General features: G+C 40.6%; 4 protein-coding genes and 1 pseudogene across 9 annotated transcripts; 2 read left to right on the plus strand and 3 right to left on the minus strand.

Moving 5' to 3' along the window:
- Positions 1-1,006: 1,006 nt before the first annotated feature.
- LOC116855570 (proline-rich protein 2-like) lies at positions 1,007-1,828 on the minus strand. The gene has a single exon (XM_032838409.1). The coding sequence runs from the start codon at positions 1,826-1,828 to the stop codon at positions 1,007-1,009; it is 822 nt and encodes a 273-aa protein (XP_032694300.1).
- On the plus strand, positions 1,364-65,494 carry ELMOD1 (ELMO domain containing 1). 5 transcript variants are annotated; one of them, XM_032838370.1, is made up of 13 exons: positions 15,648-15,730; positions 23,789-23,890; positions 30,703-30,836; positions 35,412-35,557; positions 35,701-35,729; positions 36,567-36,664; positions 40,235-40,364; positions 46,096-46,229; positions 49,136-49,204; positions 49,705-49,728; positions 52,573-52,623; positions 53,878-54,011; positions 64,086-65,494. In XM_032838370.1, exons 4-13 carry the CDS (start codon positions 35,413-35,415, stop codon positions 64,256-64,258), a joined length of 987 nt encoding a protein of 328 aa, XP_032694261.1. In that variant the 5' UTR covers positions 15,648-15,730; positions 23,789-23,890; positions 30,703-30,836; position 35,412; the 3' UTR covers positions 64,259-65,494. The 5 variants fall into 5 exon arrangements, with proteins under 5 accessions (XP_032694258.1, XP_032694262.1, XP_032694261.1 ...); XM_032838367.1 differs by lacking the exons at positions 15,648-15,730; positions 30,703-30,836 and adding an exon at positions 1,364-1,480 and having other exon boundaries at positions 23,788-23,890; XM_032838369.1 differs by lacking the exon at positions 30,703-30,836 and having other exon boundaries at positions 35,374-35,557.
- Positions 9,571-10,466, minus strand: LOC116855572 (annotated as a pseudogene).
- Positions 65,495-95,233: 29,739 nt separating the features above from the next.
- Positions 95,234-95,656, plus strand: LOC116855614 (60S ribosomal protein L32-like). Its single transcript, XM_032838473.1, has one exon. The coding sequence runs from the start codon at positions 95,234-95,236 to the stop codon at positions 95,654-95,656; it is 423 nt and encodes a 140-aa protein (XP_032694364.1).
- Positions 95,657-105,229: 9,573 nt separating this feature from the next.
- Positions 105,230-109,594, minus strand: SLN (sarcolipin). 2 transcript variants are annotated; one of them, XM_032838402.1, is made up of 2 exons: positions 109,475-109,594; positions 105,230-105,849 (listed from the first exon to the last, which is right to left on the minus strand). In XM_032838402.1, the coding sequence occupies exon 2, from the start codon at positions 105,774-105,776 to the stop codon at positions 105,681-105,683; it is 96 nt and encodes a 31-aa protein (XP_032694293.1). In that variant the 5' UTR covers positions 105,777-105,849; positions 109,475-109,594; the 3' UTR covers positions 105,230-105,680. The 2 variants fall into 2 exon arrangements, with proteins under 2 accessions (XP_032694293.1, XP_032694294.1); XM_032838403.1 differs by having other exon boundaries at positions 109,453-109,549.
- Between the last annotated feature and the right edge of the window lie 3,323 nt (positions 109,595-112,917).

Below are 112,917 nucleotides of genomic sequence, written 5' to 3' on the forward strand. Positions count from 1 at the left end.
ATCCCTCCCATGGTGATAATCCTGCCCACAGCAAATTGCCTGGATATATAGCCATGATCTAGCTCCTTCCTAGAGGTTTATTCAAAGAAGTAGGAAGAAACTAGAGTGCTGAAAGAAAAGGTAACAGTGGCTAATGTTTTCTAACCAAAAAGTTAGAAAAATCCAAGTTCAAGGTTATTTAATGTGAGGAGGCAACAGCACAAATGGTCACCATTTCAAGATCAGCACTAACCCAACCTGTCATGAAAACAGACCAGCGACGAGGAACTTTCAGAGGCTTACTTGGTGAAGGTCCGCTGCAGAGCAAGAGCTCTGCCTCCTTGCCTCACAACAATCCAGAGAGGTCGGGATCACCACGGTCCAGGCTACAGAGGCGCAGCATGGCTAGGGAACGCGGGTGATAGATAAAACTGAGATCAGGCCAACCTCGAGGCTCACCCTCTTTCCCTGACCCCGTGCGGCCTCTAACGTAAGCAGCGTTTTGCTTGAATACAGAGAAAACGTTCTCCATTCAGCATGAAGTACCACACCACTGAAAGGCACAGGTTTCGGAGGGTGTTAAGTGAGTCATTCTGGGCCACTCCTGTTGCACTGTGAAGCAGGGCGCCCTAAAATAGCCCCCAACCATGGTGTGTACCTTCCATCCATTACAGTTAACCCCGGGGTGAAGATACTGTTTCGAAGCCCTGGTTGAAATGCAGACATGTGACCTGGGAGGACTGACAGCATCTCTCAATTACACCTAATTAAAGAGCTGGCTCCTGGAGAACTTGACCCGACAGGTCCAGGAGTCGGGAAAGGCGGGCGCTGCCCGCGCACCCAGGAGGCTGGTACCCGACACAGGAAAGCAGGTGGGGCGTGCGTACCTGGATTGCGGGAATCAGTCTGTGAGGCCGCAAGGGCCGGAGCCGAGCTAAAGCAAACTTTGCCTTCTGGACAATTCTCTGGGAAGCAAGCGAGAAGCACATCTTGCCCCTCACTGCAGGGTTCTCTGCAGGACACACTATCAGGTGTCCGGGTCCCCGGGCCTCCCGCGGATCCGCCGGGCGCGAACCAACCGGGCCAACCGCGGCCGCGGCCCCGCTCTGGGCCCCAGCAGCGGTCCCTCCTCCGGCCCCGCGCCCGCGCCCCCGGCTGGGGACTGGGCATGCTCAGTCGCCGCCCGCGTCGCGCTCCCAGGGAAGCCTTCGCACGCCCTCCGCGGGCTGCTCTCCGTCGCCTCCACGCCGCCGGCCGCCCGGGTGCCTCCCGGCTCGCTCCGCTCCCCGCGACCCAGATTCCTGGCCCGCCCCCGCCCCGCCCGCGCCCGCAGCCAGTGCGACAGCCGCGGCCACCCTGTGCAGCCGCGGTGCGGGGGACGGAGGGACCGTGTCCAGCGCCGCCGCCGAGCGCGCAGCCCGAGCGCCTGCGGAGAGCTGGCATGGAGACCCGGCCGGCGCGCGCCGGGACCTGCTGAGCTTCCCGCCGCCGCCGGGGTCCGGTGAGTCGCCGCGCCTGGGGGCGACCCCGGAGGGGCAGAGGCGCGAGGGGCGAATGCCCTTGGAGAGCAGGGAGGCGGTGACGAGGACGCGGCACCGTGCGAGCTGCGTTGCGTCTGGGGCGCAGCGGAGGGGTCAGGGTTGTGGCCAGAGAGGGGCTGGAATGAGAGTGCGCCCTGCCTCGGTGCAGGGGCTTCGGGGGCAACCGGGACCGTCATCCTTTCCTCCTGCGCCCCGCCCCCCGAACTAACACCCACAGGGCTACGGGGCCGCGCGGGAGGCCGTTTGCGTCTCGGCCCGGACGCAGGTAACCTAGCGACCGAACCGAACGGGGGCTCTGGAGGAGGCATCCTTGGCAGAGGCCAACATGGGAGGTGGGGACACCACGGGCGGCCCGGCCCTGGCGAGTGGCCCTCCCGGGTCCTGGACCCCCGCCACCCCCCGCGCCGCGGCCTTGGGCCCCAGGGACGCTGCAGGGCTGCGGGGCAAGGGGTCCTCCGCGCTGCGGTCCCCGAGGGGCCGTCTGAGGAGCTCCTCCAACTGCTGGGAAACTGCTCACTCCGAGACCATCTCTTTCCCGGGCAGGTAGACAAGAACGGGCGTGTGGGGAGCGACGGGCGGCAGTGTGGGGTGGTGGGGTGTGTGGTTGTGAGTGCCTTTTTCCCCGGGTGTGCGTGCGTGCTCCTGCTCTACCTCTCAGTGGGGTCTGGTAACGCGCCTCATGAATATTTCAGAAACGACCTCACTGGCTCGCTTGCTTCAGATCAAGTTTAATGAGTGTGTCTGTCAGCCCTGCTGCTCTGCACAGCCAGGTAGCAGCCCCGCGCCTTCAGCTTTCCAAAGTTCCTCCCTTTGTCGCACCAACTAGCAAAATGCCGCTACTAACCCTCAGGGAGTTTGGCCTGGTCCCATACGTTGAGTGTGTCCTTTGGAGAGACCAGTTTTGGGCAGGCTTCCAGGCATTGTTCTGCATCTCTGCAGTGTGTGCGTGTTGTGCCGGTAGCTTGACAACCGTCCTTAACTGGAGCTGCCAATATGGTGGAAAGCAGGTACCGTGCTTGTGTTGCGCTAAACGTCTTAATGCATTATCCTCTCGTGACACCCAGTAGTTAGGGCAGACTTCGTCCTTCTCTGCCTAGAAGTTGAAGCTGAGATTAGTCCAGCTGAAATTCTGAGGAAGGTAGACTCCAGTATCCCTCTCCTTAGGGAGGTATTTCTCTCTCCTTAATGCTTTCACGGGAATAAGTAATGAGAAATCACTGTCAAGAACACGGAGAGAAGAATGCATTAATGTGGGAAACTTTCAGGATCGGAACAAGCTGTCCCTTTCACTCCCACTGCACCATCACCTTCGGTACACCGGCCGCACACACAGCAGTTAGCACTCCCCGGCCGTAGTCGTTCGCAGAAACCTGCCTTTGCTTTCCTTACTGAGACAGGTATGTCTTTTAAGGACCTGTGAGGAATTCTTCTGTTGACCACGGTTTCAAGCCTCCAAGATTTACAGGAAACTCTAAGAGGCAGCTCTTTTCTGCTTTCCAGCCCATTCACACTGAAGCTGAAGCGCTTGGGTTTACAGACGTTTCCCTTTAGGGATGGCTTCACCAACAAAGACCCGCTGCGGTTACATCACAGGCCCCACCTCCGCCTGCCAGGCTGCCTCCCCCTGGCCTGTGATGAGGATGGCACGTCTCATGGTGCCTGATTAATGAAGAAAAGAAATCCCCAAATGAAAGACTTACTTATTTTCAATATTGTGTTTTGTGTTTTGCTGGTTTAATTGAAAATATGAAATTTTTAAAAATTATTAACACTTGTAGATAGGACTTGACTCAGGCATAGTAATAACGATGAATATCAGCTTTGTAAGAGATTTTGAGCAATGCTACAGTGTTCTTTCTGCTAAAATTATTAACAGATATTAGAAAGGAGTTCTATAAATTAGCAAAATAAATGGAAATTATGTACAGTAAACAGCATTTCCTAAAGCATGCTACTGAGATGTTCAGAAAGAAATGGAGCAGCATTAAAAGACATAAAATCTGCCCAAGTGAGAAGTTTGCAGAACTGGGACACAAACCTCCAAGGGCTCTAAAGAAACATCTTTAGAATTTTTAAGGAGTCACTGGTAGAACTGTCAGACTTAGCAAGTAAAAATACAGGCTGTCCAGTTAAATTTGAATTTCATATAAACAATGAATAATTGTTTTTAGTATAAGTATGCCCCATGTACTACTTGTGACATACTTATACTTAAAAAAATATTTGTTGTTTATTTGAAAATCAGTTTTGATGGAGCAGCTTGTATTTTATCTAGCAACTCTAGTCATTGGAACTTTCTCACTCCTCGTTTTTGGGTCACTTATGGGTTGAAAATAAAGTGGAGCAGGAGTCAGATGCTGTTCTGCAGACAATCTGGGACACCTCATTTCTGGTTCAAGCTATTGAAAATAACTCATGCTTAAAAGTTAGTAGTTTCAGTTCAACACGTAATTGTTGAGTACCTCTGCTTGCTAGGCTTAGTGAGAGGTGCCAAAGCTGCGAAGATGAGTAGGGACGGCGTGGCTGTATGAGGGGGAATCCACATCATGAGACCTGAAACCTGCTACGCCAAGTGTGTGAGGGGAGCCTGGGATCGACACTGAATTCTGCTGGGCAGTTCCAGTCGGGGAGTGAGATGACCAGCACTTTTGACAGATGTGGCCTTGAATAAGAGTGAGATCCTATCCTTATTCTGGAAGGAAAACCACCCCTGGGTTTATACCTAGTGAGTGGGAGCCAGAAGTTGAAAGGTTTTACTTGATGGCCTCAGAGGACAGAGAGGCCTGCTGGGCAAGAAGTGAGGAGGAGATGCAAAAAGAGACTTTACCTAGCTGCTGATGGGAGGGAGCCGAGATGGGACAAATGCAGGGCTCGCTAAATGGCACCTGGGTGAACGCATCTCCCTGCATTTAAAAAAGCCTTGGCCAGCCCTCTAATACCCAAAGTCCTGTTCCACTATTCCACTTCCATCCTGCTTTCCTCAGATAAACAGTCATCAAGTAACACTGGAGTATAGCATTTTACAGTATTTTGTATGAAAGTAGATATTTAAATGTAATATTGGAGCTGCTGATCAATATTCAGTTGCTTCTGGCACAAACTTCTGACATAGGATTAGCAGATGTTTTGGTTTTATGAAATCTACTGCCTCAAGCAGAAAAAGATACTAACTCGCCATCATTTTCTGATGTTGTCCAGCTATCTTTAAGGAAGCAGATTCTGATGGTGTTAAGAATGGAGATTTTACAGAAATAGCACTATGTGAAAATGACCATATGCTTGTAGTACCAGAGAGTACCTACTCAGAATATTCTAAATGCAATTAATTCCAAAAAATAGCACACCACTTACATTTGCGACTTTGAAAACCCAGTGGGTGCCTTCACTGTTAATCAGCACAGGAAGTTTCCAGAGAAGCTGAAGATCAAACCAGTACAGTCCATGCAGAGAACTCGAAGATTCCAATCTGTCAGTCTCAAGCAAAGGACACAGAGTGCCATTCTAGAGAGCACTTCTGTCAACAACTCTAGTTACCTGAGGGACCATCTTCAGAAAAGGCTCATATGTTTGAGTATCCAGATGGCTAAATTTCCATTTCATATTTTATAATGTCTTAAAAATCATAAAAATTACTCTGTGCTAAAACGCATCAGGAAGTAGTTAATTCGGGTCTTTCTGATCAAAGGATTATCCATCCTTTAAAAATAGAGCAAAAAATAAAAAGTTCTATTTCAGGTATTTGTACTGTCCCTCTTTGTAGTGTCTGCCAAACATGTCTTGCCTTATAATTCTGATAGCAGATGAGGAAAAAAAAAGTGATCGAGGACATACTGAACTTACTAAAATTCCTAGGCAATTAGACATGGATTTTATTTTGAGCAAGATTCCCCAGGGATATGGCTTATTAAAGGAAGGCTTACTGCAGTGGTCTCCAATGACGGCTTACGTGCACTACCACCCAAGAGAGATTTAACGGAAATCCTGTGCTCTGCTGGCATTCTAAGTCCTCAGTAAATACTGTGAATTGAAAGAATCTGAAGACAGTGTGTTCTTGCATCCCAGGAGCAAGCGCAATCATGCTGACCACAAGCAAGTCTTATTTTACATCAGTTTCTGTGGTGTAAAAATGAAAGATAGGCACATTTAAAAAGAAAATGGTGCCAGCTCCAACCCTCTATGTCTATAAAATAAATGTTAGCTGTTACTACTGTTTTAAGGGACAAATAACTTCATTTTCAGGGTAATTAGACAATTTGTATATTGTCTGTGTACCCTCTGCTGTTTTAGACACCACTGAAATAATGCACAATTTGCTCTGTTTCATTTTTTACTTTTTTGGAACAAAGCGAGATGATTGTGGTAAATGCTTAAGAGGAGCTCATTAAACCCCTTTAAAAAATCAGTCTCAAACAAGCTAATAACTGCAGAATTCAAAGGTCTTTACATGGTTTTTAAATGTAGAGTTTCCATTTTAATTATTGGTATTAGGACTTGGTTAATTAGAATGCTTAGTAGAAGAGCTTATTTCAGCTGCTGTAGCTCTCCCTCCTACTTCTCTTGTACAACTAGATGGCAAAAAGCTGCCATGTGTTTCGAAGGTCTCATTCATGGTGAAACTGATAATTTATTTATCCCACAGCTGCTTTTTGGCTTAGCAAATATCAATGACATCATAAACTCGGCTTCCCACCCCCCCCTTTTTTTTACATCACTAGTAAGCATTATAAATATTTTAAGTGTAAATTGAGCCCTGCAATGAATTTACTATACATTTCTTCCTTTTTAGAAGAAGAATAAGAATGTTCCAGCCTTCAGAATTTAGAAGCCAATTTTTCTGAAGATTCTACATTCCAGAAGAACACTTTAATTTTAATTAGATTTTCTTTGGTTTCTTAAGTTAGCAAAAAACTTAAAACAATTGTTTTTATTCAAGAAGTTAAATCATATATTCTCTTAAAATGGTAATAAGCATTTATCAAAGTTATTATATTAGAATGCACATTATCAACATCATTATTTTTAAGGCCTATATTAAAAATGCCTTATGTAGAATTTTGACTTTCATATTGACTCATGTACAATGTGTACGTAGCCCAACAGTAAACCCAGCATACGAAAATCAAGACTTACAAAAAGGATTGGGTGTCATAGTTTTTGCTTCACTGAAGAGTTCTGTGTTGTATCAGGAGTGTCTCCTACTGCTCCTTTGAATTGTAGATAACCTAGAGTATTTAAAATAGAGCCAGGCCACCAGATTTTTACATCCTCACAATCATTCCGGAGCACATCTGTAAACAAGGCTCTTGAGTAATGTTTGTGGGTGAGACACAGAAATGAGGTCTAGGATGTGGTCTAATAGCTGGGTTGATCAGCTGTACCCACAGAATGTTCACAGGTGTGGAAGCCAACATAGAAGGTGGCTTGTGTTGGCCTGCCTTGACCCTGACATTTCACAGTTTTATCAACAACTCAGGCATACTTAGACTACAAGTATGTTAGGTTTGCTAATGATACAAAGCTCAAAGCACTAGTGAATTTGAATGACAATCACTATTAAACTTGATATCCCTGAGCCCAGAGCAAGGGCTGAGACTAAGACTATGTTTCAAAAGAATAGATGTTGGCTTCATTTAGGTTCTAAAATCAGCTGCCCAAGGACATGGAATGGAAATCCTAGTTTAACAGTTTGGGTTGTAAAAAAGTTTTAGGTCACTTGAGTATTAACCAACAAGACAAAAGAAATTAATACTATCTTTGGTGAGATTCCTAAACGCATAGAGTCCATATCAGAAACAAACAATACAATACACTATACTCAAAACGATGCACTGCGGACCACCTGTCAGGGATATAACAAGGGGGACTGCCTTTGTTGGGCTGGACGCTGGCTCACATGACCTTAAAAGCACCTCCTAAATCTGATTATGCAGTTTAAATTGAGCTTCCACGCACCTATACGTTGTGAGTCTGCCAATGTCTCATTTAGCCTAATTTGGTAATATTTATGTAACATGTAATTATTACATATCCTTTTGTGGACTTATAGTGAATATCTATCCTTATCCTTTTTTTCTTAATGATTATTCCCTAGATAATTAATCAGTCATCACTTAAAGGAAGTGTATCTATTCTGTGACCACCACTGGGTTAAATTTAAAAGGCCATTTCCAACTATTCTTTCATTATCTAAGATCATAAGTAAAATTCCTAATGCAAAATGATATGTATTTTGAATAGCCATAAAATAGGCATTGGTCCAGGTTTTAATATAAAATTGCACAGTGCACCTAATCAACTTAGACAAAGATGGAAGGCAAACATGCTCACTCCGTGTACTTGATGTGTACTCCTCTGCATTGTGTTTTGGCTTTTGAAAGTATTTCTTTAGAGTCGAATGGACAATTGTTTCTTTTGAACACTGTCATCTGAACCCCTTTCCCATGTTGCAGGCTCTCCCACGTTCTGAGGCAGAGCCCACTCCCCACCATAGGAGCTACAATGCTAGCTATATAATGTTTGCATCCAAGGCCCGTGACCCAGACTCTGCCCCAGTGGGCCAGACAACAGCTCTTGCCCCGTGCTGGGAGATCAGCAGGGCCTGCTCTGGAGTCTGGACCTGGTGGCAGCAGGAGAGGTGTCTTTACTGGACCGGCTCCATGCCATCATTTTAAGGGTTATTTTTGGCTACATAACCTCTAAACCTAGTTCTCTGGCCCTCCCAGAGAGTCTATGGGTTACCTTCAGAACAAATTCCTTTTTGGCTAAAATAGGCAGAGCTAGCTTCTGTTCCTTGTGATAAGAAATCCCGACTGTTAGAGGGTGCACGTCCGTGCTCATGCTGGCATATTAGTCACTAGGGCCTACTGAACATGATGCACTCTGAAAAGCACAAAAGGAAATGTTTATTCATTTTCTGGGTATTTCTGGAATAAGGCACCTTGAAGAGGCACACGAAGCTGGTGTTTTCAAATTAGTGCTATGGGGACAAGTAGGAGGAGGTTGTCAAACAAGATGAAGACAGATATCATTTTGTGGGTTTACTGATTCTGAAGATTGATTTGGCATGGGGATAAAGGGTCGGAATAAGAAAGAATGCTCTTTGGGAAAATACTGTGTTTCATCAATTCCAAGACGCCTTTTTTTTTTTTTTCATCGTAACATTCATGAAATTAGGAAACATTACTAGAGTGTGTCATATTTTAATTGCCACTTTTTTCTCCTAAACCCATCTACCATATTTCACCAAATATAAGACATCACTGATATAAACCATTAAATATTTTAACCACTAAGAAACAAGCTCCATAAATATATATATGTATATATATATATATATATATATATTTTTTTTTTTTTTTTTTTTGAGAGAGAGAGAATGTGGAGGGAGAAGGGGCAGAGCGAGAGGGAGAGAATCTCAAGTAGGCACCATGCTTAGGGCAGAGCCCAACGTGGGGCTCCATCTCATGACCCTGAGATCATGACCTGAGCCAAAATCAAGAGTCAGATGCTTAAGCAACTGAGCCACCCAGTATCAGTAAATATTTCAATGGCGACACCTAACACCATATGGAGGCTCTAGAAGATTTAAAGTTCCTAAGAGAACCAAGTCAGTCATGGAAGTAGTGTGGGTTAGATACCAAATTCCTGTTCATTTTTGTTGTAGTCTCCCAAAGCTGTTAAAGAGCAATAAATTTACCTCTGACTTCTGTTCTGAACAAAGTCAGGTGCTAAACATCATTGCTTGGCTGTAAAACATGCCTTTATGGTTACAGTGATTCTCAATTTTGTTGAAGGCTCCTTTTTTTTTGGTAAAAAATTTTTTTTTTATTTAAAGGATTTTTTAAAAATTTTATTTATTTGACAGAGAGAGAGATCACAAGTAGGCAGAGAGGCAGGCAGAGAGATCGGGGAAAGCAGGCTCCCCGCTGAGCAGAAAGCCTGATGTGGGGCTCGATCCCAGGACCCTGAGATCCTGACCTGAGCCGAAGGCAGAGGCTTCACCCACTGAGCCACCCAGGCGCCCTTATCTTTGGAGTTTTTTTTTAAAAGAAAACCAAATTAGGTTCACTTCCATGTCCACGGATTTCTTTTGAAGAAATTAATATGATGGCGGTAGGTTACATTGCAGCTTTGGAGTAGTACTGATCTTGATTTTCCATTCTATAGCTTTCTCATGAATGTTTTCCAGATGAGAATTATTACGAATATACTGCTATTCTTGCCATTTCCGAAGCAGTCTTCAGAAAATTCCTATCCTCTTTTTATTTTCATTCCCAAAAGGAGGATTCATAGTTACTATATCAAATGACTTGGACATTCTATTAGATAATGGGCACAGCCACACTGAACCACGTCAGCATGTGTTGACCCAAACCCTATGACCGTCCTGTTGATGATTTCCAGTGGCTCTTCATCTACGTCCCCTCTAGCCCTCAACCTGCAGCTTATGGCCTAGTCGGATACTGTTCTAGAAGTAGGGTGGGCTTTTTGAATCCACCCACTTGTTGCAGGCAGTGCTCTGGTTCCTTAAGCCTTAGTTTATCTTTTACTCTTTCTCTCTTTTCGGTCTTTCTGTATGGGTTCACAGAGTTTAGGACACTGGACCTCCAGAGGCTGGAAGCACCATCCTCTGTGTGTCATCTTTAAAGTTTTTGTTGTTATCAGAGTAAAACCTGTCACTTAAAATGGCACATAATTATCTGTCAAGTAATGTATCAGTTCATTTTTTTTCATGAAGATATTCTTTGTTAAGCCCCTGCTCACTAACATCCTGAGAATTCCTTTAACCTTTCTCAAATATGGGATCTTCTGATTCCTGGGCCCAAGGTCTTTTCATTCTCTACCTTCATTTTGGTGGAATGCTTCCTTCAGAAACTCCTAAAAAGACATGCTTGAAAGGTACATGAAAGGCGTTTCTGTCCAAAATGGTCTTCATGCTTACCTCATGCTTAATATTAATATTTTGGCTGGGTATAAAACTCTAAATGGGAAAGAATTCTTTTTTAAAGATTTTATTTATTTATTTGACAGACAGAGATCACAAGTAGGCAGAGAAGCAGGCAGAGAGAGAGGAAGAAGCAGGCTCCCTGCTGAGCAGAGAGGCCAACGTGGGGCTTGATCCCAGGACCCAGGGATCATGACCTGAGCCGAAGGCAGAGGTCCTAACCCACTGAGCCACCCAGGCGCCCCTAAATGGGAATGAATTTTTTCTCATAATTTTTATTCTTGCTTCTGTGTTCCTACTGAAAAACTGGATGCTCTGATTCTTAGCCCTTTGCATATGAACTGTTTTTATTCCCCCACCAGAAACATTTATGTTGTGAAATTTCATCAGGATGTGCTTTGGTGAGGGTGTTTGTTGTTTAAGGAGTTGGGTATCCTGTGGGCCCTTTTGATCTGGAGGCTTGGGTTCCTCAGTTCTTGGAATTTTTTTTTTTTTTTTTTTTTTTTAGTTCTTGGAATTTCTTGTTTTATTTCTTCAATAATTTTTTTCACATACTTTTTCACTTTTTTCTCAGGAATATCTGTTGTTTGAATACTGAATCTTTTCCTCCCATTTTTCGTCTTTTTCTCAATTTCTTCTCAGCAGGTTTCCTCAAATCTGGGTCATTTTTTCAACTTCCATTTCTATCATTAAAAAATTTTTTCTAAGAATATTTTCTTATTCTCATACTGTGGATTTTTATTGTTTCTTATGAATCTCTTTCATTAGTGTAATATTTTTATAATATCTATGAAAATTAATTATGATGTATTATTTTCTTCTCTTTGTGTTGCTTCTGATTCTTCCATATTCCCCCTTTTCTCAACGTTGAGTGTCTGTAATTCAGTCAAGTTAGAAACTTTTCTCAATTCTCTGATAATCCCTGGCTGTCTATTCATATTTAAGACTGAGGCACTAAAACACTGACTGGAAGCTTTGTGTGCATCAGTGGAGCTCATGACCAGTAAGGGGCTGGTGCTTCACTGGGGGAGATCCACATTCATGTCAGGTAATTTCCTAAGGGATAAATCCCCCAATGGCCTGAGGAGCACATTATGGCTGCATCTGTTCTGGGAGCTGAGTAGAAGCAGCAGCCTGGACAAATCTCACATTTACCATGTAGACTTCCACTTAAGCTTCTTATATGCAGTATAAACCAAAAGTTCAGAGCCTCTCTAGATCAACTTCTGCAAGAGTAATCTCACCTCTTCTGATAGGACAGAGAGCGGTTATATTTGCTTCCAAAGAATGGGGAAAGAGATATAACTATTCCTTATGGGAAATGTCAACCAAACCTCCTGTATTGACTTCATCCTACACTAACTACACTTTTGGAGGAACGGGGCATTGCTAAGTCCTGAATATAACCAAGATTCTGTATTCTAAGTTGTATTGCCTTTGGGTCACTTCCCTCACTGCAGGCTTCATCAATTAGGCTAAATAAATTACCATGTGTCTATCCTTTTCAAACTCTAGAAATCTGCTGATATCTCATGTATTACCCTGTTGCCCTCAGCCTTATGGATTTATGCCTTTTTTATTTCTTTACTCTCCTGTCAGTGGGATTTCATGCATTTTATTTGCCACGTTTAAATGGAAGTGACATGACACAAGTTTTAAAGGCACACTTAAAAGAAATTAAAGATGTAAAATACTATTAAATACACCAGCGATAACTATAGTGAGAGAATTACTACATAGTAAGGATCTCATATTGCTTATGTAGACCCACACAATTGCCATGCTTGTTTTGCTTACTTATCTCCTAACCCACAGTAAAAATTAATACTCTCTTAACCTACTCATACAATCTTCTTAGCAAAATATTCTACCTAACACATACTATTGTAAATAATATGTACTCCCCCCTAAAAAGAGAGAGAATTTCACATAATCACTGATCAGAATCTTGTCACACATCCATGAAGAGTCCATAATACTGACTGACTGGTTAGGAAGCCTTGCCTAAGAGGATAGTCCGGTTTAGTCTGACATGGCTGAAATGTATTTTCATTTGAAGCCACTCAGAATTTCTGTACTGACTTCAGAAAGGCCCTAGACTCCATGTGTGAGATCTACTAGATTTCCCACTCCTGGAGGGCAAAGTCTGTATCCTGTTTGTTTTGTGTCTCTACTGCCTTGAAAGAACTAAGCATAATAAGTGAACATGTTTATTGACTAGAAATAAGAGCTGAGGTCTTTTCCTACCAGCTGGTTGTCTGGCCTTGGACAAGTCATTTGTTGATCTGATTGAGACCCCAAAAGAGAAGGTCACTTAGAAGAGGTGAAGGGGAAGAAAAAGGTCAAGAGTGGAACATTAGGGAACACTTAGGTTTAAAAGGCAGGAGGAAGAAGAATGTGAAAGAGAAGGAACCAGGAGAACAGGGATCACAGAGACCAAAAACAGGCCCTTCAAGAAGCAGCACCACATGAAATCATATCAGCTACAGTAAGGACAGGAAAATGGAGCTTGGACTAGATAATGCTCTATCTTCAACCAAGCATTTCCATACTCATTCATTCTTTGTGTAGATAAGGCATGTTCATCACTCCTGAGATGTTTATGGTGAGAGCATAAGACGATAGCATAAGAAAGTTGTCCTGAGCCCTATGTATGTGTGAGAACATTTGTGTGTGACTTGTGTATGCTGTGTGTATACTTGAGGGACTATGATAGGGAAGGGAACCAGAGACTATGCAGTAAGGGGTTGGGAGGATCTCCAGTGAGTTAAGGACATGAGTTGCTCATATGTAATCAACCTATAACATATCATGGAAGTACTCAGCCTGGTGTAACCCGAATAGAAATGTTTGAGTTTGGGAATAAGAATCCCCTAGTGTGATTTTCTGCAGGCCCGTAGTCCTTTTTATCATTAACCCATGGATTCTTCTGCAGAAACACCATAGCCTGGAATTTGGAAATAAGTGGTAGGCTTCAATGTCTTACTCTATTTCATTGATAGTAAGATTTTTTCCCCCACCACTGAAATTAGGTTGTATCACAGTTTAATTAGCAGCATTTTATTCTCCCTTAAGGACACATGACACATGATGCATTCTACCCTTGATGGCCTTGAGGAAATACCACTGGAGAGAATAAAATAATATTCACTCAGCAAACATTTATCAAGTCATGTGTATCAAGTCATAGCTCTAAAGTGAGTTTAAAACTTTTTTTTTAATTTGTTTTACAGTATGAATTGTTGCAGAAGCCTAACCTAAAAGATCTACTTTTCCTCGGTGAATGCTATTATCTCATCTATGTGATGCGGGTCAGCAACTGCCATATAGAGGCAGGGTACCATTTGCCGCCAGGCCCCTGGAAATGCTCCAATTCGCTTCCCTGTCCAACGTTCATAGCAGATGCCTTCACTGTATTTTCATTATATGCAAGAGAAAATTTTACCAAAAGTATCAATTTGGATTGGCAAAATCATATCCATTTAATTTTTATGTAGACATAAGTGTATCATTCTTTTATTATGGTTTTATTTAGGAATTTAACTTTTAAAACTCAAATATATAATTGAGAATGAATAAAATCTACATTGAGTATTTTTGTGTTAAAATGGATTAATACCTAGATTTTGAAATTTCCTTACTCTTTTAAAGATGGAAGACAAATCTGATCAATTCTGCTTTTCCCACCTTTTACTCCCTCCATGAGAACAGTACAGACATGTAGGCAACCACAGTGAAAGCCAGAAAACCACTGTACCTTTAAAGCAGATCATAAATACATTTGCAGGCAGCCCTGAATTTTGTGGCTGGCATGGGCCTCTATTGCTATAAATCACAAAAATAAACCCTGGAAGAGTGTTTGATTCCCGAAGAAAGAGGAAAAAAAACCTTCCTAGTTGTCATTTTAGTGAGTGTCAGCAGAGCACTTTTCAAGCTAATCGCCAGAGGAGGAAAGTTCTGGAATGTGGCCTCAGGGAGAATGTTATACATGAACATTATATCTCCAACGTGGCGTGCTGGCCAGCATGTGTGAAATGTAAATGCATAATCTGAAAGAGTTTTCATTTCTCCAGGATGGCAAATTTTCACGTTGCCTGCTCTCTCCCTCATCTGCATACCTGTAATAAAGTCAAAAGTGGCACTGTATACAGATTTCAAATGCTCAAAAATAGCCTTAGAAATGTTTCTTTCCCCTCTCTTTCCTTCCCTAGCCTGCCCTCCCCTCCTTTCTTATCTCACATGGTGAGTGTGCTACATCCTTTGAAGACTGAGTCCCTCATCCATCTGGGGTTCCCTGACACAGTGCTTCTCGGGACTTGAGAAAATAGGAAGCAGGATGCAAGCTTAGACCTTCCCTAAACTTGCTAACCGGGACCTATTTGTTCACCTGATTTGAGTCTGATGCTTGGCCCACCGGATTTAAAAGAATGACCTCTGCCTTCTTGTCTTGTTTGTGGGTCGGTTCAGCCAGAGCCCAGCCCCTCACATGGCAGGTGGCTTACCAGCCACTCCTCAGCCACCGCCTCTGTCCTCTTGCTGGTGTTCCCACAGACACGTGCTCATTTGGGAGCAATTCTCAAGTAATCACATCCTAAAACTACCTTAGCGTCAGACATCTGTACGCTTTGGCCTTTATCAGAATAGCTGCCTTCTCTCTGTTTTACCTACCCCTCCCCCCAGACATAGAGCTGTCGCTGAAGAAAGGGTAGAAAAACACAAGCAAGAATCCCAAATCTCGGGGCGCCTGGGTGGCTCAGTGTGTTAAAGCCTCTGCTTTCAGCTCAGGTCATGGTCTCAGGGTCCTGGGATCGAGCCCCACATCGGGCTCTGCTCAGCAGGGAGCCTGCTTCCCCCTCTCTCTCTCTCTGCCTGCCTCTCTGCCTGCTTGTGATCTGTCAAATAAATAAATAAATAAATCTTAAAAAAAAAAAAAAAGAATCCCAAATCTCAGGGTGCCTGGGTGGCTCAGTGGTTTAAGCCTCTGCCTTCAGCTCAGGTCATGATCCCAGGGTCTTGGGATCGAGCCCTGCATCGGGCTCTCTGCTCAGCGGGGAGCCTGCTTGCCTCTCTCTCTGCCTGCCTCTGTGCCTACTTGTGATCTCTATCAAAAAAAAATTAAAAATCTAAAAAAAAAAAAAATCCCAAATCTCTCCTTGACTGATCGAGGGAGGGATGTCATCACTGTGACTTCACTGGATGCTCATGTCCTCACTAGGAACACAGACTCTTCCAGAGGGAAACTGTCTCATTTGCCCGATAGGTGAAGGTAACTTACTTGGGTTTATTATTGTCTCAAATACTTTTAGGAAATGGTTAAAGTGACATTGTAAATAAAGATGGAGTATAAATGGGATTGAACCAAATCAGCCATAGGCTTTCTTTTGATACCGAAAGCAGCTTTTGACTGAATGTATTTTTAGGGAAGAAAGCTAAAAAAGTTATTATTTCTGGACCTTATGGTTCAACTTGTCATTGTTTTCTTCTTTCTTTTTTTTTTCAAGATTTTATTTATTTTATTTATTGGGACACCTGGGTGGCTCAGTGGGTTAAAAATTTTATTTATTTATTTGACAGAGAGAGAGAGAGAGAGAGAGAGATCACAAGTGGGCAGAGAGGCAGCCAGAGAGAGAGGGGGAAGAGCCTGCTTCCCCATTGGGCTCGATCCCAGAACCCTGAGATCATGACCTGAGCCGAAGGCAGAGGCTTAACCCACTGAGCCACCCAGGCACCTCTGTTTTTTCTTTCAAGTGAAATGAGAAGGAAGGCTCAAACTGAGGAAATTAAGTCAGGGGCAAATAATTTCACTACTGCTGACCTCAACTTTATCATATGCAGAGTGAAGTTGTTGGTGTGCACCCCCCCCCCCCGCAACTGCTAAGCAGACTTTTTTTTTTTCACTACTGCTAATAACTGTTGTCCAAACTTTGTCTTTTGAATTCAGGAGGGGGAATGGAATGTGTCTTCATCTCCAGACTATAATTACAGTTTGACATTGACCTGTTTTTTTTCTCCTTACTTGTGCTGTAGCATGAAAAGAAAACAGAAGCAGTTAGAGAAATCTAAAGGAGAATGGAACTTATTTTGCTTTTCAGTGTTTTCAAGAAAACTCATTCAAGTTAATATATATCTTCTAGGTAGATGTGGAATATCTTACCAGCCATTAGGTATATTTTATGTATAGTAAAAAAAAAAAAGTAAGTATTTTCATTTGCAAAAAAGAAGGTGTAAAGTATTATGAAAACTAAAACACACAGAGGTGGACTGAAAGCAAACCCAGAGAAGACCTGCTACACTTATCAATGACTCAAAAAATAATTTGGGGAGAATGAAATCACCACACAAACAGCACTGTGTACCTGGAGCTTGGATTTCATTGGATTTTCCCCAAGGGAAAATTTACACTGAGGGGAAGGGAACTTTTACTATTAGTTATTTCAGAATTATACTACCAAGGACTCCTATGTCCTTGGAAATGTGGCCTCAAGAGAGAATATAAAACCTACCCGCTGGGGCTCTGTTGTGTAACTTCCCATAAAACGTTCTCTTTGGGAAACTCAGATCTGCAGTGTGTTTGCTTCGGGAAAGGAAAGAGGTTAATTTTTAGTGGAACGGTAACCCTTATTATGCAAGAGTCCCCTCGTTAGCTCCCAGAGGAACCCTTAGTTTTCAAGTGCAGATGTACATCCAGGCTTTGATTATCCCCAGCTCTGCAGTTTGGGTTTGATCTGAGTACACTATTCATTTCTTTAACTCTTACGTCACTCCAGAATTTTACTTCAGTGGCTTCCAGAGGCAGCACAGGGGAGTAATTAATAGCGATGCCTCAGGAGCCAGGCTGCAAGGCTTTGAATCCCAGCTCTGCCAGTAACAGCTGTGTGACTGTGGAAGGTTGCTTAACCTCTCTGTGTCTCAATTTCCCCAGCTGTAAAATGGAGATAATAATTATTATTCACTTCATAGGATGACTGTTAAGTTACTATAAACAAAGCTCATAGAATATTGCCTGGCATATGAGAAAGCACTTCATAAATATTAGGTATTATTCCCAAAACTTTAGGCTGAGGCTAAATACGTAAATTAAATTTTACTTTTTAAATGTGTTCCATACAACTTAAAAAAAAAAAAAACTAGGATAATCCCAAATTAGGCAAGCTATGAGAGCAGAACACTGTTCGCTTTGTAGATTGTCTTTTAATTACATATAAACATTTTGCGTCCACAAGCATTTTGGTTGTTATAGAGGATTTAGTCAGAATTTGAAAAGCTACATACATCGATTTTTTAGTCTCACTAGGGATTATGATTTTATGGAAAGGACTTTCTCTTCCCTCTAGTCGAGTGTCTAATTCATTCCCTGGGATGCTCAATAGATAGATTGGTTTCTAAGAGGTAGGGTCACCCTGGGGGACTCTACAAAGAGCCTTAGGGGGCTTCTCACTCAAAGGAGGCAGGGCAGGTTCCCTGATACCAGGTGAGAGGATGAGTTCTCAAACGAAGAGACATGCCTGCCTCCCCTTTCCTCCCAGCTGGAAAAAAAAGTACAAAGGGGACATAAGCCCACACACAGCACTGAAGTGTCAACTGCTCTCAGAGGTGTGTGACGCATCAAACACAGATTTGATCCTTCCCTTTGGAACAGGTCTGGGTAGCGGACTCATACACGTGGAGAGGAATCACTGCAGATAAACTAGGAGGATCAGGAAACCCACGTTATGATCATATTTTTTATTTTGGTTTAAACAAATCTGCAGGGTTTTCTTTTTCTTCCAGTGGGGAGATTTTTCATTTGTTTTGTTGGTGCTACGATGGAAGAGTGCTATTAAAGAACGGCATTGCTCTAAAAGGGTGCAGAGTTCATTCCAACAAATCCCTTCGGAGCCCCCAATGTGCCTGGCATTGAATCAGGCCCTGGGGCTTCCCCAGTGCCCTAAAAGAGCATGGAGTCCAGAGGGGAAAGAAACAGGAAGCACATCCCTTCAGAACAACAGGAGAGATTTAAAATAGGGAATGTGATGTCCACCTGGTTAAAAACCCCTCTAGAGAGGAAGTGTGAGGGAAGAGACGACCCAAGAGCAGTTCCCACATTGTCCCTGCATGCAGCGAAGCAGGTGGCATTAGAGTTCATGTCTGACCAGAAAAGGGTGAACTTTATATAAATAATACCTGAATAAACCTGAATTAAGCAAACAGTTAATATCAGTGTTTTTCAAGTAGTGAGACAGATACAAACAAGGCCAAGTGACTTAACTGAGTTAAGGTCAACAGGCTGGTGTGTAAAATACTTGAGAATCTATCCGGCCTACCATTTTGTTAAAATGCTGTGCAGACCAGAAGCAGCAGCAAATTCTCCCTGAACTCTGGCCCTGCCCAGCACTTGAAAAATGCTGCTTTGGCCACAAAGGGATAGATTAACTCAGCGCCACTTAGGGGGAAGGCAACTCAAAAGACTTTTTTTTTAAATCACAGTGGCTCGGAGTATCATATTTTGCATACTATTTGTTCATGTTCCTATCTTTACTAGATTGTCTAGTTAACAGCAACTAGGACACTGACAAATTTGTGCCTCCTTTAAAACAAAGCCAGATTTTAAAAACTTAGTAAGCAGTTTTTGGTTTTTTTTTTAAGAAAACATTTAAAGAAGCTACTGAATGAATATCCAGTAAGGACTGAGTTAAACAGCATTTACACAGGCTTTCCACCCAAAGCCATTTTTGGTGTCTCCTCTTTGGGGGACAGATAATTAGAACTATTTGCTGTCTTTGTTTCCTGTTTGGGGGACAGATAATTGGAACTAATTGTTATTTTCCATCCCTTCACTTTTCCCATCCAACCAATAAGTCCAGATGATGCTACCTTCTGAACATTTTCCACTTCTGTTCACTTCTCTCCACCACCACTGTCAGTGTCCCGGTTTAGGTCACAACTTACCAGAATTTCTCTAAATAGTCTCTTCAGTGATTCTTCCCTTGACAAAATGACCTTTTATTTTAGAAGCGTCTTTAGTAAGAATGATAAAATACTGATACTAACAACTAGTACCAATTCATTTAGTGCATATTGTACACCTGTCACTATGCTAAGCACCTTACATGCTTTGGTTCATTCAATCCTTAGTGCAACCCTACAAGGTAGTTATAATTTCTCTCTCCACCCACCAGGGAGAAAACTAAATCCTAGAGAGGTTAAACAACTTGTCTAAAGCCAGTTGGCAAGTGGTAGATCCCAGATATGAACTCTCTGTCTCTAAAACTTATGCTCTTAACTACCATGCACACACTGCCGTATTTGCTGAAATTCCCCTTAAATAGTAAAACTCCCTTGCAGTATTAAACTATGTTATACTGCCCAGACAATGCTAGCATATAAGAATTCAAAAAGGTTCTGTTTTGTTTTGTTTGAATGGATAGATTCAGGAATACTTACGCAGATAGCAGGAAGCTGAAGTATTACAATACTTCACTTATCCCAAATCATTATCAAATTTTTTTTAGATAAACCCATTTTCTAGATAACAAATTAAACCATTTAAGAATATAATTATTTTTATCTTGATAAAACATTTCTGAAATGTATTTCATTCTTTATTGCCTTAGTAGTAAAGTTCTACTTTATTAACCTAATGACAAATAAAAACTGTTATGAGCAAGAAATACTGTATACACTATTTATTTAGTATTTCCTTCTGGATTGTGGTTTTTTAAGATTTTATTTATTTATTTGACAGATAGAGATCACAAGTAGTCAGAGAGGCAGGCAGAGAGAGAGGAGGAAGCAGGCTCCCCGCTGAGCAGAGAGCCCGACGTGGGGCTTGATCCCAGGACACTGAGATCATGACCTGAGCCGAAGGCAGAGGCCCAACCCACTGAGCCACCCAGGTGCCGCTGGATTGCGGTTTTAATTACCATCTATATGCTGAGGAAGTCCAGATCTTTGTCTCCACCCAGAATTTCTCTCCTGACTTTCAGATCCATGGATATCCACACCACCACTTGACCCTGCAAGTTCAGAATACCTCGAACACCTCCAAATACACCTAGACCCTTAGATCTGCATCTCCAGAATTCCATATCTTAGTGGAAGATTCTACTATCTAGCCATAGGGACAGGCATAATGTCTGACGACTCCTTTTCCTTCAATGTTCCCTAACCAGCAAATTAACAAAAGTCCATTTGATTTTACATTCTAAATATCTCTAAATATCTCAATTCACCACACTTCTGTGTCCATTGCCTTCTTTGGCCACTAAGTATCTCCACCTGGATTGTTGTAACGACACTCTAAATGGTGCCCTTACCTACAATTCTAACACAATCTAACTCATTCTCCACACTACAATCAGAATATATTTTTTAAAACTAGAAGTCTGGTCATGTCACATCTCAGTCTGAAAACTTTCAGTAGTTTCCCACGGCTCATGGGATCAAGGTTCAAAAGTTTTTAATATTGCTTACAAAGCCTTCTGAGACTTTCTTGCCTTTCCATGTGTTGCCATCCCTTTTTACCTGTCCCTCTCACCGAACACAACTAGGTCATAGAGAACATCTCCCCTCTGCACGCTGTGTATTCTCCTGCTTCTAGGACATTGCATGCGCTGTCTGCCCCGACTCCTACATCTAAGGTGCGCAGCTCCCATGCTCATGATCACAGCAGCTCTTTCCACTTGTAATATTGTGGTGAAGCACCGATTTGCTTCTGTCATCTTCTCTTTTCTCTCCCTCAAGGAGACGGATGGAACCCATGCCCACTTGTTCACCCTGTATCCCTAGTACCTAACTCTTGTGTCTAGAGCAGAGTAGGTACTAACATTTCTTTTAAATTTTAGTATAGTTTTACATTTAGAGAAAAATTACAACACAAAGAGTTCCCTTGCACTGGCACCCAGTTTTCCCTATTGTCAACATCTTAAATTAATGTGATACATTTGTCACAACTAATAGAGCAATACCTAATTATTAACTAAAGCCATGCTATTCAGATTTCCTTAGTTTTTTTTTTTTTTTTACGTTTACTTATTTTTTAGTAATCTCTACACCCAATGTGGGCTTTGAACTCATAATCTCCAAGATCAAGTGTCACATGCTCCTCCAAATTAGCCAGCCAGGTGCCCCCAGATTTCCTCAGTTTTTAACCGAAATGTCCTTTTTCTATTTCAGTATCCCATCCAGGAACCACATTCCAGTTAGTACCCGTGTCTCCCTAGGTACCTCTTGGCCTTGAACAGTTTCTGAGACTTCTCTTCTTTTTGGTGATCTCGAGAATTATGAGGGATACTGACTGGGTATTTTGTGGAGTATCCCTCAGTAAGAACTTATCTGATGTTTTCCTCATGATTAGACCAGGTTATGAGTTTGGAGGAGGAAGACTACAGAGGTAAAGTGCCATTTCTATCACCTCATATCAAGGGTACAGGGCGTCAGTATGACTTACCGCTGTGATGTTAACCTTGATGATGATGTTAACAGCTTGTTAACCTAGCTGAGGTAGTATCTGCCAGGTTTCTCTAGTACAGGGTTACTCATTCCTCCCCTTTCCATTTTGTAGTCAGGAGGTCTCTACACTATGTCCAGTCTACATTCAAGGGGTTAGGAGTTAGGCTCCATCTCCTTGAGGCCAGAGTGTTCACATAAATTATTTGGAATTCATTTATACTAGAGACATATATATTCCTTACGTATTTATTTCAGTATGCAATCGTAGATATTTATTTTCTACTTTGGGCAATAATCCAATACTACTTTATTTTTTTGTACTTAAATAGTTCCAGCTTTGTCCATCAAGAACTTTTTCAGTTGGCTCCTGGGTTTATTTGACACATCGCTGTTTGTCTTTCAAGCACTCCCTCTTTCTGGCACAAGACACTTCAGGCCCACCTTGTGTATTCCCAGGCCTAGACCTAGAATCAGCCATTTCTTCAAGGAGTCCCGGTTCCCTTCATTGTAAACTGTATTCAAAACCACAGTCTGGGCTCTGGGTAGGTACTAACACTTTTTTAATACAAAACATGATTCATTTTTAAAAGCCACAAAAGCACAAAGACTAATATATCTTCCCACCACCCAAAATAAGCAGATGTTTTTTCCCTTTGTTTTGCTTCAGATATATGTAAAAAATAAAACATGAAGTCGAAGGCCAATTTTCCCCAATGGCCTTTTCCCCAGTCCTGACCCCTTCCCTTGCCTCCCAGAAGCAACCACAATCCTAAGTTGAGGTGTAGATACTCTTTTTCAAGCATTCGTGGAACAGTTACAGAAGCATATTTATTAAAGGAAAAACCTGGCCTTTATGTGGGCTGAGCTGCCCCCCTCCTGGACTGTGCTGGTTGGTAGTGGTGTCTGTACCCCGAGCCATGTGTCTGCACCCTCAGCTCCTTGCCTCACTCCTACATACTGGGGTTCCATCTCTTCTCTCCGCCGCCTCTCATCTCTCAGTCACCTCCAGTCACTCTCTTTTCTCTAGTCTGTAGCTTTCTTTTTTTTTTTTTAAGATTTTATTTATTTATTTGACAGATCACAAATAGGGAGAGAGAGGAAGGGAAGCAGGCTCTCTGCTGAGCAGAGAGCCTGATGCGGGGCTCGATCCCAGGACCCTGGGAACATGACCTGAGCCGAAGGCAGAGGCTTTAACCCACTGAGCCACTCAGGCGCCCCTGTAGCTTTCCATCTTGTCCCAACCTGCTGCTTTGTAGGCAGCTTCTGGCAACCTCCATGTCAGGAGGAAGAAGACCAATAGCCCATAGACTTCGCAAAAGCCAACTATAAACTGGAAAGTGCTAGGCAAATAGAAAATGTTACTGTTTTGTTCAAAGTGCCAAAGGGGAGGGGGGTGGGCACATAACATTCATACATTTGGAGTACTTGGCTCTTTCACATCTAATTTTTAGCTTAAAGACATTACCAGTTGCTTTTAGTTATTTTTGAGTTGAACTTCTGGAAAGTTGAGGCTGCCAGATTTAAGACCACCAGATATCTAGAAATTAGAATAGTTAATTTCATGATTCTTCATTTCTATTTTTCTTAAAAATACTATTCTTCAAAATATAGGAATAATACACTAAACAGAGAAAACCCTTACTACTAAAGAGATTGCTTATGAAATGAATTCTTTCTCCAGCAAGGGACTTACAATGAGAGACTAATTATGCAATGATAAAGTGAAAGCCTTTGGCTGTAATCTCCATCCACCGGACTGCAATGCTATGTGAACAGTCCAGTTGATCATGTTCTGGGTGCAGAGCATGTTATCTGCTTACTAAGGTAAGCAGTCATCTTGGGTTTGGGATGTCTAGCCCTATTAATAGTAAATATATTAAATTTCTTCCCACAGCTTACCCTTACTCTGACAAAGGCAAATTTGGAAGCAATTACTTGAGGATAGTTTGGACAACACCTAGATAATCAAAGCAGGCACAATGAAGCACTTCCTGAGGTAAGTATTTATGGTTCCCTGGTTGAGCCCTCTAAAATGGAGAAACTTCCTTCTGAGTTAGAAAAATAGTTCTGTTCACTATTTGTAATCCTATAACCAGATCTCTTAGAATTGCATAAAATAGCACTGTATTTTGGCTAAGAATAATTTGGTCACAAGTTTCCTCTGCTGCCCTATCTGAATACTGATGTTAAGAGAGCACTTACCAGTAGGAGATTACCAGAGATCTTAAGAGAGCACAGGCACGAAAGCATGGGGCAGGTGTACTTTGGACAACCTGGATGCCATGTGTCTTCTAAAGCCTTAAGGTCGAGGTTTAAGGAATCAGCTAAGTAGTCAAGGAATCAGTATAATTTGTGTAGAATCATTTTCCTGGAAAAAGTAATTTTAAATACTCTTTAATTTAGATTTTGGTTGGCTGGCCATTCATATGGGCATTTTTAAGCATTCCTTTTTGGTAAACAAAAATGTATATATTTTATGCATATGTATATATTTTATGCATTTATGGTAAAAATGTATATATTTCACACACACACACATATATATTCATATTCTAAGCTTTTGCTCTTCCTGCCTCCTTGATGCCTCTGAACTCTGCATGAATTGTTGGTTCCCTCAAGATTGTGCTGTGTAGAGTAACATATATGCTGGTGTATTCTATGGTGATATTGTATTGTTCTGAAAGCCATCTGACTGGAACTATAAGTATAATTATTTTTAAGGGTATTTGATGGCCATTCACAATCTATTAATGAAATTCCCAGAGAAATTTTACATATTAAAATATTATAAAATAGAGTTATTCTGGTCCCAAAAGTTAGAAAATAATAACATACTTTCCAGAATATTAAGTTTCTTTTTCTCAGGATAGCCTACCTCTATTACACATTCTTGCCCCTTGCTGTGGCTGTTTTCTCTAAGCAAATAATTAGTCATCTCACTTCCTTTAGGAAATGATTTCATTCTTTTAGTGGCTGCCATTTAAGATTTTCTTTTCCTCACTGATGTTGGTTGCATCACTGTGTGTGGAACACCTAGATCAGTTTGTTGGGGGAGTCACTGTGTTTTGGTGGGGCTACTGGTTTTAGAATTACAGAAAGTTCTCAGGAGGTCACTGTTAAACCATTTATAGGAATTAGCTTTGTTTTGTTATACAGAATATTTCTCAGCCTGTTTGTCTTAGCTGTGTAAAAGGATAATATTTGAAAAATCACTAGGACATCTGCCAGCAAAATACTGATCTGACATGATTGTGGTTGCCATGGTAATTAACCCATCTATTTACTCACACATTCACGAAAAATTGGTATTTTTTTAATCCATCCTGAATGTAAACATGGTGTCTTTTAGTTGCAGAAGGTTTTAGTGTTAGGTGAAGCTTAGAGGTCAGGGTCTCCTTTCGAAAAGGGGGAGATGCTAGTGGTAAAGTCTGGGGCAAGATTCATATTACTGGGTTTCCTCTTCAAAGTCTTCATTTAGAAAAACTTGAGCAGCCTCACAACCAGCCATTTTAGGAGAAATAGTAGCATTTGTTTCTATTAGTCTTCTACTAAGCTGAATAGCTACAACACTGTGTCTAGTAGAGATGAGAAGATTTTTGTAATTAATTTGTATTTGGGACTAAGAGCCAATCTGGTAAAAACCTGCTGTGACTTCCCAAATGCCAGCACCAAGAAGAACAGAACTAGCACATCCCAGTCAGTTCCATGTTCTGATACAAATCCTTCTCTTCCAACTCAAGACATGTATTTTATAAATATTATTTGACATCGATCATTTATATGAAACAGAAGCTAGGGTAAGAGATTACATATCAAGAAAGAAAATGAGGATTTTCATTGACCATTGGTTTTGAAATAATAAAAGGAAACTCAATCACTGTCCCAAGTTGACTATTGCTTTGGCCCTAGTTTGTGTTTTTAATGCTTTTTTATTAAATTATAATGTGTGTATAGTCATTATATGTTGGTGTTTTTAATGCTTTTTATTAAGTCATAATGTATATATTCACTATACGTTGGTGTTTATGGAATCGGAAGGATAAGAGGGCAAGGAGAATTACCCTGAATTACAAGCTCTATCGGGTCATTTAGATTGCCTTTTTCCCCCTGTAGTCGCTTTGAACAGATGTGGGACGATTTCAGCAATCTTTTCATTTGAACCAAAGAGGAGGTTATGTAAACACAGCCTGAAAAAATTAGGTGTTTATTCCTGAGCTCAGCAAATACATTAGACAGAATAAGGAGTTGATTCTGAGAAGAATTCAGTATTATTTAAAAGCCCACAGAGTCGTTAATCTGTGAGCCTCTGAGTTGCTCTAGAATGAAATGCTTCATTTACAGCTCCAGAAGAAATGAGGTTAATCTTAAACCAGGTTGGGGGAAAGAATGGATTTTAAACCCTAGTTAAGTGACAGGATACCCACACTCTGCTCTTTCTTTTTTTTTCTTTTTTTTTTTTTTAAGATTTTATTTATTTATTTGACAGAGAGAGAGATCACAAGTAGGCAGAGAGGCAGGCAGAGAGAGGAGGAAGCAGGCTCACCGCCGATCAGAGAGCCCGATGCAGGGCTCGATCCCAGGACCCTGAGATCACGACCCAAGCCGAAGGCAGAGGCCCAACCCACTGAGCCACCCAGGCACCCCCACTCTGCTCTTTCTAGCTCACTTCTGCCATCAGTGTAACTGTCATCAGTGTATTAATGGCATAGCTGTTCAGAGCATAGCAGAGTGGAGAAAATATTTGATTAAAAAATTACATGAGAGGGACGCCTGGGTGGCTCAGTTGGTTGGACGACTGCCTTCGGCTCAGGTCATGATCCTGGATTCCCGGGATCGAGTCCCACATCGGGCTCCCAGCTCCACGCGGAGTCTGCTTCTCTCTCTGACCTTCTCCTCGCTCATGCTCTCTCTCACTGTCTCTCTCTCTCAAATAAATAAATAAAATCTTTAAAAAAAAAATTACATGAGATATTAGAAATAAATGTCACAGGATTAGTACACCAAGCTGAAGGGTATATTTGCAATTAAGAGTAGATACAGGATACTGTATAAGTAACCTGTAGTCATCTAGTGACTTTAGCCATGGTCTGCATTAAGGGAATACAAAGATAAAATGCAGAAGAAAATGTATTTGTATAGATGACCAGAAAAGGAGGGAGCACTTCTTGAGCCCCACATAGAACTGAGGCTTAGGGTTTAGTTTATATATTTCATTAATTTTAACTAAGTTGATGTATATAATAGGGATGGCTTAAAACTTGTACCAAGATCTTTTCCCATTCTAGGATTTTTTTATTGAAATTATATTTTTTACAGTTATCAGAACATTATGAAATTTTCTAACAAAAGGAATCTTCTAAGTCACTCCATGTAAACAATTGCTTCCAACTATGCCAGCCTCGGGATCTCACTTTCTTGGCCATAGACTTCACTGCGTACCTTCCTCCTCAGGCAGAAGAAAGTGAAGGAAAGCATCTGTCACACTCACACCTCCATGGGAGAAATTTTGAGAAATAGAACAAAGTTATAACCAGTTCCTGGCTATAAAGCAATGAAAGGGGGGGAGAGTATTTTACTGTTATCATTAGGTAAATAAAGGCTTCCAATTAGCAAAAATAGCTGTAAAGTGTTTTTTTAAGTCATTCAACTCAATATCTCAGTCCACTGATTTCATTTAGTGGGCGCTTATCGCTAATAATTCCAGTAGTATCCACATTTAAAATTTTTATTTTCTCTTTATAACAATTGTAACAAGGTAGGGATTACTATCCCTTTGTGCAGAGCCAGGCAAGAGGACTTAGCAAACTTACATAACTCATCCAGGGGCACAGATGTTTGAAGGCAGGCCTGTCTGACTTCCAGAGCTGTTTCTCATCGTTTCTGCACCGGGTTACGTCCTCACTCTGTGCCTGTTGTGAGGTGCTGGGTGACACAAAAGCGAATATGAGGGGACCTCTGCTGCAAACCTACTACTTGCTCCAGAGATGAGGCCCACACATACAAAACTCTGGTGTAAGCGGCAATGTGCTCATGACATGCCATAGGCACTTTGTGGCAGGAGTTTTCAGGGAAGGCTTCGCCGAGATGGGGCTGAGGCGAGGGAGGACTCAAGTCAGAGGCTGGGGGGGGCGGGGGGGGGGGAGAAGCCCCTGGGAAGGAACACAACCTGGGAAAGCGAGACCAGCTGCCGCAGGTTTATTGGCTGTAGACCTTTTTTAGGGTGAGTGAAAGAGAAGTGGCAAAGATAAACTCGGGGCAGTTCTCAGATCTTTGCAGGCCCAGCACAACACAGCCCAGGAGCATGGTAACCCTTTCAGCCAGACCTACAGTGGGACCTGGAGAGAAGGGAGAGTCTGATGAAAACTCATTTTGCCTTCCTTGTGACACATGTCTAGCCTTCTCTTAGAGCCAGAAAGCTAGTCCATTCCCTTCACCTGACGAATGAGAGGGCAGAGACCCAGAGAAGCAAAGTAGCTTGTCCAAAGTCACACAGCTCACGGTGGCAAATGGCCAGAATGGAAGTCAGGCTTCCAGACACTTCCCTATTTAATCAGGCAGTATTTCCACTCAGCACCAACCAACGTCCACTGCTTTTAAAGATTTTTTTTTTTTTTTATTTGAGAGAGAGAGCAAGAGAGGAGAGAGGTCAGACTCCAGGATCACGACCCAAGCCGAAGGCAGTTGCCCAACCTACTGAGCCACCCAGGCGCCCCATCCACTGCTTTTAAAGGGCAGATGATGTGTAGAGTCATGCATGTAGTTGTTCCAGAATTTGGTTAACACTGCTTGAGAGATGATGACTGAGCTTAGGAGATAGAGAAGTAGAGTCCTGAAAGGAGGAAGGTTTAGGGCCTGAGCATCCAAATATCTCTCTCCCTGGAGACCGGTACTTTTACCAGAGTTTTCTCTTTCTTACGACACACACACGCATGCATGCATGTAGATCACATGTGTATTTATATACACGCACGTGCACACATGAACACCTGTGTATATCTACACATACATATATTTTAAATTATTTTGTTCCCTACGTTAAAAGAAAACAACAACAAACTGTTTCCGTATCCTTGTTGAAATATGTTAACCTGAAAAGTTTCCTGGGCACTTTCCTGTGGTTGGCCTCACCATCTAGTTCTGTTAGAGCGCCACTGTCAGCAGCTGCCTTCCCGCCCCTTTGCTTTCCCTCAGCTTTTCAAGGCCGACTTCCCAGCCACTTCACTGTTCAGGAAGCTCTTCCTCCAGAGCATGAGCAGGATAAATGAAAGCCAGGGACCCTCAATAAGTATTGGCTTGAATTTCATTCACTGAACTATTGTATGAAGGGAGGAAGGCATGCTGATTTTCCATGTTGTTTCTGCCTCCTTGTTAAGAAAATCAGGTCGCGGTGGCTGGCTTTCCTGTCCAATCTCAGAGGAAGGTACTTTCTCTCCTCTGTCTCTCTAACACTCTGGGCCATTTCTTTTATAGAATTATCAAACTGTTTTTGTTTTTACCGTCATTTTTTTACTAGACTGTAAGTTCTTTGTGGACAAGGGTGGCATGGGATTTGCAGTGACACTAAGTTTTTGGCTCTGATCTACCTCTTCCCTCTGCCATAACCCCCCCCACCCCATTCTGTACTACACAACTTCTCATTTTGTACTCATTCAGTTTAGTGAAGGAATAAGTAAATTACATGTCAATGATCAATTTTCATTTTTCTCCCCAATTCATTTCAAATCTCCTTCCTTCAGCTACTCCAGGTCTTTTACTCAACAGAAATTAAAATATTCATAATACTGAGAACATTCTCCATGAAATGAATCTCTAACAGTAACAGGCCCACTCCTTATCCCCTCTAGAAGATTTTGAGGCCCACTGTGGATTATGATTTTATTTATAGATTTGGTTAATTTGGGTTCTTTTAAAAATATTTTTATTTGCAATAAAACTTTGTATTTGAGATTATGTTTAAATACTTTTTTTTGTTTCTTTTTTAAAAATATTTTTCAAATGTCAAAGTAAAATGTGTTTGCTGATTCCCTTATAAATAAGTCAATGAAAGTATTCTCCAACTAGTAAAACAAAAAATCTGAATTTTAAAAATAAATCTTGTAAAATGTATGTACTTAAGCATCATCTTTTTAGTAGAGTAGGGAATCATCAATAAATCAAAATAAGCCTGTGCCTCCTTTCCTTTGAAATGAAAAGGATAAACCATGAATTTATTTATTGTTTTAGTTATCCCTCTGTCAGCTATTGCTCTCTAAGCCCTCACATAAAATTTCCCTAGAATGTAAAAACAGTGCCCTTTGCTCCAGCAATAGAATGTGGAATGGTGTCAATCCATGATAAATTTATATCACTACTTTTCAAAGGCAGTGCAATCTTCATGCCCAGGGCACAAGGCAGGGCCTCACCATGGCTCGGTGGGGGGAAACACTCTTGTCCTTCCAGAGGCGCACAAATGGTTCTTTGTGATATCATAGTATCAGTTCATGCATCAGGTCCTATCCAGTCTATCTTAGTAGTAGCTAGCTCATTCTACAGAGGGGCCCATTTACAAGGCCAAACCCCTAATGACAAGTTAATACCCAACTGATTACAAGTGCCTCTAATTAGGAACTCCCAATAGAACAACTAAAATTTTTTTTAAATATCATTTCAGAAAATGCATGAAATGCTGGAAACGTTGACCAGTTTTTTGTTCTTTATGGCCACTTAGATGGAAAATGTTTCTGTTAGGAAACTGTGGTTTGAACCAAGAACTGTGATTATTTTGTATGTATCCTTCCTCACCAGTAGTGTACTTCTTATTTATTACAGGATTTCTTCAAGCAAGAATTAAGTTTCATTAGCAAACTCACTGAAACTGTTCAAAATAAGCCACTTTTCTCTTATTATTCCAAACGAAGACGACAGTAACAAATCTAAGATGCTGGAGTAGTGTTGCACTACAGGTACCCCCCCCCACCCCGCAGGCAGGGGGCTGCATGGTTCTGGGTGATTCTCCCATTTCAGAGGCCCCATCCCTGCTGTGTGGATTCCTCTAACAAAGCACCACAAGACAGGAGCTCGCTTTTATTTGGTGTTAGAGATATGATCCATTTTGAATAATTAACACTGGATGGCTATTCTGGTTCAAGCCAGAGAAGGAATGTTAAATAATAGAAGTGATCATAACTGCCTTTTGGAAAAACACTGCTATGAACTCTACCATAAACCTTACTCAGCAGCATATTAATAAACAGTTGTAATAGAAAATGTTGGAAATAAAACATGCGTAAGTAGTTCTAATTATTAAATCAGTTTCTCTCAGTGCTTGTGCAAGACATTGTGTTAGGAAGCCACAATAAGTCCTTCTGAAACACTATCAAAATACTGTGATTAAAAAAAAGAAAGAGAAACAAACAAAACTTGCTGTCTACGCATGGAATTATTAAACATGGGATAGTGATCAGTGTTTTCTCCTAGTACTCTTGAGAATGTTACTGTTGTTCCTACCAAATGTAGATCTTTTCAGTAATGAGTTGATAATCTTCCATCAGAACTAAGAAAATAAGTCTAATGTTATAAAGAAAAAAAGCAAAAGATTCCCCTAATTAAAAGTAAGCCTCGTTTTGGTGATTTAGGCCAGGAAGACAGACCAAGCAGAATTATAAAACCCCTTAATAGAATTCAGATGGTAGAGAGGGCATGGCTATAATTCTTACTCTAAGAAGAGGACCTTCCTTCCTTCCTTTCTACCAACCTACCTTCCTTCCTTCCTTCCAAACCAACCACTAATCAACTTAAGAACATTTCATGGTCCATTTCTTAATTTCCTCCTTTTCAGGGTAAACATGACAAAATATTCTCCCAAATTTCTCCCAAAACATTTAATCATGTTTATTCTCCTCTGGACCTTCAACTTTTTTTCATAAACTTTACAACTTAGGGACTTAAACACATTCAAAAACTTAAAAAGTTAGCCCCTGGCAACACTTTATGGTGAAGAACAGCCATCCTGAGCTGCTCATAAGGAGGCTTTGCTGATCTGGCCCTTTCATGAGGAAGCAAGTTGGATATTATCACTGTCATCAAAACAAGGCTTCCAAAGTAAAGGGCAACACTGGTGTTTCCATCTCTGACCATGCCTTAGATTTATGATCTAAATGCAAAAATAAATTATATCTGTCAAAACATTGTTTGATCTGATGCTCTGGCTTGAAAAAACACAAAGTACCCAGCAAAGCAAGGAAACATAATGTTAGCATAGCGAGCTGGCATTTTAGTGAAATATTTGTGGGTATTTTGGCCCACTAGGAAAAATATTAAAATAATATCTTTAATAACTAATATTATCAGGACAACTGGCCCAGAAATTACAAAAGAATAAAGAAGCAGTATATAAATGTCACTCTGCAAGTGAATGGGCATTTCCTGCGCACGGTTTGTGGCAGTGCTTCTGTGACAGTGTGAGAGGGATGCCGTACACTTCAGAGATGAGCCCAGAGGGATGATGCAGCATCTCGAACCCCTCACTGTACACTTCCACTAGGTCTCCCTGTCTTTGACAACAGGAACATCCTCCGGAAAGTGGAAAAAAAGAAAAGAGAAAAGCAAACAGAACTTGATGTCTTTTCTCTCTTTTCTCTCCTTTTATGTAAGGCTGTCTTAATGTAAAACAACTCCCCAGGCATTTTTCTTCTCATGTGCAAAGAGGCCAGTGGGAGAAATTATAGATGGGCTAGAAGCCACAGTACACCTGGACATCTCCTGGCCCTAGGAGGACACTTCTAGGCCTCAAGCCACATCTTTGTATGGATCTATCTGATGGAGAAGCTGCATGGGGGGAAACTTTCTAGTTTAACTTAAGCTGTAAAATGGTCTGATGGCTTGTACTTAAGTAGAGTAAATACAAAGATACTCCTTAAACGATAATCAGAACCCTTCGGTCTAGGAAGATTTGGTACTACAAGAACCTGATTGTCCTGAGAGTCCTGACACATGAACTGAAGAGGCTTCGTCTGTGGAGGTGGCCCCTGTGCTAAGCAAACTACACAGGCACCATAAGGACAGATCATGGAAAGCTTTTACCCTCAACTTAGTAACAGGCATAAAGCTAACCTGTAATATCATTACCACTTGGCTGGTGACCAGTTAACAAAGATATTGCTCAATCTTTTCTTCTGGCATAGCTATCTACTAGATGGAAAAACAAAATTTTTTCCAAGAGAGAAAGCTGAAGTTTAGTAAACTTTCTCACTCACCTAATTAAAATGTTCTTCTGGGGCCCCTGGGTGGCTCAGCTGCTTAAGTGTCTGCCTTCAACTCAGGTAATGAACCCAGGGTCCTGGGATCAAGTCCCACATTGGGCTCCTTGCTCAGTGGGTGACTGCTTCTCCCTCTGCCCCTCTCCCTACTTGTGCACACATTCTCTCTCTCAAATAAATAAATAAAATCTTAAAAAAAAAAAGTGTTCCTCCAAATTTATTTTAAGCTACCTTTTTGGGGGGGGAAGGAACCTGATAACCTCCTAATACATTTTAGGATGTATTTGACTAAAGTAGTTGAATTTCAGACTTTATGAGATAGTAAATCCATTTTTTATCTTTCAGCAGAATCTGACTTCACATAGATATTTTATATGCACTTTTGTAATGGTTTTTGGTGATCATTTTTACACATTTTAACTGTTATAACCTTTTTTCTTAAATAAAATAAAATGTACTTATTATACAAAAAGGAAAATATACTTAGCCGAAAATGAAAATTAAAAGTGCTTGTAATTCCTCTACCTAGAAATACCACTATTAACATTTTTGTTGCACATCCTGCATCTTTTTCTCCTTGTTCATACCTTGCAATTTTTTTTTTTCTTTCAAGAGAGAGGTGGGGAGGGACAGAGGGAGAGGGAGAGAGAATCTTAAGCAGACCCCACGTCCAGCACGGAGCCTGGCGTAGGGCTCATTCTCAAGACCCTGAGATTATGACCGGAGCTGAAATCAAGAGTCAGATATTAAACCAACTGAGCCACCCAGGTGCCCCGCCATTAGATTTTTTTTTTTTTTTAAAGAAAAAGAGATCATTTCATATGTGTTTTCCTAATTTTTTTCTATTTGTTAAGCATATTATGACATTTTCTCATATTATTAGATCTTCTAGAACATAATTTTGTTGCCTACAAAGGATTCCATTCTGTTATCTTAGTGTAGCAGTTTGGTTACTTACTGTTTCCTCCATTCCCTTTGCATTTATATCATATAGATCCCATGCCCTTGTACAAATAAGCCTATTAGAATTTTTATTTTTAACACAGGCTGTCCAAGATATTAGGGCCAGAGCAATTAAGCAAAGGAACACAATCCAAGTGTTGATTCATATTCATAGATGGATCACATGACTAAGGCTATTAGTTAACTACTCTCATTAATCTGAGTGACCCTGGATCACCTTACGTTAGAGTTGGAGGGAATTAGTGAACATTTGTGAAAAAGAAACCTCTTTTAGAAATGACACCAATAAGAAGTTATATAAAGAATTCTGCCTCTTAGGAATCCATAGTAGGAAGAGAAGATGGGTTGAATATAAGTTCCTAGATGAGAAGTCCTCTTTACTGGTGTAGCTTGAGTCATTCTGAGACTCTAAGCAGTACTGTGAAGTAGAAGACACTCACATATTAAAAATAAAAGTCAGTGCCAAAGATGTTGTAAGTACATGATTGGCGACTATACATTTCATAGTTTGTTGAGGAATTACTGGAGTGAGATAGAGGGTGCTACAAGGAAAACTTTGTTAGTAGGAGCCAAGAACAAACTTGTCAAGAGGTGTAGTTTGGGGAAGGTTAAATCAGAGAATGTTGGAAAACTTAAAGTCAATCCATTTGTTCAATGAACTAATGAGGAGGCCTTCTGGCAAGTTCAAGAAGTGGAGGGACTGGGCAGCAGAGAAGACGGCTGGTACACAAGCAAGTCCTCTACAGGGACAACAGTGCCTAAAGGAAAGCAGAGAGAAGGAGGGAAAGAATGAGAGCAAGGGAAGAATAAAAATAGTGCCCCACTCCCCTGCAAAACACTAAGGAGGGCCTGGAAATGGACCAAGCTAGCTGAGAGGCTGTCTACAGAGGCAGAAGACGAGAGCGGCCACAGCACGTTCTTCCCCAAGACTAAGGGACAGACCTTCTAAAATACAAGGATACTGTCTTCAAGGTACTGATTTATTTTTAAAATGTTTTTAGGCAAAGGTACGAAAAGAATGGATTCTTGGCTGAGCCTCACGTGACCTCAGTTTTTGGAATATCAAATATACTAGAACAGAGCATTCCGGAGTTGCTGGCAGCGTTGGGGCATCTTCAAAGACCTTGGGCTTCCCTCCCAATAATGGGTTTTGTAGATTCACCAAATAAAATAACATGGGATTAGAAAAATGAAATATGCTTGTAAATCCAGAAGTCTAATGGCTGATTTTCTTTCGGGCTTTTCCTGCTGGTGGTGGCTGCTTTCTGTTCTCTTCCAGACTTCTAGTGGAAGGGTGCTGTCTTTTGTCTTTGACAGAATGTTGTTCCAGGTGTGCCTGTATTTTTACTGTAAATTTTTGTGGCGCTGCCTAAAATTTGTAATGAGGAAGCTGACTGGAAGATGTGAATTGCAACGGATCTGTTACAATACCAAGCCTGGGGCTTCCAGAACCATGAAAATTGGTAAGCATGAAATAAAGAAGTAAGCAAAATGTAAGCTTGGTGGGATTGTGGACATAGTGTGTTCTATCTGTGTATAGTAATTTTAAACCACTTGTAGAGGAAAATTTTTGAATGACTTTTTTAAATTGTTTTTAATTTTACAGAAACATCACTGAGGGATTCAAAAAGTAAAGTAAGTAAAATTATTTCTGTATTTTACAGCAACTTTTCACTTGGAGGCTTATCTCCACTGTCAAAAAATAAACATTTTAAGGAAGAAAAATATACCAATGGCTCTGCAAGCTGAGAAGAAAGAGTGGTTTGCCCATCGCAACCCACTCTACTTTGGACATGAGAGCAGCTACTGTATGTGAATTTCTAGGCAGATTTATGATGCTTATGACTTATGACTTCGTTGTTGAATTAATCCTTTTTTATACTTTCCAAATCACAGAATGAATAGTCCTTGAAAATAAGAGCAATGTTAACTCTCTGGCATTTCTTTAATATCCAAATCATTGAACTTTATACTCAAGATCTCCCAAGAAAATCAGAGAAGCCACCGTGCTAGCTCGTTTAATAATTAAGCATCCACATAAGAGAGAAAATCTGGGGTCTTTTTTCAAGATTCTTGAATATTATAATTTTGGCAACCTTAAGACTATATCCTCCATGTACTTCACTTAGTGCATACTGCCCATTAACAAAGAAACCATGTATATCGGATAAGAAAAATAAAATAATATTTCAATATAAATAGCTTGAAAAAGATGAAAACAGTTTAAAAAAAACACAAATTTATGTATTTCTGTTTTACGTTAATTACCTTAATCAGGAAAACTGCACTACCTCCCCTATTGTGAAAATGTCTAATTTATTAGAATTCAAATACGAAACCAACTTTTGTTTTTAGTTTAGCTGTAGTTTCGTCTCATTTAGAAGCTCTAAGCAAATACTTGAAGCCCCATCTAAGACCCCCTCAAGCCACTGATGCTCTTGACAGGGGAACTGACTAAATCGTGTCTTCCAGCTGCTGCAGACTTCAGTGAGTGTTCACCCTGACGCCATTGAGAAAACTATAGAGGACATCATGGAGCTGAAAAAAATTAACCCCGACATAAATCCACAGTAAGAATGCATTTATGCTGTTGTAAACATAGAACACATGGCATGTACTTGGCGTCTCCATAATGCTGAGCTCTCCCTGTCACAGTCATCCGCAGTGTATTTGGTTTTCAGGTGAAGAATAAAACAAAAAGGAGCCTTTTTCAGATCTGTAAAGAGCAGCAGCTCTCTAGTTGTTACCATTTCTGTTTATGCTTCTGAGCTGCAGTAAGAAATCTGATGGATGCCCTGATATCAGAAGATGAAATCGAGGGAGCCCATTTAGCAACGGTTGCTCCGTGTGAGGTCTGCTTTACACGAACAGTAAATGTTCACGTTGTAAATGTGCCTAAGCTAATTCTGCTCCTTCAAACATACCCCTTCTGTTTTTGACGGGCAGATAATCTCGGAGACTGTTCCTACTTGCTTGTCAAGAAGACTGGCATGTGTGGGAGGGAGAGATGGTTTTTATTTGAAGACTTCAGAACTTTGTAATTTAGTCATCTCATCTTGGAAATATTAAAATTCATTTGGCAATGTACATGATGTTTAAAATTAGCTTTATATTTTCCATTGGGTGCAGGAGTTTTCAGTAAAATTTTGGGCTAAGGATGTTGGGTGGAATAGATCCCGTAGGCAGATATATTTAGAGACAGTTTAGGTAGGTAACAATCAAACTGTCTTTTAAATGTGCATAGGCGAGAACTTCATGTTATCTCTGAGAAAGGCTTTTAATTGCCAAAGACAGGGAGCTGTCGTTGAAGGGCCTTTCAGAGTGCACTTTGTATAGGTCTGTCTCTTGGAGGAATTCTGGGTACTAGCTAATTGGGGCTCATCACAAAACTCCATTTCTGCATGGTCTCCATAGCATTCTTCTGCAGACACTTCAGCTAATTAGCTGTCTTTTCCTTATTCAGTCATTAAGGGTGATTTAATTATACAGTAAATGTCTTTTTGAAACCTCTGACATATACTTTATTTCTTTGGGAAGATATAAGGCAATTCATTTTAAATTAAGTTGAACCAAAAATTTAAGACTGCAATTGGGCATGAGGGATATATTAGACTCACAATCGTATTTGGAGATTGGATTAGATTTAATAGTAAATCTTTTTTGTCTCTTCCATGAAAGTTTTATGCTTCATTCAGAAGCATTTCCTTGCCATCTATTCTTTTGATTTCCTTTAGGGCAGAAAAAACCTTTATAGGCGGTAGACTGTGTTCTTACATCTCAATATGGATTTCAGTGTTTTCTAGACTGACACGACAAAATGTAATTTTTAAAAGTTAAATAATTTTCTGGAAAAAAATCAGGAAAAAGAGAAGGCTAGGGGAAATATTTTATAATTTATCAACCCATTACTACCGTTAACCAGCGTAGTTAACATACAATGTTATACTAGTTCAGATGCACCATATACTGATTCAACACTTCCTTACATTACCTGGTGCTCATCACAGCACATGCCCTCCTTCATCCCCAATACCTGTGTCCCCCATTCCCCTACTCACTTCACTTCTGGTGACCAGTAGTGTGTTCTCTGTAGTTGAAAGTCTGTGTCTTGGTTTTTTTCTTTTTTTTCCCCTTTGTTTTTGTTTGTTTTGTTTCTTAGATTCCACATGTAAGTGAAATCATATGGTATCTGTCTTTCTCTCACTGACTTACTTCATTTAGCATAAAACTCTCTGGATTCGTCCACATTGTTGCAAAAAAACAAGATTTCATTCTTTTTTATGACTAAAATTCCATTGTGTGTGTGTGTGTGTATATATGTGTATATATCTATATACATCTATATAGATATACATAGATATCACACCTTTGTCCATTCACCTATTGATGGACACTTGGGCTGCTGCCATAATTTTTAACCACATTTTGTTTTAATTACATTTTTTTAAGTGCTGCTTATGCACTTGAAAAATTACTACAGTAAAAATGGGGGAAAAATGGAATTGGCCCCTCTTGTTGCTTCTTATTTCTCCTGCTCTCTTCCTCAAAATCAACTCTCTTCTCAGTCATACAATGATTCCCTGGGTAACCAGAGCCACTCTGTTCTTTTCCTAAATTTAAGTATCTCATTTGGTTTTTTGGTGCTATGGTAACAGATAATTATCAGGGCCATTTAATTGAATATTCAGTTGAAGTTTAGTATTTGGGCTATCTCCACACTCAATATGTGGAGTAGGTATACAGTCCTAAAATGTGTAATTCTCTATTACTCCCAGCTTTAGACTTAACCTCTAAACATCTTATTTTCTCCTCAAAAAAAAAAAAAAAAAAGATGGTCATGATTATAATAACCACCACAACAAAAATCTTCAAATTTAGTGTAACTTGGGAGTAGGACCATATTGGACAGTAACTCTGGGTGGAATCATATGAAATTGCCAACATTTAAGTATCTTTGAGCCACAAACGTGAATAGCTATAAAGAAATAACAGGAACACATAAATGTGAAATACTACCTTCAGATTTAAAAATGCCATCACACAAGTACAGGAGAATATTTACATGACAGAAGCTTGTATGAAAAAAGGATTTTGGTGATTATTTAGTCACCTGCTTGATAAAGTTGTTATGTGAGTGCTTGAAAAGACCCTATTTTATCTGCTATGTAGTAGGGGAGAAAAACAAACTGAGGTCACAGGAAGTAGCGATCCTCTGTGTATCATACTTGCCAGACTGTTTCTGTTCTAGTGATACGTTTTAAGGGAACTGTTATCCAAGCAGAACACATTCAGAGAAGACTGAGCGAGAGAGTAAAACATGAGAAGCCCATGTCCCATGAGAGGGAACTGAAAGAATCCAGGATTTTTTTTAAGCCTAAAGATCAGACTAGAAGAAAGAATCACTATCTTAAAATAAGTAGTCATGGCAGAGGAAGTTGGAAATAAATTTGCTCAGAGAACAAAATTTGAACCATTTGGTAATAGGAAAGCAAATTTTGTTTCAACACAGGAAAAAGCAGTCAGACAAACAGAGCAGTCAGAACGTGATGAGAAATTTTATGAAGTAATGAGTTCTTTCTCTTGGCATTGCCTCATCTGTCAGGGATGCTCCCAAGCATAGGTTTTCTTGTATTTGTTTCGATACGATTGTTCTGAATTTTTCCTTCCACTGTGCTCCTGAGAGCAGTCTATCTTTCACACACACATTATCACCTATATTTTCTACATCTTACTTAAGTCACTGGCATTAAAGAGGGCCCTTGTTTTTTAAGCCATATTGTTACAACTTGGTTAAAGAAAAGGCCAGCTAAAAGGTAAATTTTAGCCAAGTTCTACAACTGTCCATTTGAAGCTTCAGTAAGAAACTATGCCTCCTCCACTCAAGTAAGAAGTAGTTGTGAGACCAATGCAGGAAAAGTAGCATTCTTTTATTTTTCTGAGTAAACTAAATATGGTTCTAATGTCCACAAAAAGAAAAGAGAAACTGGGCTTTGATTAAATACATCCCATATCAGCAATTTCCTCAATATTATATAAATATGGAAATTTTATATAATTTGTGCACCCATCAAGTGAACTAATGCCGAAATATATGTTTTGTTTTTCCTCATGTGTGTTTCTTCTGTTTTTAAACACCTTAGGTTGGGAATCTCTCTTCAGGCTTGCCTTCTGCAAATAGTTGGCTACAGAAACCTTATCGCAGATGTGGAAAAACTACGCAGAGAACCCTATGATTCTGATAACCCCCAACACGAAGAAATGCTTTTGAAGGTTAGACCTTGAACACATTTCTGTGCTTTTCTTAGGTCAGCTAAGCACTGCCAAGCACCGGCTAAGTGCTAGACACTAACTCTAAGGGGGAGGGTACAAAGATGAACAAGACATGGGTGTGGAAATGGTTGGCAAAGCCTACTTTGCTTGCTGGTTCAGATGTAGGAGGTAAATTCTTCATTAGAAAATTCATGTGGGAAGCTAAATGTAAAGCCGTTTTTTTTTTTTTTAATCTGAGAGAACATCAGAGGTGATTTCTGTGAATGCTCATATTCTGGCTTAGGTTTAGGCTATTTAACTGTATTGAAAGCCAGTAGGAGAAAGAGCATTTGTCAAAGAGTGACCTGGGATTTCCATTTATGACTTTTAATAGACATCAAAGAAGATGAAGTTGGTTTCTGCTTCAGCAATAGCCCTCTAGGGAAATTACCTAAGATCTTATTGCTGATTATTTATTCATGTAACTTGGAGAGTAACAGAAGAGGAGGTTAAGGTTTATATCTGGTTTATTAAAACTGTTAGAAGAATAATATGCACTTGTAAATACTTCCGGCTGTCAAAGCAAAACCTTAAATATCTTATATGATCTGATGTGCATTATTAAACACCAATAAAACTTGACCTCAAAGCACTGAATTTGGAGTTTAAGAAATTAGGACCCAACCTTTAGAACTATTCATCTGAAATACTTTCTAAATTCACTCCTGAAAATAGATGCTTTTTAGGATGGAGTGCTTCCTTGTCCTTTGCTAGAATACAAAAAGACACTAACAAAATTTCAAGAAAACATTTGTTTAGCTGCCTTAACTTTATCTCATTGAAAAAATGTCAATAGGAGCTGTATTTTTGTGTGAAGGAGTTCGTGCTTTTGTGTATGTAAATACTTACACAAATGACTTGTCTCTGCTAATTAGTGCTATATCTGATATGAATCCCTGAAAATTAAAGAAGGCTCATTCTTAGAAGTAGTTTTCCTTCTTCCCTTTCTGCTCTGCTTAAATTTAGCTGACCTACTGGCTAAGCTTCATTTCCCGTTACTGCCTTTTTTATCGTGTTTTCTGATAGAAGTAGTCAAGTTCAATTAAAATGACCTCAAGGTGAGAAATAAGAGGTGAATGAAAGAAAAAAGTGGTAGAAAACTTAACAGAGAGGCCACAGGCAGCTGAAGAACGCATCAGAATGGCCGTGGTGCCTTCAGAGTAAGGCATCCAGGTGCCTGCTGAGCACTGTCTGAGTTGATCTGTTGTACGAATGCCGCACATTGTGGGTTTTCAACAAATATGGGTGAATGCATGAATTATTGTGGCTCATTAGATACTAAAAATCAAGAACTTTTATGATATACCTTTTATCTGTGGTCATGATTTGAGTTTGTATGTGTTATTTTTTAGTGGCACGACTATAAGAGTTAAGCAAAGTGATGGTTGGTATCTACAGCTGAGCAAACTATAAGCATTTCAGTTCAGATTCTGATCCACACAGCTAGTAAGTTATAAAGCCAGGGCTGTCCACTGCTGCCCTAAGCACTTTGAGGAAAGGTATCTTTTCTACACTCAAGTATCTTGCAATCTAATTGGGGAGATACTATGCATCTACAAAATCACTAAACCTTAACCATAGAGCTCCCTCAAAATAGTTCTTGAATGTTTCCTATGCCCACCACCTTATTCTAACATTATCTTCAACTTGGGCTATTATAATAGCCTTATAATTCTGCCACTAAGTATTAGCTTCCTACATTCCATCTTCTAAAACACTGCTGGAGGGATTATCTAGTCACGTTATTCCTTAGGTTAAAAACTTAAGGGGCGCCTGGGTGACTTAGTGGGTTAAGCCTCTGCCTTCGGCTCGGGTCATGATCTCAGGGTCCTGGGATCGAGCCCCACATCGGGCTCTCTGCTCAGCGGGGAGCCTGCTTCCCCCTCTCTCTCTGCCTGCCTCTCTGCCTACTTGTGATCTCTCTCTCTCTCTGTCAAATAAATAAGTAAAAAAAAAATCTTAAAAAAAAAAACAAACAAACAACTTCAGATTCCCATGCATCTTAACATGGCATTTAGGACCCCTTCTATTTCTGCAAGCTGTATCTCCTGTATCCACCATGCTCTGTCATTCACCTTGACCACAACAGACTGTGCATCCCATATGCCCAGATATTTGCCCATGTGATTCCCTCTATTACCTATTATTCTCACAGCAAAAGCCAGCTCTTTTTAAAATCCTTACTCGTTCAATTTTGAAATCTTCTCTAGTCTCCCCAAGAACACTTAGGAATGGGATCTTTATTCTCTTCTTTAGTCAATTCAAATCCCAAGTCTGATAATAAAATCAATAATAATAAAACACAGCACACATTAATCATCACAGTAAATGTTTTGCAGCATTATTTCACTTAATGGTCACAATAACCTTGTGGTGAGATACTGGTATTATCCCCATTTTCAGGTGAGGAAAATGGGGCCGGGCAGTGAAGTGTTAGAAAGGGCTCCTCGCTATTGCACTATACTACCTCCCAAGGGAGAAACCATGTCTTGTTCCCATTTGTATTTCAAAAGGCTAGGCCGTGGTTTGTGTTTATTTTTTTTTAAGATTTTATTTATTTATTTGACAGACAGAGATCACAAATAGGCAGAGAGGCAGGCAGAGAAAAAGGAAGGGAAGCAGGCTTGCTGCTTCACAGAGAGCCCGATGCAGGGCTTGATCCCAGGACCCTGGGATCATGACCTGAGCCGAAGGCAGAGGCTTTAACCCACGGAGCCACCCAGGCGCCCCCATGGTTTGTGTTTAAGGCCTGATCTTAGGCTGCTTCATCTTTAAAATGGGTAATAATACCCTTGTTACCTAGTTCATAAATTGTTTAGAGCAAGAGTCAGCAAACTAAAGCCTGTGGGCCAAATCTTGCCTCCCACCCATTTTTGTAAGCGAAGTTTTATTGGAATATGTCCATCCATTGATGTGTGTACTACCTGTGGCTGCTTTTGTACTACAATGTCAAAATTAAGTATTTGCAGCAGTGACCATTTGGCAACCAAAGCCTAAAATATTTACTATCTGACCCTTTACAGACAAATTTTGCCAACCCTTGATTTAGAGACTTTGGTAATATATTGCCATATTGTTTAAGTGCTTTGATTTATAAACACAGGAGACCATTATCAGTGCCTATAGTCTTAAAGTATAAAAAAATCTGGATTTTATGATCGTTCAAATATAGGGTGAGATGAAACTGAGTAACATTACTTTATGTTCATATAGATAGCACTGTTCATATAAGTTATTCACATGGACATTTCTATTAAACATTTTCTAACCACATTAATAATAAAGTGAAAATTTAAGGTGGAGTCACGTACTTAATAGAAAATAATAGGAGTTCCTGGCTGTCAGTCACTTGAGCATCTAACTCTTGATTTCAGCTCAGGTCATGATCTCAGGGTCACGGGATTGAGCCCCACATTAGACTCTGCACTGAGCGTGGAACCTGCTTAAGATTCTCTCTCTCAGGTGTCTGGGTTGCTCAGTGCGTTAAGCATCTGCCTTCGGCTCAGGTCATATCTCAGGGACCTGGGATCAAGCCCCGCATTGGGCTCTCTGCTCAGTGGGGAGCCTGCTTCATCCTCTCTCTCTGCCTGCCTACTTGTGATCTCTCTGTCAAATAAATAAATAAAATCCTAAAAAAAAAAAAAAGAACAATTTTTAGCCATTGGTCTAGTCTGTCATGATACATGAAATTATTAAAATGGAATTTCTTTTTTAAGCATTATTCAAACTTTTTATTCCCCTAAAGTATTCATCTAATGAATGAGATTGATAACCTACCAATAGAAATCAAATGTTTGCTTTTGCCATTTCACTCCACTATGTTGGGCCCTAAGATTACTTCAAATTATTGGCTAAATGAGTGTGATGAGCTTTACCAACTGTTTCCTTTCATTCTGGTTTTTTTCATTGTGGCAATAATCAAATCAGTTCCTAAAGAATTTTTAAAAAGAGGACTTTTCGCTCATATTTTTAGTGCTCCTCTGTTGAACCCCAAAATTTTCTGTCCTGATGAATGCAGAACACTGGCAAATTCTCATATGCATAATATAAAAAGGAATTTCTTATTATGCATGTTTGCTATTTTGCTTTCAAGCATAATAGATTTACTTTCTCACCCTTTAGACTGCATTTACCTGTTAAGCCATTAGCATATTATATCCTTTGAATTGCATTTTTTTGGTTAGTGTTTCCTGTCACTGAATATTATGTTCTATATTGTGTCAGATGTGAGAATTCACTATAAAGCAAGCTGTTTCTATATTACTAATATCTGTAAGATTTAAAATTCATACATCATAGAATAAATAATATAGAAGTTGAATTATGTCCAAATAGTAATAAGAAAATTTTTACATTTGCATTTGTCTCTAATAAAGACAAATAATTAATAGTCTAAGAGGTAAATTTGCTTATGTGCCCATCTCTATTTATTAGAAAGAAGAGTTTGAACATTATTTATGTAGCTGTGGGTCTCACTCTTTCTCAAGTAATAGTTTATGTTGAATCTATCTTTCCATAGAAAACTCAGGAAAACAGAACCAGCTCCTTAGACAGTAAATAGCGTAGTGTTTGCAATTTGTATTTGTCATTTAATATATGCTAATTGGAATTAAAATTCTTTTGGGTAACTCTTAAAAATGATAACATACTTTGAGGTCTATTTATTCATGAACACCAGTGACCCTCCTTTATCAAGTTACGTGATGCTTATTTATTCTCACCTCTGCTACAGGTGAGAAATGAAATTCAAGTCAGTCCACTTTTCTTTTTATTAATAATGCTGTAAAAATAATACATGGCCTCAAATTTTTCCCTATTCGCCCCTTACCTTCATTCTCTTACATATTTTTGAGGACCTTGTGTGGGAGATTATGCAGTTATTTATATATTTTAAAGATTTTATTTAATTATTTGACAGACAGAGATCACAAGTAGGCAGAGAGGCAGGCAGAGAGAGAGAGAAGGAAGCAGACTCCCCGCTGAGCAGAGAGCCCGATGTGGGGCTCCATCCCAGGACCCTGAGATCATGACCCGAGCCGAAGGCAGAGGTTTAACTCACTGAGCCACCCAGGCGCCCTAATGCAGATATATTTTTTATCAGAAATTAAAACAAGGGTGCCTGAGTGGCTCAGTGGGTTGAGCCTCTGCCTTTGGCTCGGGTCATGATCTCAGGGTCCTGGGACTGGGCCCCTCATCAGGCTCTCTGCTCAGTGGAGAGCCTGCTTCCCCCTCTCTCTCTGCCTCATTATGATCTCCCTCTCTCTCTGTCAAATAAATAAATAAAATCTTTAAAAATAAAAATAAAAAAAGAAATTAAAACAGAAAGATGTAAAACACTGAAATATACAAGTACACATTTCATAGCCTCCAGAGTAATGACACCGTCACATGTAATGCAGCCTCTGGAAAATTCCACTATATACTCATGAGAAGATGAGAGGGAAAAGGCAAATAACTTCCTAGTTTCATTATGAAATAGTCTTTACCTCCCAGACCCTCTGAAAAGGTCTTGGAGTCCCTTCAGGGAGTCTTCAGAACATGAGAGAACTGCTGTCAAAGATCACTGAAATATGATCAAATCTATATTCAGCTTTGTACACAGCTCCTCCTAATAAAATAGTTTACAAAATCTGCCATAGGAAAGAGTGATTGTGTTTACATCAACAGTTTAACTTTCTGTCTTGTCTGCCAGTTATGGAAATTCCTGAAGCCCAATACTCCACTGGAATCTCGAATTTCTAAGCAGTGGTGTGAAATTGGTTTCCAAGGTGATGATCCTAAAACAGATTTTCGAGGAATGGGACTTCTGGGCCTATACAATTTGCAGTAAGTAAAATGGAGGAGGGTCGACTATTAAAAAGTGATGTCCTGGTCATGTGGAAATGACAAAGCTGAGTTATCAGTTCCAAAAGCCACTTTGCAGACAACTCCAAGAAAATACTGAAGTCCTCTGATAACTCAGGTTCCTAAAACTTATAAAGGTACACCTCTTCCTTTTCTTTGGCAAACTTCATTGTGTTTTAGAAGTGGATCTCAAATGTTTTTATTTTTAATTTTGTATTATGAAAAAATTTAAGTAGATACAAAAACAAATGGACAACTGTAAAGAACCCCCTTAAACTGCCCAGGTTCAGTGATTATCAAAATTTTTAAACACCTCCAACGCTTATTTTTTTTGGCAGAAGTGTTAATGAAATCCTATACTGTCATTTTGCCCTCACATTTCAACTTGGAGCGCTAATAAAATCAGTATTACCTTATACTAACCACAGTGCCATTATCACATCTAACAAAATTAACAGTGACTCCTTGCTGTCATCTGTATCTAGTTCATACTAAAATTTCCCAGCTCTCTCAAAAATGTCTTCTTAGGCTAGTTTCTTCCAATCCAGTTCTATATGCTATCTACACATTGCATTTAGTTATTATGTCTCTCCCTGTCTAATTTCTTTTGACCCCTCCCCAATGTCATAAACTTGCGCAAGACCCCAGGTCAGCTGTCCTCAAAATGTCCCATGGTCTGGATTTTTCTGAAAATTGGAGGTATTCAGAAAGGCCTGAGGAAGTCCAGATTGACATACGAGGGCAGTCCCCATTATCCCCTGCTCAGTCCTATGCTGAGAGGGATGAGAGGCATCATGGCCTGATGGCTGCTTTGTAAAGTCCCCCACCAGCCCTTTATCTAACCATTTCATCCTTCAGTGATCTTCGCTGGATCAGTTAATTAATTGCACAAAAAGTGCTTTTCTAATTCCATGATTCCTCCCACAATAGTTGGCTGGAATTCTGTAAAAACTTGGTTTCCCTTATCAACTATGGTTATTTACTTTCTCTAACATTTAGGCAGGACAGATGCTCAATTTTTCTGTTTAGTTGCCAATTATCAGAGTGAGGAGTTGGTGCCCTAGTTCTCTCATAGTGACCAAATAAAATTTTTTTTTATTCTTTAAATACCATTCTTTTTTTTTTAATCTTTTTTTTATTTGTTATTTGACACAGAGAGAGTGATCACAAGTAGGCAGAGAGGCAGGTGGAGGGGGGGAAGCAGGCACCCTGCTGAGCAGAGAGTCCCATGTGGGACTCAATCCCAGGACCCTGAGACCATGATCCAAGCTGAAGGCAGAGGCTTAACCCACTGAGCCACCCAGGCGCCCCTTTAAATACCATTCTTAATTCATGGTTCTTATATGTTCATCATGATTCAAATAACTGTGCTCATCCTTTTTTTTCATGTTTGAATTAATTCATATGGAGTCACTATTTTTTGAGCCAAAGGGAGTCTTTTCAGTGGTTCTTTGTGTTTATTAGTTAGTTAGGATCCTATTAGTTAGGATACCTATGTATTTTTGTATTATTAATTATTTTTATTAACATATAATGTATTATTTGCCCCAGGCGCAAGGGGTTTGTGATATGGTGAGTGCTGTGAAGTGGAAACCTATGTATTTTTAAAAGAAAGAAAGCCTGGGACACCTGGGTGCCTCAGTCAGTTAAACGTCTGCTTTCAGCTCAGGTCATGATCCCGGGGTCCTGGAATCAAGCCCTGCACTGGGCTCCCTGCTCAGTGGGGAGCCTGCTTTTCCCTCTGGCTGCAGTTCTCCTTGCTTGTGCTCTCTGACAAATAAATAAATAAAATCTTAAAAAAAATAGAAGAAACTAAGCCTTAGTCATTTTTGATGCTCCCTATTTTTTCTCTAGATCTTTGCCTTTATTTAAAAATTGGGATGTTTGATAATCACCTATTCTTTTATGAAATGTTATAAATACCCCATTATTATATAAAATGAAATAGTTTGGTTAAATTTTCTGAGAGAAAATTCTAGAGCTTGTTTTATGCTTCAGATTGATGTGGGAAATATTAAATTAAATCTGTCAAATTAAATAACAGATGCTAATATTTTATTTTGCTACTGTCTTTATGAAATACTTTTTATGATGTATTTTATAAGGTATGTAACTGTACTTTTAAGAAATTTCATTGCCCTTTTTCCCCAGGGTAGAATTTTGCTTTTAGCACCATATTTTCCATTCATCCAGAATTCTTATACCCGTGAATATTCTCTAAGACAAATGTACTTGAAGTACATCGTCTCTCACCTCCTCTACTCTCTTCCTCTCTCTCCCCTGGCTGCTGCCACAGCCCCTCAGCATGTCCCTTCGTCCACGCTGCTTCTGCCTCCTGACGGACCTCATCCTGCCCCTTCATCTATAACCCCTGTAACTACAGATATCTTAGTCCCTGGGGAATGGCGAAGTTCATAATCAAAATTTCAAACCTGTGGTGCCGGGGTGGCTCAGTTAGTTAAGAATCTGCCTTTGGCTCAAGTCATGATCCTGGGGTCCTGGGACTGAGTCCTGGATTAGGCTCCTTGCTCTGCGAGGAGCCGCCTCTCCCTCTCCCTCTGTTCCTCCTCCTGTTCGTGCTCTGTTGCTCGTGCTTTCTCTCTCTGTCAAATAAATAAATAAAAAGCTTTAAAAATAAAAAGATAAAATAAAACTTCAGACGCAGTCAATACATTCCTAAATCTGTGTGCGTTTTACAACTACCCTATTATACTGTCATTACATCTGGAAAATTCTATTATGAAAAGCCGTCTGTTCCCTGGAAGAGCTGAAACAAGTAGAAATCCTCTGCTGGTGTCTCCCTCTGAAAGCAAAATGGCCTGAAACTGGATTAAAATGAATGCATCCAACAGGTATGGAGCTCTGCTCTTCTTTCCCCCCAACCACAGGTATTTTGCAGAAAGAGACGCTGCAGCAGCTCAGCAGGTCCTCTCTGACTCTCTTCATCCAAAATGCAGGTAATTGCTGAAAATAAAAGATGGATTAGGCTTATGGCTTCAGTAGGAGGACCTTCTCCTCTACAGAAATGTCAGTGAGATTCTCAGGAGCACCAAGCCACCAGAAGTGGGGCTTAAAGCTATTTCAAATGAGCCCTTTGGACAAATACTGAATAGGAGGGTTAAAACTTCAGGTACTTATTACAGGATTCAGGATATTAAGTGGCACCGTTCAAGTGAGATGAGTATTTAAAAGGACTGATAACATCGCTGGTGTCCAGAGGATTAAGGAGGTAGGCATGGAAGGAGAAAGCAGAGTCTAAAAGAAAGATTTCAGAGACAAAGGAGCACAGTGGGGGGAACAGAGGGGAGAATGGTGGGCCATGAAGTCAAGGGCCAATTGAGAAAATCCAGAATGCTGAGGTTTTTTTATTTTCCTTGGTAAAAAAATCTAGATTCTAAATACTTTGCATTTTCATTTACTTTTCTATATTCTTTTTTCTTTAACTGATTACATGAAGGGATATCACTAAAGAGGAAATAAGGTATTTTTGTTTGCTTTTGTGTTTTGTTGCTTTTATTTAATTTTAGAATGAGTATGGGTAAGAATTTACAGAAATATAAATTCATGAAAATTTTTCAAAAAATAAACATTTCACAACTTTTCATCTATTATACTTCATTATATTTAGGTTGTGTTTTAGTGAAGGAAAACCAGCTTAGACCAACCTAACAGAAAATATCAAAGGGCCTTTCTACATTCATGGCTGTACCTAATCGGAGACCCATGTTCAGCACTTCACCTAACAGCTGAACATGTCACCACACATGCTCTGACCTCATCTACTCCCCAGAGAGGGACATTTTATTTGGAAGTTTTGTTGCAATTTTGTTCTTCTACTGATATTTCTAATTTCATTATTAAAAATAGTAGTTATTGCCTATGAGGAGTTCTACCACTTTGCAGTCACAATTTTGTATCACTTTTGTCTCCTCAGCATACCAAGATCCTTGTTAGTGTTCATATTCAATAAATTAACACAAAATTTTATCATACCATTCTCAAAATCCAGAAACAGGCTAACTTTGCCCCCACAGCCTTATTATTATACTTATTCAAGCTTCATTTGGCCACGTTCATCAAATTACACTAGACTTTATAAATTTGTATTTATAATCTTTTATTTATAAGATTACATTTTCATTTTCTTTACCTTTATTTGAGAAAAACAGTAAAATCACTTAGCTCTTTCTTGATATAGATATTACCTGGTTAAAATCAAGCTATTTTAATTTTTTAACTGCATTTTCTGAATTGCATATTTCTGTAATATAGAGATTCTGAACTTTCTCCAATTAAAACTCTCTGGGGAGTCTGTGTCTAGACTCAGGTATTCCTGGAAGAGCATTAGAAAAACACATGAACCCTCAATGGCCATTGGGAAATGACAATAAGCTTAAAATATTTTTTTGATTAATCATTATAGGGTGATAAATTTTAACTGCGAGCCATTCTCAAAGCTACGCTTTGTAGTTTTATTTCTTGTGTCAACCATCAGAGAGGATGTATTTGAGAGTTTATGTGTGAATACTCTTATTTAAGAAGAGACTACCGTGTGTGTGGGCGGGGAGAGGAATATAGGTAAAGCCACCATGCTTTTCTCCTCAACCCACCATAAAATTGAGTAGATGAACTTCAAATATTAATCACTTCATATTGATGGTAACTGTCAGTAAACAAAAACTCCAAATGTTTTTAAATGCTACTACCCTTCATCAAGGTCTAAAATAGGTATATACTGACCACTTGTGATAGCAACATAGATTATTTCAGGCCCTGAATACTTCAGATGTTGAGCAGCAGCATATATACTAAGGAAACTCCTCCTGTCTACCCAACAGCAAGCATTATACACATCACTGTTATTGCCCTTGTAAACCTCTATCTGTTAAGTCCTGAAGTAGCTTGAGGGACATAAGTACATTCAATTTTAAGAGGAGAATTCTGCCTGTTGGATTGTTTGTTGTTGTTGCTGTTGTGTGTTTCTTAAAGAAAGGGATTCATTCCATTTAGTCCAGAATATCCTATAAGTGATTAAATGAGTGGAGGTCATTTGGCCTTTTATTTTGTTTAACAAATACAGAGACACTACGTATTTATAAAGCTTTGTTAGGAGAAAATAGGTGCTTATAAATTTGTTTATTTAATGTTTCTTAAATTTCGCCCCTAACTCAGTTTAGTTCAGATATGAATCTTTTAAGTAAAAATCTAATTCCTTTTTGGCTGGTTGGCTGTCTGGTTTGTAGGCAGTTACACTTTCAAAAGAGATGGCATATTTTAATATGAATGAAAGACAGTTACTTTGAATGACCACCAGTCATTTACAGAGTAGAAAGTATATATAGTTAAATATCAATTTTGTATCATGCTTTTGTGGTCTTGTGCTGTGTGTATCACATGGGTGTGTAGTGGTTGCAACTAATTATAGAGAACCCTACTTAGATGGAAGCTTAATATTCATAACTCTAGTTCTGAAATGTTATTTAGTTCAAATGTTAACCACATTTTTTTTTCTGTAAAATGAGGATTGCATTACCCACAAAGAGGAGTGGAACATTATTCCTGTTTACAAAGCACTGGTGGTATGGAGTGGGGGAGAATGGGAAGGACTTGCGAGTCCACAAAGTAAAGAATGTAAAGCAATATTTTCAGAATACTTCTGTGATAGACCCCTTTCTACAAAGACTATCCAGAAGCTCAAATTACAAAATAGACTAAAATGGAACTGCTATAGTTTAGCTAGCTGTCTTACCTTAGACAGAGTAAATGCCATAACACTTGTCAAAACAGAGTTTTTAAAACCTATATATCCTTCCTTCCTCTCTCCCTGCCTTCCTTCCTTTCACTAGTTCACTACTTTATTCATCAATAAACATTTATTTGGCATCTAAAGTGAGCCAGACATCACAAATAAGAATGAATAGGGTAAATGTCATGAAATAAAAAACCAAAAGAAATGCAAGCAGGAATTATGAAAGAGCAAGGGAGCATCTGGTTAGGAGAGACATACCAGGCAAAGGTTCATGGAGAAAGTGTTGTTTGATAATCAATGATCTCATAAAAAAGTACTTTAGTGTTTCACCTTAAGGACTGTCTCCCACTGCTGCACTAAAGGGAATAGGGGATAAGTAGCAGGGCTTTAAATAGTCCCATTTCTGAGCTCCACATAAATTTTACTGTGGATTTTTAATTGATAAAATTTAAATTGGTTAGTGTTTGAGAACTGAGTTATAGACATCTCTGCATCTAGTCAACAGTTTTAATATAAACATTAAAAGAGAAATTACCAATTAGAGATTAAATCCTTTTTTTTAATTCATTCATTTAGCAAATTCAGCAAAGCAGAGTGGGAGAAGAAAAGGATGGATAAAGCAATTGGGTGAGTGTGGGATTTCATATATAAAGATGGTCAATCAGAACCTGAATCAGAAAAAAAAAATGCCCTAAGAATACTGTAAAATATGATAAAATGTCCTGATAAAAATCCACTTGGACTTTTGAAAAAACCTGTTCATATGTTTTTGGATTTATTTGTGGGAATATATGGTACTACTTTCCGTTTGACCAGCTAACAATCTTTACAAAGCTCTAACTATACGGAAATGATTTTCAGAAATCATCATTTAGAATTATAATTGGTAGGGTAGGGCTGTTCAGTTGGTTAAGCATCCAACTTTGTTTTCAGCTCTGGTCTTGATCTCAGGGTTATGAGTTCAGGCCCTACATTGTGCTCCATGCTGGGTGTGGAGCCGACTTAAAAAAAATAAGTGTATCTGATAGGGTTTTTTTTAAAGGATTTTTATCAAGTATCAGGCTATTAGATTATAAATTTACTTTATTGGTTTTTTTTTAAATGCCCCATTTCATTCAAAACTATTTCTGAATGGAGAACTCCTTTTTTTTTTTTTTTTTTTTTTTAATGTGCTGGACTTCTATTACCCAGAGACTGAAGACATCAATTCCATTTAACTTTTGGTAGCCATGCAGGAGAGGTACTAGGAAATATACTCCGAATGTCAAGATACTTACTTAAATTCTGTCTCATTTTGAAAGTAAAATATGATTATGGAAAATACAGAAAATACAGGAAAGCAAACCAAAAAATCACCCTTATATTCTTCCTCTAAGTTAGCATATAGTAACATTTGGCGGCGCTTCATTTTCGCCCTCTTTTTGTGCACAATTGTGAGCAGATAATAAAACACAGCTTGTTTCATGCATAATGTTTCCAATTTAAAGAGTCTTTAGGAATACAGTATTTATTGTCTATAATATATGAGATTACCATAATTTATTTCACCAGTCATCTTTTTTTTAGAATATCCGAATAGTTTCTATGTCTCTGCCATTATAAATACTGCTATAATGACTATCCTTGAGTATAAAGCTCTTCGTTTTAGATTTTGTTCTCTCATATATTTGGAAATGGAATTACCAAATCAAAGCATATGGACTCTTAATTCCCTTGGTTACATTACTGCCATTTACTAATAAATTACAACATTCAGGGTAAAGACTGGGTAGAAAGGGAATGGCACCCTACCACTCTGATAATTCTGCAGTAATTTAACAATGAGGTTATTTTTAAATGCTTATGTGACACACGGTTGGTTTTGTGGTCTGTGCCTTGCAGGTACTCGTTTGCAATTGTGGGCATCAATATAACTGACCTGGCATATAATCTACTGGTGAGCGGAGCTCTAAAAACTCACTTCTACAACATTGCCCCAGAAGCTCCAACACTGTCTCATTTCCAGCAAACATTCTGTAAGTGTCCTATTGCTGAACTATCAATATAGTTTCTATGGAACATTCTCTGCATGGGGCAAAGCTGAGAGATCTTTGTGGTTTGGCTGCTTGGGGATCTTTGAACTTCCCCTTGGGTTTTGATTTTGTTGTTTTCTCATTCAAATACCTAAAGTAATATTTTCAGGCACTGTGGATTTTTCTCTTTCCCAGCTCTTGCATAATATCCACTGTATCAGCTTCTGGCTTGGGTAGCTCTCTCCCTCTAATGCAGCATGACATCGCACTTAAAGAGTGCAGGTTCAGAAGACAGCCCGAGGTGATCTATGTTTGCCAACCTCTCTAAGCCTCGCTTATGTCAGGTATAAAGTGAGTCCTCTTCTCATAGAGTTGCTATGAAGATAAAGTGAGATAATGGATAAAAAGTTCTTATTAGCTCACTCCATAGTTAGTGTTCAGTGAACATTAGAAAGAGGAGATGCTGGTTTAGTGGGTAATACTGATGGCAGTGGGCTGTCAATGGGATTACTTACCCTGCCACCATGAGTACTGCTACAGAAGGAAGTATTAAGGAGGGGCATCCTTCGGGGTTACAGTTATACTGAGCTTTCAGAAGATAAAAACCAAGACTATATGACAGAGCCCTGGGATGGTATTTTCTATTCTTAGAATACTAAAACCTGAATGTCACACCCTTATGGGCCACATACAAACTGGTTTGGAGGAACACGGAAAGATGTTCCAAGTCACCAGGCAACCCAGGCAATTTAAAGGAGAAATGTCATTTAAACCATTTAAACCATGCTTATTGCTCTGAGGGCCTTGTACCCAGGCTTTCTTAGAAATTTTCTAAGAAAATTTTAGTTTTTCTTCTCTTTTAAATTTTTCCAGCTCTTCTCTTCTGTTAATTTGCTGAGCAGGTCTGCACTCTATGGTTAAGACACAGCTGTTCATCCCAAATCCACTGCAGGGGAATACTGGTCCCCACTTCATTTTTACAATGTGACAGAGTAAATGGCAATTTCTTTTATCTAAACTCCTAACTAATAGTGATTATGTTACCTAGGATTTTGTCTTTTTTAGTGTCTGCTTAGTCAGGACTTCTAGTTAGAGATGGCATAGTTAATGCATGCATTATGCTCCTTTTGAAACTTCACTAAAGTTAACATAAAGGCTTTTTCCAAAAAATGATAAACCCACAAGGACAGGAAAAATCAGGAGTGAGGCGGGAAAAACCTCATTTTGAAAGCTGGAAAACAGATGAAGTGATAACTGATTTAGCAGCCCTGACAAAGCAAATCCCAAATAGGTAGTGTGGAAATGTAAGAAGTGACCTGATTTATTCCATGGGAGCTCCCAAAAGGTTCAGGAATTGGCAGCATTACGTGTCTCTGGAAATAGGGGTGAAGGCAGGATCAATAACAAGACTGCTTGAAAATATCTTAAGAAACTCTTAGAGGCCCAAATCCCCCTCCCTAGGACACAGCTTCTGCCCTTCCCTGCCCCGCAGGAGAGTCTGGTGGATTATTCTCTAGAGAGTTAAAGGGTCTCCTTTAGTCTGACGACAATCAGGTACAGGTACTGGCGAACCACACTGGAAGTGATGAAGGGGACTGAGTTGTGCAGGCGGCTTCTCCTTCCCCATTCCTCTAACTTCGACAGCCAGTCATGAGAGTGACAGGGCCTTCTCTGGCTTGTTGGAGCAGCCCAACAGAAAAGAGCTGAAGATGCTGACCTCTGGGTCTTCCCAGTGGAACAGCCCAGCCATATCACTCTATAGTCGTGCTCACACCCAAAAGCCCTCCCTTCCAATAAGCTTTTAGTCCCTGGCTTTTTATTTAGTAAAAAATATTAAGACAGCCAAGGATTATCAGATGTCTCAGTGTTAAAAACATGTCCTCAAATTCTTTGACAATCCTCCCATTAAGAGGTAGGGTTTGTTCCTATTACCCCTTGAATCTGGGCTGACCTGTCGGTTGGCCAGTAGAATATAGCAGAAATGACACTATGTGATTTGCAAAACTACGTTAGAAAAGGGTTTTGCCTCAGTCTCAGAGACTGAGCTGCTTTTGAAGGCATGAGCCACCATGTAATGGATTGATCTCTAAATGTTATAAGGAAGTCTAGGATATATGGAGAAACCATACATAAGTGATCTCACTGACAGCTCCAGATGAGGCCATAGCCGACAGCTAGTGTCCCCACAGACATGTGAGTGAAGATACCTTCAAGTGATTCGTGCCACCAGATATCACCACCACACCCTTCAGGCCTTCCCAGTTAGACTTCAGACATTGTGGAACCATCCCTCCAATGCCCTTTCTGAATTCCCAATCCACTGAATTCATGAGTGTATTAAATGGTTGTTTTAAGCCACTGGATTTTGGAATAATTTCATAAGCAGTACTAGATAACAAGAACAGTAATGAAAGCCTCAAGCATGAAAGAGAGTCCAAAACAGCAGAAATAAAGCCACTAGAAGAAAATAGACAAAATCCAGCATCCGTTCCTGATTAAAACGCTTCAAAGTATAGGGATAGAGGGAACATTCCTGAACTTCATAAAATCTATCTATGAAAGACTCACAGCAAATATCATCCTCAATGGGAAAAAGCTTGCAACCTTCCCGTTGAGATCAGGAACACGACAAGGATGCCCACTCTCACCACTCTTGTTCAACATAGTATTAGAAGTCCTAGCAACAGCAATCAGACAACAAAGAGAAATAAAAGGTATCCAAATTGGCATTGAAGAAGTCAAACTCTCTCTCTTCGCAGATGACATGATTCTTTATATGGAAAACCCAAAAGACTCCACCCCCAAACTACTAGAACTCATACAGCAATTCAGTAACGTGGCAGGATACAAAGTCAATGTACAGAAATCAGTGGCTTTCTTATACACTAACAATGAAAATACAGAAAGGGTAATTAGAGAATCGATTCCATTTACTATAGCACCAAGAACCGTAAGATACCTGGGAATAAACCTAACCAAAGAGGTAAAGGATCTGTACTCGAGGAACTACAGAACACTCATGAAAGAAATTGAAGAAGACACAAAACGATGGAAGACCATTCCATGCTCTTGGATCAGAAGAATAAACATTGTTAAAATGTCTATACTGCCTAGAGCAATCTATACTTTTAATGCCATTCCGATCAAAATTCCACAGGTATTTTTCAAAGAGCTGGAGCAAATAATCCAGACATTTGTATGGAACCAGAAGAGACCCCGAATCGCTAAAGAAATGTTGAAAAACAAAAATAAAACTGAGGGCATCATGTTACCTGATTTTAAGCTTTACTACAAAGCTGTGATCACCCAAACAGCATGGTATTGGCATAAAAACAGACACATAGACCAGTGGAACAGAGTAGAGAGCCCAGATATGGACCCTCAACTCTATGGTCAAATAATCTTCGACAAAACAGGAAAAAATTACAATGGAAAAAAGTCTCTTCAATAAATGGTGCTGGGAAAACTGGACAGCCATATGTAGAAGAATGAAACTCGACCCTTCTCTTACACCGTACACAAAGATAAACTCGAAATGGATAAAAGACCTCAACGTGAGACAGGAATCCATCAGAATCCTAGAGGAGAACATAGGCAGTAATATCTTTGATATCAGCCACAGCAACTTCTTTCAAGATATATCTCAAGGCAAAGGAAACAAAAGCAAAGATGAACTTTTGGGACTTCATCAAGATCAAAAGCTTCTGTACAGCAAAGGAAACAGTCAAGAAAACAAAGAGGCAACCCATGGAATGGGAGAAGATATTTGCAAATGACAGTACAGACAAAAGGTTGATATCCAGGATCTATAAAGAACTCCTCAAACTCAACACACACAAAACAGATAATCTTATCAAAAAATGGGCAGAAGATATGAACAGACACTTCTCCAATGAAGACATACAAATGGCTATCAGACACATGAAAAAATGTTCATCATCACTAGCCATCAGGAAGATTCAAATTAAAACCACATTGAGATATCACCTTACACCAGTTAGAATGGCCAAAATTAGCAAGACAGGAAACAACATGTGTTGGAGGGGATGTGGAGAAAGGGGAACCCTCTTCCACTGTTGGTGGGAATGCAAGTTGGTGCAGCCACTTTGGAGAACAGTGGAGATTCCTCAAGAAATTAAAAATAGAGCTTCCCTATGACCCTGCAATTGCACTACCGGGTATTTACGCCAAAGATACAGATGTAGTGAAAAGAAGGGCCATCTGTACCCCAATGTTTATAGCAGCAATGGCCACGGTCGCCAAACTGTGGAAAGAACCAAGATGCCCTTCAACGGACGAATGGATAAGGAAGATGTGGTCCATATACACTATGGAGTATTGTGCCTCCATCAGAAAGGATGAATACCCAACTTTTGTAGCAACATGGATGCGACTGGAAGAGATTATGCTGAGTGAAATAAGTCAAGCAGAGAGAGTCAATTATCATATGGTTTCACTTATTTGTGGAGCATAACAAATAGCATGGAGGACAAGGGGAGTTAGAGAGGAGAACCATGAGAGACTATGGACTCTGAAAAACAATCTGAGAGGTTTGAAGGGGCGGGGGGTGGGAGGTTGGGGGAACCAGGTGGTGGGTATTAGAGAGGGCACGGATTGCATGGAGCACTGGGTGTGGTGCAAAAACAAGGAATACTGTTATGCTGAAAATAAAAAAATAAAAAAAAGAAAATAGAAACTATGCAGGGAGAGGAAAACTTGAAAACTATGTATTATTAATATCTGCAAGGAATTAAGAAAAGAAATTATAATTATGAAACAAGAACAAGGTGCCACAGAAAGAACATTCAAAAGACAAAGAGTGCTCTTAGAAATTAAAAATCATATAGCAAAAATGAAAGTGCCAACAAGGATTAGAAGATAAAGCTGAAAACACTCCCAGAAAGTAGAACAAAAAGTATAGATGAAAAATAGAAAATAAAAGTCAAGATATTAAATGACCATTTTAGAAGTCTTATATATGAATAATGGAATTTCCAGAAAAAGGAACAATGACACTAAAGGGAGGGAATCAAAGAAATAAATCAAGAAAAATTTCCAGAACTAAAGGATGAGTTTTCATAATAAAAAAACCCCAGCATAATAGAGATTAAAATATATTCACACTAAGGTCCTTGTCACTGTGAAATTTTATGACACCAGAAAGAGATGATTCTAAAAATTTCCAAAGCTGCCACATGATGGATCGGGAATCAAGATGACACTGGAATTCTCAACAGCAACACTGTTCTAGAATACTCTAGAAGAGAGTGGAATAATGTCTTCAAAAATTTAAGAGAATTTTTTTAGAATCTAAGGGCATATGACTTCAAGTTAGATTTCTATACCCAGGCTAACTTCCCAATTAAGTGTGAGAAAACAATAAAGACATATTTTAAATGCAAGGTTTTAAACATTTTACCTCCTTGTACCATTATTAGGGAGATCCTGAAGGATATGTTTTCACAAAGAGAGTAATCCTGAAAGAATAAATGGGGTCCAGAGAGTAGGAAATCTATCACAGGAAACAAGTGAAGAGAATCGTCAAGGATGAAGGTGAAGGGAAAGGCCAAGGCGCTATCTGTGCAGCAGGATAAGAATAATAAATCTAGATTGTAACAGGTCGGAAGGCTCTGGTAGAGACTCTTTGAAGACTATGAAACTGATGGAACATCTACTGTGTTTGAATACACTGCAAAGATGGTGGCATTGGTTAGAGTTCAGTGGGTGAAAACTAAGCAAATATAAACAGAGAGGGCGGCTGATGATACTACACAAAGAAAATTGTTAGAAAACATGTGATAATGTGGTTGGAATGCGTGAAAGGGAGCTAAATCTTCATCTTCTTACAAAGCTAGCCCAGAATATCAAGCAATGGCAATCGTGTTATATAAAGCTATATATAATCAAATATAATCAAAAGAATCAGCACAAGAATTGATATGTTCCTTTAGGGAAGCAGTAATTAAGGTAGAGGTGCTGCTGGTTTTGTGTTTTTTTGTAAGAAGCCTTGTTAAACTATGAGACTAAACTATGTGCACGAATAACGTAGATAAAAACAAAGCAAATTTAAGAATACATATACTTTATAACTTGTTAATAATGGAAAATGAAAGTCCCTGAATTGATAGGCCTTCAAGACAACTGTGGCCCAAATGAGTAGCATGCAATAGGGTTACTTATTTCCCAAGGCCCTCACCAGGTTTTAGAAAGAGCAGCAGTCCCCTGTGAACTCGTGCAGAGGGACTCGTGCCTCTCCAGAGGAAGCAAACTGTGCCCTGAATTTACTGTTCCTCTATCAGACATGATCAGTTCTGCACGTTTCCTCTGTAATATTCTTGCAATTACCTGTGTCCTTGCTTATGTCTCTGCTGTCTCCTAACTGAACACAGTGAAGGAAAACCAAGATACATTCAAGCAACAAATATACTGCAGGCTTGGGCTGGAAAGCCAAATTAGTATTCTAAACGGGTATTTCATCTAGGTGAAGAAATAGAAGAAAATAATAGCTCTATCATTCTGACTTTATAGTATTATTCAGTGAAAACGGCACTGCCAAGGCAATATGCTACAAAAACTGCATTCAATATAAAGCCCCACTGAACATACAGTTCCACTGAAATGAAGTAAGCCTGGGTGTAGTGAGCACAAGGAAAATATAATGATCAGAGGAAGAGGAAAAAGAATCATCTTTCCTTTGACCTTCAGAAGAAGGGGCTATTCAGTAAGAATAAGACCCAGAGAAAGAGAATACACTAGGAAAGGCGGCAGGTACAGTGGTGAAAAGTAGCTGATTTCTAGTTCTCCCTTCCAGCTTCCGGCTATATTGTGTAACTGTACACTATTCAAATATTTTTTCTAAGCCCAATGTTCTCATTTGTTGAATGAAGATATATGTGCACTACCCACTCTACAAAGCTGTTGTAAGAATTAAGAGACTGTAAGCAATAGCCTGGTCTCACTTTCCTCTCTCTACTTTCCATGCCATTTTGTTAGCTTCCTTAGCTACTACATCATTAGCTGAAATTGTCTCCCTGGGTGTCACTCCTCAGAGACAGAGAACTGGGGAGCACAGGAACTGTACCTTTTTTCTTGTATCTGCTGCATTTTTCTTAACTGGCAGGTAAGCCAACTGATCAATCAACCCAGTGGATAAGTGAACACTCTGTAATGTTATAAAAATGAGTAGAGATTCATAATTATAATATGTGCCCTGGAAGCCGAGCCACCGTTTCTGCATTTTGATTAAAATCACATTATACAATCTCTATTTTCCCGGTGTGATAGCGAGAATCTGCAAGCTTGTACTTCACTTTTGTACCCTGAGATCCTGAGAAAGGATCCTGAGAATAGTGTCAAATTTTTAACCACCCAATTTCTAGTCTTATCCTTGCCTGCCTTTTGTTTTTTTTTCTTGCTTTTTAAACCTTTCTAAATGTTTTTCTGTAATTGCATGTAAGGTAGAAAAATGGAGACACCAAATGGATCTGCATTCTTCTAACACTCTTCACCACAGTAGATCACCATTAGAATGAGTTGCCAATGTACAAGCACACTGTGGAAGAGTGACTATTTTTATATATAAGATGCAAAAGTGAGTTCTTCATTAAAAGATAATTTTTACAGTGCCTGTTCATTATTGTCAATGTGGGTAAAGACCTTATCACTCATGAGGTAATAATGGGATTCTAATTCACCATGTGTGATTTTAATTCATAGTACTAAAACCTGACTCTATTATATACAAAACATTTCAAGTGTGTTTATAGAGGCCAAGTCAGGAAAATTATGTATTTTATATAGCTCTGGAAGGAGAAATTTTAAGTGGTCGTAGATTTTACTTAAAACCATAAAAAGTGTAATATTTAGGAAAAAGCCAAGGGAACGTAAAAAGAGGGCATCTTTTAGAACAATGGATCTTAAATTTTAGTGACCTGAGATTCATTTTACTGCACTGCAGCTGAATCTGGGTTGGGAGGTCTGCACTCTCAGAAGTGCGCCACAGCATTTGTGGGATACTTTAGGAGTTTGCACAGTCACTGAAATGGACAGATGACTGAATTCTTTTGGTTGAATAAGGTGCTGAGATTAGAGGAAACCACTTCCTCTTGGTGTGCACTAAACCCCAAATAACAGTAAGCAGACTCCCAGTCACGGCACGTGAGAAATGGTGAGGAGAAACAGGGATGCTTAACCTAGAAAAGGTAGAAGCTCAGGGCATAAGAGATGCTTTAGTTACCTGAGCTGGAGAAGGACTGAATTTGTTCCAAGAAATACAGGATAAAAGATTTTGGCCCAGTGTGATCAAAAACCCTTTAAGAATCAGGTTCTTCACATCCATGGCACAGGCTAATGTCAGTGTTATCACCAGAAGAGCTCAAGGCTAGATGCTGCCTCTGGGACTCCCAGCACCAGACATAGCAGAGGTGGACTGGACAGCCCCTGGGATTGCTGATACCTGTGATCTGGGGCTTCCCTGAAGTTCCCAGACGTTTCCCTGACGGTACCCATAACAGTGGCAATGGGCCCTGGGGTGTGGCCCAGAGGCATGTGAGTGAGAGTTGCTATATGTCCCCATCGAGAGATATTAAAAACAGACACATCAGTTAATATGCTTGGAGGGCCTAAAGATAACCCAATCCTTAAAAAAATGCAATGGTCACATGCTGCATGGAGCACTGGGTATGGTGCATAAACAATGAATTCTGTTATGCTAAAAAGAAATTAATAAAAAAAAAATGCAATGGTCAGACCCCCAAAAAAGTAAAATAAGTTTTCTCTCTCCTTACTACCTTTCTTTCTATAGTTATAGAGACCATATACTTAAAAATGTAAAGCATATTTAACAGTGTGTTTAACCAGGTATGTTTGTGGAAGTAGACCAGTATCTGGAAGTGTGTTGGGGTGGGAAGGAGTTTCACTTCTAATTTTGTATTACAGTGAGACATGGTAAGGATATTTTAGAACATGTTTATGGACCTATGTTAAAAGTTTTCTCATGAGTAGCTAATTAATAGAAAAACAAATGGGGTTTTTTTGGTTTTTTTGGTATTTTTTTACTATTAGCATTGAGAATGTTTGCTCCCAAATTCTCTCCCCATGCCCCTTATCATTTCTGCTGCTCACTCCTTCCTGTGGAGGTGGAAGAGCTAGGATTCAAATCAGGTTTCCAGCTTCAGAATCCATCTCCTATATTCTGCTCCTTCTAACACTAAAACCAAGAAAATCTTCCGTAATGTTTGGTTTTTTAAACTAAGATTATTTCCTTAAATGTTTTTTTCTAACATATAATGAGACACCTGAGCTTGTAATAGGTTTAGTACATGCAAATATCTATTACTGTCTTTTTTAAAACCTAGTCACATTTCAATTCTGAATGTGGTGGGGCGGGGGAGGGTAAACAGTGGGGAAACAGAACACAGTGAATAAATTCAAATACTTAACATTTATTCCAAAAATGTTTCCAATCCAGATCATTCATTGATAACACTTTTGAGACACAGAAGTATTTGAATATGACATTATGCTTCAGAGCAAGAAGGTCTTATTAACAATTTCATGTAGTTTATTGACCAGTCTGTGTTGTTCAGAGTTGATTTACAATTTGTATTGTCTCACAATAAACTGTCAGAATGCATTTGTTTGATTTGTCAGAGTAATTTAAAACTTTACTCAAATCAAATATCAAGAGGAAAAAAAAGCTGAGTGGAGTAATTTTGAAAAATCAGACCATTATGTTAATTTAATCAGGAGGGGAAGGATGAAGTAGTCACTTGTTGGCCTTTCAGATTATGTTCCAGATGTGATTCATATTCAAGAGAGGGCGGGACTGATTTGTCTTCCTGGGAAGAGTGACAATAATTCCAAGACCAGTTGCAAAAATTTGCATATTGGTAGCGTCTACTGCACTAGTTTTAAAGAATAAACTTTAACAGTAGTATCTGCTGCATTTTGATCTCTTCTTCGAGCTCCATGGTTGCTGTCATTTGGTCTGACATCTCTTTCAGCATTCAGTGATTTCGAATGTGATGAAGGACTTTTTTTCCTCCTGCATTCTTATCACTGTCTTATCTCTAACAGGCTATTTGATGCATGAGTTTCATAAGTTTTGGATTGAAGAGGACCCCATGGACATAATGGAATTCAATCGTGTGCGGGAGAAATTCCGCAAGAGGATCCTAAGACAGCTGCAGAACCCAGACATGGCATTGTGCCCACACTTTGCTGCCTCAGAAGGTTTAATCAACATGTAGTCACCCACGCTGGTTTTAACAGATACCCCGGAACACTGCCTCATTGTCGTGTTAGATCCCTGCTTAGGTCCCAGCTCACACACTGAATGCACAGTGATTGTATGCATGCCTTTTGGTACAGTATTTTCATCTCTTGGTCATAATTACCAGATCCCCAGATACCACTATTTGGAGGATCTGTCATCCAGTGACTGTTCATATTGTGGCATTATGCAGTGTTACATTTGCCTTGACACCCAGGTATGGAGAGAGTTTTCTATTTTTTTAGATCGTTTTCCTCCCCCTCATAATTCAGCATTGAAGAACTGTATTTCTCTAGCTGTATTTTGTATGTAAGAGATTTAGATGAATCTTGTTCTGTGAAAGCCTTTTAATTTATTGATCTGTTACACGACTACTGCTGCTAGCTCTTCAGGCCAGGTTTACGCTTGGATCTCATTCCACTAAAGTATATGACTTTCAAATAATGAAGACAGACAGACACACGATAAGCCAAACCATTCCTGCAAACACAGCCCCGCTTCATGAAAATGTAACGAGGCTTACAAGAAGCAGATTTAGGTAGGTGCTGTTTTTGTTTGAAGAACCACAGAATTATATTGTATCCTTCCGCAGCTGCAACTGTGTCATAGTTAGATGGACACCAAATTATTTTACTCCCATATTTTTACTGGCTTGGATGCCTAAATAAGTTTATGATACTTGGAGCCTCGGAAAAGAAGTATGCATACTTCAAGCTGCAAAAGGTTTTTCACTGCCTGCCTCTTGCTGAACTCAGAGTTATACCCTGGCACTGTTCTGATCCAAGCATCTTTGCTTGGGGAACCCAGTGCTGACTGGTTTGTTTTCAATGTCAAGAGGTTACATCAAAAAACAATGTGCAAGAAAATGTGTTGCAAGAGAGGGACCTAAGCTGTGTCCTTCTGTAATATTTCTTGAAAATAATGACCTTGTCTTGTATCAGTGAAAAAAGTAAATTGCTTGGAAGGGGAAAAAACATCAAATCATTCCAGAACTGCTAAAAATCGTTTTAAAAACCATGATTTAGTTTGGAATTATGACTGTAGTCTGTTGAATAGTATTTACCATGGCATTTCATACCCATGGTATTTTATACCTTCTGACTATCAATTTTAGTATTATTAGACATTTGTGTAATCACTTGCTTATTTAAATGAAGTCTGAGTACTGCCTAACTGTCATTATATGAATAAATTACATGTCATCCTACTGTAACGTATAGTGGATTTCATTTTAATATTTTTGTGCTTGTACAGCTTCTGAATATGCAAATATGTGAGTGGGTAGAATGTCAAAGACAGACAACCTAGAGCTGAATATAAATCACGCCATCATTCAGAGTAACCAGGTGTAAATTAGAGTGTGTCATGTCTGAGAGACTTCTATTTAATCTTGAGGCCTGATGGTGCTTTAATGAAAGAGTAAGATCCAGCTTCCTCTTTGTGACTTCCTATAAAGCCTGGCTTATCTACTGAGAGACAACCGATAAAGGCAACGTTAAGCTGCCTTTTGTTTCCTTGTCCCTTCGAGCTCCTCGGGGACTGCGCTACACTTTCTCTCTCAGCTGCATACCAGGTGGCAGCGTTTTGCGCTGCGTCTCGTACAGCCTGTGCCCTTCGACAGAACGGAGAAGGGAAGGAGGTGATGAACACGTGACGTGTATCGTGAGGAGTGACAAGAATATAGATTCCTCTCCAGGGTGAGAACGTGTGAACCTGCCAAACGGCCAGTCCCGGGAGCCGTGAGGGTGCCTGCGCGGTCAGTACAGCCTCTGTCAGCCACATGCGCACCGTCTCCGTCCGTCCGCCACGGCCCTGTGTCACTGACGCGGCGGGATCGGACGTGACGTTTACACCAGCTCGCGTCTCTTCTGCTCAGGTAGACACAGCTGATGGTAACAAAGCTCAGAGTGTTCCCTCCCAGCTCCTTGCATCTCTCTCTGTTGTACCCTAACATGGCTGCACAATTTTAGGATGAACAAACTGCCAGCTCCATCTAGTTCTGAGTATTATTAGACTTCGCGTTCACACCTCTTTGTGAAAGATGTGTCTACCCAGTAACATGAAGTGAGGTGAGAAAAAGAAGAGGAGAAGGTTTCAAAAGAAAAAAAAAAAAATGTGTAATGTGTATGTGTTTTCCCCTTGAGCATTCTTAGCTTGCTTATCTTTATTCCATGGAACAAGGGCTGACCACTTAAAATGTAAATTATGTGGTAGGGCTCTTACAAGTTTTCCAAAACACTGCTTGCTATGATAAAAACACAATCCTATTTATGCTAAAGAAAGAAAACTCTTTGAAGCATCATTTTGGAAAATTATGACTTCCATTTGACTTTCCTTATCACAGTTCTTATTATTGTAACTGAAAAAATAGTTTTTGCCTGATAACTGACCATCTTTTCCACTTTAAAAAAAGTTAAATAGATACCTATTTCAAAAGGTAGGATGACCTTACAATATATCTTCCAAGGCTCAAAACTTTTAAGAGAAAAAGAGGATGCTGTTAATAATTTCTTTAGAACAACAGTGTGAACTGGGACAGTATAAGGAAACTGAGATGTTAGGTGCCTGAGAGAGACCAAGAAACAGACATAAGTAGGGACTGTCTACCCACAACTCAGACTCATGCGACCTGGTTTCTTCACACTGAAGCCTCTGGCAGAAGTACATCACAGGGATACAGACACTTTGATATCTAAGATATTACCCAACATCTTAAAGACCCATAAGAAGCACAAGCTTTATCTAAGAAGCTCACATGAATAGGCTAGGCTTATTTATAGAAAGTCAGCATAGGGAAACAAAACCCAGCAATCAAACTCCATGGCCCTAAATTATCTTGATCTGTGAACAGATGGGGCCAGAACCAAACTGAAGAAATATCAGGGGCAGACCAGAGTAGGGGAAATGTGGGAATCAGGCATGAGAAACAGAAGGAAAAGGGGACAGGAAAAAAAAGTGTCAGTTAGGTCCATAACCATACCTAGGAAACTTTGAGCCTCAGTGACATACTGTATCAAAGTAATGCCTCTAACTCTTCAGGGAGCTTAAAGTAACTGCTATAATCTGGAAACAAAATGGCAGAAAAGCAGAATCAAGTACAACATCAAGTCCTAGAATGACACAGGTCCTAGTATGGAGTCCATTTCAAGAGGGAACATGTAGTGAGTGCTGATGCTATGTGCCAAGACCATGCTAGCCTTTATTTGCATTAGTTCATCTCCCCAACAGCATACAAAGTGAAATTGCTTCCTTTGTTTTTTAGACAAACAGGCTTATAAAGTCAAATATATTTCCACAGGTCTCAAGAGAGTGAGATATCACCTCACACAGCAAAATCTTGGTGAGGATGTGAAGAAAAGGGAACCCAGGTGCACAATGGGTGGGAATGCAAACTCGTGTAGCTACTCCGGAAAACAGTGTGGAAGATCCTCAAAAAATTAAAAATAGAGCTATTCTATGATCCAGCAATTCCATTTCTGGGTATTTATTCAAAGGAAATGAAAGCACTAACTCAAAAAGGTATCTGCAACCCCAAGTTTACTACAGCATTACTTAAAATAGCCAAGACATGAAAACAACTCAATTGTCCATCAAATGATGAAAAATATATATATACATATATGTTTTCTTTACTCATATATTTTGCATACACAAACATGCACGCATGTGCGCGTGCACACACACCCACACACACAGGAATATTATTCAGCCATAAAAAAAGAAGGAAATTCTGATATTTGTGACAACATGGATGGAAACTGAGGACATTATGCTAAGTGAAATAGTCAAAGAATGATCTCACTTACATGCAGAATCTAAAAAAACAAAACAAAACAACCCTGAACTCACAGATACAGATACAGATACAGATACAGATACATATTGTGGTTGCCAGAGCAGGTGGTAGAGGCTGGGTGAAATGGGTAAAGGTGGTCAAGAGGTACAAAAAAAAAAAAGTAGTAAATGGCACAGCTAGATCTTGAACCCCTTAAGTCCTGACTTTTAATCATCATGTTGTTCCCTAACTGGAATTATTTTCTACTGCCCAGGGTGGATTATAAACTTAAGTACACAACCTACCCTGCAAGTGATGATATATATACAAATAACAGTTCTTGCTCAGGTGTCTTTAGGATGAATTCATACAAATGCTGTCATACTGTCCCTCAGGACTTCCCCCATTTTTGGTTAGAATTTCTTCGTTGATACACAAAGAACAATTTTGACAGGATTGTGAGCTCTCTCTCCTAATCTGTCTCTCCCCCGAGAGTCCTAGAAACCAGGACACCACCTCCAGGCTCCGCTGTGGGAAGCTTCAGTGAGGTTCCTCCGTGGGCCTGTTGAGCCTGGGCTGCAATATGCTCACATAGATGCTTAGGATAGAGGTCAGGGCAGGGTTACAAAAAATAAAATCCTGACTCAGTTCCTTCCTATTATTTTATGTTACGTACCTGGCACTGTGGTTGGGTTTGCAAAGGGGTTATAAATGAAAAGTTTATGGTGGGGCGCCTGGCTGGCTCAGTTGGGTAAGCGTCCAGCTCTTGGTTTTGGCTCAGGTCATGATCTCATGATCATGAGATCAAAACCCACGTCTGGCTCTGCACTCAGCAAGGAGTCTGCCTGAGATTCTCTCTCTTCCTCTGCCACTCCCCCTACTCCTGTAGGCGTGCACTCTCTATCTCAAATAAATGTTTATGGCAATGAGGTAAGTGTGGCAAAGAGAAGAGAAAGCTGAGATATAGCTTGCACAGCAACAGTTGAACCCCCTCCATCATGCAAGGTGGGTTAAGGGAGGTCCCTTAAGACTGCCACCTACCACAACAATAGTTCAGATGCATTACACAGCATCGCAAGGCATGGGTCTCAGAAGAGACTTTATTAGGGACATTTCTAAATCAAGGATTAGCAAGAGGAAAGAAGATATGAGTATGTCCCATGTCCCAAGGCATACCAAGGCCTGTGTGCTATGCCAGACACACTGTAGGTCTGAGTTTGGGTGAAGAACCCCAGGTTCCTGTTGCCCTCGCTTCTTTTAGGGCAAGCCTGAAAGCAACCATCGGGGAGGTGGTGATCTGACAGGATCACTTAGTACCAAGGCAGTCTGGATCTGGCTGCCAGCTGTCCACCCCTGCAGACCATGGGGTGTGTGGGATGTTGCCCTTGGGAAGGAAATCTCTGGTCCTAATGGAAGGAAAGCATAGATACAACCCCTTCCGAAGGAAGAGAAAAGAGCCTTCAGGCACAGATAGGTGGGTCAAGGAGCCCAGAGAGAGCTTGTGAGTTCTTTTTTGACAAATCTCATCACATCACACCCATACACTTACATTTTAGATATATTAGCTCTTCTGCGCCAAGTGTGTAGCAATTAACATGGAAGAGGGACATCGGCAGCCTCTAGGTGTAGGATACGAATAGTTACATAACCTGCTTTTGGTTGAGGTTTTACTATTTCTGCAAAGTACAGCAGGAAAAAACTGGCAGTCAGAAGACCCATATTGCAGCATACCTGCTGCTAGCCTTCATTAGGTCAATGACTCGCCCTCTGTGACGTTGCTTTTATCATCCATAACAGAAAAATAATAATGACAGCTCCACTTCAGAGGATTATTGTTAAGAGTAAAAATCAAATAAACTCTTATTAATAAAAGTGCTAGGGAAACTCCAAAGTACTGGTTAAACACATGTTTAATTATGGTTAGTATTTATCCATTAGGTTTTTGGCTGTGAGATTACTCCAACAGAAAATTAAGCTATAAAATATGTCCTTGTAGCCAGTGTCCCCCATTAATTCAATTCAGCAAATATTTATTGAGAACTCACTTTGTGCCAGGCATCTCGCCAAGACTGGGGATAAAATGGGACACAAGACCGTATTCTTGGTCTCACAGACCTCATTGTCTAAACAGCGCCTTGCTTGTCAAATGTGGTCTTTGGGCCAGCAGAATGAGCACTCATAGAAATGAATCATCACAGCCGCTCTCCAGACCTACTGAACAGGAATCATGTAACACTCTCCTCAGCTGGTTCATGTACACGTTTAAGCTTGACAAGCACTGCTCTAGAGGGTATTGATCGAGTCAGTCTCCACTGAAACCTGACAAAGCCTAAGCCTCAGCTGTTAATGGTTTAGAAATAAATCAAACATTCCCTTTGTTTTCCCACAACTTACTCTGGAAAACAAAGAAGGACTACATGTTCTGTTGTCATCTGCTCACAAGTGCAGACAGGAGTCAACATGGAAAAGGAAGAGGGCCATGACGGACAGGATGTCTGTGTCCCCTCAGCACACTGTGTTCCCTTCATACGATGAAATCCTCATCTCCACTGTGATGGTCTTGGTAGGTGAGGCCTTTGGGGGTGATCAGGTCATAAGGCTTCCTGGATATAAGTAGTCCCTTAAAAGAAGAGACATGAGGGGGCGCCTGGGTGGCTCAGTGGGTTGGGTCTCTGCCTTCAGCTCAGGTCATGATCTCAGTTCTGGGATTGAGTCCTGCATCGGACTCTCTGCTTGGCAGGGAGCCTGCTTCCTCCTCTCTCTCTCTCTGCCTGCCTCTCTGCCTACTTGTGATCTCTCTCTGTCAAATAAATAAATAAAATCTTAAAAAAAAAAAAAAAAGAAGAGACATGAGAATCTCTTTTCTCTTTCTCTCTCATCCTCTCTCTCCCTGAGCATACAATGAGAAGATGGCCATCAGGAGACCAAGATGAGTGCCCTCACCAGACAATGGATCTGCTGACAACTCAATCATGGACTTCCCAGCTTCCAGGACCATGAGAAATAAATTGTTGTTTAAGCCACCCAGCCTATGGGTGGGTGGCCCAGACTAAGACATCAACTTGGACACAGGAGGATGGCCTGCCATTCCACCCCAAACGCTTCTTGAGGAGCCATAGCTGGTACTGCCCCAGAGGCATAGTTTCCCTGAAGGCCATTCTCAGAGTTTTGTTCTCAAGGTTATCTAAGTGGCCAGCCTCTTACGTGCTGGAGAAAGCAAAGAGAATCTTCACATATTAGTCAAAGTCTTCCCCTTGCTGAACAGAAATCATCCAGCTGCAACTCAGCAACTATCCAGAGAAATCATTTGAAGTCTGAGGCATGTGCTTCCTAGAGCAAACCCAGAAGCCTGGAAACAAGGGCGCCTGCCTGGCTCAGTTGGTTGAGCAGCTGCCTTCCACTCAGGTCATGATGCCAGGGTCCTGGGATCAAGTCCCACATTGGGCTCCCTGCTCAGCGGGGTGCCTGCTTCTCCCTCTTCCTCTACTTTTCCCCCTGCTTGTACTCCTTCGCTCTCTCTCTCTCAAATAAATAAAATCTTTTTTAAAAAAACCAGAATAATGCAACTCTGCCACCCAAGTGTTTTGAACCTATTTTAAGAGAAAACTAAGAAGTGCACTTGTAGGGAGCACCAGGTGTTGTATGGAAGTGGTGAATCACTATATTGTATATCTGAAACTAGTATGACCCTGTACGTTACTGAAATTTAAATAAACAAATTTAAACAAACAAATGCTCAGGTATCTCAGTCAGCTAAGTGCCCAACTCTTGATTTCAGCTTAGGGTCATGAGATAGAGCGCTGCCTCCGGCTTTGACTGGGTATGCAGTCTGCTTAAGATTCTCTCTCTCTCTTCCTCTGCCCTGTCCCACTCCTCTCTCTTTCCAAACAGACAAAAACTTTCAAGAAATTTCTTAAAAAGAGAGAGAGCCAAACATTTGTAGAACAAGGTGGAGCCAGTCTTAAATAAACCAAAGAATCTCACCTGACTTACAACAATCTGAATCTTTCCTCATGATCTAGAATAAGAGTGGCAAATTTAAACCAATTTAAAATACTAGTCAATTATAAGAAAGCTATTTTTAAAAAAGATTTTATTTATGTGAGAGAGAGAGAGAGAGCATGAGAGAGGAGAAGGTCAGAGGAGAAGCAGACTCCCTGCTGATCAGGAAGCCTGATGTGGAACTCATCCCTGGGACACCAGGATCAAGACCTGAGCTGAAGGCAGTTGCTTAATCAACTGAGCCACCCCGGTGCCCCAAGAAAGCTATTTAAATGTCCTTATGAAACTGCTACTTTTGGGATTATGCTTATCCTTACAATAAGCCACAGTTTATTTCCTGGCTTTAGGTCTTTTCCTTGCTTATACTTGTGTTCCTAAGTCTATTTAAATATAAAATGAATTAACATGTATGAATGTGATACACAAATGTGAGGGTTTCTCTTTTTTAAGAATTATTACTATTGGGGCGCCTGGGTGGCTCAGTGGGTTAAAGTCTCTGCCTTCGGCTCAGGTCATGATCCCAGAGTCCTGGAATCAAGCCCCGCATCAGGCTCTCTGCTCAGCGGGGAGCCTGCTTCCCTTCCTCTCTCTCTGCCTGCCTCTGCCTACTTGTGATCTCTGTCTGTCAAGTAAATAAATAAAATCTTTAAAAAATAATTAAAAATTTAAAAATTAAAAAATAAAAATTATTACTATTTGCAGAAGGATACATGGATCATGTAAACAGGATTCATCTAAAACGCTGTTAACTTGTTGTGGATTTATTTTTTTATGAATTAATACATTTTAATTATATTAACTTTATTTACTTTCCCAGGTCTGAAAGCATTTTTTTAATCAAACTTTTTAAGATGACTGTACATCTTACCGCATGCAGTTTTAAGGAATGATATGGGAAGATCCCATAAACCCTTCATCCATTTTCCCCCAATGGTTGCATCTTGCAAAACTATAGCACAATATCACAACCAGAAAACTGACACTGACACAATCCACCTCAGATTTCATCAGGGTTACATGTACTAATTTGTGTGAGTTTGGTTTCACCCACCTTTATCCTGTGCGTACACTCGTGTAAGTGATACCACAATCAATGGTCAAATGGAATCCTACAGTATGTAACCTTTTTTGATTAGCTTTTTCACTCAGCATAATTCCCTTAAGATCCATCCAAGTTTTTCCATGTAGCAATAGTTTATTCCTTTTTATTGCTGAGTAGTATTGAATCAACTAACCATACCAGTTTCTTTAACCATTCATCTGTTGAACCAATTTGAAATGTTTCTAGTTTTTGGCTACTATAAATAAAAGTTGCTCTGAACATTAGTGTGCATATTTTTATATGAAAACAATCCGCATCACTTATTTCATCCATCCACCCACCAACTTCTCCTCTGGTAACCATCAATTAGCTCTCTATAGTTAAAGAGTCTGTCTCTTGGTTTGTGTGTATGTGTCTCTCTTTTCCTTTGCTCATTTGTTTTGTTTCTCAAATTCCACATATAAGTGAAATCATATAGAACTTGTCTTTTTCTAACATATCATTTAGCGTACATTCTCCACCCACACCACTGCAAATGACAAGATTTCATTCCTTTTTATGGCTAATATTTCATTTTATATATATATACACCATACCTTCCTTATCCATTCAACTACCAATGGACACATGGGCTACAATGCACATTTAATTTCATAAGAAACAGCCAAATTATTTTCCAGAGGAGTTGAACCATTGTACACAAAAGATGACCAAAAATTTCTAGATATAGCAGAAGATGTCAGTAATTCCCCAATATCTGACTGACCCATCTCTCATAGTGACTGAAACCCCTAATTTTGGTTACCCCAAAGTAAAGACTTACATTCCTTGTCTTCCCTTGTAGCTAGGTATGATCGCTTGACTAATTCTGGCTAATATCTTGTAAGTAGGAGTTGCAGGAAGCTTCCAAGAATATTCCATTAAAGAAATGCAGAATGTACCCTCTGCTCCTTTACTTATTTCTTGGTTTGTCCTGCTGCTATAAATTACATGTGATATTTGCTATCTTGGACCGTAAACACAAGAGCTGCTTTCTAGGGATGTCAGAGAGGTAAGCTGGAAGTAGCCTAAGTCCCTGAAGACCCTGGTAGACCTATTAGTCCTAGACTGTCTTGCCCAGACTTTTATGTGAAAGTAAAATACATTATGTGATTTAGGTTGTTCTTTATTTATTTCCCTCTTATTCATATCAGGACTGAATCCTGACCAGGTTCCAAAAGATGGAGACATGAATGATCCACCCAGGAAACACCATTAGTTCAGAACAGTGTGAGCATGGAGTACTCCTTGGCACCTAACTAGCAATGAAGCCGGAGACAAAGACAAAAACAAGGCCCTGTTACAAAGGGTATGGAATACCAGGTCCGCTCATTTAGAGGAACAAAGAGCTCTCATTCAAAAGCTTGCTTAAAAGGTCTAGGAATACCCACGCATGCAGATGGGTTTTCCCACAAACAACGGAGAGGGAGGCTTGGCTTTGGCAGCAGGCTGGAAACTTCCTTGAGGCTGCCGCCTCCCAAGGATCTGCTGGGCAGCTCAGCCTCCTGGCTTCACTACTGTTTTGGTGCAGATATTATGACAAATAATTCAGGGCTTCCTGGTCACCAGATCTGTCCAGCAGCACTGCTTATAGTAAAATATCACCAAAAATGCTTAAGAAGACAGTGCCTTCACACTCTGGCCCAAACTCCCCTCCCCAGTCGGGGAGGTGGGGGGGTCTCAAGACCAGATGGGATTTCAGACACCTTTCTACCCTCTCCACACTTCTAGAGCTAAAGCACAAAACTCCTTCCCTCACCCACAGAATCCACATGCACACACACACGCATGCACGCACACTCATACACTTTCTCACTCCCCTGCATGAACCACCCCCCCAACACACACACATGCACAGAGGTAAACATGGCAACCTTGTGACAATCGCAGGTCTGTGATATGGTCAGATTTACACTTAGAAACTTCTCTCTGCTTGTTGCATGGAAAATGGTTTCAAAGGCGGCAGGAAAAGAAGCAAATAAAATTGTGATGCCCAAGCAAAAAATTCTGAGGGCCTGAACCAAAGCAGAAACTGGGGGAATGCATTTGAGGATCTCCTCCCTGCAGAGAGGAGGAGACATATTTGAGTAGCACGAAACAAGTAAAATCAACAGCATTTGGCAACTGGTAGATGTAGGGATGAGGACAGGGAGGAGCATGGGGAGACTTCTGGGACAGAATAACGTATTAATACTAAAGCTACTAGAAACAGCCACCAAACCCTGGCCACCAACTCCAAGCTACTCCCTGAGTCTACTGCTTCATATTCATCACCGCTTAATTCTCAGACTCACTCTGTGGGCTATAACTTTAATCCACACTTTACAAATAACAAAAATGAGGCAGGGAAAAGTTGAGTATCCTACTCAGAACTCACCAGGTAGAAACCAACAAGGATATGCCTCAAACCCTGTTCTCTGGCTCAGTGCTGGTCTCTATGACACAACCCTATGCTATGTCCCCCAGTTAGCACTCATATTTTATGTTTTTCAGAAAAGGAACTGAAAGAAAATATACCAAAATGGTTACCTTTGGATGGGAGAAGCTGTTTTTATTTTATACACATCTATATTTTCCAGATTTTCTTCCATGTATTCGTATGGTATTTATAATCCAAAGGAAGCAATAAATGTTTCCATGTAAATAACAATATAACACTGAGAAAGAATAGCTCCGGAAATCTAAACATATGCACATATTCTTTGGCAGGAAAGAGGGGACGGTCTTAAATCACAGGCCCAGGTTGCCGAAGAAGTGAGAGCCAAGCCTAATAAATACTCCCAGTAAAAGCCTTGTCAGATGGCAGACCCCTGGGCTGGTGCTGGCCAGGAAGGACCCCTCCTTTCACAAAGCCATTACCTTGAGAGATTCTCATTATCTCACTGGCTCTGAGACCATTAGTATGTTGGTTTTTCCTCTTTAAAAAAAAAATTTTGTCAGTAATAATTCCAGGCACTGAAGCAAAAATTCCAGACAGCACACCCTTTGCCAACACTTCATAAGTCTCTGAATAATGGCACCATGAATATTTATGTCTTGTTATTATCACAGCTACAAGGAATGACAGTTTCAGCACAAGTGACCATATTCGTTTCCATCTCACTGTTTGACCCTGAATATTCTTTATTTCTCCCACTCAGCAGCATCATACACCTTGCTACAGACTTGCATAGGGTCCTGTTACATAGGTGGAATGCTCCTGGAAGAAAGACTCAGTTTTCTTTTCCTGTGCAACCAAAGAGCTAGGGAACCATGCCCTCATCCATCTATCCATCAGCAAATACTCACTGAGGACCCTGTGCCGGGCTCCGGGACACAAAGCTGACATGTTCCATGCCTGCAAGTCAGGTCAGGAGACAGGCACGTCAAGAGCCCATTACACTACAGTGAGGTGAGTGCAACGAATGGTTGGCACCAAATCGTACCTACTGTGGCAGGTAACACTACCGGGGAGAACATGAACAAAGGCGTCAAACTCAAAAGACCACAGTCTGGGCAGAGCATGACAAGCGGTTCAATGTTGTCAGAGAGCAGGGAGACGGGATAAGAATGGCCTCAAAGGCTGCAAGAAAAAGCTGGGACTTGAGGGTGAATTTAAGAGATCAAAAGTAAAGGGGCAAGACTGATGGGACATTGGGAGTAGTCTAGGAAACAAAATCACAGGACCCCAAACTGGAACTGAGGGGGTGGGTATATAGAAGAGGAAACAGATTCAGAAACTACTAGAAAGATTAAATCAGGAAATATTGGTCCCTGATTAAAGGAGGAATACAGTACGCATTTGGATGAGTTGGAAGAGTAATATCAGGGTACAGGAGAAGGAACCAACACATAGAAAAATTTGCAGATTATTTTATGGAAATTTCATCTGTCTAAAACATGGCATCTTCCAATCCAGGTTCTTATAGTCTCTTTTCAATATTCAAATCTTCTTCTAGTCCCTCAATAACATTTCATCATTTTCTTCACTTAGGTCACTTATTTCTTCCTAGATGAATACATATCGATTTTTTATTTCCTTGTTGTTATTGTAAATGGGCTCTCTTTTTCATCATATTTTCTCATTAGTTCCAACAGGTAAGATTCACTTGGTTACAAATGACAGAAAATCCAACTCAAACTGATATAAACAAATAATAGTACACATACTGAGCACTTATTATTGCTAGATACTGATCCAAGCACTTTGTATGTATTAGTCCTCTAACTCAGTTAAATAAAGGGAGAAAATTTAAACGAAAAAAATGAGTCCTGTCTTAAAATACAGATGGATCTAGCAGCTCAAAAACTCTCCCGAGGACTCAGTATGTCTCCATCTCTTGGCTCCACAGAGGCAATGAATGAAAGAGCTTCCACACTGTCTAATTTGAGGGGCAGGCCTGGCAAGGATTTAGATGGAGAAGCCTGCTCCAGATAAAGACATCACATTGAGTCTCTTCACTAGCCCAACTTGAGATGTGTGTGCATCACAGCTACCAGAGGGAAGCAGTGCTTTGATTGACTAGATGTGGTCATGTGCCACTCTCCCAAAACTGTACACACTAAGAGTAGGGGAGGAGCCACTCAGTCTTAAACAAATCCTTTGCAAAAAGTAGGGACATGGGAGAAGATGGCAAAAAAAAAATAACCAATGTCATTTGTACTCCATTGGTCACTACTCCATCGATTACTATTATTACTTTGGATTAAAACTATACACACACTTATACATGCGCCTAAATAGTACATGTGTAATATACACATAACAAGCAACCAGCCTGGATAATTTCAAGGTTACTTTAACTGGGTGTTGTATTAGAATGAATGTACTAGTAGCCCCAATCTTCATGCTTCCCTGACTCTGATTTCTCTGCTCTCCCCACTGACTCTGGGCTCAGCCTGATGCCTCGCTTTTATCAATGGGACAATCTCAAACCTGATACAAACAATCCTGAAAAAGAAACTTTAGGTTTCTTCCTCCACTCTTTGAGCTTGGCCACCACCAGGAAGACAAGCTTGGGCTAGCCTGCTAGAAGATCAAAACCCATGTGGAGGAAAGTCAAGATATCCTAGCTAAAGCTATCCCAGACCCAACCAGCCCCAGCCGACCTGCCCTCTAACTGCAGATGCATGAGCAAACCCAGCCAAGATTAGCCAAGTTCAGCCCAGATCAGCAGAACCACCCCACCACAGATTCATGAGAAATAAAAAATGTTTTTTGTTTTAAGCCATGAAGTTGTATAGTGATTTATAATGCAGCAATAGGTATCTGAAACAGACATTCTCCATTTATGCCTAATAATATGAAAAAACCCGACATATTAATGGGCTAGTTCTGCTCAGGAAGATAGCAGGAAAGAGACGGATACATGGCTGCTGCCTCAGTAGGTTGCTACACTAGGCACACTAGCAGCCTGAGATCCCAGACAGCAGGGCCAAGAGTACTGAAAGGCAGAAGTAAGTTGTTAACAAAGGTGGTTTGCAAATTAGACCAAGTTAGTTTCAATTCACGCATTTTTTGATATTTTATTAAATGATGTAGAGGTCTAGGCCTTGAGGCAAAGGTAAAGGAGCTGGAACAAGGAGACACCGCTCATGAAATGAGAGCATAATGACCCTTGTGATATGACCAAATGCACACAGGCAAGGTGTAGCCGACTGATATATAAATTGGAGAAGGGAGACAGCCGGTCCTAGGGTACAGGAAACTTGAAGGAAAGAAACCAAGCCAGATTTTCCCATGAAATGGGAAGAATATAATCCCTGGAAGTTTGGAAGCTTGAACAGTTTACTGATCTGAATCATGCTGCAAACCACAAAAAAATCTGGAAGAATTTATTTCATTGTTTTTGTGCTAGAATAGAAAAAGCAGAGTTGACATTAGGAGATGTGAGTTTTGTTTCTGCTTGACCTTGAGTAAGTCACATAATGTCTTTGGGGTTTTTTGGTTTGGGTTTTTTTTTTTTAGGTTTGTTTATTTATTTTTAAGTATCTCTACAACCAACCCGGAGCTCAAGCACAATCCAACACCAAGAGTCGCGCCCTCCACCAACTGAGCCAGCCAGGCACCCCAGGACATCTGTGGATCTTAGTTTTCTCATACATAAAATAAAGAAATTTAATGATCTCTAACCTTTCCTCTGTGTCTAAAAATTCTCCCCTTCTCTCTCTCTCTCTCTCTCTTTTTCCTCCCACCCTGTTACTTCCTCTCTTCTCTTCCTTCTCTCTACCCCCCGATACATAGCAAAAAATATAATTTGTCGTATTTCATCCACCTTACCTTTGGTCCAAGAAGCGGCTCTTCTCCAGAGAGCTGGAAGAGGAGCGAAAAACCAAGCCAACTGTCGGGTCACAGCTAAGGATGAGGGAGACATACATATCTGTCTCCAAACATATGATGAAAAGAATAATCTCTTGGCTACCACCATTTTCCAGAAATTTCTCAAATCTTCCAACAGTAATAAGGACTCTTTTTTGACACTATGAAAATAATCAAATGTCTTTTTCTCCTTGGAACACTAACCTGTTTGATGACACAGGAAGTGGCAGCCAAGTATCAACTTTTATTGCTCTCTTAATACATGTAGTAGATAAGGTCATTGTTTAGCTTCCAATATGCATCTCCATCCTAATAATACCCCAATTTTCTTGTGGAACTAATTTGCCTTCAGTGTGTGTTTTCTTAGAAGAAAATTTTTGGAAACCACTTCCCGTAACAGAAGATGAAGGGCTCAGATCCTCCTCCTGGCCCTGGGAGTAGGGGCAGGAGTGATGCAAGAAACTAAGACTGACCAATAAGACACATCCTGAGGACTTAGAATTTGAGCCAGCTTCAGCTGATTATTATGGTTGGGGATTATTCTTTTCAAATGTTGCTCACCACACAGTTCCTTCCCCAAAATGCCTACTGAGATTTCCATGGGTTTTTATGGGCTCTACATTTGCAAGCTGTTCATTCAGCCTCCTGTTGTGTGAGTCCCCTAACAACCTGCCAAAATTTCCCTTTAGCTGAAGTTATTCTGAGTCAGTTTCTAGTATAGAAGACTGAGAGGCTTGATTGATGATGCAATAACATCCCGCCAAAACCAGTCTTAAGCATAAGTCAATGTTAGGCTATCTCTTACTTCCTGTCCTTTTACACACTGTCTCCTGTGCTTCAGGCATTTTTCTTCCTTCAATAACAATAACAATAATAATAATAATATTTAGTTAGTTAGTTAGTTAGTTAAAATTCCAGATTAGGTCCTAAATATGAGACCTGAAACCATAAAAATCCTAAAAGAGACCACAAGCAGGAATTTTTCTGTCACTGCCCATAGCAGTATTTTTCTAGATATGTCTCAGGCAAGGGAAACAAAAGCAAAAAGAAAAAAAAAAAACACCTATTAAGACTACATCAAAATAAAAAGCTTTTGCATAGTGAAGGAACCATCAAGAAAACAAAAAGCAACCTACTGGATAGGAGAATATAATCACAAATTATATACCCAATAAGGGGTTAATATCCAAACTATATAAAGAACCTATATAACTCAACACCAAAGAAACAATTTTAAAATGGACGGAGGACCTGAATAGACATTTTTCCAAAGAGGACATATAGATAGCCAACAGACACATAAAAAGATGTTCACTCATCATCAGGGAAATGCAAATCAAAACCACAATGAGTTATCACCTCACACTTGTCAGAATGGCCAAAATAAAAAAGATAAGAAATAACTAGTGTTGGCAAGGAGGTAGAGAAAAAAGAACCCTTGTATACTGCTGATGGGAGTATCAATTTGTACAGCCACCATGGCAAACATTATGGAGGTTCCCCCCAAAATTAAAAATATAAATACTCTCTGATACAACAATTCCTCTCCTGAGTATTTTTTCAAAGAAAACAAAAATGCTAACTCAAAAAGATATATGCAACTACACCCAAATAAAAAAAATTTCAAGATTTAATTTTAAAAAATAAATTTCTTTTTTTTCTTTCTTTTCTCATTTATTCACTTATATACTATATAACAAGCTAGCTGTTTAACATCTAAGGCCTAGATTTCTTCATATGCAAAATGAGTATAATAGAAACATCCACATCACAGAATTGTTATGAGGATTCAATGAGTTATATTACCTGAGAAATTAAGTAATAACGTAAATGAGAATAATGTCCAGCACCTGGTAAATGCTATATAATTATTTGTTATTGTCATTATGTACTGACTACTATACAAACAATTTTCTATGCCCTTCACAATGTATCAAGTAGGCACAATCATCTTTTTATATATAAGGAAACTGAGGCTCAGAAAAGGTAAAAACTTGCCCTGGGTCCCACACTTAGTATCGACGGCAGAGTCAGTTTCATGTCTATATCTAACTTCTACTGTCTGCCTCAACTCAAGTTTACCTCCTCCAGAAAGCCTTGAAAATCCCATGCATTTTCCATGATGACTAGCTATTACTCTCTAAGCAATAAAATTTAATTTTTATAAAATGGTGACCTTGGAGATAGAGTGGGAACTGAAGACTGACATTAATCAATGAACTTACCTCCATCTCTTCCTCTCCCTGGTCAAATCCCTATAACAAGGCAGGCTCCGAGTTCCCCCTAATCTTTTTGTGACTGTATAAAAAATGAACTTAATCATTTTCTAAGCTTAACAGTACAATTTTCTAACACAAGTAACCTCTGTTTGGGCCATTTAGTATTTAGTTATTCCATTGTGGAAAATTTGCCATAATATTTCCAAAACAAGGTGGTGCTTTAGTCATTATGCATCTGGCCTCTGGGATGATTTACACTTTTTTCTGGTATAAGTTTTAATTGAAGAATAATACAGTAATGTATAAAACATGGATTTTTACATATGTATAGCCAATGAAATCATTCATATCAAGAAAGGAAGCATCACCAGCTCTCCAGAGAGCTCCTTCATGTTCTGTCCAGTCAATAACCCCCATAAACAGAACCACTATTCTGCAGACTTCTATCAACACAGATTATTAGTTTGCCTGTTTTCAAACTTAATATAAATGGAATTATAGGAAATGGACTCCACTGTATTTGGCCTCTTTAATCAAAAGTTATGTTTGTCAGATTTATACCTGTTGTTTCATACTCCAATACTTTGTTCTGCTTCGGTGCTGAGTAATAATCCATTGTTTGAATTTTATAATTTACCTATGCTACAATTCATGAACATTTTGATTGTTTTCTATCTTGGTCTATTAGGAAGAGTACTGTAATAAACATTCTTGTGCAAGTCTTTTATTGCACATATACATTCACTGATATAGTGTATATATCTAGGAGTGAAACTGCTGGTTCATAAAACCAACATACAGCTTTCTGAATTTTCCAAAATGATCCTATTAATTTCAAAGTAATTACACTAATTTTAAATCATAACAGCAGTATATGAGAATTGTTGTTTCTCTATATCTCACTAACACTAGATATTATTACATTCATTTAGTTTCAACTATTTTGGCAGATGCACATATTATTTTTGCTTTAATTTAGATTTCTCTAATAACTAATGATATTAACTATTTTTATATTTATTGGCCATCTGAATATTTTTGTGAAATTCCTGTTCCATACTTCTACTCACTTAAAAAAAAAATACCCTACCCAATTTCTCCTATTGATTGGCATATCTTTATATATTCCGTGAATCGTATATCAGATATACATATTGAAAACACCTTTCACTCAGTGGTTTATCTTTTTACTCTCCTAATGGTAACTTTGGAGAAAACATGTTTTACATTGTAATGAGGTCCAATTTATCAACCTTTTTTATTTGCACTTGATATTATTTTTTAATTGAAGCATAGTTTATCAAACGATGCTGCATTAGGGGCGCCTGGGTGGCTCAGTTGGTTGGACGACTGCCTTCGGCTCAGGTCATGATCCCGGAGTCCCAGGATCGAGTCCCGCATCGGGCTCCCAGCTCCACGGGGAGTCTGCTTCTCCCTCTGATCTTCTGCTTGCTCATGCTCTCTCTCACTGCCTCTCTCTCAAATAAATAAATAAAATCTTAAAAAAAAAACCAAACAAACAATGCTGCATTAGTTTCAGGTGTGTAACAGTGATTCAGCATCTCTATACCTTATGCTATGCTCACTACAGTGTAGCTACCATCTGTCACCATACAATGCTATTACGCTACTATTGACTAGGGGCACCTGGGTGGCTCATTCAGTTAAGTGTCTGCCTTTAGCTCGGGTCATGATCCCAGGGTCCTGGGATCAAGTCCTAGGTCAGGCTCCCTGCTCAGCTGGAAGCCTGCTTCTTCCTCTGCCTGCTGCTCCTCTGCTTGTGCTCACTCACTCTGTCAAATAAATAAATAAAAATATTTGAAAAAGAAACAATACTACTGACTATATTCCCTATGCTGCCTTTCATCCCCATGACTTACTACTCATTCCATAACTGGAAGCCTGTATCTCCCACTGCCCTTCACCCATTTTGTCCATCCCCCCACTCCTTTCCCACTGACAACCATCAGTTTGTTCTCTATTTGCAGACGTTATCCCCATCTGAGTAGAAGTACCCTCCAGATCATCCCTCCCTTCCCACTCCCAATTCCCATCCCCCACCTCCATCCCGTCTAAACTGGGCTTTATGAATTCCTACATGAACTATGTCTACGGGTTCCAAATTGGTTACCTTATTACAACATTCCTCCATCAATCTATTCTACTATTCCTTGTGAAACTCACCTTCCAAGTGGTATCTATGATCACATTACTTCTGGCTCAAAAACCTTCCTTGATCCCTCACAACCTGTATTTCTCTTATGTAAGAAAGTAACATAGACAGTATTTCATCCTCAAGGCATTTGGAACAACCACTGAGAAGGAAATGATGGAAATTTCACATAAACAAGAAAGTCAGAGGTCACCGAAGTTAATTCATAGGCATACAAATTTAAATTCAAACCCTAAAATCTCTATGAAAAATGAATTGATGGGTACAGAAAAGAGAAGAGGTGGTCTGGATCAATAGATAGAGTGAACTAAGGTTGTGGGTTCTGTTTAAACCACAGCCCACCTCAAAGGCATCTTGCCTTCACTCTCTCCCCCCTCCAAACTTTGTATCATACCACTACCAGAGATATCTTTCTAAAACCCAAATCTATGTCATGACTTTGAGAGCTTCCCATTTTTATAATGTCCATACTTAGTATTCAGATAGAGATAACCTCTAGTATCTGATCTTACCGCAAGAGATTGAGTGCAAACACACCCACAATTCTTCATCCCTCTCTGTACACCCATCCTTTGCAATTTGACTTTGTAGATGCTCCCAAAAAGAGGTGGAGTCAACTTCCCCACCCTGTGAATTTAGGCTGGCCTGTGACTAACTTTGGCCAATAGAAAGTGGCAGATATGCCAGAGGACCAATTACAAGCTGAGGTCTCAAGAGGCTTTGCCCACTTCTACTCACTTCAGAACCCTCCCACTGCCAAGTGAATAAACCCAGGCTAGCCTACTAAATGATGACAGGCCCAATCACCTTGATTCACCAGCCAACATCCAGCCAACCACCACATGTGTGGGTGAGGCCATGATAGGCAAAGCAGCCCCTAGTCTACCCATTTGGTCACCACAGAATTTTGACCGAGCCCACCTGAATTCAGCCAAGCCCACATGAAATCAGCCAAGTCTGACCAGAACAGCAAACCCCCCCAACTGCCCTGTACCCTCATAAAAAATAATTAATACTGATTGCTTAAAATACTATATTTATAGTAATTTGTTACACAACAAAGCTTATAGTGACTTACTACACAGCATAGTTGAAACACCAACCTACTTTCCAACTTCTCCCTACCTTGTACTCTGATATTCCTTCATCCCAAAGTACTTGAAATGCCCTATTTTACAATCATATCTCACTGCCTTTGTTATGCTGTACCCACTGCCTAGAAGGCCCTTTCCTCTCTCCTATATTGTGAAAAATCTCATCATTCATCAAGCTCAAACATTATTCTTCCGATCGTGAGGTATTTATCGAAGGCTAGGCACTAAAGTTTTAAAACTGAATAAAACATAGTCTGCCCACTAAAGCAGCTCACAGTTCAGGAAAGGCTAATGTCACTGTCTTATTTCTTTCCCCTCTGACTCCCTTCAGTAGACTTAAGTCCTTCTTATTTCTTCCCAAGCACTCTTATTTCTTAGTTACAACACTGCTCACAGTGTGGTGCCAGCCATAACAACAGTACCTGACTTCTAGAAATCTCATGAATAATAGATGAGACTATGAAGGCAAAACCCTTATCATGGTGTGTGAAGCATAGTAAGTGGAAATAAATGTTAGCTGTTGTGATTTTTAGTTTAACACATATTCTCATCTCCCCTACTCGGCTGCATGTAAGTTTCTTGAGAGCAGGAACTGAGCCAAATTCATCTTTGTGTCTGAAGTGCCTAAAGTGTATATGTGCCTGGCACATAATAAACACTCACCAGATGTTTGTTGAACAGCTATCACCAGATCTGTAAGAACTGAGCACAAACCCAGTTAACTGCAGAGCTGATCAGTGGCCCTGGGGCTTTAGTGTTATACTGGGGCGCCCTCTGCTGTGTATGGATTTGTTCACACATCTGGGTATGAACCAAAACTCTTAAGGGAATTCAGGAGTAAAGCTAGAAATTTCCAGAAAGACTCATTCCAGGCAAAGGATTCATCTCCTTAAGTAGGGGGTACTGATTTCCCTCCCCAGTGCTACACCTGGGGTCATTCATTTTATAGCTGCGATCACCCACGTCATCTGTTTTTGAAAAAAACAAAATGTTTTGGCTTGGGTTTAACTTCCTTTTTAAGATTTATTTATTGTGGAGGGAGAGAGAGAGAGCATGAGTAGAACGGGCAGAGAGAGAGAGAGATTCCCAAGCAGACTCTGCACTGAGCATGTAGCTGGATGCGGGCCTCAATCTCACAACCCTGAGTCACCACCTGAGCTGAAACCAAGAGTCAGACACTGAAATGAATGCACCACCCAGGCATCTCTGACTCAGGTTTTATATCTTGTTTAGATCATAAATAAGCCCTTCATAAGTAATAATCGAATAATAAAAGGAAGGGAGGAGATGGGATAGATGGAAGGACAGCTCACAGTACTCCACACCTTACCATGTTTGAAAATCCTCTAAAAAGAAAGTGAGAAAGCAACCATGTAGATGGGACATGTCCATCACTTGGGATTTTAGCTAAAGACACCTGGATGTAGAAGTACCTCAAGCGAGAGAACAGACAAATTCTGAGCAATGCCCATGTAAAGCACATAAATCATATCATGTGCCATGATTAACCATGTAACTGTAAAGAAAATGTTCAAACAGAAGGGATAAAAAAAATTAAAACTAATCATGCAGCAAATTATTTAAAATACTGCATTTGTCTGAAAAGAGTATATAATTTATATATCAGCAGATACTATTTGGACACTGTGGTAAGAAAGGCAATGGGAGTGGGGAGATGCATTTCCAGTTATGTACCTGTTCTTACTTAAGAGAAACCATATTCAAAGAAAGTCGCTCTGAAACTACTCAATGTACAGTGCTCCACAGACACTGGCCTCTTCTCAGTCACCTCCATTACGAACAAAGTCCCATGACATGGCAGTGCTGTGCTCTCACAGCCACGCTTCACGCCCTGAAGACCCAAAGCCAGGAGCAAGATGAGCCAAGCAGAGTACCGTGCTTTTTACAAATACAAAACTCCTTTATTCCTGAATTCTGCTACTGCTGGAGTATCAGTTCCTTTGAACTAATTTTGACTGAAATCGACAATTGACACTCACCAGGATATATGATAGTTCTGTAACTGCAGCAACAAATTTGAGTAAATTTAAAAACCTTTTCCCTTTTTAGTGTTACCTGAGGCAAGTAAGAGGGCCACCTCTAGGAGAATCCTAAGCCTTTCCAAGGGATAGAAGAAAATTCACAAAATTAAGATGAGGCAGGACAGAAGGGAAGATTAGGACAAAACAAATCACCAAAGGTAACATTCTCTGAAGAAAATGTACTCTCAGAAAAAGAGGGCGCTCAAATAACCTGGAGACTACAGTCCAAATGGGTAAGATGAATTTAAAAAAAAAAAAAAGTCTGGATTTAGCTCTAGGGGCGCCTGACTGGCTCATCCTGCAGAGCATGTGACTGTTGATCCGCGGGTTGCGAGTCTGGGCCCCACCTCGGGTGCAGAGATCAGTTAAAAGTAAAATCTCAAAATATGGAAGTAAATAAAATTTTAGAAATAAAAAATATGGGCCAGCTGCAAGGTTGGTTCAACATCCGCAAATCAATCAATGTGATACAACACATTAATAAAAGAAAAAACAGGAACCATATGATACTCTCCATAGATGCTGAAAAAGCATTTGACAAAGTACAGCATCCCTTCCTGATCAAAACTCTTCAAAGTGTAGGGATAGAGGGCACATACCTCAATATTATCAAAGCCATCTATGAAAAACCCATCGCAAATATCATTCTCAATGGAGAAAAACTGAAAGCTTTTCCGCTAAGGTCAGGAACACGGCAGGGATGTCCGTTATCACCACTGCTATTCAACAGAGTACTAGAAGTCCTAGCCTCAGCAATCAGACAACAAAAAGAAATTAAAGGCATCCAAATCGGCAAAGAAGAAGTCAAACTATCACTCTTCGCAGATGATATGATACTATATGTGGAAAACCCAAAAGACTCCACTCCAAAACTGCTAGAACTTGTACAGGAATTCAGTAATGTGTCAGGATATAAAATCAATGCACAGAAATCAGTTGCATTTCTCTACACCAACAATAAGACAGAAGAAAGAGAAATTAAGGAGTCCATCCCATTTACAATTGCACCCAAAACTATAAGATACCTAGGAATAAACCTAACCAAAGAGACTAAGAATCTATACACAGAAAACTATAAAGTACTCATGAAAGAAATTGAGGAAGACACAAAGAAATGGAAAAATGTTCCATGCTCCTGGATTGGAAGAATAAATATTGTGAAAATGTCTATGCTACCTAAAGCAATCTACACATTTAATGCAATTCCTATCAAAGTACCATCCATTTTTTTCAAAGAAATGGAACAAATAATCCTAAAATTTATATGGAACCAGAAAAGACCGCGAATAGCCAAAGGAATATTGAAAAAGAAAGCCAGAGTTGGTGGCATCACAATTCCGGACTTCAAGCTCTATTACAAAGCTGTCATCATCAAGACAGCATGGTACTGGCACAAAAACAGACACATAGATCAATGGAACAGAATAGAGAGCCCAGAAATAGACCCTCAACTCTATGGTCAACTAATCTTCGACAAAGCAGGAAAGAATGTCCAATGGAAAAAAGACAGCCTCTTCAATAAATGGTGTTGGGAAAATTGGACAGCCACATGCAGAAAAATGAAATTGGATCATTTCCTTACACCACACACGAAAATAGACTCAAAATGGATGAAGGACCTCAATGTGAGAAAGGAATCCATCAACATCCTTGAGGAGAACACAGGCAGCAGCCTCTTCGACCTCAGCCGCAGCAACATCTTCCTAGGAACATCGCCAAAGGCAAGGGAAGCAAGGGCAAAAATGAACTATTGGGATTTTATCAAGATCAAAAGCTTTTGCACAGCAAAGGAAACAGTTAACAAAACCAAAAGACAACTGACAGAATGGGAGAAGATATTTGCAAACGACATATCAGATAAAGGGCTAGTGTCCAGAATCTATAAAGAACTTAGCAAACTCAACACCCAAAGAACAAATAATCCCATCAAGAAATGGGCAGAAGACATGAACAGACATTTCTGCAAAGAAGACATCCAGATGGCCAACAGACACATGAAAAAGTGCTCCATATCACTCGGCATCAGGGAAATACAAATCAAAACCACAATGAGATACCACCTCACACCAGTCAGAATGGCTAAAATTAACAAGTCCGGAAATGACAGATGCTGGCGAGGATGCGGAGAGAGGGGAACCCTCCTACACTGTTGGTGGGAATGCAAGCTGGTGCAACCACTCTGGAAAACAGCATGGAGGTTCCTCAAAATGTTGAAAATAGAACTACCCTATGACCCAGCAATTGCACTGCTGGGTATTTACCCTAAAGATACAAACGTAGTGATCCGAAGGGGCACGTGCACCCGAATGTTTATAGCAGCAATGTCTACAATAGCCAAACTATGGAAAGAACCTAGATGTCCATCAACAGACGAATGGATAAAGAAGATGTGGTATATATATACAATGGAATACTATGCAGCCATCAAAAGAAATGAAATCTTGCCATTTGCGACAACATGGATGGAACTAGAGGGTATCATGCTTAGCGAAATAAGTCAATCGGAGAAAGACAACTATCATATGATCTCCCTGATATGAGGGAGAGGAGATGCAACATGGGGGGTTAATGTGGTAGGAGAAGAGTAAATGAAACAAGTTGGGATTGGGAGGGAGACAAACCATAAGTGACTCTTAATCTCACAAAACAAACTGAGGGTTGCTGGGCAGAGGGGGGTTGGGGGGGGTTATGGACATTGGGTAGGGTATGTGCTATGGTGAGTGCTGTGAAGTTTGTAAACGTGGAGACTCACAGACCTGTACCCCTGGGGGGAAAAAAAAAATATATATATATATATGTTTATAAAAAATAAAATTATAAAAAAAAAAAAAAATATGGGCCAGGTAAAAGTGACTCTAACTCGTCTACTCTACTCCAAACAGGCCATAGTACTGTTTATTCTGGAAAGGTCGCTGACTTTGTAACACTTTTTCTTCCTTTTTTTTTTCCCTTAAAGATTTTGTCAGAGAGGGAACGAGCACACGCAGGGAGAGCGGCAGGCAGAAGGAGAAGCAGGCTCCCCGCTGAGCAAGGAACCCGGTGTGGGGCTCGATCCCAGGACCGGAGCCCAAGCAGACCCTTCACTGACTGAGCCTCCCACGCATCCCACATTCTTTTCTTCTAAAGGGATTCCCCCACACTCCCATACAGCGAACTCAACCCATTTAGTAGAAGGGCGGGCGGTGCGCCCGAAAGTGAGGCCCGTCTGCCCCTGGCTTTCTCAGGGTGTGGGCGGCACAGACCCCAGACGCCCCTTGGCCTGGCCTCCGACCACCCTCCACCCTCCTTCCCAGTCGCGACCTCGAGAAGCCCGTCCGCAGCCAGCCTCCCCCGCGGCACCGGCCCACGAGCTCGCTCGTGCCCGCCAAGCTCGCACACCCGGATACGTCAGGACTAGTCCGGCCAGGCGGAGCCCGAGTGCACCCCACTCGCGACGCTCACCGGCCCGGTGCCAGCCTACCTGTCTCGGGGCTCCGGTGTCCGCCGCCTCCACATGGCTCTGCACCGCGCAGCCACTTCTTCAGAATCGCCTGAGGAGAAGCGCAAGGACGCGGGCGTCTCTGGAAGGCTCCAACCCAGCACGGGGCTGCGCCCTCTTCCAGGACCTGCACAAGGCCTCCACCGACGAGTGGGGTGGCCCCCAGGCCGCCCTAGAAGCCACCATGGTTCTGGAGAAGAACGTGAGGGGCGCCCGCCCAGAGCCCGTGAGCGTGCCCTGCTGGCGCAGGCCCCTGTGTCTGTGAGCTCCGGGAGAACCACTTCCGGGGTGAGGAGGTGACCCCGTCAGGAAGATGGCGGCCCCCTGACTCAGCTCTCGAGCACAGCCAGAGCCTCTGGAGCCCAGCAGGCTTTGAGGAGCCCCTGTAGTGTCCCCCTCATGTCCCCCTGGTGTCGGAGCTTCTGCCTGAGCCTCTCAATGCAGCCACTAGACAGCTTTTCAGCCACGCGCCAAGACCTTTCCCACACCTAGACCAAATGGAAAAATAAATGTTTTCGCAGGGAAAAACAAAACAAAAAGGCAGCCGCAGCTTCCCAGTCTTCTAAAGGAAGACCAAGTTGTAGATACAGAGAATATTAAAAGCTATAAGAGAATATAAGGGACAACTTTATAACTATATATTTTTTTCCTTGACCATGTTAGCGGTTATTTCAAAGTCAGTGTCTGTTCTCTGTGGGTCTTCTTTATTGTCTGTTGTTTCTCATTTTTTATTATCTTCTTGTGTCTCTTCATGGGCCTTTTTTTATTGAGTGCAGATATTCCATATCAGAAATTATAAAAATAAATGGAGCTCTAGGATTATGAGAGAGTCTCTCCCAAGAGGGTTTTCATTTGCTCCACCAGACCACTGCCCCACTAAGAATCTGTATCATCTTAATCTGGTCAGGGGGTTAGATGGTTCAAATCTAGACTTCAGGCACTTCTACTTTTGCCTAAAATGAATAAACCTCATTCTCTATCTTTCTTTAAAATCATCTAACAACTATTAAAATAGTGAGTTTTCTGGTTTTTATTTTTCTACTCCAGTCTTTTAACTCAGACTCTAGGACCAGCCCAAATCCTGGAACTACACAGCATGTGTCAACAGACTAGCTTCCAGAGAAACCTCTCTTTTCTAGTCAGAGGACCAGGTAGGGGATTGTGAATTTGAAGAAAATCTCCCACTTTTTTCTTTTATTAATCTCCTGACCCTGCCCTGTATAGTCATAAAGCCACAACTCTTGCAACAAAGCAGCTGTGATGAGTTGCAGGCACCTAAAATCCGGAGAAAATCCTTCTTTATTACATGAGAACTGAGAAAAGGAGTCCCTGTGATCTGAACAGTGTTGATGGAAACTCTATTGTTTTCTCCCTCTTTTGTTTCTACCCTTTGTTCCTGAGCCAGACCCGCTATGGAAAGTACGCAACTGCATGAAAAAACAACAATAACAACAACAACAACAAAAACCAGAACTCCTGCTTTCTAACTCCAGCTTTCTAAGGACCATGAAAAGGTGCTCTTGAGAGCTAGGGGATATTGGAAAAATCACAGAAGAGTGAGAACTGAAGAAATGAAGGCCCTAATTCTGTGTATGAAGCCACTTCTTGAGCTCTTCATGAACCGCTATGACTCTGACTCTGGTAGCAAAAGGGTTCTATTCAAAAACCCCTCCCCAGCCAAGCTTACTGATAAAACTCAAGGGTGTCTGTACTTGGCCCTGACTCTTTGTTTTTCCAAGTCATGGAGCCCCTCATCCTCAGAAAATAGACAACTACAAAACATATTCCTCTCTAGCCAAACCACAACACACATTCTGGAAGGGCCCTGGACAGAGGCTTCCCCACCCCCACCCCTGACTCTTAAACTTGTTACCCCTGCTCTACCTGGCCAAGAGTTGACCCTTCTTACAAACCCTCCCCTGTGGGTGCAACTGCAACCCACATCGTAAAATCCCTTAAAAGGCCCAGCCTAACAAACATAGGGCCAACATCTCCCTCCATGCCTGGCCTCTCTCCACCCTTCGTAAATAAACTCTGCCCTGCTTATTGCTCTACTTTTTTGTGCAAATCTTTGCCGCCAGCATTACTGGCCACTCTAACTGGTAGTACAGTGAAAGAGTGATACATTCTGATCAGGTAGGATATATCCCAGGAATGTAAGTAGATTAATTAATTACCAGATCAAATGAGAAAAAAAAGACCTATATGATAATCTCAAAGGAATAACATTTGGTAAAGCTAAACCCATACCCTGGTTCTTTTAATTAACAAATTCAAAATAGAAAAGAAATTTTAAAAAGAAAAGAAATTATCCTTATGAGGTAAAAGTTATCTACCAGGAATTTAAATCAAATATCATATCTAATGGGGAAACTACAGAGGCATTCTCAGTAAAGTAAGTAACAAGAAAGGTAAGGGGAAAAGAGAATACTAACACTTTAGTAAAAAAAAAAAAAAAGGTGAAAATTAGGTCTTTCTTGTTTTTTTAAAAAAGATTTATTTATTTGGGGTGCCTGGGTGGCTCAGTGGGTTAAAGCCTCTGCCTTCGGCTCAGGTCATGATCTCAGGGTCCTGGGATCGAGCCCCACATCGGGCTCTCTGCTCAGCAGGGAGCCTGCTTCCTCCTCTCTCTCTGCCTGCCTCTCTGCCTACTTGTGATCTCTCTGTCAAATAAATAAATAAGATTTTTTTTAAAAAGATTTATTTATTTATTTGGGGGGGTTGGCTGAGAGAAAGGGAGTAAAGCAGACCCTCCCTCCCACTCAGCGCAGAGCCCATGTGCTCAGTCACACCACCCTGAGATCATAACTTGCGCCAAAATCAAGAGTTGGACCCTTAACTGAGTGAGCCACCCAGGCACCGCAGATCTTGTTTCTTATTCTTGCCTTCTCTCATATAAACTCCCACCCCCAACTCACACATGCTCTGATCCATGTGTAGGATTTGGTGGGGTAGTAAATCTCACAAGCTTACCTTATAGAGAGATGGTGCTCCATTCTAGTAATCACACTCAACCTATGCGTCATAGTTACAAGTTATAATATCTAGAATCTACTGTATTAGAGTACTTTATATGTACTATTTCTACTTTTTCACTACCTTCGGAGGTACATAACATTATCTCCATTTTTAGATTGGACATTGCAGCTCTGGGAAATTATTTTGCTTATCATAGGTCACACAGCCCATAAATGGCTGAGTCAGGATGAATAATACTTCAGCGGTAGCCAAAGCCACAGCTTTTTCCACTATGCCCTATTGCCTCTCTTCTGAGGAAGAAGCTGTGGAAAGAATTCCTCTGGCATCACTCAGGGAATAGGATACTATGTCACTAGGAAGATTTTCTAGCCAAGGTCTTGGTGCCTGTGATGATTCATATTTAGATCATGTTCCTTGAGAGTAGCAAAAGATATCTGAAAGCAGCTCGTTTTAGCATCTGAGTTGTAAAAAAAGTTCTCAGGGAAAGCATCCAGTGATATTGTAGGAAAATCTCAGAGGTCACAGGAGCTCTTTGTTCCTCCCTGTGGCTAAAATTTTAACCCTTGCTGAAATTTTCCTCCTTCCAGCCATAATAATAAAGGCTTAATACTCTAAAGAAAAATTCCGGGAGAGTCTGCAGTTTTCTGATCCAACACCCCTGAGCCCACACTTTTTGGGTAACTGCACTATTAGCTGAATTCTGGAGGGGCCTGGACATCTAGCCAGGATGAAGTCCCAATGTATTTTCTGGCCTATGGCAAGGCAAACTTGGCCTTGGGGAGCCACATAATCACATATTTCCAGTTGTATACAAACAGATTGAGATCTACTCTTTGGGCCGCAGCCTAAAAGAACTGGATTTTGCCCTTTTCCCCCCTATCTGAGAGGTATGAAGAGAGATTCCATAACAGAAATCCAATTATTTGGTGGTGTCAGTTGGAAAATGGTGGCCTAAACATCAGGATATGTGGCTTCTTGCCCCCAAACTGCAACTAATAGATCAAGAGTAGTTGCTTAACTTTTTTAAGCTTGGCTGCCCACCCTAAAATTTCACTGTTGAGCCAAGTATCTTTGAAATTCTCTCTAGCTAAAACATTCCAGAAATTTTATCGGTCTGGTAGTGAAGAGAAAGTGACTCTCTATGTTTGAGATTAGCCCCAAATTATCGTGGGGGAACTTCTCCTGCCTCTCCATTGAAGTTCATGCCTACATCACTTGGTCTAGTTTAAGTATCATCATCGGATGCTGCCCAACGTGAAGACTTCATTTGAAAGGTTTCTAATTTTTTCTTTCTTTCTTCCTTTTTAAGAAACTTTGTATTTTTTGTCAACACTATTTCCATGTTGTTTGCCTTAGTGCAAGAGTAGCTTAAAAACACTCACTTTACCAAAGAGTTCCAAAAGCCTCAGGGAAACTCCAGCTAAACAAAATTTGAATAAGTTTCTCTTTCCAGAAAATATAAGACATTATAATGAAGTGTTATAACCAGTTTTAATTAAATAGTATAGTAAGATATATAACTCATATTTCAGGTCTGAGTTCTTCACTTGTTATAATGAGCATTGGGTGTTGTATATAAGTGACAAATCACTGAATTCTACTCCTGAAGCCAATATTGCACTGACTGTTAACTAACTATAATTTAAATTAAAATTTTTTTTGAAGAGGACTTAGTTCCTTCCCCTCCCTTCCTCGGCACTGCCTGCGGAGGTGACAGCCATCTCTTACTGGTTTTCTGGTCTTGGGGTTGCTGCTGCAGCCCGACCACCTAACAACAGACTGACCACCATGAGCTTCGAGTCGATGGCATCATGGCTGCCCTCAGACTTCTGGTGAAGTACAAAATCGTTAAAAAGAGAACCAAGAGGTTCATCCGGAATCTGTCAGACCAATATGTCCAAATTAAGCACAACTGGTGGAAACCCAGAAGCATTGACAATAGGGTGTGCAGAAGATTCAGGAGCCAGATCTTGATGCCCAACGTTGGTTACGGAAGCAACAAGACAACAAAGCGCATGTTGCCCAATGGCTTCCGGAAGTTCCTACTCCACAACGTCAAGAAGCTTGAAGTGCTGTTGAAGCTTGAAGTGCTGTTGATGTGCAACAAAGCTGACTGTGCAGAGACTGCTCACGATGTCTCCTCCAAGAACCACAAAGATGTGGACAAAACAGCCCAGCTGGCAATCAGAGTCACCAGTCCTGACGCCAGGCTGTGCAGTGAAGAAAATGAATAGACAGCTTGTGTGCATATCACATTTGTGTTAATAAAACCATAAAACTACCACCCAGCATTTATTTCACTCCTTAAAAAAAAAAAAAAGACTGAGTTCTTTTTTTGATTGGCACCCAGCTAGAAAAAGACTTCCGTTACTTTTTTTTTTTTAAGTCATCATATCTAATATTCAGAAGCACATCTTTGAATTGCAAATAAAAAATAGTACTTACCAAAATACATGCCTTATTATTGGGTACTACTGCATCCTTTTCTCCCATAGGAGATATTCCTTCATTCATATCTCCATAGAGGAGGGGTCATGTGGTTTATATAGCTAGGACTAAAGATGGGGCTTGCTTTGACTTTTCACTGTAAATAGAAAAAATGTGCTTTTATTTGGGGGATTGATTTACAGATTAAATACAGCCTCAGCCAATAGTCATATTAATCATTATGGTATAAAAATAAGCTCCTGAAAATATCAGGAGAAGATAGAAAAGATGGGAACAAGTACGGACATCTTCAAGGAAAATATATTTCATGATACCTACCATGAAATACGCATTCTCAGGAAGAGAACACATTATGGCTTAGAGGCTAATCATCAATAATAATCAATGTCAATGATATGATCTTTCATAAGTGGTATTCAAAATGAACTTGTCCAGAACCATTGTTAAAGTTAGTGGATTTAAGACAGGTTGCATTGTGAAGACAAATTATCTTAGGACTTGGCAGGACATGGGCGGGGGTTGGGGGCTGGGTATCACTTTGCATGTCACTGTAGCATGTGTTGAAAATAGACTTTTTTTTTTTTTTTCTCCGTGGCCTTTATGAGGCTGTGTCAGGGGACTCTAAAGCGAGTAAGTGGTTGGAAGAGAAACAATTGGCAGGTGGATCTAGGTCAGACAGTATTGTCTGGAGCCTGTGAACATTGCTACCAGACCAGTATCACATCAGGCAGACCCTGGATGAAACAGCTGCTCTGAGAAAAGTCATTTTCACTTTACCCACACAGGGAGAACATAACGAAGTTCTGCATTTTTAAAATCTGAGGTCTGGGGCGCCTGGGTGGCTCAGTGGTTAAAGCCTCTGCCTTCGGCTCGGGTCATGATCTCAGGGTCCTGGGATCGAGCCTCACATGGGGCTCTCTGCTCAGCAGGGAGCCTACCTCCTCCTCCTCTCTCTCTCTGCCTGCCTCTCTGCCTACTTGTGATCTGTCTGTCAAATAAATAAAAATCCAAAAAAAAAAAAAAATCTGAGGTCTAATGAGAAGACTGCTTTCCGCTGATGTTCTAGCCTTGGGTGCAGTCTCATTGCCAGGAAGAAGGTGAGGGTCAAATGGGAACATAATCTGGAAGATCTCTTGATGTTTACGTTTCTAACGCTTCAAAATTTGAGTGACAGTTCCAACATTTTCTTTGAAAATGTATCCAAATAGAACTCTTTTATACAAGCTAACACACTACACAACCTCAGGTTTAGAAATACTATTAGTATTAGTATTAGTATTAGTATTAGTATTAGTATTAGTGGAGGTGTAGAGAGCATCTGAATCAGCGGGTACAAAGAAGCAAATGCTTTTGAGAGAGAATCTATAGATCCAGCGTGGAAACGACTAAGAATAGGGTATAGAGGGTGCAAGGAGAGCTTTCCCTGTAAAGATGCGGAGGAACAAGAACATAAATTAGCAGTTCAAGGGGACTGAGTGAGAATTCTGTGATCCCTCTGAGAAAGTGAAACTGGGAGAACTTGTGAGTCCAGCCAGCACCCAAATCCTTAATAGTATTAGAGATGCAAATCTTGTGGGTTGGCATGTGTGGCCGTTGCAGATACGTGGTTCTCAAGCTTTAGGGAAATAAGAATCATCTAGGGAGCAGGTTTAAAAGGTAGCAAGCCAGACCCTACTCCTAGAGATTCCATCAGTAGATTTGGGGTTGGCACAGGAATCCAGGTGTCATTCAAATGGTCCTCGCATTTTGAGAAAAATACTGTGCTCTTTTGGAGTAAAGGACTCAGCCATTCTCCTATCCCTTTCCTCTGCTTTGAAAAAAAAAAAAATCAAACTTTACAAAGTGTTTCATTTTCCCTCTTAAAAGAAATAGCATTGAAATCTTAGCGGAATTCCTTACCACATATCTTTAACACTTTTTTAGGGTTACAAATGTTCCAAACATTGTATACACTTTATTTATGTTACAATATTAACTATTGTTTAATGAGTATTTGCTAATTTTCAGGCACTCTAATTAAACGCAGGATATCTAAATAACGTCTAAACTTCCTACAAAGAAAATATTATTCTCTATTGTTCTGGCTAAGAAAATTGTGGCTCACAAAAGTTCGGTAACTTGTCTGGGGTCACAGGTTAATACACAAAATATAGTGTGAATCCAAAAACCGTACTTTTTCCAGTGCTTTATTTTAAAATGATCTAATGAATGGGAGATGAAAACATCTCCATGTGACAAATTCCTACAAGTGTATATAAGAGGCTAATGCTGTAGACAGAGCTGTCATTTCTACTTAATCCCCATAGATAACACTGACACATTGAAAATAGCTTAAATCACCCATCAATATTCTTGTCTTTTCTTGTCTACTGCTCAGTTGACTAACAAAGAAAAGATGATACCAGTACTTTGTATCAAACTCTTAGGAAATAGAGTTGTGTATATTACACACCCTGTATGTTTGACCTGTAGAGCAATTAAATTATTTGCCTGGAGACCTCTGATATATACTATCCTTTGGCACTTTCAGCCCAGATTAAGGGATTGTGCCTTCTCCCCTAGACTCACTCATCTGATAATGCAAAGGGGCAGCCCTGTGATTCAAAAGAGCTCTCTGTGGTCAGAGCCGGAAAGAACTGGATTTGCCTCTCAGCTCCACCTCTCATTAGCTCTGTTTTAGGACTAATCAACTGTCCTTTCTGAGCCTTTCTGTCCAGGCTTCTCACTCTTAAGGTATGAATGAAAATGGATACTTAACAAGATAAAAGAAATAAGTTTCTCTTATTTACACACAGTAGGTAGACTGTAGGTTTTGTTTAACTATGGTGTTTATAAATGAAGTTTAACCCTAACTTTATACAACTTGAAAAATGGAAATTTCTTCAGTCTCACCCTGTTTGTGTAGATGAACTCAAATATGTGCTCAACACATTGGGCTTTGCTGAGTCATCCCTAACTACTGTCAAACTATTCACGGTGGTGACAGAGATAGATCAAAAGAAGCAAGCCCCATGAATATTTCATAAAGATGCAAACTGCCTTTGGAAAAGCTGTTTCAACTGTCTAAAGTTTAAAGGAAGTTTGCTTTGTTCATTACTGTGAGAGAGTTTTCAGAGCACAGATTTCATGCCCCCTCTTCTTACACTGTGGTGAGCAGAGATCATGTATCTAATCAAAGAATCAGGTACATGTCTATTCCCAGGATTATTACATCCAGCCAAGCATTTCTTGATGGATTCAACGGATACTTACCTAGTGATGATGGTCCGCCAGCTAGGAACTAAAATTTAGCTTTGAAATGAGAACCCCCCCTGCCCCCGCCACTCACCCATGGACTAAAAAGAAACGAGAGAGACAAACAACAAACTATGTAATGGGATAAGGGCTAAGAACACATGAGGCTTGAAACTCATGAAGAGAATCATCTGGGGATAACCTCCCAGAGGTAATAACACTTAATGGCAATCTTAACAAATGCATTAGCCAGGAAAAGAAAGAGAAGAAAGTTCAGACAAAGGGAAGAGATGTACAAGGTCACAGCACTGTAAGAGAGCATGGCATACTTGAAAACTACAAATAATAAGAGATAGTGGGAAATGAGGGGTGGAGTGGGGCACGTGGGACAGGTAAACAAAAGAGAAGTTACAGGTAGACATAAGTCAGCTCAAAAAGGTCTTCCGTGCCAAAAATTTTTAAAAGACATTCTAAAAGCAAGAAAATGAGGAAACACATCTAGGAGAATGATAGGTAATGTGTGTGGAGGAAAGAGGCACAGAACCAGTTTGGTTTATTTGATCCCTACCTAATGGGGGTACTCTAGGTATTCAGAACAGGATTCTGGGTAGTGAGGTCTCAAGGAGGTAACACACATACCCGCCTGCTAAGGCAGGCTCTGGGATCCCATCCAGAAATGACAGGTCTCATGCACCCAAATGGCTGGTAGGCATGTGGAATGGCACAAGAATTGTGTCCTAGGGACGCGCACCTGGGGTGCTCAGTCAGTTTGGTGGCTGCCTTCAGCTCAGGTCATGATGGCAGGGTCCTGGGAGGGAGCCCTGCATCAGGATCCCCGTTCAGCAGGGAGTCTGCTTCTCCCTCCCTCTCCACCGCTTGTTCTCTCTTTTTCTTTCTCTCTCCACGGAAAAAGAAACACCTTTTTTTCTGCGAATCTTGCTCTTTTGACTCTAAACAAATAAGAATAGGAAGAAGGTGGAAGAAAATAAAACTGCACATCCAACCTTTACCTTTTCATGTGAGACTGCCTTCTAAAGAAGGATTCTGCAGCAGAAAACCATTTACCATGCTAATGGACATCAAAAGAAAGCTGGGTTGGCAATCCTTCTATCAGATAAATTAGATTTTAAACCAAAGACTATAATAAGAGACGAAGAAGGACATTATATCATACTTAAAGGGTCTCTCCAACAAGAAAATCTAACATTTATAAATATTTACGCCCCTAACATGGGAACAGCCAATTATATAAGCCAATTAATTACAAAATCAAAGAAACACATTGACAATAATACAGTAATAGTAGGAGATTTTAACACCCCCTCACTGAAATGAACAGATCATCTAAGCAAAAGATGAACAAGGAAATAAAAGCTCTAAATGACACACTGGGCCAGATGAACATCACAGATATATTCAGAACATTCCATCCCAAAGCAACAGAATACACATTCTTCTCTAGTGCACACGGAACATTCTCCAGAATAGATCACATCCTGGATCACAAATCAGGTCTCAACCAGTACCAAAAGATTGGGATCATTCCTACATATTTTCAGACCACAATACTTTGAAACTCAAACTTAATCACAAGAGGAAAGTTGGAAAGAACTCAAATACATGGAAGCTAAAGAGCATCCTACTAAAGAAGGAATGGGTTAACCAGGAATAAAGAAGAATTTTTAAAAATTCATGGAAACAAATGAAAATAAAAATATAACTGTTCAAAATCTTTTGGATGCAGCAAAGGCGGTCCTGAGAGGAAAGCATATAGCGATACAAGCCTTTCTCAAGAAACAAGAAAGGTCTCAAGTACACAGCCTAACCCTACACCTAAAGGAGCTGGAGAAAGAACAGGAAAGAAAGCCTAAACCCGGCAGGAGAAAAGAAATAATAAAGATCAGAGCAGAAATCACTCAAACAGAAACCAAAAGAACAGTAGAACAGATCAATGAAACTAGGAGCTGGTTCTTTGAAAGAATTAATAAGATTGATAAACCCCTGGCCACACTTATCAAAAAGAAAAGAGAAAGGACCCAAATAAATAAAATCATGAGTGAAAGAGGAGAGATCACAACCAACACCAAAGAAATACAAACAATTATAAGAACATATTATGAGCAACTATACACCAGCAAATTTGACAATCTGGAAGAAATGGGTGGATTCCTAGAACATATAAACTACCAAAAGTGAACCAGGAAGAAATAGAAAACCTGAACAGACCCAAAACCAGCAAGGAAATTGAAGCAGTAATCAAAAGTCTCCCAAAACGCAAGAGGCCAGGCCCAGACGGCTTCCCAGGGGAATTCTACCAAACATTTAAAGAAGAATTAATACCTGTTCTCCTGAAACTGTTCCAAAAAATGGAAATGGAAGGAAAACTTCCAAACTCATTTTAAAATTTATATGTTTGGTTGCCGCTGTACTATGAGCAGCTCAGCTTTACAAGGTGCTTGAATGGGCAGTCTGGGGGTCATGAGGAGAAGAGACCATTGCCCAACAGAGAGCTATCCCAAGGGTGAGATGGTAAGTGGGGAGAACTCTCCTCACTGCTGGGGGTACATGTGGCCAGGTGTTCCCAGGCCCAGTGTCAGGTTCCTATGTGAGCCCAGACATGATTCAGATGATTGTTGGTGGCAGGAGGTCCCTCCCAGTGAGTGAGGAGGCACAATGGTGAGGAAAACCAGAGACAGTCCAGCTTTGAATATCAGAGGCAGTCAGAACCTTGAGACCCTCCCTCATGGGGTATAACTTGTGCCTGGTTTGAGAGGTTCTTTGTGCTTTAGCTGTGGTGATACTTTCAATTTCCTGCAATTGCCATGCTGTCTGACCTTTGAAATTCTATTCTTGCTGTTCCCTCTGCCTGGAATTTCTTCCACCAACACCCACCCTATCCTCTCATTGAAGAACTTATGCCATTATAACCACACAGTCATATATCTGTCTCCCCCAGTAAATGAAATGCTCCTTGAGCAGGGGGCTTGCCTGTCTTATTAGCTATTTTTTCCCCAGTGGGGGTATAATGCCCAACACATTCTAGTTCCATATAAGTACTTGTCAAATTGAACGAATTAAAGATCGAACTACACTAAAGCTAGTGATGGTTCAAGCTCCTGAGCTGGAATACCAAGTAGGATCCAGCCTTCTGGTTGCAGAGAACTAGCATCTTGTTTCAGTGGGTGAGGCCAACACTGAGGGAACTGTGATGATTCAGGTACCTGAGGACTCAGGGAAGGTTGTACATAAAAGGAGACTTACAGGACACCTGGATGTCTCCGTCGATGAAGTGTCTGCCTTCGGCTCAGGTCATGATCCTGGGGTCCTAGGATCGAACCCATGTTGGGCTCCCTGCTCTGTGGGGAGTCTCCTTCTCCCTCTCCCTTTGCCCCTCCTCCCCCACTCATGTTCTCTTGCTCATTCTCTCTCAAATAAATAAAGTCTTAAAAAAAAAAGGGAAAGGAGACTTAGAAGTCAAACAGGAATTTAGGTGTAATGACTAGGACTCCTGAACCTGGAGGAAATCAGATACATTTGCTAATGGCTGTTCTACGCCCACAGAGGCGATTCATAATGTGGTCTGCAAATGGGTCCCATCAGGAGATCCAATCACAGCAAGTGAGGAAGAGAAAGGCAGGAGAGCAGAGAAATTACATAGAGAATTACAGCTGTTACCTTTATCTCATTAGCGTGATGTTCTAGAATGCTAAAGAACGTGAAGATAAAAACTTATAATCAAATGGTTTGGAGATCTATAATAAAGCATGATTTGTTTGCAGTCCCGACAGAGATGAGCATGGTGCTTTTGTCACCCTGGCGAGTGATGTCTGTGGTCCTCAGCTCCCACATCTACTAAATGGTGTAAGACGTGGAAAGTGCCCAGTACAGGACTTCATATACAGCAGACTCAGCACATGGCGGCTCTGGTAAGTGTCGGCACCAGCACTGACTGAGGTAATGAGACTTGTCACTCATTTTGTCCACTCCCCGCTCCACCTCCATACACACACCTTCTCAAACGCAGGCACAAACAGCCGTAGATTGTCTGAGGTCTTCTTAGCGTGAGCGAGAGACTAATAACCCTCTGCCAAGGGCCCCTGAGCCCCGTGTCTAGGAGGAGGCACACTGCACACTAAATTATTAACGACTGCACATCCCTGTGTGTCATCTGACTCTAACATAGGAACAAGAGGGCCACCTGGCTCAGGACCGACTCTTGATTTTGGCTCAGGTCACGATCTCAGGGTCCTGAGATGAAACCCTGCATCAGTCTCACCAGGCTCGGAGCTCAAGGCTGGGTGGGGCGAGGGAGGTGTCCGCTGCTTTCCCTCCTCCTTTCCCTCTGCCTCTCCCCTCCAAAATAAATAAATAAATATTGAAAGAAATGAAATAAAATGAGGAACAAGACATTGAGGACCATACACTACCATTTCCTAACTTTTGCTGGGAACCCTTCAAAAAAAAAAAACAATTTTTCCCTTAATTATATCTGGGTTCGTAATTGGTTGCACAGAAGAATCACCTGGAATCCTTCTGAAAAAGGATAATGCTCGGGTTCACCCCAGACCAATTAGATTGCAAACTCCCGGGAAGGGGGCTCAAGTTTGGATGGTTTTCTGAAGATCCCAGGTGATTCTATTGCATTGATTCATGTGCAGACCCTGGACCAGAGCACCAGCCTCACCAAGAAGATTGTTTAAAGTGGGACCTCCTTTTGGGGTGCCTGGGTGGCTCAGTCAGTGAGCCATCTGCCTTTGGCTCAGGTCATGATCCAAGTCCTTGGATCAAGTCCTGCATCGGGCTCCTTGCTCAGAGGGGATCCTGCTTCTCCTTCTTCTGCTCCCTCTGCTTGTGCTCGCTCTGTCAAATAAATAAATAAAATATTTTTTAAAATAATAATTAAAAAAATAAAATGTAGGATCTCGGGCCCCAGTCCAGATTGAATTAGAATCGGAACAAATCAGAATCCTCACTTCCAATGATCCATAATCACATCAAGGTTTGAGAAGTGCTAGTGAGGGTCAGGGATTCCCGACTCTGGCTACACAACAGAATCATCTAGAGGAATCTGGGAAAATGCAGATGCTTGGGCTCTACCCCCTAAGGCTTCTACCTAATTGGTCCGAAAAGGATCACGAATAAATATTTTGAAAAGTCACCCCTAAGCACATAAGCTGGGTGGCCAGGGCTGAGAACCACAATGTTAGGCAGGCACTGTCCCAGAGATGGAAGCACCTTCCTGAGGGAGCTCGGAAAGACGAGGTGAATCAACGTTTCTTTTCTCAGAAGGGGCAGAAAGAACAAGTATGGTCTCTCTAGTAGTATGGGGCCTCCTAGCAACATGTTTAAGAAATGTCTATTTCGGGGCGCCTGGGTGGCTCAGTGGGTTAAAGACTCTGCCTTCGGCTCAGGTCATGATCCCAGAGTCCTGGGATTGAGCCCTGCATCAGGCTCTCTGCTCAGCAGGGAACCTGCTTCCTCCTCCTCTCTCTCTCTCTTTCTCTCTCTCTGCCTGCCTCTCTGCGTACTTGTGATCTCTGCCTACCAAATAAATAAATAAAATCTTTTAAAAAAATGTCTATTTCATACACACATATGTAAATTTGTATTTTCTGTTTTTCTCCTTGTTATAACTGTAGTTTATTAATGACTAGATCTATGTGCATAATCATGTGTAATAAGCTGAAATACGGCACTCTCAGAGATGTGATTCGTGTCTTACTTTTACTCCTTGGCAATGATTTTAAATATTTACATTAAAACAAACAAGGGGATATTATAGGGTACAATATCCATTTCTTGTGAATTTTAAAGGTAAAATGCAAGACTTCAAAGAAATTTTTTTGCTTCAAGGAGACACTTCAGGCTATGCCCCAGACCTCCTACTGAAATTTATTCTCCCTCGGTCCTCAGGACTACTCTAGAGGGAAAGTCTGAGGAACACCGAGTCAACAGAATTATTTGAAATGTGACAAATCTTAATTGATGTGGTTTCAAATCCCCAGCAGTTGAAGCATCTCGGCTTATCTCAAATGCCAGAAATACTGTAACATTTGTCACTTCAATCCCAGCCAAGGGTCAAATGCAGCACCACAAGTAGAAGCCGAAATAAATCCCAGAAGTCATTTTGCAGTTGACTTCACTTTATTCACATGATAGCTATAGGGGTTGACAATGACTTCCTCTAACATTTCTTTCTTCTGATGGGTTGATGGAGAGTTTGGCAGCAGACAGTGTGGGGAGAAGGGACGTACAGGAAGACAGATCAGGGGTTTGTTACAATTCTACGTCATCATGAATCATTTAATTTTAACCTTGTGGCTTGTCTCACACATTTGCAGGAAGAGTTGAGGAATAGCTCTAATGCTCACTGGCAGATACCGGACAGCCCTTGTGGGCAGCATCTTTAGAGGACACACAATCGATCCTAACAGTAGAGGACCTCAGACGGTGTGCTTGTGGGTCAGAGGTGAGTTGGGGTGCTGAGAAAGGCATCCCATGACAGCAGTGGGAGCTCAGGACATCCAGCAGGCAGCTGGAGAGTTGCAGTCAATCCCAGGAGCGTGACATGGCTTCTCAGTACTGATAGGACCTCACAAGGAGCCACATAAGAATTACGGTGATCAGGACAATAGTGAAGTTGAGAAACAGCTCTCGGGTGGATATCCCCATCCTTCGAGTTGGCTCGATGAGAACGGACGGTGGACTTTGGAGGGCACGCCAAAGACCTCCTGCTTGTCCTCACCTAGTGGGAAGTAATGAAGAAAAATGGGGAGATTCGTGAGGGTGCTGTCCTAGATGTGGAAGAGCAGAGTGTTATGGGCTGAATGGTGGCCCCAACAAAATTTATATGTTGAAGCCCTAACACCCTGTGTCTCAATATATGACTGTATTTGGAGATCGGGTCTTTCAAGAGGTAATTAAGTTTCCATGAGTCCATTAAGTTGCGCCCTGTTCCACGATAGCTGGTGTTCTTATAAGAAAAGTAGACGAGGACAGAGACATGTACAGAAGGAAGTCTGTGTGAAGGCAGGGAAGGCAGTCATCTACCAGACAAGGAGGGAAGCCACAGAAGGAATCAACCCTGCCAACACCTTCTTTTTTAAATTTCTAGCCTCCGAACTATCTTTGGACTAGAGCAGCGACTCTTCCTGGGTCTCCATTCTGCTGACCTCCCCTCTAGATTCCAGACTTGTCAGCGTCCACAATCACCTAAGCCAATTTTATCCATATATCTACCTACATCTGACTTGATACTCACATATACATGTGGATCTCACACATAGACACACACACACACACACACACACACACACACACACCCTACTAGCTCTGTTTGCCTGAAGAACCCTAACTAATAAGAACCTGGGTTTTCTTTTCCCAACGTCAAAAAAGACCAACAAAGTCCTAATTTTTTTCCTGGGATGAACATATAGATCCTCTGGATAAAACACAAAATATTGTATTTTCTCTCTCCCAGGATGTATGTGCTTGCCTTGCTAATGTGGGGTACCAGCAAGCAAAGTTGCCGAAACAAAATAAAGCGTAAAAGTGGTATGGTTTAGTATTTGTTCTTGCTTGGATTTGCGTGCAGGAGCAGGGCCCTGTCATCTCTCAAGGGCTGGGCTGCCGCAGGTCTCCATCCAAGCCCACGAGTGCATGAAGGTCTTGCAGCAGCTGCTTGGCCTCTTCTAAGCCCTGCGCCGGGCACGGGCCCACCGGGGTCAACCAAAAGTCCCTCGCATAACGGGCACTCAGTCGACAGAGCAAGTGTTAACCTCATGGGTACTTCTATTTCAAAAAGGGCTTCTGCCAGCTATTTTTAGTCAAGTGCAGGATGTGCCTATATTGTAAACACTTCACAGAGCAGGGATGGTATCGTTAGAGTGTGTGCAGATCGTACGTGCAGGAAATCGTACTTCGAGAACATATGCAATGCGATCCATGAGATTATTGCCTTCGGTGATGTGGCATAATGAGTAGTCTGTGTTTGCAAACTGAATGAAATTAAAGATTAAAGATAAAATTTTAGATACTATGCAGTGAAAAAGTTTAGGGGGAAGGCGTGTTTTGTTTATCTGTTAAGGGTAGGAGTCCAGGGGGTAGGAAGTGTTGTTAGTGTGCTTTCGTCCTGAATGGCGTTTTTTAACCAACTAATGGCACTGAGTGATTAATTGTAATTATAATTAATTGTAATTATATTAGTAATGGGTGGAATTATTAGTTGTACACACCAACTAAATGATCGTTCTTCATATTAGGGAATGGTTGGTGTAATTAACACACGGGTTCTAAGGACATGGTGTCAACTAGGAGCTTGTCAGAATCTGGCTTTAAAAAATGGCTGATAATGATGATCTCTGTATCATTTTCCTTTGCATCGCTACCCATCATTTGGCCCTCCACATCCAGGATACAGTGAATTCCAATGACACTCTTCACAAAGGTTTGCTTGAAGGAGAAAGTAAACAGAAGAAAATAAATGGATAAAAGAAGTAGAGAGAATGTGTTAGAAGGTGTACAAGAGCAGAGAGCAACGGGAAGGTGATGAATCCAGGCCAGGAGCCTGGAGACAAAGGAATGGGAATCATAGGCAGACTCTTCCTTCTTAATAAAAAATCTAGTGCTGGTCCAAACACTAATTTATTTGGGTGCATTTTGGAGAAATACAGAGATATGCAAAGAGAGAGAGAGACTCTATTTATAATGATCAAAACAACCCAGTTCAGGGAGCAAAATCACTATCCCACCCAAACTGCTTTTCAGATTAATCTCTTAAATAAAGGGATCCATGGGGAGTAGCCCAACAGGACATACTCAGAAAATGTTATTGAAAGCCGTCCACAGCTCTGTTTGTGTGACATTCACAGCTCTGTGACCTTCACAACTCTGGCAAATATTACCACAATTATTCTCTCTCCCACGACTATAGCTAAGAAGCTGCGAGATGAGGTACGTTGTTTGCGTGATGGCACATAGCAACTTAGAGCAGAACCAGAACTGGCAGACTGGAACTAGATGTTAGAATTGTGGTTACGATACTGGAGTGATCACAAGAATGAGTTATTACTCCAACTAACTGTCCTGACTACACAAAGCGTGTATAAAATTTCAACACTTTGGGAGAACAATTTCACATTTTTTATTAAGGTTGTTAATGGTAACTCCCTATTACCTAGCTATTTCACTTCTGCCCTTAGAAACTCAAGCATGTGTGCACCAGGATCCATATATAAGAATGTTCACAGCCACATTTCATGATATCCACAAACTGGAAACCACTCAGGTCTTCATCAACATCCATGGGATGGATGATGAATTTTGGTACATTCATATATTTGAATACTATAGCGCAAAGCAAATATGTGAACTACAGCAACACACAACAAGATGGCTGTCACAGGTACAACCGTCTGGCCAAAGAAGAATTTACAAAAGTCAAACAGACTGTGATTCCATTAATACAAAACCCAGAATGGGGAACTTAATCATGTTGTTTAGGAATCTTGACCTAGGTGGTAAAATTATAAAGAAGAGAATAAACAAATTTGTCTCAGCAATCAAGATGGTGGGGCAGAAGGGAGAGATAATCAAGAATGGACTTCTGGGGTGCCATCAATGATCTCTTTCTTGACCTGGGTGACAGTATACAGGTGCTGCTTTATAATTATTGTCCAAAATATGTTTTATGATTCTTTACATTCAGTAGTCTCTGAATTGGCAGGCTACCTCATATACTTCTTTATTTCCTACAGTTTACTTCTTACTATTACTCGCACTTTGATGGTGAACTTGAATATTTGTTGTGTAATATATTATTTAAATAAATAGAACACAAATAGTGAAGGTGAGAATGTGTAATGAATGCAATTGAATCAACGTTCATGCTAACAGTAGGAAATGGACTTTACTATCACATACATTTATACCAAGGTTAGGCAGATGTTCAGATCAGCAACCTTCCATTTGTCTGTTGTTACCCCACAAAGACGATTGTGGCCTCGTTGTAAATATTCCCCAGAGTCAAGGTCCCACCATATGATCCAAAGTGACTGCCAGAGCCAGGAAAGCCCCGAATACATAGACATTGACCTTCTTTGAATGGAGGCTATAAGAATTAGGAAGGTAGAAATGCATACCACGAGATGGAAGAAAAAAAACAAATAAGAATAAATAATACTCTTTACATCTTAAAAAATACTGGACACAATAGGTATTGCCTATTTCATAAAGAAATGTAAATACACCTCTGTGTTTCTCATTTGTAACTTGTACACACACACACACACACACACACACTCCCTCTCTCTCTTTCTCTCTCTGCTAAGTATAAAAATCCTGCTGTCACCTGAAGAGGGTCAAGGACACACCTGGCTGCTGTAGGCTTCTTCTCTCTCTCTCCACCTCAGGCTCCCACTCCTGCTTGTCTCCCAGGCTCTCTGGACTCCTGGACTCTGGGCAGGGCCTAAAGTAGTCTGAGAGCAGTGGCAGTCACTGTGATGTCACTGATGAAACATCTCAAAGGAACCACCTCCAGCGGTTTGAGGCTATTTGTGTTTCGGGGGAATATAGACGTCTGTTGACTAAGACTCTAGTCCTTCGGCTGCTTATTTGTACTAACACCACACAGACCTAACGTCTTCCCTTCCCATTGACTGTAGGCACGATTAATGTGGATTTTACATTTATCTTACACATCTTCATGAATAGCTCTAACATGTGTTTCGAACACCACAAACCCAAAGCGATAGGCTAATATTAACAGATAACGCGGAAATGGGCCGTTCACCCTACACATCACGCGAGGGTATAAAAAAATACAACTTCGGTTTCCCATCCGTGTCCTTAACTATCCGAAATGTGCAGCATTCTCTGCCTTGCCCATGCACACCCCAAAGCGCGCGGGCACCTATATTCAACAGACATCTCCAGCTCCTCCAGACTGACCTTCATCCAAGCAGTGAAAGCTATCTCCTCAGTCACCTGCTCTGCATAACATTCCAGCTAAGCCATATTTTGGAAGTTTACACATTAATATACAGTTTCATCCGAGACAGCTGTGGAAGGCATGGTTTATGTCTCTCTGTCAGTAAGCTAATCCCGCAGCAAACTCATACAGCAAAAGTCAGTCCTTCAGAGAGACCTCGGGGGGGTAAAAGGAAACATGGTGGACACTAGCACAATCGTGAGTTATGGACCCTCTCTGCAAGAGACAGAAGCGTTATAAACGCGAACTAAAACTAGGCTGCTACAATGAATTTACAAGCAACATTCCTGAGGTCTGGAGGTAAATGGAGCCCTGAACTACTTAGCGGAACTTGAAAGCACATCAGCAAAACACTTTCCCCGGGACCCCAGCAACTGTTTCCTCAGCAAATCCCTTCCTTACAGATAATAGAGCAAATTCCCCTTTGAATTCCCAAATTCAGGGTCAATCAAAATAATGCATTTCCAGAAGGCATAAGCAAGAAAAATTCTCCCTCTCGTTGTGTTCATTGTCAGTCCTCTCCCCACCGTGCCTCATACTGCAGAAACGTTACTAAAAGACTTTCCATCCTTTTCTTCATTTTCAACATAAACCCACTGACAGATAATGTTAAGACAACATTCTGTCGCCACACGCCTTGTAAAAAGATAGCTTGGTGAAGTGACAGATAGTATATAATAATTATAGCTCAATCGAACATTGGCACTGATGTGTTGCCATCTGGCAAACCCTTTCAAATGTAGTCAGATTTCTGTCTTTTGCCTCCGAGCCCTTGCCAGATGGTTTCAAAAGCTAGGAGTGTTTTCCTAGTCACCAAGCCACGCCTGTACCTTTTTTTAACCACTCAAAATTATGTTGGGGGCAATCAAAAAGTTATATATTTATTAAAGAGCATTTGAAAATAATAAATCATAAAGAAAATTTCTATTAGCTATTAATCTCACCACTCAACAGGGGAAAAAAATCCTTTCTACTACTTTTTATTCATGTTCGGGCTGTACAGACACAATCTCAAATTGCCAAGATATTTTTGGTAAAGGGATCTGATCCCTGGAAAACAGTTATCTTTTTGGAGTCACGTAGAATCAAATTCATACTATTATGCCTTGGGACTGGTATTGTGTGTAGGGGACAAACATTTATTTTGTACATGTTCAAAACAGGATTAGCTGTGCAATCTCTAAAACATTATATATAATGGGGGGAATGTTAACATATTCTAAAACAGCTGGCCAACACGGTCAGTTTGGTGAAAATGGGCCAATGTCAATGCAACTGGGAGGGAAAACCCTATTGCCTATACATGAGTCATTTCAGTTGGCCTGCTTGGTTGTCCCACTGAAGTCTATCCACTTTGTACCAGGGACTGCTCTGCCCAGGACATTGACAAATTCCCGGATAGAGGCTCAGAAGCTTATGCATAGTAGGGGCTTATCCTGTGATGTCATGAGAGAGTGGGATTACATTGAGAATTTAGCTAGAATTTAGTTACCAGTTTGACCTGACCCTCTCCAGAAAAATATGCCACCTGAAGTCACCGGACAACTGTTCAAGGCCTATGGGGATAGTTTAGCCCTGAGGATTTGCAGGTCTTTCCCCAAAAAATAAATAACTAAATAAATCAACATTACTGTCTCTCCTTTAAGAACCTGAGAACAACAAGATTTCAAACCTCAGTGCCAAAGCAAAAGCATCCCTTTCAATTAACCTTCCTTGAAGTCCGCTGCTACTTTCCTTTCTGTGAGCAGTTCCCAAGACTTAACAGCACACATTCCCTCCCAACTTTCTTTCAAGATGCTGTTCCGCCCGTCAACAAGAAGACTTAATGGAAAATCCTTTGAGGTTATTTCTATGCCTATTAAAGTAGAATTCAGCCACAGGCCAAAAATGTCAAGTAAAGGGACACCTGGGTGGCTCAGTCAGTTAAGCGTCTGCCTTCTGCTCAGGTCGTGATCCCAGGGTCCTGGAATTGAGCCCCACATCAGGCTCCCGGTTCAGTGGGGAGCCCGATTCTCCTTCTCCCTCTGCTGCTCCCACTACTTGTTCTCTCTCTCTGCCAAATTAGTAAATAAATACAATCTTTTAAAAAATGTTGGGACACCTGGGTGGCTCAGTGGGTTAAAGCCTCTGCCTTCAGCTCAGGTCATGATCCCAGGGTCCTGGGATCGAGCCCCGCATCGGGCTCTCTGCTCAGCAGGAAGCCTGCTTCCCCCTCTCTCTCTGCCTGCCTCTCTGCCTGCTTGTGATCTCTGTCTGTCAAATAAATAAATAAAATCTTTTTTAAAAGATTTTTTAAAAATGTCAAGTAAATAATGTTCACACTGACGCTGGTACTGATGATCTGCTCGGCCCTTAGCCACCATCCTTCGGTGTACTACACGCTTTGAGAGTCAATGCCGAGCTCTTGTGCCTGGTTATTCCCCATTTCATCCACCGTTTTACTTTGCAAAACCTGAACACCTCAAGTCAGTCCATGACTTCTGGGTCAAGTCTATGACATGATGGAAGAAATCAGCAGGGCCTGATGAAAGGTGATAAGCTCTTAGCACATCGAGGGGACGAAGATGATGATTCGTCTCACCTTTCTCACCTTCGCATCTTCACACCCAGCTGCCCTTGGAGCTGCTCAGAAGGAAAGAAACCGCTTTCTGCTGTGCTTTCTCATTAACCCAAACACCGATGCAAGCCCAAAGGAAGAGGAGACCCTATTTCTTTGTTTTTTAAGATTTTATTTATTTATTTGACAGACGGAGAGCACAAGTAGGCAGAGAGGCAGGCAGAGAGAGAGGAGGAAGCAGGCTCCCCGCTGAGCAGAGAGCCGGATGC

Source organism: Lontra canadensis, unplaced genomic scaffold, assembly GCF_010015895.1.
Source record: "Lontra canadensis isolate GAN:19392208 unplaced genomic scaffold, GSC_riverotter_1.0 scaffold104, whole genome shotgun sequence".
Classification (NCBI taxonomy): domain Eukaryota; kingdom Metazoa; phylum Chordata; class Mammalia; order Carnivora; family Mustelidae; genus Lontra; species Lontra canadensis.

What these genes read in the sequence shown, in the direction of transcription:
- LOC116855570 (XM_032838409.1), bottom strand. Translation starts at nt 1,828, where the DNA reads ATGCCTCCTCCAGAGCCCCCGTTCGGTTCGGTCGCTAGGTTACCTGCG.
- ELMOD1 (XM_032838367.1), top strand. An exon ending in TTCCAGAACCATGAAAATTG is followed by an intron (nt 35,558 to 35,700) that starts GTAAGCATGAAA and finishes TTAATTTTACAG; the next exon opens with AAACATCACTGAGGGATTCA. An exon ending in ATCACTAAAGAGGAAATAAG is followed by an intron (nt 49,729 to 52,572) that starts GTATTTTTGTTT and finishes TCATTCATTTAG; the next exon opens with CAAATTCAGCAAAGCAGAGT.
- LOC116855614 (XM_032838473.1), top strand. Translation starts at nt 95,234, where the DNA reads ATGGCTGCCCTCAGACTTCTGGTGAAGTACAAAATCGTTAAAAAGAGA.
- SLN (XM_032838402.1), bottom strand. Translation starts at nt 105,776, where the DNA reads ATGGGGATATCCACCCGAGAGCTGTTTCTCAACTTCACTATTGTCCTG.